We start from the raw sequence: 144179 nt of genomic DNA, 5'->3' as shown, positions 1-144179 counted from the left end.
TTGCTGGGGAGGATAAGGTCATAGCAACAGGCTGGTGAAGGAATACGAGGATATCTTCTAGACTTACTCAGCTTCAGTACTATATCTTCTAGTAGTAGTAGCCAATGTCAAATAAATTCAACGCAAGCACTAGTTATACTTGCAAGCAAATACTTTACCATTTGTTAGGCTACATTATGGCACTGTTCTGTCTGTCACCTGCTATATTCTCGATCGAACCGTAACCGTTGTAATGCTACAGTAAGGACAAACAAGGTTTCGTTTTCTTTTTTTCCATAGGCATGCAACTGCCACTGTGTCACACCACTAGTACCACCGCAATGAGGAAATGTCACCCGCCCAGGATTGACAACGTTAATCCCCATTTCACGTGGAGCCAGCCCTGGGCCTAGCCCTAATTTCTAACACAAATTACAGGTAAGATAAGCGTTTGGTGGGAGGTAGTATAATGGAGTATTATTTCGGAGTAGACAAGAGATTGACGTTTGTACTACTAAAGTCCTACGACTGTTCAGGAAAACACAGTTACTGTTACACCCCCGCCCCCCACCCACCAGACTGAAAAGCAGTAAAAAACAGGTATGGTCAGATAAAGTTTAAAAATATATTTATGTAGCCCTAACAAAATAATCTCCCTCACCCACCCTAACCCCAACGATTGTCTTTGAAACGTCCCAAAACGATCCCAACTCCCAAATCCCACCCCCCAAAAGTCTATAAAAAAAGGGCAAGGGACACTCCACTACTGGAGGGTGCTGGTGCTGGTGCATTTTGCGGCATTGGCATCATACTCCTTGCGGAGGGTGGCAAGCTCGGAGCGGAGGCCCTTAACCAAGTTCTTATACTTCAGGACCTCCTGCTCCAGGTTGGACATTCGGACTCGTAGGCGGCGTTGGCGTTCCTTGCAGCTCCTGTGGGGGGCAGCTGGTATTTCTGTTGCTTGGCGGTGGCGGTTGTCTTTCTTAGCCCGGCTCGGTCCCGCTGGAGCACTGCGGGACCTGGAGGAGGATGCAGCGATCCCAGCCGAGGATGTTGTTGTTGCCCCGCTCAACTGCGTGTCCTCCTCCTCCTCCAGGGCCACCAGCCGCCGATATTCGGCGACAGTGGCCTCCAGCCTCCGTTGCCGGGCCATTCTAGCCTGCTCCCTCCGTGTTGTTGATTTGGAAGGAGCAACTATATGAAGAAAGAAAGACATAGTCTGTAACCAATGCTCCTTAGCATTAATAACACAAAGTGATTGAGCCGAAAGTTGGGTCACTCACAGTACAAGTAGCAAATTGAAAGCACAGTACATAACTATTGAGGACAGTATCTATGTAACCTCCCACTTCTGCATCCTTGCTCTAACATTAGTGGTAGTTTAATGAACAAATTCTACGACCACTATGGACTTCCATTACAGTCGACTATGACAGTACACCAGTCTTATTCTTCTTCTTCTCTCTTGTTTAGGGAAATTGGTACGTTATCTTATGCAAGCCGGCAGAATGACATGGACAGCACAGTGAACTTGCACCCGAGAAAAAAAGTTGCACACCATGATGAGTGAGACAGACTTGCGTTACTGTACCGGTCCAGTACATGCAGGTGGTGAAGCTATTACTTTTCTATTACGGGTGGCACTGAGAATACTCTGTTACAAGGGCTACTGCTTAATTAATTTACCTTTCACCCTACAGTGCAAATGAGTACTAGAAAAGGAAAATGAAGAAGCTAACTAATTTGATTATCTATCACTTCACATGGGACGTATTTGATGACATATGGGATGACTTTAGGTGCTTTGCTTAATATTGAGTGAACAGTGATACACCCACACATGAATGACGTACTACAAGTAAACTAAAGTTATTAAGAGAGGTACGGAGTGTCCACCGTAATAACCAGATATATGCTGTGATTGCAGACGCAATACAAAGTACTGCTACTATTCATGGTAGTATTGGACACATTTACAATTTCTTTTCCTTGCCTTCCCTGCACTGGAACGGACGTGCGGGTGCGGTGGTACATGCTGTTCAAGGTAACACTTAGTTCATCTGGCGACCATCTACTCTCTCTAGATACACATGTGCTATCTAAGAGTCAGAGAATACCATGCTCCAGGCATCCATTCAGTCAAAGTATACGCACACATACAGTCTCTGTTTCACCCACCCAGGCTGCTGTCCTTCCACCCATCCTTGCTTCATCATTGACCCAGCCATGCACCATACCATATTCTTTCCTTCCCAGCCACCTCGGGGGCCAAGCAAACACATATCGTTCTTCTTTGCCAGCCATCATACAAGTTTGCGTCCCACTTACTTACACCCTTCTTTCGCTTTTCGTTCATCCCATCCATCACGTTCGTCTAAGAACTTATTGGGATTCTTCTCACCAAAAACTTCACAGCTAAGTCAAAGTACATTTCGAGGAGGCTACTACCTGGTTGATTTGTAATACACCCGTGCAGAAAGCACACTATGCAGTCTTCAATCTCAATAAGTAAGGAATATATAGCTTACCTGTTTCCGCCACCACCGTTTGAACCCCCACAGGACCGTCCGCCGGCTCTTGCACCGCCTCCTCCCCAGAGTCCTCCGAGTCCTCGCCCAACACAGCCACCTCAGCGCTGGCCCCGTCACCAGATGTTACACCTACAAAGTACATTTAAGAATGTTAGAATACACCACTCACTACTATATAATATTTGGTCTAGGAGAAATGTTAAAAAAACTGAATACAATGTAATAATTTGTGACTGTCTACTCCAAAGTAAAAATGTCCCTTTTTCCAGGGAAGGCTGTTGTCTTGCTGCACTTTTATGCACAACTGATGAATGCTTGCTTTTGATTTTTAACACGCACCACTTTTTCTCCTAACAGACAGAAGCTTGACTCCTAAGAACACGACCAGGATCAAGTTCAAACCAGGTGAGAGCTCGGCTCCACCACAAGAAATGTGTCCAATGAATCGTCAGCACTAACCACTTTTCCGTTTTCAGTTAAATAGTTTTATGACAAAGTAGATTTTAATAAATGTGTTTACTTTTAATAAAGCTTTTAAACTTAAGTAGACTCTGTGGTTTTTGTTCCTCCAGACTAGAGTGGATGAGCTAAAGGTTTTGGAATTTTTGCAAGCATGAGTGCCTCTGACACTTCTTGACTGTGCTGTGACTCCGTACTCTCTTGTCCTGCGTACGATAATCTAGAGATCATTGGGGATCAATAATCGGTGACTTCGGGAGCTGAATGACTCTGCCACACTATCTAGTCAGTAAGGAGACAGTGCATAGAGCTATTGCTGAATAGAATGGGAGTCCAATGGAATTGCCAAATGTCCAATCTTAGTTAGCTACACAGACAGACTAATAAGAATAGTCTAGTAATACCACAGGGAGTCATATTCGAGGCAGGATAAGAATTTATATCCAGTCTACAAGAAGATCAAAGACGATTTAGAAAAAATCGAATGAGGAACGCTAGGAAAAAATAGGTACTCTTTATTAAAATGTAAACTTACTGGGGCCAGCAAAGGAGCCCTCGCCTGCCCGATCCTGGCCTGCATCCTCAGCACCCTCCTCCTGTGTCCTCCTCTTGCCCTTGCGGGGAGCTGATGTACAACATGAAAGAAAGAAAGACCAGAAAACATGGATGAGATTTTTCAACCAAATCAAACATTTCAAAAGAACAATAACAAAATATTTTGGAGAAATAGCAAATAGATAGACAACTATTCCACGGGATCTATCTCATGTGGTATACTACGTTATTCGTATTGCCTGATTTGCGGAACGTTGACTTAGAAAGTTCCTATGTAACTCAATAAACAGACTACTAAAGAGGTTTGCCTAGGCCTGGCACTGCAGGCAGCAGTCCGCAGCACGCGAAGTGACAGACAAAGTCCATCCTGCTTGCAGATCAGTGAATACTCAAACTATCAATCCACCCACCACCGCCACTATTTCTTCTTATAGCCATGTGTCTAAAGGAAGGACTGGACTTCAGTCTGTTGGGGCTGATTTAGAAGTCCCTTGCGGCTCATTTTCCTCCATTGTTGCGTGCCTTTTGTGACGCAGCGGCAGAACAAAAGACTCGCCATGGTGTTGGTGCGGCGTATATATTAAAAAAAACACATATGGGCATATGGGCGATGCATCACGTTGTAAAGCCCTGCGCCATCAGGGGGCGTTCCGGCGCAAGGGAGGGCGTACCTGCGCAGGAACGAATCCTAAAAGTGGCTGAGGGAAATCAACAAGATGTCAATCAGTCACTTTTAGGACAATGATGCATGACTCAAACCCTGCGCGCTTGAAGCCGACGTACGGCTTGATGCAGCATTGGGGAGATAGGGTACCCCAGAGCATTGCTGGAGCTGCGCCATCGTTGGCACGCAACTCCAGCAATGCGCTGCCTTTACGGCACAGATGCGTAAGGCTTCTGTGACGTTTTGGGCCAATGGGTGGTGGTGGCATGGCACACAATTACTGCCGCATCCCTGCTACTTTGCAGGGATGCGCCGGTAATTGAAAATATGACCCTTAGTGTCTAGCATTACGCAGTTCTTATCTTTACACTACACTCATACATAATTTCTCAGGCCAATGAAATGCTTCCGAACACAACATACAAAACAAAGAAGCATAGTAGCAAGCAAGGCTACTGAGAAGGAGAGCAGTGCACCTGAAATGCATAGAAGATTTTGAAATATAATTTACCTCAATGTACTCGGCAGCATTATTGCTCTTGGTAAAGAACAAAGATTTGCAAATAACAGAGCCGGATAAAACAGAGTAGTAAATGAATAGCTACTACTACTCACCAAGCCCGGGGACCTCTACGCCGAGCGCGTCCAGCAAGTCCCGTTCCCGGTCCATGACATCGGTCCAGCGGTGGGTGGCCTGGTTATATGTGCGCCGGACCCCAGAGAGCTTATACATGGCCCGGCACACCTTCTCCCACCGCTTGCGGCGCTCCCGGATGCCATAGCCAGTCGCGATCTTGCCGCCTCCCAGGATCGTCTTGGGGAGGCGGCGCTGGACGTGGAAGATGAGTGCCGCCACTTCCTCCGCGCTGAAGATCTCCCGCGGCACCACTTGCTCCCCCCTCAAACGCCCGCACGGGAGCCGGGCACGGGGTGCGGGACCCTTCCCCTTCTCAGGGTGCTTCCCGGCTCCCTTTACTATGGTCTGGGCAGAAATACAGTTAAATGATAAACAAGAAATAGAATAGTGAAGAAGAAAAGAAAAGAGTTTAAAAAAGTAGTTAAAAAGTAACTAAAAGCAGCAGAAAACACAAAAATATAGAGCTAGAAAAATAGAGGGATAGATAATAAGTAAAATTAGATCAAATAAACTTCAAACAAGCAAAGGAAGGATGGCAGAGATTGAGAGAGGATAGAGAAAGCATGCCCAGAACCATAGCAATGAATGAGAAACAAGATGGCCGCGCCCGTTCACGACCGCGTGGGTAAGTTCGCGCGAGATTTTCCTCGCGAGCACGCACGAAATTGTACTAGCGAGCAGCACACTTTGCGAGATTACACATAGCGGCCGGAAACGGAATTACGTCACGCAAACAAGATGGCCGCGCCCGTGTACGACCGATAGGGTAACTTGGCAAACGTATAGCTAGAAGCGCCTCGCGAACACGCGCAAGATCACGCGAACATACACGTCGCAAAAAAAACAATTTTGTATTTGCACGCATTCGCGGCTTCCGAAATCGATCTCGCACGGATTCGCGCCCCAAAAAACGCGCGAAATTGCAGAAAAAACGATTTTAGCTAAACTGAAAGCAATGAGCAGGTGCAAAAGTTCAAACTTAACATTAGTAACATTCAAGGTAGTGCTTCCTGAGGGGCCCCTCCAGAGTTTGCAACTATTCTATGACCCTGCTATGACCCAAACAGCAGGCTCATAGAATAGCTACAAGTAGACCATAAAGGTCCTGTGAAAAAAAATTTCACTGCAACAAAAAGCAAATTACAGATAAGGAAGGAAGCAGGTGCCAGCCAGACTGGAACTTTCAAAATTACTGACACATTAATGACCCACAAATTAATTGATGGCAGTTGAAGAAGGGCAGGTGTGCTTGCTTTTTTCAACCACCATAATCTACAGTGATAAATAAACCTAATGGGTGGCAGTGAGGATGTACCAGAGGGTGGCATGGGTGTCCCAGAGGGTGGCAGTGGTGAAACAGAGGGTGCTGTGAACCTGTGATGATAAACCAGACGTAGAAACAACATAGTCGCGGCCGTTGCGAGCCGAAAAGTAAGTTCGCAATTGCGAACTTGTCCCAAAATCGGCGCGAACACGCGCCAACACAAAAAACGGGAAAATCCGCAAATCCGCTAGAGTTCGCGTATCTTCGCGGATTGCAAATCCGTAAATCCGCAATTTCGCGTACGTGAGATCCGCTAGATCCGCCCATGCTTACCCCAGGGGCCACCACACCAATATATATCCTTAATATAATAATCCTCTGAGGATGGATACATATTTGCGTGGTGGCCCCCTGGCAGGGATTTGGGGGCCTCCGGCTCTGTTCCACTTTCAAACAACCTGACCCCCCTCTTCACTGGCCTCCGCGCTCCACCCTGCCCCGACCCACTCTTCCGGGGCCCCCTACCTACGCTCCCTGCCCAGCGCCACCATGTGCCTAGAGCCGCCCCTGTCAGGGTGTTTGCAGACCGCCTCCACAGCGGGATCCTTGATCCTGGGGGGGTGGTGGTCTTGTGGAGGTCTCACCACCACACTCATAATACGGCGGTCAGACTGCCAGGATGGTGGCAGTTGGACCGCCATGTGAGTACGGCGATCATGAGGGCCGCCGCACTCGTAGTAAGGCCCTTAATGAGCTGCAAGGTAAAGGCGGTGTAGGAGAGTAGGGTCTGCTATCCTATGGTCACCCCAAATTTTTGCTTTTTGCTTCACTGGTTTTCGACTACTGAGGCTGTGGGCCTGCTGATCAGACCCCCAGCCTGCTGTTCTCTCACTAAATTAATGACACATGTGCTATAGGCACATACCAATTGGAAATGGACTCCTTGTCAGCCCCTGTAGAATGCACTATAGGTGCACAGGGCACAGGAGCCACTAAGGCCTACCAGGGGCTGCAGCATATCTTTTGCCACCCCTGGCTGGTTCTTAAATTGACACAACTGGCTGATCACTCAGCTGGGGTAAGGTGGTGTACACACCCCTTGCTTAGATATAGTATACCTATGTCTAAACCTATATCTGGACACATGTAAACCTGTGAGCCACTCCTATAGTCAGGCCTCACCAATCCTGGAGGCTGGGTGCATGGTTTTATGTGAGATGGAGCTCTAGCATGAGCTGAGCCTGTCTGCAGCCGTCGGGAACAAATCCCTAAGCTGTTTCAGGATAATGCCATACCATATACTATTAAGTGCCTTATAATCCTCGCGGTTATTTAGCAACTCTGGTTTGGCTTTATCAAAACATGTCGTGTAAGGTGTCATACGCTTTGGAATACCATCCCCTCGCCAGTTCTGGCGACGGGGATGGCATTCCACCCCTCTAGAGGGGTAAGACATGTTACTTCACTTTAATGCGGTTGATTTCTCCAAAGGCCTTAAGATCCACAAAATGGATGCCTCTGCCACAGACAAATGTCTGGACCCCTGGAGCTGACCGAAACTCAGTCAAGGGGGTCCTGGACAAAGGGTTTCCTGTCACAGGAGGGTGTCACCGCCCTCCAGACAGGAGATAGTGTATTGTAGCAGGGAGGTTTGAAAGAAACCAGACACTGCCTGGGGCGCACAAGGCTGCCCCTTGCATAATCCGGCCAAACCGGTTCTGGGGCACTCCAGCCCTCGTGCCAGGGCGGCCTGGATCAAAGGAAGGGGGTGTATCCACCCACTTCCTGGGTCCCACCCATAGGAGGGGACCTAGCAGGTAATCACGCCCACCAGATTCGAATAAGAGTGGGAGCAGTGCCAATGCACATCAGATTTCCTGGAAGAAACATTTGAAACGATATTCTGGACCCTTCGCCCTCCATCTCAACGTGGAAGCCCGAAGAATCTCCCTTGTGGTCAAGGAGTGACCACCCTGCAGCAGCAGGCACCATCCAGCCCTCGACGTCTACTTAGTTGCAGTTCCCGCCGGAACTCGAGCGACTGAGATCGACGAGATCAAGCCTGCCCAGCTTCTAACAGCCCGATCCACAGTCCCTGCAAAGCTGAGACCCGTGGAGGCGACCGGAAGCGTGGGGCACGCCATCTTGAAGTGACCACGAGACGCTGACCGTGCAGCCCACGAGTAACCCTCGAAGCTGTACACCGGGGTTTGAGAAGCCCCCACCCTGAGCTACTCCTGAGCCGAAGTTCAGCCCTCCACACTCGACGAGTGCTGCGTGGGGCCCTTTGGCACGATTTGGCTCAACGCGTTGGCCCGGTCACTTGCCAGCTGGCTTGTGGTCCCTGTGCCGACGAACTACCTAAAAAGACTTGTGATTCTGGTTGCTCCAGATCCACAACAGCTCCCCTGAAAAGGAGCCCCGACTCTGACCTTTCTGGTCCGAGTGAGAAGCAATCTTCCGATCCTGCGTGGATTGCTCTTACCAAGGCTTGTTTGCTCCAAACTTGAAGCCGACTGCACCGACGGTGAGAGCCTGCGTGGGACAGATTGTGACCTGCTCCTGGACATCGCAGATGCCCCAGAGCCCACGTGACAGCGGAGAGAAGCTCCTCGACGACCACCTGATTGCGCCCGACATTGCCTGGTTCCGTCCTGGTTCCACCCTGGTCACTGCTGAGTGACCCAGACTCTGTCCCCTCTGCTTTTAGGTACTCTACAACTTGAGTCCACCCTTGGACTCCACCGGACACTTCGTCTTCACCCTGCCTGCAGCCCTTTCAGCTTCAAGCACCAAGAGCCTGCGTGTCAAAACCCGACGCCACTTCGACCCTGTGCACCCACTTCCTGTGGGTGAGGTAACTTTGCTCCGCCGGTGTTCCCACACTGGTGCACACCTCTAGGGTCTGTGTGTTAAGTTTTGTTCCTCTAGGTTCAGCGGAAGTGTCCTTAAACTTTAACTCTTTGACTTTTACGCACCATTGGTTAACATTGGTGCATGCGTGCGCTTTCCGCACATCTCCCGAATCCCGAGGGCCATTCCCGACTTCAGCATTGCTTGTCCTGACTGCTCCCAGCGATTCCCTAGGCCCTAGGCCTAACCACTGCTCGAGTGGCATCTCTTATACCACTTGTTTAGTATATGGTTTGAGTGGCCACCCGCCCTCATCCATAATTGTGCAACTTGTATGTTTAAACAGTGCTTTTGATTTAACGCTTGTGCCCCTTTATTCATAAAGAATACTGGGGATTGTTTTTAGTAATAAACACATATATTTTTATAATATATACTTGTGTGGTGTCCTTTCATTTGGTATTACAGGATTGTATGTGGTAAAACAGCTCGCTTAACACGACCTCTTAAGTTAAGCCTTTAGGCTGCTTAGTCCATGCTACCCCTAGGATAGCTTGTCTAATAAGGTTGACTTACAACCAGACACCATAAGGGATTGTTTGGTCAGGTAGTAGGTGGTTCCAGAATTGGAAACATCCCCTACCAGGCCAACTTCTCACATTGGTGAGCAGCGGTGCGGATTTGAGCTTGCTGTTGTTTTACCATTGCAATCTTTATATCAAATTGAAAGATCACATCAAGTACCTCTAGGTACATATAAAATCAAAAGCTTAGCATATTAAGTTCTACTGAACTTAGTAGTTGTAGGTTGAAGGGAGTAGCACACCCCTGACTACAACTCACTAGCAAGGTCCAGTAGGAAAACACTTAGTGTAGGTAAGTGCACCACTTACACCTCACTAGTAACCATGTCTGACACAGGAAAGGCCTCAGGGTCTAGTCCTGTGACAGTTGACCCTACCCAGGCAACTTTTGGATATGACAAACTAACCCGCAGAGACTTGATTGCCTTGTGCAAAGCAAGAGGGTTAAAAAGGGGCAGAAGCCCCACCTGCCTAATCCTGGTAGAAATCCTAGAACAGGATGACTTAGAGAAGGCAAAAGCAGCTTCCCTAGATACAGGAACTGGAGGGAACCCCCCTGCAGTTGATCCCCTTGAAGAGGAGGATGATGATGACTTGGATGAGGACTCAGATGTTGAGGACTTAGGAGTACAGGATCAGGGTAGCCAGGTTCCAGTTGGTAGGCTTAGCCAGGCCAACTTGGACCTACTGGGGAATGGAGAGGGCCAGCACCTCCCCAGAACCCAACATATGATTCTCCCAGGCAACAGAAGAGTGAGATCTCCCTCAGGGGACTCTCATCTTTCTAGTGCCTCCAGAGAATCACAGAGAGGCATGAATGCTTCTCAAATGTTAGAGCATAGGGCCAGAATGAGGGCTGTCAAACTCCAGATAGAGAGGGAGGAGGTAGCCTTGGCTCAAGCTAGACTTGCCTTGGCAAGAGAGCAGAAATTAAGTGGCTTAGATGTCACTGGTGGCAGCAATTTTCCAAGAGAAAAAGACAGGACCTATGATAATAGAAACCTGACCAAGATTGTGCCCCCCTTTAAAGAAGGGGATGACATCCACAAATGGATGACTGCTCTTGAGAGAGCCTGCATGGTACAGCAGGTTCCTGAGAATCAGTGGGCTGCAATTTTGTGGTACTCCTTTTCTGAGAAAGGGAGGGACAGGCTCCTCACAGTTAGACCTGAGGATGCCAAAAACTACTCTGTTTTGAAGAGTGCTCTCATTGAAGGGTATGGCCTAACCACTGAGCAATACAGGTTGTTGTTCAGAGACACCCAGAAAGCACAGACTCAAGACTGGACTGATTTTGTGGAGTGTGCCACTAAGGCTTTGGAGGGTTGGTTGCAGGGAAGTAAAGTTTCAGACTATACAGGATTATACAATCTTATGATGAGAGAACAGATCCTTAATAACTGTACAAACCAGCTGTTGCATCAATACCTTATTGACTCTGATCTGACCTCTCCCCAAGAATTGGGAAAGAAGGCAGACAAATGGGTCAGAACAAGGATTAAGCAGAAACCCCAGAACCAAGGTGGTGACCAGAAGAAAACAGACCAGAAGGGTGGTAATCAGAATCAGAAAGATAAAGAAAAAGACCAGAAGTCTTCAGGCCCCCAAACTAATAGTAAGGAGGGTGGTTCCCAAACTGGTAACAAGAAGAAGAAGAACAAAGGTCCAAAGACACCTTGGTGTAATACCTGCAAATCAGTTTCACACTGGGGCAGTGAGTGCACCAAGGCAAATCCAGTTCCCACCACTACAGCTCCTAAAGCAACTGCAACCCCAAGTACAGTAAGCAGTGGTGGAACACAGTCCAAGGGTGTAGCTGGGTTGACCCTGGGTATTGAAGTAGGATCTGGCCTAGTCAGAGTCCCTACACAGGCAGTTCTCCTGTATGATGTGGACATTGAGTTGCCCACTGCAGTAAGCCCCACTAACCTGGGCAAATACAGGCAGACTCCCTTAATAAATGAGAAACTGGCTCAAGCTTACAGGGACACATGTGCTAGTGTCACCATGGTGACCCCTGGCTTTGTGGACCCTGGACAGATTGTACTAGGAGAGAGCTACCTAGTAACCAATGCAAGCAACTCCACTACCTCCCATAGTGTGGCAGTTGTAAACTTCTCCTGGGGAGGGGTTGATGGCCTAAAGAAAGTTGTGGTGAGTGCAGACCTACCAGTAGACTGTCTGTTAGGCAATGACCTTGAAAGCTCAGCATGGTCAGAAGTGGAGTACAGGACTCATGCAGAAATGCTAGGGATTTCAGAGCATGTCCTTGCCATGACAAGGGCTCAGGCTAAGAAGTGCCTTCCTGAACCAGTGGTGGATCTTGAGACAATAGACCAGCCACAACCCAAGAGAAGGAGCAAGAGAGGAAAGGCCTCGCCTTCCACCTTGCCCCAGGTTGAGGATCAGGTTTCAGAGGAAACTGATTCTGCAGTCCAAGAGGAGACTGTCTCTGAGGAGCTTGAACCTGACCAGGTTGAGTTTCTGGGGACAGGGGGACCCTCAAGGGCAGACCTGAGGCAGGCTCAATTAGATTGCCCTTCCCTTGAACCCCTCAGACAGCAGGCTGCTGCTGAGGCTGCTGGGGATGCTAAAGGTACCCATACTGTGTATTGGGATGAGGGACTCCTTTACTCAGAGGCTAGAGACCCCAAGCCTGGCATGACCAGGAGGTTGGTCATACCTCTGCAGTTTAGGGGGTTCCTTCTTACCTTGGCCCATGATATTCCCCTTGCAGGACACTTAGGCCAGAACAAGACGTGGGACAGGCTTGTTCCACACTTTCACTGGCCTCACATGTCAGAGGATGTCAAGGAGTTTTGTCGCTCCTGTGTCACTTGCCAAGCCAGTGGTAAGTCAGGTGGCACAACAAAGGCCCCCCTAATACCACTACCTGTGGTGGGGGTCCCCTTTGAGAGAGTTGGAATTGATATTGTGGGTCCAATGGACCCCCAAACAGCATCTGGGAACAGATTCATACTGGTGGTAGTGGATCATGCCACCAGGTACCCAGAGGCTATTCCCCTAAGGACCACCACAGCACCTGTGGTGGCAAAAGCCCTCATTGCAGTTTTCTCAAGAGTGGGCTTTCCTAAGGAGGTACTATCAGATAGAGGGACAAATTTTATGTCCAGCTATCTAAAAGCAATGTGGAAGGAATGTGGAGTAAACTATAAGTTTACCACCCCATATCATCCACAATGCAATGGGCTTGTGGAGAGATTTAACAAGACCCTTAAAGGCATGATAAAAGGATTACCAGAGAAGCTCAGGCGGAAATGGGACATTCTTTTACCCTCCCTGCTCTTTGCTTACAGAGAGGTCCCACAGAAGGGGGTTGGCTACAGCCCTTTTGAACTTTTGTTTGGCCACCCTGTGAGAGGTCCATTGTGTTTGGTGAAGGAAGGATGGGAGTTACCTCTCAAAAAGCCCAAACTAGACATAGTGGACTATGTACTTGGTCTCCGCTCCAGGATGGCTGAGTACATGGAAAGAGCATCCAAAAACCTGGAGGCCAGCCAAGAATTGCAGAAAGCCTGGCATGACCAAAAGGCTGTGCTGGTAGAGTTCCAACCAGGACAGAAGGTATGGGTACTGGAGCCAGTGGCTCCAGCAGCACTCCAAGACAAATGGAGTGGACCCTATCCTATTATTGAGAAGAAAGGGGAAGTCACCTACTTGGTAGACTTTGGAACACCCAGGAGCCCTCACAGGGTAATCCATGTGAATCGCTTGAAAGCATTTGTAGACAGGGAGGACATGAGCTTGCTCATGGCCACAGATGGGGAACAGGAGGAAGAGAGTGACCCTCTCCCAGACCTGCTTTCTCAGAACCCTGATGATGGTTCAGTTGATGGAGTAGCCTTGGCAGCCAGCCTCACTGACCAGCAACAGAGGGACTGCAGACAAGTTTTGCAGGCTCACAGGCAAATGTTTTCACTCACACCCAGCCAAACTGACTGGTGTACCCATGTTGTGGACACTGGTGACAGTCTGCCTGTCAAGAATAAGATCTACAGGCAACCTGATCATGTCAGGGATTGCATCAAGGCTGAGGTGCAAAAGATGTTGGAGCTTGGAGTGATTGAGCCATCAGAGAGCCCATGGGCCAGCCCAGTAGTCCTGGTGCCAAAACCTCATACCCAAGATGGTAAGAGAGAAATGAGGTTTTGCGTGGATTACAGGGGTCTCAATGCTGTCACTAGGACAGATGCTCACCCCATTCCAAGAGCAGATGAGCTCATTGACAGATTGGCTTCTGCCAAGTTTCTGAGCACATTTGATCTGACAGCTGGCTACTGGCAAATCAGACTAGCTGAGGAGTCAAAAGCCAAAACAGCATTCTCTACCCCTAGTGGACATTATCAGTTTGTGGTAATGCCCTTTGGTTTGAAGAATGCACCTGCCACTTTCCAAAGGTTGGTGAACCAAGTCCTTACTGGGTTGGATGACTTTTGTGCAGCTTATCTAGATGATATTGCTGTCTTTAGCTCCACCTGGGAGGATCACCTGATCCACCTGAAGAAAGTTTTGGAGGCCCTGCAAAAGGCAGGCCTAACTATCAAGGCCACAAAGTGCCAGATAGGGCAGAGTAAGGTTGTATACCTGGGCCACCTAGTAGGTGGAGGCCAGGTTCAGCCACTGGAAAGCAAAATCCAGGCCATACAGGACTGGGCTCCTCCAGTTACCCAGACACAAGTCAGAGCCTTCTTGGGCCTGACTGGGTATTACAGAAAGTTTGTGAAAAACTATGGGTCTATAGTGACACCATTAAATGACTTGACATCCAAGAAGATGCCAAAAAAGGTTCAGTGGACAGTTAGCTGTCAGAAGGCATTTGAAGACCTGAAGAAGGCCATGTGCTCTGCACCTATCCTAAAGAGTCCTGACTACTCCAAACAGTTCATTGTTCAGACAGATGCTTCTGAGTTGGGGGTGGGAGCTGTACTCTCACAACTTAATCAAGATGGTCAAGACCAGCCAATTGCTTTCATTAGCAGGAGGCTAACCCCAAGAGAAAAACGTTGGTCAGCCATTGAGAGGGAGGCCTTTGCTGTGGTTTGGGCATTAAAGAAGTTGAGGTCCTACTTGTTTGGAACTCACTTCCTGGTGCAAACAGACCATAAGCCCCTCTTATGGCTTAATCAGATGAAGGGTGAAAATCCCAAACTGCTCAGGTGGTCCATTTCCCTACAGGGGATGGACTTTACAGTGGAGCACCGCCCAGGGACTGACCATGGTAATGCAGATGGTCTCTCCAGGTACTTCCACTTAGAACATGAAGACTTATCTGGTCAAGGTTAGTTTAATGTCCCTGCGTTTGGGGGGGGGGGGTTGTGTAGGAGAGTAGGGTCTGCTATCCTATGGTCACCCCAAATTTTTGCTTTTTGCTTCACTGGTTTTCGACTACTGAGGCTGTGGGCCTGCTGATCAGACCCCCAGCCTGCTGTTCTCTCACTAAATTAATGACACATGTGCTATAGGCACATACCAATTGGAAATGGACTCCTTGTCAGCCCCTGTAGAATGCACTATAGGTGCACAGGGCACAGGAGCCACTAAGGCCTACCAGGGGCTGCAGCATATCTTTTGCCACCCCTGGCTGGTTCTTAAATTGACACAACTGGCTGATCACTCAGCTGGGGTAAGGTGGTGTACACACCCCTTGCTTAGATATAGTATACCTATGTCTAAACCTATATCTGGACACATGTAAACCTGTGAGCCACTCCTATAGTCAGGCCTCACCAATCCTGGAGGCTGGGTGCATGGTTTTATGTGAGATGGAGCTCTAGCATGAGCTGAGCCTGTCTGCAGCCGTCGGGAACAAATCCCTAAGCTGTTTCAGGATAATGCCATACCATATACTATTAAGTGCCTTATAATCCTCGCGGTTATTTAGCAACTCTGGTTTGGCTTTATCAAAACATGTCGTGTAAGGTGTCATACGCTTTGGAATACCATCCCCTCGCCAGTTCTGGCGACGGGGATGGCATTCCACCCCTCTAGAGGGGTAAGACATGTTACTTCACTTTAATGCGGTTGATTTCTCCAAAGGCCTTAAGATCCACAAAATGGATGCCTCTGCCACAGACAAATGTCTGGACCCCTGGAGCTGACCGAAACTCAGTCAAGGGGGTCCTGGACAAAGGGTTTCCTGTCACAGGAGGGTGTCACCGCCCTCCAGACAGGAGATAGTGTATTGTAGCAGGGAGGTTTGAAAGAAACCAGACACTGCCTGGGGCGCACAAGGCTGCCCCTTGCATAATCCGGCCAAACCGGTTCTGGGGCACTCCAGCCCTCGTGCCAGGGCGGCCTGGATCAAAGGAAGGGGGTGTATCCACCCACTTCCTGGGTCCCACCCATAGGAGGGGACCTAGCAGGTAATCACGCCCACCAGATTCGAATAAGAGTGGGAGCAGTGCCAATGCACATCAGATTTCCTGGAAGAAACATTTGAAACGATATTCTGGACCCTTCGCCCTCCATCTCAACGTGGAAGCCCGAAGAATCTCCCTTGTGGTCAAGGAGTGACCACCCTGCAGCAGCAGGCACCATCCAGCCCTCGACGTCTACTTAGTTGCAGTTCCCGCCGGAACTCGAGCGACTGAGATCGACGAGATCAAGCCTGCCCAGCTTCTAACAGCCCGATCCACAGTCCCTGCAAAGCTGAGACCCGTGGAGGCGACCGGAAGCGTGGGGCACGCCATCTTGAAGTGACCACGAGACGCTGACCGTGCAGCCCACGAGTGACCCTCGAAGCTGTACACCGGGGTTTGAGAAGCCCCCACCCTGAGCTACTCCTGAGCCGAAGTTCAGCCCTCCACACTCGACGAGTGTTGCGTGGGGCCCTTTGGCACGATTTGGCTCAACGCGTTGGCCCGGTCACTTGCCAGCTGGCTTGTGGTCCCTGTGCCGACGAACTACCTAAGAAGACTTGTGATTCTGGTTGCTCCAGATCCACACCAGCTCCCCTGAAAAGGAGCCCCGACTCTGACCTTCCTGGTCCGAGTGAGAAGCAATCTTCCGATCCTGCGTGGATTGCTCTTACCAAGGCTTGTTTGCTCCAAACTTGAAGCCGACTGCACCGACGGTGAGAGCCTGCGTGGGACAGATCGTGACCTGCTCCTGGACGTCGCAGATGCCCCAGAGCCCACGTGACAGCGGAGAGAAGCTCCTCGACAACCACCTGATTGCGCCCGACATTGCCTGGTTCCGTCCTGGTTCCACCCTGGTCACTGCTGAGTGACCCAGACTCTGTCCCCTCTGCTTTCAGGTACTCTACAACTTGAGTCCACCCTTGGACTCCACCGGACACTTCGTCTTCACCCTGCCTGCAGCCCTTTCAGCTTCAAGCACCAAGAGCCTGCGTGTCAAAACCCGACGCCACTTCGACCCTGTGCACCCACTTCCTGTGGGTGAGGTAACTTTGCTCCGCCGGTGTTCCCACACTGGTGCACACCTCTAGGGTCTGTGTGTTAAGTTTTGTTCCTCTAGGTTCAGCGGAAGTGTCCTTAAACTTTAACTCTTTGACTTTTACGCACCATTGGTTAACATTGGTGCATGCGTGCGCTTTCCGCACATCTCCCGAATCCCGAGGGCCATTCCCGACTTCAGCATTGCTTGTCCTGACTGCTCCCAGCGATTCCCTAGGCCCTAGGCCTAACCACTGCTCGAGTGGCATCTCTTATACCACTTGTTTAGTATATGGTTTGAGTGGCCACCCGCCCTCATCCATAATTGTGCAACTTGTATGTTTAAACAGTGCTTTTGATTTAACGCTTGTGCCCCTTTATTCATAAAGAATACTGGGGATTGTTTTTAGTAATAAACACATATATTTTTATAATATATACTTGTGTGGTGTCCTTTCATTTGGTATTACAGGATTGTATGTGGTAAAACAGCTCGCTTAACACGACCTCTTAAGTTAAGCCTTTAGGCTGCTTAGTCCATGCTACCCCTAGGATAGCTTGTCTAATAAGGTTGACTTACAACCAGACACCATAAGGGATTGTTTGGTCAGGTAGTAGGTGGTTCCAGAATTGGAAACATCCCCTACCAGGCCAACTTCTCACAGGCGGGAGTTGGCATTTGAGCTGATCCAGTGTGAACATGAAAGAATTGTGGAAGAAGGTGTCTGGAGTTACCTTTGTCATCTATACTTCCTAAAGAATTACCTTTTTCATGTATACTTCCTGAAGAGTTACCTTGGTTGAATACTTCCTGAAGAGTTACCTTTGTTGTACACTTCCTGAAGAGTTACCTTTGTTGTACACTTCCTGAAGAGTTACCTTTGTTGTACACTTCCTGAAGAGTTACCTTTGTTGTACACTTCCTGAAGAGTTTCCTTGGTTGAATACTTCCTGAAGAGTTACCTTTGTTGTACACTTCCTGAAAAGTTACCTTGGTTAAATACTTCCTGAAGAGTTACCTTTGTTATACACTTCCTGAAGAGTTACCTTGGTTAAATACTTCCTGAAGAGTTACCTTTGTTGTACACTTCCTGAAGAGCTTCCTTGGTTAAATACTTCCTGAAGAGTTACCCTTGTTATACACTTCCTGAAGAGTTTCCTTGGTTAAATACTTCCTGAAGAGTTACCTTTGTTATACACTTCCTAAAGAGTTACCTTTGTTATACACCTCCTGAAGAGTTACCTTTGTTATACACTTCCAGAAGAGCTACCTTTGGTAGATACTTCCTGAAACTGAATTAACGTCAGCGCTTCCCGATTCCTCTCTTTTTCCACAATCTGTTCTGTTTAAATTAAATCTTGTCCATGTATATCTACCCAAAACTCTACCTGTAGCACGAGTGCTCTGTGGCTGCCCTTTCTTTAGTAAGTTACTCTGTGAATAATGGTAAATCACTACCTTTTCAGAAGTAAATACAATGTGACATGTTCAACCACAGTTTTAATGAAATATCCATGTATGGTAAAATGTTCCTTACTAAATTTCAAATATGGTAGAGAAGAGATGTCTTCTACAGCTGGTTAAATAGTGTGTATTCACATTCTATTACATTTGCATTTAGTAATATTGCATTTCTTTACATCCAACAGAAAATAAGCCTTAAATGCAAGGATTGATTATGAATAATGAAGATAACACATCAAACCTGCAAAAATTATCAAAAATAAGGAGCTCCAAAAACATCAGTGCAATCAGAGGCAGAGGACAGATCCAGGAAGACGCAGTCAAAGGCAATTCAGTGAGTGTCCGAGTCTGAGCTCTGCACCTCGACACCCCAAGACGAGGAAGTGACCTCAACAAAATTAAGGCAACAAAACTGACAAACCACCTGCTGTATAAACAAGCGTCCAACACCAGCTTTGATCATGAGGCCGGTATTAGAGTTGGAGGAAGGTCTCGTATCTATTTGGGATCCATAGCTTGGAACAAACTCCCTCTTCAGCTTTGAGCTGTTAGTAACATGACAATGTTTAAAAAAAGGTTGAAAACTTGGCTTTATGTCCATGTTTGAAACAACCGGATTCACTTTCTTTTCTGACCTGTGCTTTGCCCCGGGACACTCTTTGGAGTAGCTGTACACATTACGAGTTGCTTCACCGTCATGATATGGCTAGAGCAGTGCTTCGCTATCTAAACTGGCAACAGACCAGCATTCACTGCTCTAGGTGTATTGTTAACTCTTTCTAGTCAAACCACAGGCACCAGGGAAAAGCACAATGAAGTGGAGCCCAACAACTGAAGGCTAAAGGAAAGCGGAGTTCCCAATTTGCACCTACAGGAACGAAGATTAAGCTTTACCCGCAAGCATGCGAAGCCATTATCCTATCTAAAGATGCAATTACCCACAAGGAAGCCTTACTGATATTATGAATGTGGCAGGTATTTAGTGAGTCTTGTATTTGATTGTTAAATCGGAAATCACGCGTCCAAAATATAACACACATACAGGGAATGTGAAAATAACGCAAGTGGTTTATTAACTATGCTGACCCTTCAGGAAACACGGTCAGGAGAAAAATCTGGCAATTGCACTGAATATGTCAAGAACTTTAGCCAATTAGAAACCATAAAAGAGAATCAGCGAATACAAACAGGGGAAAAACCATACCATTGCACTGAATGTGTGAAGAGCTTCAGTCGGTTAACAGACCTCCGAAGACATCATCGAACACACACAGGGGAAAAACCATACCATTGCACTGAATGTGTGAAGAGCTTCAGTCGGTTAGCAGTCCTCCGAAGACATCAGCAAACACACACGGGGGAAAAACCATACCATTGCAGTGAATGTGTGAAGAGTTTCAGTCACATTTCAAACCTCCACAGACATCAGAAAATACACACAGGGGAAAAACCATACCATTGCAAGGAATGTGTAAAGAGCTTCTGCCTGTTACAAGAACTCCAAACACATCAGCGAACCCACACAGGGGAAAAACCATACCAGTGCAGTGAATGTGTGAAGAGCTTCAGTCGGTTATCACATCTCCAAACACATCAGCGAACACACACAGGGGAAAAACCATACCATTGCACTGAATGTGTGAAGAGCTTCAGTCGGTTAACAAACCTCCAAACACATCAGCGAACCCACACAGGGGAAAAACCATACAAGTGCAGTGAATGTGTGAAGAGCTTCAGTCAGTTATCAGACCTCCAAAGGCATCAGAGAATACACACAGGGGAAAAACAATACCATTGCAAGGAATGTGTGCAGAGCTTTAGTCGGTTATCACACCTCCAAACACATCAGCGAACACACACAGGGGAAAAACCATACCATTGCAGTGAATGTGTGAAGAGTTTCAGTCACATTTCAAACCTCCACAGACATCAGAAAATACACACAGGGGAAAAACCATACCATTGCAAGGAATGCGTAAAGAGCTTCTGCCGCTTACAAGAACTCCAAACACATCAGCGAACCCACACAGGGGAAAAACCATACCATTGCAAGAAATGTGTAAAGAGCTTCAGTCACATTTCAAACCTCCACACACATCAGAGAATACACACAGGGGAAAAACCATACCATTGCAAGGAATGTGGAAGTAGTTTTAGGGTACAATCAAACCTCCACACACATCAGAAAACACACACAGGAGAAAAACTATACCAGTGCAGTGAATGTGTAAAGAGCTTCAGTCAGTTAACAAGCCTCCGGAGACATCAGCGAATACACACTGGGGAAAAACCATACAATTGCAGTGAATGTGGCAGTAGTTTTAATTACTCTTCAACATTAAGAAATCATCAGCGAGCTCACAAAGGGGAAACAAATCTTTTAAATGCCATGAATGCTTGAAAAGCTGTCGTCCATTATCAATCCTAAACAGGCATCAGCGAACACACGCAGAAGAAAAGCCTTCAAGTGCAATGAATGTGTGAAGAAATGTAGTCAATTATCAAGCCTATGGAGACAAATCCTTTCAGGTGCAGCGAATGTGTGAATATCTTCAGTCAGTTATTAAACCTACGGATACATCAACTAACATACACAGAGTAAAAAAGAGCATTGCAATGAATGTCAGAAGTGATTTTGTTAATTGCAAACACACCTGGGGTAAACCTTACAAGTGTACTAAAAGTGTGACAAGTGGTTATCAATTTCTAATCCTACATAGAGTCAGCAAACACACACCTTCATTTAGCTCACTTAGAAATAATCCTAGAGGAGGGGGCGTGGCCTGGACGCCGAGGAAGATGGCGGTCTAGAGCATCTCTCCTCCCGTCACGAGCCTTTCCATCGGGAATTGGGACTTTTTTTGAGCCTGCAGCATAGATGTGACCAGAGATCCGAACACCGGATCACTTCCTGAATGCGGTGAGCTGTCCTGCATGGCCGTAGCTGCAGCAGATCGGGAGTTGCACCACAAGAGGCTCCGGACGTTCATGGCGGCAGCGCAAGCAGAGGCGAGGAAACGAGGCACGGAGTAATCCCCTGCGAAGCAGTGAAATCCGCCGTCATGAAGGAGATTGAAATATGTGGAAGCAGCAGCGCTCAGCAATGTTTTTGAGCTGCAGGACGAGGACAATGATCGCGTGAGTAAAGTGCGATCGGCCATGTCGGGGCTTCCTTCACCTTAACCAAGATGGCGGCCGCCACTCGGTAATGCTTGAAAGTTCGAGAAGAAGTGACTTCCACACTGCTTTCTGTCCAAATTAGCCTGAATAAAACGCCAGGCGAGCAATGCTGGCAAATGTACTGGGGGGAAAATAGGGGCACATTTCCAATCTGGCCATGGGGGCTTCATGTGTGCGCTGAGTGCCTGGACTGCCTGACATCAGATCACGATGAGCTCTCCAATATCACAGTGATCTCTCCACAGTGATTTCCAATCTGGTCATGGGGGCTTAATGTTGCTGCTGAGCGCTTGGATTGCCTGACATCAGACCAAAGTGAGCTCCCTAAAGCAACAGTGCTATCTCCAATGATAATAAGTGCCTGGGGTTCCTGACATCAGACCACGGTGTTCTCTCTAATGACACAGCGACCTCTCCATAGTGTTCTCTCCAATGACAGTGATGAATGTATGTTTGTGACGCCTGTACCTCCGGTCCCACTTGTTGAAGGGATATAGCTACCAGTGAACTGAGATCTGGCCGACCACTCTCTTCTATAGATCTGTGTTGTCTAAATCTACCCCACGTACTTGCCGAGAGGGACTTTCAGGGCTCCGTTCTAGGATCTAAGCAGCCACGATGGAGACCAAAGACCAGGGTACCCCTAAAAGACTTAAATCGGAGCACTCGAACCCGGGATCGCCGAATAAACCAAAGAAAGTCACTCCGGACGCACTTGATATGATATTGAATAGGCTAGATGAAGTGAAGGACCTAGCCAAGGTCACTAAAGAGGAAGTGGTGGCAATCCGTCAAGATATCAGAGACACTAATGCGCGTTTGACAGAAACGGAGTCCAGGATTAGTCGTTTGGAAGATATAGAGGTTAGGACCTCAACGGCACTGAGACACCTGCACATCTCCTCTGACCAAACTACTAGGAAACTAGCTGAGTTGGAGGATAGAAATAGAAGAGGGAACCTGCGCATTTTTGGGGTTCCGGAGGGGTCCGAAGATTCAGAAGGGTCGTGTATTCAGTTCTTGGAATCATGGTTTGCTAAAGCCACAAACCTAACTTTTGCCAACCCTTTGGAATTCGACAGGGCACATAGAGTGCCAGGAAGAATCACTAAGACGCAAAAAGGTCCAAGGCCCATCGTCTGTAAGCCACTGCGCTATCAACATGTGGAGCAAATACTTGCCTTTGTTCGGAAACACAATCATATCCTGTGGAGAGACGCAAAGATCTATATCTCTCCAGATTACAGTAGGGAAACTGTAGAAATCAGGAAGGCCTTCTTAGCCCTACGGCCACTACTAAAGTCGAGGGGATACCAATTTGGCTTTGTGGGCCCGGCAAAATACAGGGTAACAATACGTGGATCGCCTCACTACTTCACAGATCCTATGAAACTCAAACGCATGCTTGGGGATTTGGAAGAACGCGTCATGGAGCGCGACATGGAGACCAACAACCCAGATAATCTGACGGCCTCAGCTTCAGGTTACAAATGAACAACTCTAGGAGTTGCTGTGGTCAATTGATTTTCTCTACCCTGATAGGATCGCAGGACTGATAGGCCTGTCATTTGCCGGATTAGGCCCATATCCGCAGTCACCTTCTGACACTGGAAGTACTACCATGAGTGGTAATAAGGCGTAGGGGTTTGGCTCAACGTTCTGGTAATCTCCTTGCTCTTCACTCCTTGTTATCGAATTGACATCAGCCTGCTGTGGCTGATCCAACCTTTATGACTTGAGTTGATTTGCCTTCTTTGGTTTATATTGTTGTTAGTCCAGAGTGGGTGTAATCCGTAATGATCTAAATATGTCCATATCTCAGCTCATCGGCGTGTTACGTCTGCGCTGATCAGGTCTCAGCACGGCCGTGCTGAGACTCTTTGACTCTTTGACTAAGTGAACGCTAAGCGAACGCCAGTTGACAGTTTGTTGCTCTTGTTTATGCTACTTATCAGTATTGAATAGGCCTAGAGGCTACTAGCTCTTAGGATGCCCTTGATGAAGGATATGATGCTATAATATCTTACAAGGGTCCTCATTGATCTCTATACTGCTTCTACTTGCTGTTCTATTGCTACAATCTCGTGAAGTATTTCAGTTTATATCAGGTTGTCAGGAATGTTCTTTATTGGTACCTTACTGGTACTTTATTGGTTACACCATACAATTTCAATGTTCTCATTGCTTATGTGAATGGTCATATGCACTGTGCATAGTTGTTCCAATGTTTATGCAAGATTGTTATGGACGGGAGGGTTACTGCGGTTTTCCTCGCGTCGCCATGCTTCTATACGACAGCTGGGGTGGGTGGGGTGGGGGGATGGGGAGGAGAGGGGGGGTGTGTGTTGTATGTTATGGTTTGCATTTTTACTTTTACTTTTACTTCCTCTTTTTTCTTTGCTTTTCCTTTCTCTTCCAATCTATCCCTTTTCTCTTGACTGGACAAGTTGTATCATTCACATGCTGTATCTGTATATCCGGACTTGGATTGCTCATGTATCATACCTGTATGCCCAAACGCCTGCTCATGGTTTCAGTCAATTTAGCCACATAGTGGTTAAAACAGGGTACTCCTCAGATAAGATGTTGTATGGCACGCTATTGCTTGGGATTTATAATGCACTCATGATACATGCAATAATATAAATGTTACACCCTACGCTCACCACTCCGCTTGGAACGACCTCACTTGACCAGCTAAAAATTCTGTCTATAAATGTTAAAGGTTTGAACCAACCCATAAAAAAACAAAAGATATTAGACTATGTGCATAGACAGAGATGGGACATTGTTCTGCTGCAGGAGACCAAACTAGACACTAAACAGTTCTATACTTTACGTAATAAGTTTTATTCGGAGGTTGTTGGGTCAAGTGCACTTGGTAAAAAGAATGGGGTTCTGGTATTATTATCAAAACGATCCAAGATAGAACTATTATCTTCATCATCAGATGAAAAGGGACGCTGGGTCACAGTAAAGCTCGCCAAAGACCACACAGAATTCTTTGTCACGAATATCTACGCACCTAACACTAGTGATCTAAATTTTTGGCAAGACTTAGTCAAACAGATTGAAACGATACCTGACACGGCAGTACATATACTAGGGGGTGACTTTAACCTTCCACTTGATCCTGCCCTGGACAGAGACTCGAAGTGTGTGTTTAAACCGACCAAATCACATAATGCTTTCATTAAATTGTGTCAACGCTTTAATCTGGTTGATACGTGGAGAATACAAAACCCTACTGACAGAGACTACACTTTTTATTCTTCCCCTCACGATTCGTACTCTCGCATTGACTACATTCTTCTTACACAGAATGGAGTTGCGAGGATAGAGGATACTTCAATAGAGCCGAGAGTACTGTCGGACCATTCCTGCATTTCCCTCTCCATCAGCAACATTAAACCTTCCCCTAAACAGACATCGTGGAGACTTAATGAGGAAATTTTAAACAAAGAACAAAATAAGGCCACTATCCAAAAAGCCATCCGATCATATTTAGATATGAACAGGAGAGGGGACACCTCAGACCTGACGAGATGGGAGGCATTGAAAAGTACCTTAAGGGGTGTGTGCATCAAAATCCGCTCGGGAATGAACAGAGATTGTAATGCACAACTGGAGACGTTGGAAACAGAAATAGCTAATCTAGAAAACAGGCACCAATTAACAAGGGATCAGGAGACACTTAATACCATGACTAATAAAAAGTACGAATATAATAAGCTAGTTAGCGAAAGGGCGGGAGTGTGGCTGACCAAAAGACGAAATTTTAAACTCTGCAAATCTAACAAGGCCGGTAAAAGCCTGGCGGCATACTTAAAATTCAAAGTACAGAGAAATTCTATCAATGTCATAAAGGACTCTGCGGGAGTAAACCACTCTGATCCCCAAAAAATAACTGAGGTCTTTAAAGACTTTTATGAGGACCTGTATGCTAAAAATGACTTGGTTGATGAGGATAAAATTCAGGGGTACTTGCAGGAGTGTGATCTGCCAAAGCTAAGTCCGGAAGAACAACACAGCCTTAACAAACCGATCTCAATCTGGGAGGTGGAGAAAGCAATCAGAGGGTTGAAAGGTGGGAAGGCACCTGGCCCTGATGGCTTTACGGCTAAATTTTACAAAAGTTTTGCAGCAGATCTAGTTGAACCTCTTCTGCATCTTTTCCATGAATTCACAGAGTCAGGTGAAGTAAGGGGTACCCTGGCAGAGGCGACTATCGCAGTTCTGCCGAAGGATGGCAAGGACCCATCGTTACCAAAAAATTATAGACCAATTTCCCTGATTAATTTAGATTGTAAGTTACTAGCGAAGATTATATCAACCCGATTACAAAAAGTTCTCCCTATCCTCGTGCATCCATCCCAAGCAGGCTTTCTAAAACACAGACTGTCTAGCGATAACACCAGAGTATTAGCCCACACCCTAGAAAAAGCAAAACTTTTGAATACCCCCACAGTGGCAATCACATTAGACGCTGAGAAAGCCTTCGACAAGGTAGATTGGACCTTCCTTGAGGCAGTTTTACACAAATTTAATTTGGGGACGACATTCATTAAACTTGTAATGGCTCTGTATGCCGGACCTACAGCTAGGGTTAGAGCGGGTGGATCCTTTTCTTCATCCTTCTGCTTGAAACAGGGAACAAGACAAGGATGTCCATTATCACCGTCTCTGTTTTTACTAGCGATAGAACCTTTCCTATACCATATCCGGAATAATGAGGCCATTGCTGGTGTTCCGTTTGATGACTGCACTGTGAAATTAACTGCATACGCTGATGATGTGCTCATTTTAACGGAGAAAGCTGAAGAGGCTATCCCAGCTTTAATGGACACAATTGGCGAGTACTCTAAAGTTTCATGGTACAAGCTGAATAAGGACAAAACGGAAGTCAAGCTGCTAAATAACATCGGGAGTAGAGAAATACTTGGTTCATCTGGCCTCACCTGGCAGCCAAAAGCTTTTAAATATTTAGGCTTAGATTTTGAGAAGGACTTAATAACAACCCTAAAGGTGAATGAGGGCCTAACATTAACAAAGATCTCTACGTTATTAGATAGCTGGTCGCCCAAGTTTTTGTCCTGGTGGGGTAGGGCTGAGACCCTTAAAATGATGTGCACGCCTCTGGTTAATTATCTGGCTTGCATGCTCCCAATGACTTTTTCCGACGAATTCATCAAAAAAGTAGATAGACTGTTTGGAGAGTTTCTGTGGCGAGGGAAAAAAGCCAGGATATCATTGAAAAAGTTGCAATTGGCAAAAGAAAAGGGCGGCCTGGGCCTACCCTCGTTCAGGAACTACCAGACGGCTTTCCTTTGTAAGCAGGGGGCTCTTTGGCTAGTTGATTCTCCATCCTATACTCCAGTATGGCTATCTATTGAGCGATCGTTAATGGCTTATGCACCCCTCTCGGCTCTCCTCAGCATGGACTTGACCCATTTACCTCACTCCAAATACATCCTATTAAATACCAGAAGGGCGCTCCTCAGGCTTGACCAGTCCCATAAAACTGATTCGGTGATTAAGAAATCCACCCTAGTCTCGATATGGCATAACCCTATGTTTCGGATAGAGGAGAAAACCCTTTATTGGGAGTTGTGGGCTAAACATGGTATCCATATGGTGAATGACCTCTATGAAAACGGTATGCCCATACCTTTTTCGACACTGCAAGAGAAATTTAATTTGCCACCCATAGAATTCTACCAATTCTTGAAACTGAAAGCCACCATCTCTAGGCGTGCCCTCACTACTGGCTCACCATGGCTATCGACACGTCTCCGGCTACTGTACAATGCTGACCATTTTGTATCCAGAATATATAAATTGCTCCTCCCCCTGCCCAAGAAAGCACATAAATTAACTGAAAGCAAGTGGGAGTCGGACCCTAACTTGACAGGTATATCGATTGATTGGGAGGTAATACACAAAACTGCATGATCAAATAAAGTGTCCCCAATTCTATGTCAAACGAAATACATGTTGTTGAACAGAGTGTTTTGGACCCCTCAGAAGCTGTTTAAATGTAATCTGAAGGATACGCCTAATTGCTGGAACTGCCAGGGTGCACCTGGAGACCTGGCGCACATGCATTTCGATTGTTCCCTACTAATATCATTTTGGAAAAAAATATTTGCATATATTCAACAAGTATTTGGAATCACACCCGTTCAGGAATTTGTATATGTCATTTTGGCCCCTTTAGAAGCACAACTACCTGACATACATGACCGACAACTGCTAGATATCATGTTGACATTGGCGTGCAAGGTCGTTCTCTGTAAATGGAAGAATTTTGCTGAAGTCAACTTTAAAATATGGCTGGAATGGCTTTCCTTCTTGAGAGGGGCAGACAATCCGGCACTACAGTCAGCCACATGGAAGCCTTCTAACAAAAAACTGTGGTCCTCCTTGGACGCGTCATCCTCCCACTTTGAGGCTCCGTGATACAAATCTCAACAGACTGTCTGCTTTTATAGACTACAGTGTCTCTGTTTGGCCCCATATTTTCCACGTTTAAATGCTCTCCATGCCTGAATGCTTACTGTATACTTATTGTTACCTGCAATGCGTCCCATGCTTCTGTAAACCGATTGCTACTGATATATTGATACATCTGCCCTCTTTCTCTTCTTCCTCCTTTTTCTCCTATTCCTCCTTTCCTTTCTCTGTTCAGTTCATTATTGTAGGCGTCATTGTGCCAATGATGCATCCATCTATGTACTGAAAGATTTATTGTATTGTCTTTGCTTTCATTTTCTCCAATCTTCAATAAAAACGATTTGAATTAAAAAAAAAAGAAATAATCCTAGAGATGCAGTGAATTCAAAAAGAACTTAAGAACATTAACAATAATATTGACTCATCTGAGGACATAGACAGAAGCAGAACAGTGCAGTTATTGTGAGATGAAGGAATTACAGGAACAAATATATTATTATGTGGGATATTCAAATACCAGATGAATGATGACTCGACTAGAAGAAAAGAAGAAAACCAAAGATTTGTAGAATAATAAAAGTGTCTGTTCCCAGTGATTATTTACTTCGGTACACATCGAAAAAACAACGTGATATAACAGGAAATCCACTGGGAGACTAGCACAATGTGGAATAAAAGAAAAGAAACACTCGTGGTTTTTATTTGGCGATGAAGAGTTACAAAGAAAAACATCCTAGTGTTCCTGTTCATGCTACCTGTAAAAGTGTAGAGATGAATACAATTCTGCCTGCACACATTGCTATATTAGCATAAGTGAGTTAGTTGCTCAAACAACATTTTGTTGCTTTTGCACATGACACTACATGTCTCTGTTTTTATAAAGACACACTGCTTGCTTTTCCTTCACATGAGAATGGTCTGTTTTTCACATCTCTAGACTCACACTGCGACCTCAGGTCTGCACAAAGTGTTCAAGGTTAAAATAACAATGTGTGCTGTTGATGCAGGCTGATCGGCCCATGCTCTAGACACAACACGAACAAAGTTGCTCATTTCTGAAACTCAGGTGCTTTAAATATTGCACTGCATGCATGAGACTAGCACTTGGAAAAAACCTTTCACTCGACAAAGAGCTGTGCTGATCAGGGATGTGATTCACTTCACCTGACTTTGGAGGTATGCGGTCCCCGTTTTAACCTAGTGATCCTCTACTATTATAATACCTAGCTCCTAGCAAAGGGAGGGTGGTACACAAGGCGCTATAGACCTGGTTCCACTATCAATATAATATGATTTCTCCCTTTGAATTTCATGGAATTGTAACAATGCTGATTGTATTGATTGTATGCATCTTTTTACTTATGTTACCAAAGATACTGCATCTTAAAGCACGTGGCTGAAATAAACATTTTAAACTATACCGTGTCTCTGATTGCTCACGTTGTGGACATTTATGAGAATAAAAACAAAAGAGTGTTCTTGATTCCCACTATTTCTGAGAGGTCCCAAAGACGCTTGTTCTGGGTTGTCTAATCATTGGTAGCTTCGCTGTAGTACAGAGAATGAATGAGACACTGTTGCTAGTCGGATAGGGGTTCTGGGCACTGAGGTGGATTTTAGGTACACCACAATACACTGAGGTCCTGGTTTCCTGCGCATAGTTCTGTGCATGAGCAGAATCCCCGCAACAAAAGCAGCTCTAGAAACAATGCTTGGACTAAGAAGGGTATTTTCAGCTAACTTTAGGGATTAGACGAAGAAATGACCTCAACAAAACCAAGACAACAAAACTGACAAACCACCTGCTGTATAAACAAGCGTCCAACACCAGCTTTGATCATGAGGCCGTTATGAGAGTTGGAGGAAGGTCTCGTGTCTATTTGGGGTCCATAGCTTGGAACAAACTCCCTCTTCAGCTTTGAGCTGTTAGCAACATGATAATGTTTAAAAAAAGGTTGAAAACTTGGCTTTTTGTCCATGTTTGAAACAACCAGATTTACTTTCTTTTCTGACCATTGCTTTGCCCCGGGACACTCTTTGGAGTAGCTGTACACATTACGAGTCACATCACCATCATGATATGGCTAGATCAGTGCTTCGCTATCTAAACTGGCAACAGACCACCATTCAGTGCTCTAGGTGTATTGTTAACTCTTTCAAGCCAAACCACAGGAACCAGGGAAAAGCACAACGAAGTGGAGCCTAACAACTGAAGGCTAAAGGAAAGCGGAGATCTGCTCTCTTAAGTACAGAGTATTGTCCCATTTGCACCTATCGGAAGGAAGATTAAGCTTTACCCGCAAGCATGCAAAGCCATTATCCAATCTAAAGATGCAATCACCCACAAGGAAGCCTTACTGATATTATGAATGTGGCAGGTATTTAGTGAGTCTTGTATTTTATTGTTAAATCGGAAATCACGCGTCCAAAATATAACACACATACAGGGAATGTGAAAATAACGCAAGTGGTTTATTAACTATGCTGACCCTTCAGGAAACATGGTCAGGAGAAAAATCTGGCAATTGCACTGAATATGTCAAGAACTTTATCCAGTTAGAAACCATAAAAGAGACTCAGCGAATACAAACAGGGGAAAAACCATACCATTGCACTGAATGTGTGAAGAGCTTCAGTCGGTTAACAGACCTCCGAAGACTTCATCGAACACACACAGGGGAAAAACCATACCATTGCACTGAATGTGTGAAGAGCTTCAGTCGGTTAGCAGTCCTCCGAAGACATCAGCAAACACACACGGGGGAAAAACCATACCATTGCAGTGAATGTGTGAAGAGTTTCAGTCACATTTCAAACCTCCACAGACATCAGAAAATACACACAGGGGAAAAACCATACCATTGCAAGGAATGTGTAAAGAGCTTCTGCCTGTTACAAGAACTCCAAACACATCAGCGAACCCACACAGGGGAAAAACCATACCAGTGCAGTGAATGTGTGAAGAGCTTCAGTCGGTTATCACATCTCCAAACACATCAGCGAACACACACAGGGGAAAAACCATACCATTGCACTGAATGTGTGAAAAGCTTCAGTCGGTTAACAAACCTCCAAACACATCAGCGAACCCACACAGGGGAAAAACCATACCAGTGCAGTGAATGTGTGAAGAGCTTCAGTCAGTTATCAGACCTCCAAAGGCATCAGAGAATACACACAGGGGAAAAACAATACCATTGCAAGGAATGTGTGCAGAGCTTCAGTCGGTTATCACACCTCCAAACACATCAGCGAACACACACAGGGGAAAAACCATACCATTGCAGTGAATGTGTGAAGAGTTTCAGTCACATTTCAAACCTCCACAGACATCAGAAAATACACACAGGGGAAAAACCATACCATTGCAAGGAATGCGTAAAGAGCTTCTGCCGGTTACAAGAACTCCAAACACATCACCGAACCCACACAGGGGAAAAACCATACCATTGCAAGGAATGTGTAAAGAGCTTCAGTCAAATTTCACAGCTCCACGCACATCAGAGAATACACACAGGGGACAAACCATACCATTGCAGTGAATGTGGAAGTAGTTTTAGGGTACAATCAAACCTCCGCACACATCAGAAAACACACACAGGGGAAAAACTATACCAGTGCAGTGAATGTGTAAAGAGCTTCAGTCAGTTAACAAACCTCCAGAGACATAAGCGAATACACACTGGGGAAAAACCATACAATTGCAGTGAATGTGGCAGTAGTTTTAATTACTCTTCAGCATTAAGAAATCATCAGCGAGCTCACAAAGGGGAAACAAATCTTTTAAATGCCATGAATGCTTGAAAAGCTGTAGTCCATTATCAATCCTAAACAGGCATCAGCGAACACACGCAGAAGAAAAGCCTTCAAGTGCAATGAATGTGTGAAGAAATGTAGTCAATTATCAAGCCTATGGAGACATCAGCTTGCACTCACTCTGTAAATACCATACAACTGTAGTGAGTGTAGAAGTACCTTTAGGAAATCTTTCGCATTAAGGCTTCATCCGTTAATGCTCACAGAGAAAAATCCTTTCAGGTGCAGTGAATGTGTGAATATCTTCAGTCAGTTATTAAACCTACGGATACATCAACTAACATACACAGAGTAAAAAAGAGCATTGCAATGAATGTCAGAAGTGATTTTGTTAATTGCAAACACACCTGGGGTAAACCTTACAAGTGTACTAAAAGTGTGACAAGCGTTTATCAATTTCTAATCCTACATAGCCTCAGCGAACACACACCTTCATTTAGCTCACTTAGAAATAATCCTAGAGATGCAGTGAATTCAAAAAGAACTTAAGAACATTAACAATAATATTGACTCATCTGAGGACATAGACAGGAGCAGAACAGTGCAGTTATTTTGAGATGAAGGAATTACAGGAACAAATATATTATTATGTGGGATATTCAAATACCAGATGAATGATGACTCAACTAGAAGAAAAGAAGAAAACCAAAGATTTGTAGAATAATAAAAGTGTCTGTTCCCAGTGATTGTTTACTTTGGTACACATCGAAAAAACAATGTGATATAACAGGAAATCCACTGGGAGACTAGCACAATGTGGAATAAAAGAAAAGAAACACTCTTGGTTTTTATTTGGCGATGAAGAGTTACAAAGAAAAACATCCAAGTGTTCTTGTTCATGCTACCTGTAAAAGTGTAGAGATGAATACGATTCTGCCTGCACACATTGCTATATTAGCATAAATGAGTTAGTTGCTCAAACAACATTTTGTTGCTTTTGCACATGACACTACATGTCTCTGTTTTTATAAAGACAAAGTGCTTGCTTTTCCTTCACATGAGTACGGTCTGTTTTTCACATCTCTAGACTCACTCTGCGACCTCAAGTCTGCACAAAGTGTTCAAAGTTAAAATAACAATGTATGCTGTTGATGCAGGTTGATCGGCCCACGCTCTAGACACAACACAAACACAGTTGCTCATTTCAGAAACTCAGGTGCTTTTAATATTGCACTGCATGCATGAGACTAGCACTTGGAAAAAACCTTTCCATCGACAAAGAGCTGTGCTGAGCTGGGATGTGATTCACTTCACCTGACTTTGGAGGTATGGGGTTCCCGGTTTTAACCTAGAGATCTTCTATTATTATAATACCTAGCTCCTAACAAGGGGAGGGTGGTACAAAAGGCGCTATAGACCTGGTTCCACTATCATTATAAAATGATTTCTCCCTTTGTATTTTATGGAATTGTAACAATGTTGATTGTATTGATCTTATGCATCTTTTTACTTAGGTTAGCAAAGATACTGCATCTTAGAGCACATAGTTGAAATAAACATTTTAAACTATACAGTGTCTCTGATTGCTCACGTTGTGGACATTTATGAGCATAAAAACAAAAGAGTGTTCTTGATTCCCACTATTCCTGAGAGGCCCCAAAGTCGCTTGTTCATTAATAGCTACGCTGTAGTACGGAGAATGAATGAGACACTGTTGCTAGTCGGATAGGGGTTCTGGGCACTGAGGTGGATTTTTGGTACACCACAATACACTGAGGTCCTGGTTTCCTGCGCATAGTTCTGTGCATGAGCAGAATTCCTGCAACATGGCGCCCAAAGTCTTGATTAGTGCTCGTATCTGTCCACAATACCCTCAACACCTTTTCCGGTTAACAGGCGTGACGGATTAACCTACCTATACGAATGTGTTATAGGTTAATTCAAGCATGAGATTCACGAAAAGGTTCACATTTTGAATTACTACCCTTTGTTGTACTGCAATTTATATATCAATATCACTAAGCATTTGAACGAGCTCTGGCTGGTTGTAAAAGTCATCCTTATTTTAGGACGTGCTTCTTCCTTTTGACTTTGTCTCTTCATTCTTTATGAATTCAGATTAGCCTTTTTGAAAATTTCAATTGTTTGTGTTTGTATAGTGAATTTTTTGTGGAATGTATGATAATTGTGTATATGAATTGTAAATATTTTGTTTGTAAATAGTTAGATGTTGGAATTTAAATGTACCGAATGTACAGTGTTTTCCTTTTTTGCGAAACTTGCAAAAAAAGAATGATTTTTTTCTCGAAATAGACAGGTATAAATAAAAATACCGGGTCAAACTCAATAAGTTTGTGTTTCTCCTATGATTTGAAATAAGTTTTTGGAAATTAATTGGGTGTAGACATATTCTTGTGTTTTCTGGTTTTGGATTATCGACATTTAAATTCACATTGTCGTACATGTGCGGTACAGAACACCCACAGTTCAGCTCTCGTTAACAGTCTGATGCGAAAAAGATTTAAGATCACACAAGACATTTCAAATGGCTTTTTTAGTCATAACCTGTCCTCTGTTAGTAGTCAATGGACAGCGTTCACTTGTGGAGGCAAATAAAAACAATTTAAAAGATTGTCCATGGGCTATAAAAACAGCCCAGGTGTCTTTGCCGCACGTGTCGTCTCTTTCTTAGATGGCATTGATCCTGATCCGTACTCGTACATTGATGATATTTATCTAATGGACGACGAATTATGGCCGCATCTGTGTCGCATTGACAGCATCATAGTTATGTTTACGGACTTCGGTTATAAATTTATCTTTGCAAAGTCAGACATTGCGGAGTTCACAGTGTTGTTCTTGGGCTCAACAATGAAGGTAAAGGTCTTGCATCTCACTTCCTGGAGAAATGCGCATGTTTATGGTCTCCTACAACTCTGAAAAAACTACAATCCATGCTGGGATTTTTGAATTTCGGGCGTACTTATATTCCCGATTATGCCCAGCGTATCAAACCTCTATATGCTTTGATACAACCAACTTTTACCAAGGGCTGCCTGAACATTCAGCTATTCTGCAATTTTTGCAGTCTGATCTTCTTGAATCTAAGTACTTATTGACTCATGATAACCACACTAACCTGGTAATAAGAATTGTGCCTGGTGCAGTGGGTTTCACGTGCTTGACGTTTAATGAAAGAGACATAGTGCCTATCGCTTACACGTCACACTTATACACTTCGGCTGAAAAGCGATTTTCTTTTGTCGAGAAAGTCTTGACAGCTGTACAGATGGCGATTCTAGAAGAGAGAGCGCAGTCACAAGGAAAACACATGTTGCTTGTTACACCTTATACTACATTTGAAGCAGTGATGAAAGCCAGTGTACCAAATTCTAAAGTTTTATATCCTAATTGGATACAATGGGCAACTTCGTTGACATCTCTGGATGTCACATTTATCTTTGACCCCTCATTGCAAACTCAGGAGTTCTTACAGTATGAGTTTGTTCATCCTGCTCCTCTGTTCATGCGCACACTTGAGGATTACCATTGTATCATTAACACTGACGGTTCGGCGCAACCGGCGATAGGATCTAAGCATTCTTATTCAGTGGCCTGCGCAATAGTGGCTGGTACTATGGTGAATGGAGAATTCAAGTCCGATCTCATGCACACGCAGACATTAGGTGACTGTACCGCCCAGTTGGCAGAGCTATGTGCTCTAGTGCTTGGGTTAGTGAGAATAAGGGGTAAAAGTTCCCAATCCCTTACTAGACATTTATTGGGCAATGGTCCCTCTTTTTTGTCAAGCTTGCCCTCGGCATGGGGAAACCCCTAACCCCCTATTATAGCAAAGTTTGAGAAAAGTGTGTCAGGGCAAGCTTTGTTTTTTATAGTCTATTATGGAAAAATTCCAATCGCACGAGACGACTCGTACCAGCATTACACCAAAATCAGGGAATCCCTATTTATGCACAGAAAAGAACGACCAGATATACTTCTTCAGCCTGATTCGTAACGACCTGAGGAAGCCCCAGGCCGGATGGCCATGTAAGGGGTGAAACAAGTGTTGGCTGTTCTCCTACGTACTATCACGAATATAGGAACACCTTTATTAAAACAAAAAAAGAACCATCGTCTGATTGGAATTTTTCCATAATAGACTATAAAAAACAAAGGTTGCCCTGACACACCTTTCTCAAACTGTGCTCTAGTGTTTGCATTGAAGTTTGCTGACCCTTGTGTGACTACTTTAATTGTGAGTGACTCGTATTACTGTGTTCAGTCCTTCAATAAAAATGTATTCTTTTGGACTATCGTGATTCCAAAGGTGGCACAATTAAGCACAAGATGCTATGGGTTTGAGTCGCAGAAATAAAGAACGTCTGCCTCTCGTAAATGTAATTCATACTCTTGGTCACCAGCGTGTAGGAGTACACGCTGTTGGCAACAGTCTTGCTGGTGAAGCAGCAAAGACCGCAGTAGCAACATATGCAGTAGCAGCAGTTACAAGGTCCAACAGTAAGAATGATGATGACATCTTGGCAGCTATAGCTGCTACAGAGATCGGTGATAATTACCCTAAGGGTTTCCCTTCTAAATACTCTTATCATTTAAGGCCTGGTAAAGTTCCCTATGTGAGAATTAACAACGTTGGTGACAGGCTGATTCCCGATGCGGACTGCAGGCTACCCTTGATAACAGTCGCTCATGAAGGCATAGCCTCGGTTCATGCCGACGTTTCAGCGTATGTCTCTATCTTGCAGCAGCGTTACTGGTGGTGTGGATTGTGTAAATAAACTTGTGAATATGTCCTTTCTTGTTATGTATGTCAGCAGATTAAACCTTCAACTGCTGCACGGCCGCCACAAACTCAGCTGTACATATCTAATAGACCACTTGGTTGTGTTTATTTAGATCACTGCTGACCTTTTTCTGCTGATACTGCGTATAAGTATATCTTAGTTGCAGTGGATTCATGCACACGTTTTCTGTGCGTTTGGCCACAAAGGAGTGCTGATGCTCGAATTGTCATCAGAGATTTGCATGTCTTTGTGGGAATTTTTGCATGTGGCACCTTCCATTCTGATCAGGTCCAGCGATCACCTCTAAGGTGTACAAGGAAGCCATGGGGTCTTTGGGGGTGCAGGTGAAATTTTTGTCCCCATACCAGCCTGAGGGCAATTCTGTTTTGGAGCGAATGAACCGTGACTTAAAGCAATCTTTGGCAGCTAGGGTTTTAGGTAGTACGTGCACTAAATAATCTTCCTAGAAGATCTCTGGGTGGGCAGACCCCGTACGAAATGCTCTTTGGCATAAAAATGTTTGTCCCGGACCTTGATGGTCTAGACATGGCGGCGACAGCCGTACCCTTTGACGTAGATAATCATTCTGCTGTGTCACAGTACCTACAAGAGACTCGAGACAGTCTTGCAAAGGAACACTTGCCCTCCACATATGGAGCTGAAGCTGCTCTACGGATTCCGGTAAATTCCGGTAGTTAGCTGGCTACCCTGAGTCGGTGACCTGGTCTGTGAGAAGGTGTAGAACAAGAAGGAGTTTACCCCCTTGTATCTTGCACTCGTTCCAGTGCTTTGCATGCAGGGTACAAGAACAGTCATTTTACCACCACTTCCTGGTCACAAGGGAAACGGGTACGACTCCATTGATAATGTCAAACTACAACGAGTGGCCGATTCTTCTTAGTATGACTCCTGCTGTCTCTTGTGCAGCGCTGCTGTGAAATTCTGTTTTGGCCTCTGCTGACACCAACATCCCTGACCTTGCTATAGAGATGTCCACAGTCACTAATCCATTATTAAATTCGCCAGCTGGCGATCCACATGAAGATACTGAGTATACACAGAGTTGTCATTGCCTGGTGTGCAAACAAGTCTATCTTACCAGTCACATTTTTCCTTTGACTCTGACTCTATAACATCGAGTGTACCATTGAGGTTTTCTAGTTTTGTTACTTGGTTTAAAAGAATTTTTTTGGTTCCACCTTGGAATTACATCTGGTTGGTTCTCATCTCCAATTTTTTGTTCATGTTGATTGGATTTGTGATGGTATTTTTCCGTCTGGTAAATGGACACTATATAACTGAACAATCAAAAATCTGATTAATTGATGGAACTTTCGCCCCACACTCCTCATCACACATCATGAAAAGAGACCAGACTTTTGTCAACGTCACAGCCTAGCCCGTGCTAGATGGGATTGTATGAGATGCTGTAAAATGTCAAATTCATGGACCCACAGAGGTGGTTAATGTTCCTATTGTACATCGTGTTTCAATGGGGGATGTTGTGAAACAAAACATACGTTCTTATGATTGGGATGTCCAAGCCATTGAAGCTCTCTTTTCTGATTTGAAATATTATGCTGCCTTTGATGCTGAGGATTTATATTTAGACTCCACAAACTTCGCCGACTTGTTCTGTTACCAACACTATGGCCATCACTTTCTGCATAAGGCTAATACATTTAGAAATGTGGTTAATTACACCCAATGGGAACATTGTCCTACTCCCAAAGAAGGCAGCTCAAATACCCTTTTGAATAAATTCACATATTTTACTGACTTTGATCGGTCTAACCCGCGCTCATTTTATTTTAAATTAAATTACAAATCTAATTCGAAAGTGAGACTTACTCACTCAAAATTGTTGTATTCCAAATCCTTTATGGATCAGTTAGCAGTGGATGGCTACAAGCTATGGAAAGATACCATAGATCTTAAATCTGTTTGGGGTTCTAGACCCTGGCAAGTGCAGGGCACTGAAGCTTTACACCGAGCATGTCTTATTCTCGGCCACATGTTGTTTTTAAATAGTACGATCTCACAAACAACTTGTCTTAGTTTGGCAACTTCAAAACACATGAATACCCCTAAAATTCCTAATCTGCATGCTTACCCTAATTGGAACAATCATACTGATAGATCCCTTGATGAATTACAATCTTTCATTTCAAATTCCTCCTTTAACATTTCGTCCCTGGATCCTGAGGGTTGGCTGTTGTGGCCAACAAGTTCTGATTCTTGTCAACATGGCTTTCTGGGTTTAGCCCCTGGCCTTACACAGGAAAGAACTGATCCTTTTTTGAAACTTCCCATTCTGTTACCACCTAGTCAGTGGGGAAATGATGTCAAAATTGGCTGAAACATTCCACCCTTTCATCTGTTAAACATCATTTATCTTTGTTCACCGACAATGTTGATTTAACTGATTTTGTTAAGGGTCCTGTGAGTGGAAGATCTAAAAGATATATATATGTGCGATTTACAATGAAGTTTGGAAACTGTCGCAGGTTGAGGCTGCTTCCCGTTTAAGAGCAATAGACCAAGCTAATTTGGAAAAAGTGCTTGCTCTCATTGCTAATAGCATTAACACACTCTCTTCAGGATTTACACCTTGGATAATATTGTTTCATCTGTTGTGGATATTGTGTAAGATGATGGTTCTGTTTTGTTCTATGGTCAAAATCAATTTGGTCCATCATGCAGTTTGCATGGACCTTACAAACTTTAAAATCTGGGAAAGTGCCTTGGGACTACATTAATATTTCGTCACTGTTTTTACTGTTTAATTTTACAGCAAAAACAACAGTTCATGTCCCTGAAGGATGCGTCATATTCTCTATTGCATATTGAAAAATTAGAACCATTACCATTTTCTGTAGCCGAATCTAATTCAGCTGTGTGGCTCATCCATGGTTTAATAACATTGCCTTTTCCCCTGTTTAACCGCATGCGCGCTAGCGGAATTCCGCTCCTGTGCTGAGTTTTTTAAAACCGCACTTTACATTACGAGCTGGGCTCGTCATGAGCGTGCGAGGAGGCTACCTCATGAGGAGCCCAGCTCGTCATGAGCGTCGAAGGGGTTAAGTTTAGTTCATGTATGAAACACTATGCCCTGGGTAGATATGAACCACTTGGTACCGCTTTTCTCCATGAAGTTTGGACTCTGCCCTTCTCATACAGATGTTTGAGGGATGGCTAAGAGGTTTACTTAAAAGGGGAGGAGTGCACTTCTACACCTGATCATTCACTCGTATGCAAGAATGTTCAATTGCAAGGTGCGTGTAATGTGGAGGCTCCGAATTTAGCTTGCATTTTGAAGGGAATTTCTATGCCAACTATCATACCAACATTCACACTATTAGCTAACTGTAACTATTTGCTTTTAAATAATGAATCTTGCTGCAAGATGTTGGCTGCAATTCCGTACATTGTCATTGTTTCACAGCGTGTAGTTTGCTGTAAAAATGTGCTTTTCCCGCCCCCGCATGGGAGGCTTGATATCTCTATTTGGCCTTCCATTCCGACCCTGAAAGCAGAGTTCAACAAGTAGAACAGAATAAGAGCTTTATTGTCTCAAAAAGAAGTCGCTCTCACTTCTTCTCGTGAAACATTTGTCCTTCATGTTGCTAACACGTGTACAGAAGTACACGCTATATTAAATACGGATCTTCCACTTCATTTTAGCGCTTTAATCCACACTATCTTTAATGCCTCGACTACTACAGCCCTGGCCCACTTTTTTAAAACTGTTAGCTCCGGTCTTGTGACCTCATTCCAAACTATATTTGGTATGATACTGGCATTTTTTCATTCTATTTTTTCCAGCATCTTTGGCGGCTTCCCCATGTTCCATTGCCTGGATTGCCAATTCGAATGGGCATTAGAACTCTGTCTCTCAAATACGGTGTCTCCTGCTCCAGATTTTGACCATCTATTAAGTCCCTTAGTGGCTCATGAGTTGGCCTGTTCTGGAATCGGGATTATGGTCTGTGCAGCAGCGCACTGAGTTTTGCCGAATTGGGACATATATACGCTGCTCATGACTTCCTGGAACGAGGTTATCTTGAAGTAAACTCAAGTTGTCCTCTGATCGTGCTAGAGGCTCCTGCAATTGCAGAACATGTATGTTCATTTCCGTTACTAAATTGAATGGCAGAACTCTTTGCTGACAATAACAATGACTTCCTTTTGGAGGCTGTTGCGACATACTGTGCATACACGCTGATGGATTAGATTGGCAACGATCCAGCAAGCGATGCATCACTCAAGTTTTTTTTGCTTCTCCCCTTGATGTTATTTTTTTTTCTATCACTTCCATTTTTATTTTCTTTTTTAATAGACATTCTTTTCTTTTTGCCCCTTTCATTTCCTCGTGACCCATTTTTTGAGAAGAATGAACTCATTTCGGGCAAGATGGCGGACGCAGCGGCGTCCGAGTAAGCAGCAGCTGAAGTGTTCTCGCTGTGCTCGCTTCCCGACAGCAGCTCTAATGCGGTTTTAAAAGCGGAATTACGCAGAGTTATGCTCTCAATCTGCTAAAATATCCTCTAAGTCTTTGGAGAAGTTTTAATAACATTCCTCCCTACCTCGATGCGGCTGGATCTGTGGCGCAGTTTTCGTCGGTCATTGCAGCTAGCGTGGTGGTTTCCAGCCACTGCTTCGAGCCAGAGCTGGAGAGCGGACTGGAACACAGCGGACCGGAGTACAGCCGAATGGAGTAGCGAAGGCAAGCCTGCAGATCCTCATCAAGCGGCTCTCAGGCATCAGCAGTCTCGCTCTCGCCTTCGGCATCATCAGCGTCAACAGGGGAGAAGCAGGATGGTTCCTAAGAATCCTACCTCCGGCACAGCAACCAAACCCCAGAAGCCGAAAACCAGAGCGGTCACGGCGGCAGCTGCGGATCCCGACCATAATGAAGGTAGCATTAATTTGAGTGCTGGTGATACCATGGGTTGTCAAAAACAATCCTCAGTGGTAGTTACAGGCTCAGGCTCAGGCGTAAACTTTCCACCTGCAAAAACTATAGAATCTGTTCCTGCACAGGCATGCTGGTGGATTCTGGGACACGTAGGCTTGGTGCAATCCCTAAAATACCGGGGATGTTTAAGAAAAAGAATCAAAATTCAAATAACGTTGACAATCTGGGAAATACTGCTCCTTTAATGGATAGTTCAAATCTGGATTCTGGAAAACGTTTACCAGACCCGCTCTCAACTTCAACAGCTCTTACCTTCTTCTCTCCCTCTCCAATTGTGTCAGACTACGCTGAGACATTATCCGCTAGTGCTAGCATACAGGAGTTATCGATCCCCTCGGGGGATGCAGATTCTATTAATCGGCAGGGAACTTCTATTCCATGTCGGACTTATCTAATGCCTTAGAGTCGGAGAGCCTAGATGGAGAAGGAAGAGATGATTTGAGCATTAATTGTATGAATAGCTCAACATATGAAGTACGGGACTCAGCGGATTAAGAGGCCGGTGATACAGAGGAGTCACCCTCCGGTAGACCAGAGTGGGGGGCAGAGGAAAATACAGTGATCACAGCGCAAGGTGACAATGCTGCCTCTCCACTAGCTATCCCTGCAGGCAGTATAGATGGCCCTCAGACTCCTGAAGTCACGCTGGGTACACTATACCATCTTATGCTTCAGCATCGAGAGGAGACAAGGGCAGAGAACCTGCGTACTCAAGGCACAGTTCGCAGAATGCAAAACAATCTAAGACGTGTGGCAAAGTCTTGCAATGAAATGACCACTAGAGTTGTGGAGGCTGAAGGCAGGATCTCTGCGATTGAAGACACTATGATCCAGCAAAAATCACAGCTATCATCGCTGGCAGGTTTAAAGGATGAGATTAATGGGAAGCTGGTGGACTTGGAAAATAGGTCAAGAAGCCATAACCTACGAATTTTGGGTATACCCGAGGGAAGTGAGGGGGGAACATCAGACAATTTGTCAGTGAACTTTTTTTGGAGGTCTTTCCGGAATTAACCCAATGGAAATGGGATGTGGAACTTCAAAGGGCCCATAGATTTCCCTTTCAGAGAAATGCCAGACTTGATGCGAATACTAAACCAGGAGCCATATTGATCTGTTAAAACAATTTTTTGGCCAGAGAGGCTCTTTATGACTTGGCCAGACCTGATCGAAATCCTAGGGGGAAAGGTCTGGAATTTTTTGTCCGCCCGGATTTTTGCCATGCCACTGTCCAACAGCGCTGGCAATTTCGCCAATTAATTCCATCTTTCCAGACCAAGGGCGCCCAGGCCTTTATCCTTAACCTCTCGAAACTGAAAGTAATATATAAAGAGAGGACATATTTTCTAACATCTGAGGGGGCGGCTAAGAGTTATTAGCTTCATTTTGATCTGGGTTTCTGTTCGTCACTTTTGGCCGGGGTATCTGTTCTGTGCATCTTGTGCTTCTTTTTTTTGGGGGGGGGCGGGGAAAATGAAGTAGACCTATCCTTTCTTCCTGTTCTCTATATCTATACTATAGTGTGATAATTTAAAAACGTAGCATGTTGGGAATCGAGTCACGAGGCACAAGTTGGTTCTCACACCATCAATGTTAGGGACTATTCAGTCCCTTTGCCCTATATGGGTTGGGGTCGGGGATGGGGAGAGGATGTTGAAGCGGAGAGGTATTGGGTGGTTGGGGAGTGGTGTGGGGGGGGCAAGCAAGGTCAGAAATATTCGAACCAAGAGCAAATTACGTTGTAATATGAATATGAAAATGAATATGAATATGAAGCATAATAAGTCTTTTTCTTTGAAACGGGAGGTTCAGAGTGACACAGATACACATGGGGGATTACTGCTGTCTTTGTTAATTAAATCATTAAGATGGGAAAACTGATGATCTGTTCTTGGAACATTTGCGGCCTCAACAATTGAAAAACAAGCATTTACAATGCAATGGTTTCGCCTTTGGAAAAGTAATATAACTGTCACACAAAATTTACACTGGTCACAAGATTGTTTATACCAGCCACAATGTTTGTTACTCAAGCTGCTAGATGTGTCTTTCAAATGTAAAACCGAGCTGTAACTGCTTCACAGTTTTTATGGTTGCTGCCTCTATAAATATGTTCTAAGAATTCTAGTCTGAAGATTTTGAGTTGCGCCTCAAAGTTTGTTGTGTTCATAACAATGCATGTACTTGTTGCGAAGCGCTTTATTTCCTAAGTCGGGAGTTTTTAACCTGTGTTCCGCTGACCACCGGGGATCTCCTGTGCGCGCAGACACCCGCGCGGTAACCCGAGCACCTCACAGGGCTGGGCGGCTGTCAGAGCGGCTGCGGCACCTTCAGGGTCCCGGTCACCCTCAAATCCCGAGCCTGCTGGAGAGGGCGTAGCGACCCACTGCTCCGTCCCGGGACCCCTCCCGGGCCGGCTAGCACAGGAGCGCGAGGCTAATGCCGGACAGTGACAGCGGCCCTTTGAGGGTCCTTCGGCCGGCCTCAACTCGTGTGACTGCTGAAGATGGAGAGGGACTCGGGAGTGACTGGACACCTTCCTCCCTAGCCTGAGGAATAACGCACGGGTGCTCCATGCGGGGCAGCGGTCCGAGAGGGGGCCCTCATTGAGGGTCGGTCCCGCAGTCCTCAACTCCTGTGCCTGCTGAGGGGACAGACGCCTCTCACTGTCCCACCACAGTTCCAACCGCAGGGCTGGGGTCCCGGTCACCCCGCCTCTGCTCCGACTCCGAGGCTCTAACTAGCAAATAAAGATTATATAGAGACGACCTGAGCGTATAAGCTTTCAAAGTCATACTGGCCCCTAATTAGACCAACTGAGACTTTACGAGGAAGCCACAGTTTGTTATCTCTCGGGTCTGACCTAATACGCTGGGGCTCGGTGCGAATTATTTCTCGACTACTAAATTGTGAGACTAAAAACGCATTTTGTTGTATCTGCAGACCCCCGACTCCTGCTATCAAACTTTACGTCAATGTTGCCTGATCCCTCCAAAGTATTTGACTGTAACTAACCCCAACCTTTCTGCTCAGGGTGGAGAGAAGGGAAAGAACCGCCTCCTGGCAACGTTGACCGACTGACAACGATGCGAACTCGTCTGTTCCGGGTTCAGTACGTGAGCTATTTTATTATCCTGCGCCAGCACAGGTCCCTAACATCTCTTTTCCAGTGCAGGGTCCCCGGCGGCATGTCATCCCACCGGAGAGCGAGAGGCGCCTTTCGCGGCACTCCAGAACATCCATAAACTACCATTGCCACAATCTGAATGAACCTTCTAAAAGCATGTTGAGTAGAAGTGGGTATAGTCGTTGCTAACGTCTCTGGTGAGAGAGGTCACTACATTGATTTAAAACTGCATTATGCAGTGCTTATAAAAAAGTAAGATAGGAGCAATGTCGTAGCAAAGCTGCACTGCAGTGGCCCTAAGGCAAGCAAGGAAATTAGACATCCCAAAACCCTGGTTTGATGGTAAAAAAAACAAGCAGCTACGAGGACACAGGGGGCGGGAGAGGACATGGGAGGAGGGCGGGAGAGGACACGAACGGCGGGAGGGGGGCGGGCGAGGACACGGACGGCGGGAGGGGGCGGGAGAGGACACGGACGGAGGGAAACGTGCACAGGACAGCGAGGGGGGCGGGAGAGGACACGGACGGAGGGAGGGGGCGGGAGAGGACACGGACGGCGGGAAACGTGCACAGGACAGCGAGGGGGGCGGAAAGGCACACGGAGGGGGCGGGAATGGACAGCGCATCTGAATTCACTTTCAGTGAAAGGGGAGGGAACGGGAAAAAACGTAACTCCGCCCTGGGAAAAAATCTCGGGAACGCCCCCGAATCTGGTCCGGCCTTGACGGACAGATCCGGCACCCAATGGCTAGCCTCCATTTATGGAGCTAGCCAATGAGAGCCTGGGGACGTTCCCGAAGTGCTTAGTGTCGACATAGGATTTCACCTGCGCTGAAAGTCTGCGCAGCAGCCTTCGGCAGGCGAAACCCAAAAAGGGGGGTCTGCACACAAATAATACAGAGTATGAGGATAGACTTATTGTGTCTTCAGGAGACTCATCTTACCTGGAATGATCGGCATCTATTTAAGAACTTGGGTTTGAATTTATTTGGATGTACTTGTCAAGGTACCACGACTAAAGGAGTGGCGATCCTTATGAGGAGAGGATTGGGGTCCCTTAAACGTACTAAAGTAGATCAGTATGGCAGATGGATGATTCTTGAAATCACTATTGATACCAAAGTCTGGACGCTATGCTCCATCTATGCTCCAAATTCAGATATTCTGAACTTTTTAAGCTTAGAACTAGCTGACTGGCCATCCCCTTTAATAATCTGTGGTGACCTAAACATTCACTTGGAAGCCGGTTTTGATATACGGAGCAATACATTGTATCCAGGCCTAAAAAAGACATATAAGGCATTAAGAGGTCTAGTAGTGGACTTCGGTTTGTGTGATATGGGGTATGTCAAAAATCCTCTGTCACCGGGTTTTACATTCTTTTCTGCTCCACACCAGAAACTCGTCCGGCTGGACTATGTTTTTTTGCCACTGCTGGGCTCATTAATAATATTCTATTTGAGATATATCCTCGAATAATTTCAGACCATAATCCGGTCCTGATAGAGGTTAAAACTGAGGCCGGATGTTAAGTAGAGGTAAGACCCTGGTCATTTGAGCGAAAACTGTTAGCAGATCCTTCGTATATAGAGTGTGGCACTAAATAGGCAACTGTGTGCAAGAAAGCGCGTGCACAGATTACTAGCGTTTGCACGGTACATTGCCTGTGTGTTACTGTACCTGAAGTGCAAGGGCCGTTGGATTTTGGTGTACTGCACATATGCAAGAAAGGGGGCAGAGAGGGTGCTGAAAATGACAGAATGCTGGCTTTGCGTTGCCTTTGTCTCAGTCTGCTTTGTACAGCCCTGTGCCATGAATGCTTCAGTACCGGCAGCAAGCTCCTGCTCACCTCTCTCATCCTACACTGGCACCACCAGCCTCTATGCGCTGTGAAGAGGTGGTGACTAAGAATAGTACAAAACAAATAAGCACATTTTCAAAAATGCTTTATTATCGCTAAAATCAAATTTCATACTGCCAGGTAGCACCCAAACAAACTGTTTTCTTGTGGAAAATGGCTTTGTTTGGCTTATATAACACTGTTATTTATCACTGAAACATCAAGTTACCAATTGATGAGATTAGGAACGGGAATGAATGCCTTGCACAGAGGCAACATCTGGACCGTAACAATAAACTAAAAAAGTAGAAACGGGTGCCCTGCTGAAACATGAAGCGGTGCCCGTGCGGAGAAAAGTTATGCACACGTTGAAATAAAGGTAGTCCCCAAAGGAGCATTTATACAACTACAGCGTAACAAAACTGTAGTTGGCCGGTGCTCCTGAGAGAAAACCGGAAGAGATGTTACAGGAGTGCCAACCAATCAGAAGCCAACAAAGAAGAGTGATGGAGGAGTAAACCAATGGCAAGCAGCCAGGTGGGATCACACTCCTTGTCATGATTACAGCCGGTATTGCAGACAGCGCATGCGCTGATGCTCAACCTAAAAAATATGTTAGGGGGCAGAGTGGGCACACCCGAAAGGAACCCCCCCTTTTACAGGCTGGCCACAAAATGGCCAACATGCCGTGGCAGCCGTTACAGGACTCTTGGACATGGAGCCAATTGAATTGAAAAGATGGTAACAGTTACAATATAAATTATTTTTGATGGTACCACACTAATTTTAGGAATGGTCTATTTAAAGCTGATTTTACCCTGTGAAATTAAAGGATGCTAACTGTTACAATATAAATCATTTGTTGTCTGTTCTATGCTGATTTTACCCTGTGAAAAATGCTTACCCTCTTATGAGATTTCATAAATCATGTTTAAGAGAAAACTGTTTTTTCATTATTTTCGCGCCGGGGTTATAGAAGGTGCTCCAAAAGCTAGAATGAGAGCATGTTTCCTGTGAATCCACACTGTCTTTCTCAGCCATGTGAGAATAAAGTCTGACATTTTCAGTAAATCACGCACACCCAGCAGGAGCAGTGAATGTCAGCTGATATACAGTTTTCTACTGCAGCCTCCCAGAGTGTTCTAAAGAACAACTAGAGCGCTAACAGTGTTATTTATGACAAAACTGTGGCACACCTCAAGCCATCTTGATTGAATCAAACTGATAAACCTAAAAACATTTCATTTAAAAAGGAACAAAAAGAGGCAGTGCATTTTGTCATAGACATTATGGTTAGTGCTGTAGAAAGCAAAATTAGAAAACCTTTTAAATGAGTTCTCAAATACCTTCTTCTATTTCATTAAAATGTTTTGGCATGCAGACCGAAACATGCACTTTCAACGCCAGCAGCAGATTGCCAGTGAACTCCCTGATGTCAGCAGCTGTACCACAGTGTTCTAATGAGCAACTAGAGTACTAACTTTCTGAAATTATTCCAAAAGTGTGGCACAGCTGAAATTCACCTTGATGGTATTGAAGTGGAAAACGAAAAGCACTTTTTACTGAGGATACTGCAGTAAGGTAAACAATTTCTAGCTAACGAAAAGGAAAGTTTAGATTCTATTAAGGACAAAGAGGCGATGGTTATGCATATCTTTCATCACTTTATTAATCAGGCAGCATTCAAAGAACATCTTAATAAAAAACAGCATTTACTACATTTTCCATGACCCACTAGTGAATCTAAGAAATGCGTCAAGCTGCGCAGAGGAAGCAGGGAATCCTAGGAGCAGCATCGACCAGAGCAGAGGGTGTGGGAAATCCAAGGAGTGCAATCAAGTAGCGAAGAGGGGTGAAGGAAGTTACCCGTTTAGGGTTACCCGGGTCACTAATGACCACCTCTCAGTCTTTCACACAAAATGAAGAGTCGGTCAGACGGTAGAGAATACAAACCAATAACTGTTTATTCAAAGTACACTCAGAGCAGAGCCCGGTCTGCCCAGTCGCTAGGAGTGCTGCAGAAGGACTGACATCGGATGTATGACGTTACAACGCATACTTTTACAACGCCTACCATTACAACGCAATTTTAACAACGCAGGATCCATTACAACGAATGTCTTTACAACGCAAGTTTTTACATCGCAGATGCCTTTACAACGCATGCCATTACAACGTAAGTATTGATAAGTATATAATATTTTTAAAAATGTAATTAATTAAAATGAATATAATTTAATTTATTTTAATTTTAATTTTGATTTATTTTTCTTTTTTTATAAATATATATATATATGTTTAATTTAATAATTTAGGTGTTTTAAAATAATGGGTGTAATAGTAGGGGAAGTGCTGGATAGTGTAGTGGTATAAATTACTATCCTAACTCCAGGGGGGTGTAATAGTAGGGTACGTGCTGGATATTGTAGGGGTAAAAATTACTATTCTAACTCCAGGGGGTTGTAATAGTAGGGTAAGTGCTGGATAGTGTAGGGGTAAAAATTACTATTCTAACTCCAGAGGGGTGTAATAGTAGGGTAAGTGCTGGATAGTGTAGGGATAAAAATTACTATTCTAACTCCAGGGGGGTGTAATAGTAGGGTAAGTGCTGGATAGTGTAGGGGTAAAAATTACTATTATAACTCCAGGGGGGTGTAATAGTAGGGTAAGTGCTGGATAGTGTAGGGGTAAAAATTACTATTCTAACTCCAGGGGGGTGTAATAGTAGGGTAAGTGCTGGATAGTGTAGGGGTAAAAATTACTATTCTAACTCCAGGGGGGTGTAATAGTAGGGTAAGTGCTGGATAGTGTAGGGGTAAAAATTACTATTCTAACTTCAGGGGGGTGTAATAGTAGGGTAAGGGCTGGATAGTGTAGGGGTAAAAATTACTATTCTAACTCCAGAGGGGTGTAATAGTAGGGTAAGTGCTGGATAGTGTAGGGGTAAAAATTACTATTCTAACTCCAGGGGGGTGTAATAGTAGGGTAAGTGCTGGATAGTGTAGGGGTAAAAATTACTATTCTAACTCCAGGGGGGTGTAATAGTAGGGTAAGTGCTGGATAGTGTAGGGGTAAAAATTACTATTCTAACTTCAGGGGGGTGTAATAGTAGGGTAAGTGCTGGATAGTGTAGAGATAAAAATTACTATTGTAACTCCAGGGGGGTGTAATAGTAGGGTAAGTGCTGGATAGTGTAGGGGTAAAGATTACTATTCTAACTCCAGGGGGGTGTAATAGTAGGGTAAGTGCTGGAAAGTGTAGGGGTAAAAATTACTATTCTAACTCCAGGGGGGTGAAATAGTAGGGTAAGTGCTGGATAGAGTAGGGGTAAAAATATTAATTAATAATATAATTATTTAAATTATTTTTTGAGATAAATAATATTTTATTTCTAAATATATTAATTAATTAATATTTATTTATTTTTATAAAAAAAATTAAATAACATTTTTAATATAATTATATACTTACCAATACTTACGTTGTAATGGCATGCGTTGTAAAGGCATCTGCGATGTAAAAACATGCGTTGTAATGGTAGTTCGTTGTAATGGATCCTGCGTTGTAATAGTTGCGTTGTAAAGTAAAGTAAAGTAAAGTCCACATTTGTAAAGCGCACAATCACCCATAAGGGTCTCTAGGCGCTGGGGGCCGTCGGGAAGATTAAGCGAGCTATTGCCCAGAGTCACATGGTGCTGGGCTAACCTGCCGCCGGAGCCGGGGATCGAACCGTGGTCCCCAGATTCCAGCGTCAGTCGCCCTGGCCGCGGCGCCACACCTCTCCCACCGTTGTAAAAGTAGTCCGTTGTAATAGTTGCGTTGTAACGGTTGTTTCCCCTGACATCAGCATGCATAAAGATACATTTTGTACATTTCAGAACCAATGAAAGCACACCCATCATGGAATTTTCCAAGCAGATGTAGCTAAACAGTGAAATACAAGGAGTAAGTTCTGATTCTGATACCGGGCACACATTATCTGCTATTCAAGGTCGTTCTGCCCGTCCCTGCCACTGGACAAGTGGGAGAAGGCATCTATCAGGTGGGAAAGGTAGGCGCTAATAAGAACAGCTCCTCATCTATACACACAAAGCCATCCACGACGCTGACCCAGGACACCTCAACAGACGACTCAGCTTCTACACCCCCACCCACAAGCTCCACTCTGCTGACCTCGCCCTCGCCCCGGTCCCCCGCATCCGAAAAACGACAGCCGGAGGCAGATCCTTCTCCCACCTCGCAGCCAAGACCTGGAACACCCTCCTCACCAACCTCCGGCAGACCCAAGACCCACTGGCCTTCAGAAGACTACTCAAGACCTGGCTCTTCGATCAGTAGCAACTCCCACCCCCCCCACCCCCAGCGCCTTGAGACCCTCACGGGTATGTAGTGCGCTTTACTAGTGTCCTGATTGATTGACTGATTAATTAAATAAAACTCAACCCTGGAGCAATGCAACTCAGAAAAGGACATTTCTCAGAAATAGCAAAGGATTAGTTTCAATCATGATTCAAAATGGTTACTGTAATCTGTGCAAGAGAGAATTAGAAATGTTCACAAATTTTTCAAAAAATTCGGATGCTTGGGCCTGCAAGAACTTGCAATACATGCTGTGGATCCCTTTGCTCGAGTGCTTGTGTTGGAATTACCTCATGATAATGTAAATGAAGTTTACACGCTTATGCATTGATAGGTAACTTACTTATTGTACAAATATGATTTGTTTTGGGAACGACTTCATGCTAATGTAAATGATGTTCAAGCGCTTATGTATTTATAGGTAATTCACTTTTTGTACAAATATGATCCCGTGGCATTCCTCCATTACTGGCCCCCACCCACTTACAGCTCGCTGTAGAGGTTAGCGCTTGAAACGTTTTTAAAGACATATTTTTAACTGTGTATGTTGGATTTTTGACATTTTGGTCTTGTTTAGTTTAGATAAAGTTACTTTATTTTTCTAAACTGGTGTGTTGTCCTGTTATGGTGTTTTCACTGTGTTACTGGGAGTGTTGGTACAAATACTTTACACATTGCCTTTGAGATAAGCCTGTCCGCTCGTGTCGAGCTCCCAAGGGGGTGAGGCAGGGGTTATCTAAAGGGTGTATCCCCCTTACCCTGACTAGAAGCAAGGGTCCCTATTTGGACAAAGGTACCTGCCTCTGCCAACTAGAGACCACCATTTCTAACAACCGGTAACCAGTGCATCTAACAAAGATCAGCAGAAACAGACTGACGCATAGGTACCTTAAGAAGAAGGCGCTGCCACATTTTGAGTGATCTGTTGCCGTATGGAAAGCTGGTAAGCTCAGATATAGACTATTCACATCGTCCAAATTTGAGGTAACCAGGGCATGAACAATATTCTTCCGTGGCATCACCAGAACCAGATGCAATATCCTCCTCAGGGAGTTTAAGGTAGCAAAGCAGCTAGCCGAGACTGCTTTGACCTACAGTTCGAAAGACAAGTGAGGGTCAAATGTGAACCCAGATTCCTCACACAAGAGGAGGAAATTGGAGGAGCAACAGCCTCTTAGGGCTATCAGTTGAGAGAATGGGGGTGGGGCTTGATAGAGGCAAAGACAAGAATTTTATTTTTTTCAGAATTCAGTTTAGGGCAGCTCTCATCCATGCAATTGCCCAATGCATTCAGGCAATTCTTAGAAGAACTGAAGGCATCAGAAGCCTCATCCTGGAGGGACAGAAGGTGCTGAGCGTCATAAGCACAGGAAATCACTTTCAAGCCCCAGGCTTCCCCCAAGTTCGCCAGGGCCCCAAATACACATTGAAAAGAGTGAGGGACAGCCCTGAGGGAATCCATATTTAAGGGTCTTTGGACCCGAAGTAAAAGGAGCAAGGAAAACAGCCTTAGATCTGTCCTCAAGATATGATTTAAGCCAGGACAGAGCTTTCCCTTGAGTTCTAATCTTCAACAGCCTTTGCCGCAGGAGAGAATGCGAGACCGTGTCAAACGTTAATAACAAATCCAATTCTACAACCGTAGCTGATGCACCCTGAACCAGATTAGACTTGATAAATTCTGAGATCTCCAGTAAGGCCAACTCTGTACTGTACCCTGTACACTGCGTATCATGGAAAAGGGAGTTTGATTCCAGAAAAAGGGAAAGCTGTCTATTAGCCTCCTTTTCCAGCATTTTGGCTACTGTGGGAAGAATTGAGAGTGGTCTGAATTTCCTAAGAGTTTTGGGGTCAGCATTAGTTTTGTTAACAGTGGTACCAGGAGGGACTGTTTTCACCCCTTCAGAAGAACATCAGACTTCCGTGAAGCGTTCAGCCGTTTGTTCAAAATGTGGTTAACAAACAGCAAAGCTAATTTCAGGATTTCAGGGAGGATTTCATGGACGCAACAGTCTCGGGGCAACCTGAACTTGCAGATGGAAGAACATATAGGTCTAGAGCTTTCATATATTACTTAATCAGGTTGTCACCCTATTTAGGGACTCACATTTCTGACAGAAGAGTGACACATGGCCCGATTCACAGCACTAACTTAATTCTGGGAGTTTTTAAGGACCAGTTAAAGTGAATTGCTAAATTACTTTTCTTGATGATTATGGACCACACACGTGTCCTAACCACATCTGTTAGATCGATCCAAATCTTTTAAGAGAGGAAAGCGCTTTTATCCTGTGGGCTCGATTCACAGAACTAACTTAAGACAAAATTCTAAACGTACTACTTTTGGTATTTACAGAACGTTCTTACTACTTTTGGTAGGATAGAGACATGTCTTCAACTTCTTCCTGAACTGCAGCAAGTTCTCCATCTGCCGGAGTTCAGTTGGGAGTTTATTCCAGGCCAGTGCCGCTGCAATACTAAAGGCCCTTCCTCCTGATTTAGCTCTTTTAAATCTAGACACTCTTACCAGTTTAGCTGATGAGGAGCGGAGGATACGCTAGGCAGCGTACTTTAAAACGGCTGCTTAGAAACATGTTGTGTTTGGTGTCAAACACCTTGGAATCATACCTCCTGCGGGGCAGGTATGATTCCACCCTCCTAGAAGGACTTATGTGAAACACCGGTACACCCGGTACCAGCTTTTTGGACCTGGGCATCACAAAATGGATGATGCCAGACACAATTCTGCCCTCCTGCTGCTGAGCCAAGCCTGACAATAGGTTTCCTGTCGCAGGGAGGAGTGACCACCTCCCAGAGAGGCCTTAGTGTATTGGGGCTTGGTGGATGCACTCTTAGAGTACCAGAAAGTCTGCACTGGGGGCACATTTGGTGTCCCTGCGCATAGTCCAGCTCAAACTGGTTGCAGGAGCCATTTGCTCCTGCTCTGGTGTGAAATTGGACAAAGGACATGGGTGTAGCCTCCCTCTGTCCTAACCCTCCCCTAGCAGGGTCCCTAGGTATAAAGTGGGAAACCTGACTACAGGACTTTGGATTTTACCTGGACTAAACTCTGCAAGCAGAAACCAAGTACTTCAATGGTCTACACTTCACTGGATGATAGAAGAAACTCCCTTGGAGTAAAGGAGTTACTCCCCTGCATCAGCAGGCACCTAAAAGCATCTGACCGGTTTGCATCTCCCAAGCTCCTGAGGACTCCGAAGATTACTGCAACACAGGAGGTGGGTTCCCGAGCATCTCTGAGGTCGATCTGCTCTCTCAGCAATCCTTAGACCCGTATCCCTCGTGGGGACCGTGCAACCCGAACCCCTGTGAATTGAGTACTTTTTAAGCAGCATATGCTTTTTGGCAATCCCCGAGGTTGTGGATTGGACTACTTATAGTCCCAACCCTGAGCAGTATTTTCACTGAAGATCTCCAGCCTCCACTCCACGAGTGCTCTGTGGGCTGGTGCTATGTGATTCCCTTTGCGATCCTTGGTCTTTTGGACTGTGGGTCCTAGCGAGGGTCACTTTGATTTGCCTTGGGCTTCCCTGGTTTCTCCAGATGTGCCCTTACTCCCCATAGTTTGGAGAGTCCCCAGGACCTTGCTGGTCCTCACCGTAACCGGTTTCCTCTGCCGGCGGGGGGTTGCCTTTGCCAAGGCTTGTTGATGTTCAATCCGGACACTGACCCCTCAGCACTCAACAGCTCACATCCAGACTTTGGTCATCATCAACGTCTCTTGTTCCCCATGGCTGCAGAGTCAAGCATCCTATCTTCACACCCTAGGCTCCCGGCATCGGTGGACATTTGCCTATCGAGCCCCTGGTCACCCTGAAGTGACCCAGACTCTGTGACCTCAGCTTTCAGGTTCTTCTCACCTCAGATCTAGGCTTGGATTCCACCAGACAGTTTTCATCTTCCCGGCAGCACCACACAATTGAAAACGACAAGGGTTTCCGACACCACGTGACCCCTATGCACCAGGCTCCTCTGGGATAGGTAACACGGGTACCTCGATAATCACAAGGGGGCTGCCTTAGAACCTTGTATATTCCAAAGGGTTTGCTTGAAGTCCTCTCCGAAGTGTCCTTGAACTGTAATTTTCCAACGCGACTTTCCCCATAGAAGCTAACGGAGCCTGCGTCTGTGTTCCCACCCTGCACCCGCCCTCCGTGGGGTCCCTGTGTCACTCCTTTGGGTGGTTCATTGGGTTCCCAGTGATTCTATGTGCTCTAGGCACTGTGTCTTGTGAAGTCGTTGTTGTTATACCATTTTTTTAGTATATGGTTCGGTCTACCCCTGGAGCCTGCTGTGTATTGTGCTATTTACTGTTGTTCTATTGATTAAGTAGTGTGTGTTTTCTGCTCTAATCTCGTATAGAGGTTAGTAGAGAGTGTTTAGTAATAAATAACACTTGTGTGGTTCTCCTTTCATTTGATTACTCAGGAGGTTGTGATCTGGTAAAACAAGCTGCTGTGCACTCCTTCAAGACTTAGCCTGAAGGCTGCTCTCCATAGCTACCAATAGGATAGTTTTCATAAAGGTTATCTTTGACCTCATACATCATAAGGGTCATTTGGACTGGTGCAAGGTGCCCACTTTAACTACTGGACAGCATATACCAGCCCAACTTCTCACACTCAGCTTGGAATGTATAGAAGTATGTCATCTGCGTAAAGAGTGTCATCCGCGTAAAGCATATTTCTATCCTTATGATTGTCTCCCCAATCCAGATCCCTGACCCGTGCATCTAAGTGGAACCACTCCACCGTAGGCTCAATGATAAGGGCGAGCAATAGGGGTGTGAGAGGATAACCAAGTCTGGTGTCTTTCTATGTCGAGAGTGGGGCCAATCATGGGTTATGTAATCTCACTTGTGCCCAAGGGGAGGTATAAAGGTTATTGACAAAACAAATGAAACGAGGCCCAAAATCCATTTTATAGTACAATTAGCATAAAAGGCCAATGCACCATGTCAAAAGTCTTCTATATATAAAGCAAAAGTAGGGCCGCTGGCCTGTGGAAATCATGCACATGTGAGGGTATAATGTGGAGGAGCCGGAGACAATTATGAGCGCTCTTATTAGGCTTAAAGCCATTTTGATCATCTTGCAGTAGTGTTCGGACAACATTATGTAATCTCAAGGCTATTACGTTTGTACAGGCTTTAGTTTTGATATTATTAATTACTGAAATTGAATGATAGAAGGCACCGAGTTGTGGGGACTTATGCAGCTTCAGAGTAACTGAAATAACCGCCCCTCACAAGAAGTCAGAAAGCATTCAATTCACAAAGGCCACTTGAAACATCAACTTTAAATGCAGAATAACCAGAAAGGCACATTTTTTGAAGAATTTAATAGTACACCCCTTGGGACCTTGGTCCTCCCTTGACAGTGCCCACACTGAAAGGTCTCTTATGATGGGATTTTGAAGTTTAGCAGAAGGGGGATTGTACACAAAAATATAATATTTGGTAGTAATGGGTGATTGTCTCTGTAATATCTGTACTTGACCCTCAGTGGATAACATTGAAGGGACAATTCTTGACATATGGCCTTTGTTTGGAAGCCAGTACAAACATTCCCAGCCTGGTCACCCACTTCATACTTTGTGAGCATAACTAACCTGTCCATCCGGTAATATGAATCTTCTGCTTTAGTGTGGTTCTCGGATGTTAAAGGAGTTGAGCTGCTTTGGTATGGTTTGCATTCACCGCCCTCTTTTCTACCTGAATAATTTGGTCTTCTAGGTCAGTATTCTCTCTCTTCCAATTTTCGAGCTTACGCCTAACCTGAGCCATGGAATTTCCTCTAGTCACTACCTTGAATGCTTCCCAAGCTGTAACTGCTGCGGAGACTGAACCCGCAATAATGTAAAAATAATCTATGATCTTATTCCGCAGATGTTTCACAAGAGTATCATCTAACATTCAAACACCATTTACCCTTCAACTCCCATTGCCGATATCAGGAGGTTTATAGGACCGGTGAATGATCGGGGAACCCAATGGAGAGAATGACATGTTTACCTTTGTCGTCTACATGAACTATCTGTACTGAAAATGGGAAGGACCTACAGAGGCAAATGGAGAATGGCGACCGCTCTGAACTACTGAGTAAATCCTGCATGATTGACATGGTGTATACATCTTACCCAGGAACACACACTTTGTACCTAGTAAATGAGTCTCTTGAAGAAACAGGATATCAGGGGTGTGATGATCAACAAACAACGTAACTGCCCATTTCAATTTTAGTTTTTAAACTATTATCATTCCATGACTTTATACTATATCCCATCACACGTCTGCTAACAATTTGTTAGTCATTCGAATCAAAGTGATCCTGTATAACTCGCGGGAGCATGTGCTCGGTAACCAGAACAAAATGAAACCATGAAGAATCTAAACTAAAATCCGTCCCCCTAACACTCCCACCCTATATTTCCATCCTAGAAGCATCAGTCGCCCCAAATCATATGTAATAATCACATGTGAAACTCAATGGCAAAAAGAGAAAATAGAAACAAGCAAAAGGAGTGATGCACTTTGAATGAAGAGTCCCTTTTCTTTTCTCTTTCAGGGGCTTTGTATTGTGCAGAAAAGCTGAACATGAAGTCAGTCCTTTCATAATGGTCTCTGTTGCCACATACGTGTTATTTACCCCAAACCTTGGGTATGGTGAAGACTGTCTGCAGCAGGAGTAACTTCTACCCCCAATGACTTAAGGTGTGCTAGATTCTTTGATGCCACCTAGGTTTATGTAGTGTTCATTGCGGGATGAAGATATTTCATCAGACGCCCTTTCAATCCCCCGGATGTGTCAGCTGAAAACATTTCAAAGGAAATATCTTGACCCAGCCCAGTGGAGCAGAGGTCCTACCCTTCACGCCCATTGGTAACACTAAGAGCATCTGTGAGAAAGTGCCTCGTTTGACATGGTTATCCCCTGGTATTTGCTGCCTGGTTTTGATGTGGTTTCAATTGTAGTGCACAGGGTCTCCTGTGCCAGTGCTTTTTCCCAAAACATATCCACAATTGCTATGTCTGCCCCCTGTAAGTCCCTAGTAAATGGTACCCTGGGTACCCAGGGCCTGGGAGCTGAAGAGGGACCCCTCGTACCCTCCTCAGTGGGACCATGCCACTGCCCTTGCAGCTTGCATGCCCCAGTGAGAGCGAAAACAACAAGGTTGACATGGCACTCTACCTGAGTGCCATGCCAGACAACACTGCCTGAAGGCATAGGTAAGTCACCGCTCTAGCAGACCTTACAGCCCTACGGCAGGGTGACCTATACCACGGGTGAGGACATATCTGCATGAGCAGATATGCCCCTACAATAATAGGGTCCATTCTTTAATATTGTAAGTGCCAGTGAAGCCAAACAGAGTACATGGGCTGGAAACTCGACAGCTCGATTTGAGATTTATTATACCATGTATCAGCAGGCACCTCCGAGGTGCCCCCTGAAAAAGCAATCCTGGTGTGGTTTCTGACCGGCTCTAGGCATTTAGCCACCACCAGACTTGTTTCCGGACCCCTTGGTGGAGAGCCCCTTATCTCTTGGACCAGAAAAAATGAACATCCTGGGCCAAGGTGTCACACCTCCTCCCCCAGGATGGGCCAGTGCTGAAAGGGGAAGCTTTAAAGGCCTGCCGCCTTTGTAATATTCAATCCCGTCCCTCTGCTGCTAACAGAAGATGGCAGCCTCCGGTTTACACCTTCACTTCATGTGGGAAAACCAGTGGGAAAACTTAGGAGAATAAGAGATGTGTCCACCTCTGCCAATCCACCCCTCAGGTGGGGGAGGCGAGGTGAAGCACATCTTTCAGTCCTCACTATCTTGAAGATGGGTAGACCCGCCAATCAGGGCTAGGTCTATGCACACTCCCACAGGAGGGTGGCATAATAGATAGTATAGTCAACCCAGGCAAGGTGCCAATTGGCCCTACCTGCTACTCCCCTAAAATTCCCCTAAATTTGTTATTTAGGTGGCTCTACCAGTCCTGGAAATTGGATCTTTGATGACTTAAGAAGAAAGAAAAGGTCCCTGCAGAGAAGACTGAATACGACGACTGTCTTGGCCCCATCCCTACCAGCCTGTCTCCAGCTTCTGTGAACCTGCAACCTGTCTTGCAGCCGGTGACCTCTGAATACCCTGGGAGGACTGCGGCCTTTGAAAAAGACTCCAATCTCCCGTGGAGAGTGGACCTGTCCAGAAGAAAACAACTCCAAGTGCTCCGGATCCAGCTGGAACCGCGATCCCTGCACCCGACGCCCACGGCTCGAGTCTGAGTGTCCCACCTGCCCAGTAAAGTCTCCCCAGTGATTAAGACCTCGAATCCAGTGTTCGCTGACCGCTCCCTCCTGACCTCCATGACGATGCCTGCAGACAGAATCCAGAGGCTCTGCCTGACGTGACTGGCTCAGGTAAGAAGACTTGGAAGTTGAAAGGTGCCCCTGCACCCGGAGCCCCTGGACCTTGGTGAGCTGAACCAATATTGCCCCTACCACACCCTGCCTCTCTACTTACCTCTCCTATAGTTGGTCTCCCTCTTGCAACCTTCAGTGAGATGCCTGCAGCCTGTTTATCAAAAGCTCCAAACTCCATTCAAAAGCATTGGGCACCCAACGCTGATGTAGCATCCAGCTGCCCCTCTGCCCCTGGTGGTGTATGCTTGGTGCTGCTTGGGGCCCCTGCTGTGCTTGTGCTAACCCCCAAAGCTTAGCCTCTGCAACTGATCCACTTACCTGCAAGCAGTGTGGCTCCAGGCACCCCCAGTCTCTGTTGAAAAGCATTGGGCCGAACTCTGACTCTGACCTCTGCACTCAGCCGCCCCTGTGCTGCTAGCGGTGCAGTTGTGGTACTCACCTAACCCGTGCTCCTTGCTGACCTCTGGGCCCGAATACTGGATTTGTAAGTGTGGAACTTACCTGTTAAACTGCATTATTGTTTTCACCAGAGGGAACATTCAACTGCTTCAAACATCTTCTAAATGACAACTTTTAAAAGCGAAAAGTATTTTTATTTAAAAACGTACCTACCTTTTTGCAAAGATCTTGGTCTTAAAATAAAATACAAACAAAGTATATTTTTCCAAAAGTGGTGTGGATCTCCTTATTGAGCCGTGTGTCCATAATTGGTCAATGTTGTGCAATAAATGTCTTCCACTCCTCTGTGTGAGGCCTAAGGCTGCTCGCCCACACTCCCACTAATAGAGCACCTTGGGTTTTACATTGAGCCCTGTACACTTTTGGGGAACCCCTGATCTCTGTGCATGGAATGACCACGGGCACACCGTATACAAAGCCAGATTCATACAGCGTCAATGTACATTTTGAAGGGCTTCTCGTAGTGAACCCACCTCGGCACAGACTCACTTTAGTCAAATCTAAGAATCTGCAGAAACATAGACAGCGCCTTCAACCACTTTCTCCAGGAAACATAAGTTTGACTTCTCTCTCAGAAAAGACTGTATGCCCTTTCGAGGGCAATTTAATCGGAGAAACATCACAGTGTGAAAATCAGGACACTGAAGGTACTCATAGGAACTCAAGCGAGGAACCACTTTGTGACCATTGTAGAGTTGAACAACACTGACATGAAGTGCAAATAAACTGAAACAAACATTTCATTTCTTTTTGCAGAGATCAGCATTCCTCTGGTCTGAATGCTGTTAGTATAGCGCCTGCACTGCTTCCAGACGCTTTCATCTCTGAGCTAAGAGCATGCTCCCCCCCTTAGTCCAGATGAGCGCTCATGTATGGGCTTCACAGAGCTCAAGATTTTGAGATTCTTAGGAGCCAAAACAAACTATCCTATTGATGGCCTCACAGGAAGTGATGTCACATAACATTTGACTTTGATAATGTCAGAGGAAGAGACATTAGTAAAATTATAGGAATGATGAGTGCACAGGTAACATCCAAATCATTAATGCAGACATCTAAATTAACATTACACCAAAAGTATAATCTGTGCAGCCGCAAGGTGAAATATTGAAAATGTATTGATATCAAAATGTCTGACAGTGGGTTTGCTGAACTCTATGAAGTGAATAGTGTCTCCCTCTTTAGTTGTAAGCGGCTACTCTGCACACAGTAGAAGTGCGAGCAAAGTCACATATGGAGTACTAGGACCCTCTCCCGTCTCCCAGTGATAAGATTCAGCAAGGTGTGAGGGAGACTTCAGCACAACCTCTAAATGTGTGAGTGTCACTCATGATGAGTGAGACTTGAAGGCTCTGATGTGTGCATGTCGCATCTGATGTCACTGCCCAGGCAACAAATGCAACTTGCCTGACGGTGCTACGAAGTCCTCCTTCAACCGCACATTGATGGTGTGTGGATGAGGAGTGACTCAAGCTATGAGAGAGGGTTACCACCTGACCAGTCTTTTATAGGAATGGCATGGTCAGTATTTTCTAGTCCCGGCCAGTACAAACGTAGGAAGATTACTTAAAGCTGGCATTTTTCCTCTAATCAGTGCAAACTTATAATATCAAATATAAGCAGAAATCACTTTAAAATGTGTTCTAGAGCTGCCTTAATGAATCCTGACTGAGAGTTAAAGTGAATAAAGACAACAAAGCCATGTTAAAAATGAATGCAAACACTTTTATTGAAAGTCTTATTGAAGAATAATATCCGGGCCGTTGCAAAATCTTAAAACATGACCAAAGGTGGTACCTCTAACAAGAGCCTGTATGAAGGAGTCTGACATTAGTTAGCGATGGAATACCCTCTCATCCTCAGAGCCGGCACCGGTCACTCACTGAGGGAGAAATCTGTGAGAGTCAAACCTGTTGTTCTGTCTCATTAATTTATTGAGACTGCAATTTACTTTATTTTGTTTTATAAGTGAAACTTTGGGGGGAGTGAGTGGGTAAAAAATGCAGAGAAATGAAAACTTAATTTGGGGCAAATCGTTGGAAAGTTGTTTGAATACACACAGCCCTATCAAATATAAAGAATTACCCACAGAAACAGGAAAAATAGAAAAACAGAAAAACGTTGACTAGTTTAATTCTAGCAGTTTTCTTACATTTTTAGGTCTCGCCCTGGAACAGGGACGGAGACTTATAGTCGGCTGATGCCGGGGAATGAGGGACACAAAACTGGCACGATTTTTAGCAGTCGGATTTGGCTGCGCGAACGCGCACGTTCCGTCCTGCGCCGCCCTCCCAGCCTACTGCGCATGCGCCGCCCTCCCAGCCTACCGCGCATGCATGCATGCACACAGACACAGACACACACACACACACACACACGTCGCAGACAGACACTCGCTCACACACACACCCCCTCCCCCACAGTCACACACACGCACTCCAAGACACATACACACACGCACGCACACACATACACACACATACACAGGCCGCCCCCCCCCGCGCCTACATGCTCCTCTCCCTCCGCCCGCCCGCCGCTCAGCAACGCACTCACCGGCTTCCTCTCCTCAGCTGCAAGGCCCGGCAGCAGGACTCTTCTTCCCTCCTTCGGCACCGGGGCGCAGGGTAGGCTCCTGCCTGCTCCGGTGCTCTCTGCTCCCAACACGGCTCCAATCGCGGCTCTTCCGTGGGAGGCGGGGTAGGCTCCCGCCCTCCTACTTCCTGTTTCCGGGTGTCGCGCCGGCCTGCCTGACTTCCTGGTCGCAGGCCGGCAGAGTAACGAGGATGTTTTGCGGTATGTATTTATTTATTTAATTATGCATTTTTATATAGCGCAGACTTTACCCGAAGGCGGTATTTATTTATTTATGTATTTATGCATTTTTATATAGCGCGGACTTTACCCGAAGGCGGTATTTCTTTATTCATGTATTTATGCATTTTTATATAGCGCGGACTTTACCCGAAGGCGGTAATGCTTGCCTTAGCGTAATGGTGTTCCTTCTTAATTTATTGGTGGTGTCCCTGTTAGAATTATTCCCACTTTTAGTCTAGCAATGCTTGGCATGATGTTGGCATCTTTGGCATTATTGAGCCCATCCCTGGTATAATGGGACCACAACGTATTGTGGGCATTCTTGACCCAATTGTGCTTCTCTTCACCAGCGGTGATGGTCATCCCTGGCATGCGATGGGTGTTCATGGAATTGGATGTTGATATGTAGACATGTAAAGCCAGACTCTGTCCATGGGGCAGTAATATTCATGAGTACTTGATGACATGGAGATCAAAGATACAACTAAAACTGAAAAGCCATTATTTTGAGAGACTGTCATATTTGTTTTTGGGAATCAGAAATATTTATTAAAATGAAATGCTTGTAATAACAAGCCAATGCATGATTACCAGCTGTGATCGGGTTTTCAAAATGTTTGTAAAGTTGATATTAAAGTGATAATTCATGCTAATTTCTGTAGTCTTATTTACATCTTGTTTACAATTATACTATACTACTAATGTATGTTTACTAGCCATAACTGTACTGTTATATGTTACATTTTAATTACAGTGTTTGCCTTTTACAATCATTTTCTTACAAACTACTTCGTAAAACAAAAATATTTATGGCTAAAATATTTTGCACTGTTTGCACAATATATTTGTGATGTTTACACTTACCTTTTTGAAATTAAAATGTACAAATGGACATTTAATCAATTACCATTAAAAAGTTTAACTTTTTTGCTAAGATATTCTTGTAATCTTTTATGCAAACAAATTTAAATACTGCATAAATAATTTTAACAACAAATACTTTATATGTAGCTTTTTATGTACATAAGAAAACTATAGCATAAAGCAAAAAACATTGCCATTTACAATAATAATAGCTCAAACTTAAATAATGCGAGACCTATTGCATTGCAAATGCTTGTTATGTATTTAATGAAATTCAGGCTGTCATTTCCAATTCACTCTTGAAGACTGAAGGAGGCGGCGGTTCCGTCTGCGGCCACCAGAGGGCGCTCATCGCCTGCTGATGAAACCCACTGAGCTGCACATTCGTGCCAAGCTACCGAGGGGTTGAGCAGGGGTTGTCTTGGTGGGTGACTTCCCTACCCTAACTAGAAATGGTGATTTCTGCCTGGCCTTGGCACAAGCCTCGGCCAACCAGGGATCCCATTTCTAACAACTCCTAAAGACTGGAGGCGGCGGTTCCGTCAGCAGCCACCAGAGGGCGCTCCTCGCCTGCTGATGAAACCCACTGAGCTACACATTGGATGAAAGGGATAAGGGTTTCCTCTTCCGGGTCAGCGGCGGCAGAGACAGCACCAGCAGCTGCGGTGACAACACTTCTGGCCTCTCCTGGTGTTTGCAGCCTGCTGCAGAGGAGGAAGGAGCCCTGTCTGTCTGTGCAGTTACCTTCAACTGCAGACCGCCCTCAGACCCCAGATCTGCCCCTCAGCCCTAGGAGGAGGAGAGAGCCTGGACATGTCTGCACAGGTCTCTGCTTAGGTAAGAGATTGTTAGCACCTTCTGCTGTGTTTGTAGAAATAGACTGGATATTCCTGGAGGGAATCTCTGCAGGAGCCGGGCTGAGCTGGGCTCTTCTATCCGGGGCCCCTGGGGTTGAGCTGGGCTCTTCTATCCGAAGCCCCGGGGACTGAGCTGGGCTCTTCTATCCGGGGGCTGAGCTGGGCCCTTCTATCCGGGGCCCTGGGGCTGAGCTGGGCTCTTCTATCCTGGGGCCCTGGGGCTGCGCTGGGCTCTTCTATCCGGAGGTTCCTGGGGCTGAGCTGGGCTCTTCTATCTGGGGCCCCTGGGGCTGAGCAGGGCTCTTCTATCCGGGGGCCCTGGGGCGGAGCTGGGCTCTTCTATCTGGGGGACCCTGGAAGGGCTGAGCAGGGCTCTTCTATCCGGGGCCCCTGGGGCTGAGCTGGGCTCTTCTATCCGGGGAACCCTGGGGCTGACCTGGGCTCTTCTATCCGGTGTCCCTGGGGCTGAGCTGGGCTCTTCTATCCGCGGGCCCTTGGGCTGAACTGGGCTCTTCTATCCGGGGGCCCTGGGCTGAGCTGGACTCTTTTATCCTGGGGAACCCTGGGGCTGAGCTTAAATCTTAATTTGGTGCAGAGTCAGAAAGTTGTTTGAATACAGACCGTCCTACCAAATATAAAAAATTACCCACAGAAACAGGAAAAATAGAAAACATTGTCCAGTTTAATTCTAGCAGTTTCTTACATTTGCATATAATTAATGAAATTCAGGCTATTTCCAATTCACTCTTAAAGACTGGAGGCGGCGGTTCCGTCAGCGGCCACCTGAGGGCGCTCCTCGCCTGCTGATGAGACCCACTGAGCTGCACATGGGCTGAAAGGGAGAAGGGTTTCTTCTTCCGGGTCAGCGGCGGCAGAGACAGCACCAGCAGCTGCGGTGACAACACTTCTGGCCTCTCCTGGTGTTTGCAGCCTGCTGCAGAGGAGGAAGGAGCCCTGTCTGTCTGTGCAGTTACCTTCAACTGCAGACCGCCCTCAGACCCCAGATCTGCCCCTCAGCCCTAGGAGGAGGAGAGAGCCTGGACATGTCTGCACAGGTCTCTGCTTAGGTAAGAGATTGTTAGCACCTTCTGCTGTGTTTGTAGAAATAGACTGGATATTCCTGGAGGGAATCTCTGCAGGAGCCGGGCTGAGCTGGGCTCTTCTATCCGGGGCCCCTGGGGTTGAGCTGGGCTCTTCTATCCGAAGCCCCGGGGACTGAGCTGGGCTCTTCTATCCGGGGGCTGAGCTGGGCCCTTCTATCCGGGGCCCTGGGGCTGAGCTGGGCTCTTCTATCCAGGGCCCCTGGGGTTGAGCTGGGCTCTTCTATCCGAAGCCCCTGGGACTGAGCTGGGCTCCTCTATCCGGGGGCTGAGCTGGGCCCTTCTATCCGGGGCCCTGGGGCTGAGCTGGGCTCTTCTATCCTGGGGCCCTGGGGCTGCGCTGGGCTCTTCTATCTGGGGGACCCTGGAAGGGCTGAGCAGGGCTCTTCTATCTGGGGGCCTCTGGGGCTGAGCTGGCCTCTTCTATCCGGAGGTTCCTGGGGCTGAGCTCGGCTCTTCTATCTGGGGCCCCTGGGGCTGAGCAGGGCTCTTCTATCCGGGGGCCCTGGGGTTGAGCTGGGCTCTTCTATCTGGGGGACCCTGGAAGGGCTGAGCAGGGCTCTTCTATCCGGGGCCCCTGGGGCTGAGCTGGGCTCTTCTATCCGGGGAACCCTGGGGCTGACCTGGGCTCTTCTATCCGGTGTACCTGGGGCTGAGCTGGGCTCTTCTATCCGCGGGCCCTTGGGCTGAACTGGGCTCTTCTATCCGGGGGCCCTGGGCTGAGCTGGACTCTTTTATCCTGGGGAACCCTGGGGCTGACCTGGGCTCGTCTATCCGGTGTCCCTGGGGCTGAGCTGGGCTCTTCTATCTGCGGGCCCTTGGGCTGAACTGGGCTCTTCTATCCGGGGGCCCTGGGCTGAGCTGGACTCTTCTATCCGGGGGTCCTGGGGCTGAGCAGGGCTCTTCTATCCAGGGCCGCTGGGGCTGAGCTGGGCTCCTCTATCCGTGGGTCCCAGGGGGGCTGTGCTGGGCTCTTCTATCCAGGGCCCTTGGGGCTGAGCTTGTCTATTCTCTCTGGGGGCCCCTGGGGAGGGCTGGACTCTTCTATCCGGAGCTGGGCTCATCTATCCAGGACCCGTGGGCTCTTCTATCTGGGAGCCCTTGGGACTGAGCTGGGCTCTACTATCTGGGGGCCCCTGGGGCTGCGCTGGGCCCTTCTATCTGCGTCCCCTGGGGCTGAGCTGGGCTCTTCTATCGGGGGCCCCTGGGGCTGAGCTGGGCTCTTCTAGCCGGGGGCTTTTGGGGGGTTGGGCTCTTCTATCCGGGGCCCCTGGTGCTGAGCTGGGCTCTTCTATCCGGGGCCCCTGGGGCTGAGCTGGGCTCCTCTATCCAGGGGCCCCTGGGGCTGAGATGGGCTCTTCTATCCGGGGGCCCCTGGAGCTGAGCTGGGCTCCTCTATCCAGGGGCCCCTGGGGCTGAACTGTGCTCTTCTATCCGGGGCCCCTGGGGCTAAGCGGGGCTCCTCTATCCAGGGGCCCCTGGGGCTGAGCTGGGCTCATCTATCTGGGGGCCCCTGGGGCTGAGCTGGGCTCTTATATCCAGGGCCCCTGGAGCTGAGCTGGGCTCCTCTATCCAGGGGCCCCTGAGGCTGAGCTGTGCTCTTCTATCCGGGGCCCCTGGTGCTGAGCTGGGCTCCTCTATCCAGGGGCCCCTGGGGCTGAGCTGGACTCTTCTATCCGGGGGCCCTTTGGGGGTGAGCTGGGCTCTTCTATCCGGGGGCCCTCGGGGCTAAGCTGGGCTCTTCTATCCGGGGGCCTCTGGGCCTGAGCTGGGCTCTTCTATCTGGGGGCCCCTGGGGGGGAGCTGGGCTCCTCTATCCAGGGGCCCCTGGGGCTGAGCTGGGCTCTTCTATCCGGGGGCCCCTAGAGCTGAGCTGGGCTCTTCTATCTTGGGGCCCCTGGGGCAGAGCTGGGCTCTTCTATCCACGGGCCCCAGGGGGGGCTGGGATGGGCTCTTTTATCTGGGGCCCCTGGTGCTGAGCTGGGCTCTTCTATCTGGGGCCCCTGGTGCTGAGCTGGGCTCTTCTATCTGGGGCCCCTGGTGCTGAGCTGGGCTCTTCTATCCGGGGACCCCTGGGGCTGAGCTGGGCTCTTCTATCTGGGGGCCCCTGGGGCGGAGCTGGGCTCTTCTATCCAGGGGCCCTGGGGCTGAGCTGGGCTCTTCTATCTGGGGGTCCTGGGGCTGAGCAGGGCTCTTCTCTCCGGGGGCCCCTGGGGCTGAGCTTGGCTCTTCTATCTGGGGGCCCTAGGGGGCTGAGCTAGGCTCTTCTATCCAGAGGCCTCTAGGGGGCCGGGCTGAGCTGGGCTCTTCTATCCGGGGCCCCTGGGGATGAGCTGGGCTCTTCTATCCGGGGGCCCCTGGGGCTGAGCTGGGTACTTCTATTCGGGGCACTGGGGGCTGAGCTGGGCTCTTCTATCTAGGGGCCCTGGGGCTGAACTGGGCTCTTCTATCTGGGGGCCCCTGGGGCTGACCTGGGCTCTTCTATCCCTGGGGGGCTGAGCTGGGCTCTTCACTATGGGCCCCCGGGGCTGAGCTGGGCTCTTCTATCCGGGGGCAACTGGGGCTGAGCTGGGCTCTTCTGTCCGGGGCCTCTGGGGAGCTGAGCTGGGCTCTTCAATCTGGGGCCCCTGGGGCTGAGCTTGGCTCTTCTATCTGGGGGCCCTAGGGGGCTGAGTTAGGCTCTTCTATCCAGAGGCCTCCAGGGGGCCGGGCTGAGCTGGGATCTTCTATCCGGGGCCCCTGGGGATGAGCTGGGCTCTTCTATCCGGGGGCCCCTGGGCTGAGCTGGGTACTTCTATTCGGGGCCCCTGGGGGCTGAGCTGGGCTCTTCTATCTAGGGGCCCTGGGGCTGAACTGGGCTCTTCTATCTGGGGGCCCCTGGGGCTGACCTAGGCTCTTCTATCCCTGGGGGGCTGAGCTGGGCTCTTCACTATGGGCCCCCGGGGCTGAGCTGGGCTCTTCTATCCGGGGGCAACAGGGGCTGAGCTGGGCTCTTCTGTCCGGGGCCTCTGGGGAGCTGAGCTGGGCTCTTCTATCTGGGGCCCCTGGGGCTGAGCTGGGCTCTTCTATCTGGGGCCCCTGGGGCTGAGCTGGGCTCTTCTAACCGGGGGCCTCTGGGGGCTGAGCTGGGCTCTTCTATCCTGGGCCCCTGGGGCTGAGCTGGGCTCTTCTATCCAGGGCCCCTGGGGCTGAGTTTGGCTCTTCTATCTGTGGCCCCTAGGGCTGACCTGGGCTCTTCTATCCGGGGGCCCCTGGGGCTGAGCTGAGCTCTTCTATCCGGGGGCCCTGGGGGGCTGTCCTTCTGGCCCTGGGGCTGTTTGTGGGAATCATGTGTGTTAAAGAGGGGATCTGTGCACTGCATCTTAATGCACTGTTAGGAATCTGTGCACTGTGGTGCATCTTGCTGCACTGTGGGAAATATGTGCACTGCACTACATCTTGCTGCACTGTGAGGGATCTGTGCACTGTGGTGCATCTTGCTGCACTGTGAGGGATCTGTGCACTGTGGTGCATCTTGCTGCTCTGTGAGGGATCTGTGCACCGTGATGCATCTTTCTGCACTGTGGGAAATCTGTGCACTGCACTGCACCTTGCTGCACTGTGAGGGATCTGTGCACTGTGGTGCATCTTGCTGCACTGTGAGGGGTCTGTGCATTGTGATGCATCTTGCTGCACTGTGAGGGATCTGTGCACTGTGGTGCATCTTACTGCACTGTGAGGGATCTGTGCACTGTGGTGCATCTTGCTGCACTGTGAGGGATCTGTGCACTTTGGTGCATCTTGCTGCTCTGTGAGGGATCTGTGCACTGTGATGCATCTTTCTGCACTGTGGGAAATCTGTGCACTGCACTGCACCTTGCTGCACTGTGAGGGATCTGTGCACTGTGGTGCATCTTGCTGCACTGTGAGGGGTCAGTGCATTGTGGTGATCCTTGCTGGACTGTGAGGGATCTGTGCACTGTGGTGCATCTTGCTGGACTGTGAGGGATCTGTGCACTGTGGTGCATCTTGCTTGACTGTGAGGGATCTGTGCACTGTGGTGCATCTTGCTGCACTGTGGGAAATATGTGCACTGCACTACATCTTGCTGCACTGTGAGGGATCTGTGCACTGTGGTGCATCTTGCTGCACTGTGAGGGATCTGTGCACTGTGGTGCATCTTGCTGCTCTGTGAGGGATCTGTGCACCGTGATGCATCTTTCTGCACTGTGGGAAATCTGTGCACTGCACTGCACCTTGCTGCACTGTGAGGGATCTGTGCACTGTGGTGCATCTTGCTGCACTGTGAGGGGTCTGTGCATTGTGATGCATCTTGCTGCACTGTGAGGGATCTGTGCACTGTGGTGCATCTTACTGCACTGTGAGGGATCTGTGCACTGTGGTGCATCTTGCTGCACTGTGAGGGATCTGTGCACTGTGGTGCATCTTGCTGCTCTGTGAGGGATCTGTGCACTGTGATGCATCTTTCTGCACTGTGGGAAATCTGTGCACTGCACTGCACCTTGCTGCACTGTGAGGGATCTGTGCACTGTGGTGCATCTTGCTGCACTGTGAGGGGTCTGTGCATTGTGATGCATCTTGCTGCACTGTGAGGGATCTGTGCACTGTGGTGCATCTTGCTGCACTGTGAGGGGTCAGTGCATTGTGATGCATCTTGCTGCACTGTGAGGGATCTGTGCACTGTGGTGCATCTTACTGCACTGTGAGGGATCTGTGCACTGTGGTGCATCTTGCTGCACTGTGAGGGATCTGTGCACTGTGGTGCATCTTGCTGCACTGTGAGGGATCTGTGCACTGTGGTGCATCTTACTGCACTGTGAGGGATCTGTGCACTGTGGTGCATCTTCTGTGCACTGTGGTGCATCTTGCTGCACTGTGAGGGATCTGTGCACTATGGTGCATCTTGCGGCACTGTGAGGGATCTGTGCACTGTGGTGCATCTTGCTGCTCTGTGAGGGATCTGTGCACTGTGATGCATCTTGCTGCACTGTGGGAAATCTGTGCACTGCACTGCATTTTGCTGCACTGTGAGAGATCTGTGCACTGTGGTGCATCTTGCTGGACTGTGAGGGATCCGTGCACTGTGGTGATCCTTGCTGGACTGTGAGGGATCTGTGCACTGTGGTGCATCTTGCTGGACTGTGAGGGATCTGTGCACTGTGGTGCATCTTGCTTGACTGTGAGGGATCTGTGCACTGTGGTGCATCTTGCTGGACTGTGAGGGATCTGTGCACTGTGGGGCATCTTGCTGGACTGTGAGGGATCTGTGCACTGTGGTGCATCTTGCTGGACTGTGAGGGTCTGTGCACTGTGATGCATCTTGCTGCACTGTGAGGAATCTGTGCACTGTGGTGCATCTTGCTCCACTGTGAGGAATCTGTGCACTGTGGTGCATCTTGCTTGACTGTGAGGGATCTGTGCACTGTGGTGCATCGTGCTGCACTGTGAGGGGTCCGTGTACTGTGGTGCATCTTGCTGCACTCTGAGGGATCTGTGCACTGTGGTGCATCTTGCTGCACTGTGAGGGATCTGTGCACTGTGGTGCATCTTGCTGGACTGTGAGGGATCTGTGCACTGTGGTGCATCTTGCTGGACTGTGAGGGATCTGTGCACTGTGGTGCATCTTGCTGCACTGTGAGGGGTCTGTGCACTGTGATGCATCTTGCTGCAGTGTGGGAAATATGTGCACTGCACTGCATCTTGCTGCACTGTGAGGGATCTGTGCACTGTGGTGCATTTTGATGCACTGTGAGGGATCTGTGCACTGTGGCGCATCTTGCTGCTCTGTGAGGGATCTGTGCACTGTGGTGCATCATGCTGCACTGTGGGGGATCTGTGCACTGTGGTGCATCTTGCTGCTCTGTGAGGAATCTGTGCACTGTGGTGCATCTTGCTGCTCTGTGAGGGATATGTGCACTGTGGTGCATCTTGCTGCACTGTGGGGGATCTGTGCACTGTGGTGCATCTTGCTGCTCTGTGAGGGATCTGTGCACTGTGGTGCATCTTGCTGCTCTGTGAGGGATATGTGCACTGTGGTGCATCTTGCTGCACTGTGAGGGATCTGTGCACTGTGGTGCATCTTACTGCACTGTGAGGGATCTGTGCACTGTGGTGCATCTTGCACTGTGAGGGATCTGTGCACTGTGGTGCATCTTGCTGAACTGTGAGGGATATATGCACTGTGGTGCATCTTGCTGCACTGTAAGGGATCTGTGCACTGTGGTGCATCTTGCTGCACTGTGGGGGAGCTGTGCACTGTGGTGCATCTTGCACTGTGGTGCATCTTTTACTGTGAGGGATCTGTGCACTGTGGTGAATCTTGCTGCACTGTGAGGGATCTGTGCACTGTGGTGCATCTTACTGCTCTGTGAGGAATCTGTGCACTGTGGTGAATCTTGCTGCACTGTGAGGGATCTGTGCACTGTGGTGCATCTTACTGCTCTGGGAGGAATCTGTGCACTGTGGTGCATCTTGCTGCTCTGTGAGGGATATGTGCACTGTGGTGCATCTTGCTGCACTGTGGGGGATCTGTGCACTGTGGTGCATCTTGCTGCTCTGTGAGGGATCTGTGCACTGTGGTGCATCTTGCTGCTCTGTGAGGGATATGTGCACTGTGGTGCATCTTGCTGCACTGTGAGGGATCTGTGCACTGTGGTGCATCTTACTGCACTGTGAGGGATCTGTGCACTGTGGTGCATCTTGCACTGTGAGGGATCTGTGCACTGTGGTGCATCTTGCTGAACTGTGAGGGATATATGCACTGTGGTGCATCTTGCTGCACTGTAAGGGATCTGTGCACTGTGGTGCATCTTGCTGCACTGTGGGGGAGCTGTGCACTGTGGTGCATCTTGCACTGTGGTGCATCTTTTACTGTGAGGGATCTGTGCACTGTGGTGAATCTTCCTGCACTGTGAGGGATCTGTGCACTGTGGTGCATCTTACTGCACTGTGAGGTATCTGTGCACTGTGGTGCATCTTACTGCACTGTGAGGGATCTGTGCACTGTGGTGCATCTTACTGCACTGTGAGGGATCTGTGCACTGTGGTGCATCTTACTGCACTGTGAGGGATCTGTGCACTGTGGTGCATCTTGCTGCTCTGTGAGGGATCTGTGCACTGAAGGTGCATCTTGCTGCACTGTGAGGAATCTGTGCACTGTGGTGCATCTTGCACTGTGAGGGATCTGTGCACTGTGGTGCGTCTTGCTGCACTGTGAGGGATCTGTGCACTGTGGTGCATCTTGCTGCACTGTGAGGGATCTGTGCACTGTGGTGCATCTTGCTGCTCTGTGAGGGATCTGTGCACTGTGGTGCATCTTACTGCACTGTGAGGGATCTGTGCACTGTGGTGCATCTTGCACTGTGAGGGATCTGTGCACTGTGGTGCGTCTTGCTGCACTGTGAGGGATCTGTGCACTGTGGTGCATCTTGTGCACTGTGGTGCATCTTGCTGCACTGTGAGGGATCTGTGCACTGTGGTGCATCTTGCTGCACTGTGAGGTATCTGTGCACTGTGGTGCATCTTACTGCACTGTGAGGGATCTGTGCACTGTGGTGCATCTTGCACTGTGAGGGATCTGTGCACTGTGGTGTGTCTTGCTGCACTGTGAGGGAGCTGTGCACTGTGGTGCATCTTGCTGCAATGTGAGGGATCTGTGCACTGCGGTGCATCTTGCTGCACTGTGAGTGATCTGTGCACTGTGGTGCATCTTGCTGCACTGTGAGGGATCTGTGCACTGTGGTGCACTGTGAGGGATCTGTGCACTGTGGTGCATCTTGCTGCACTGTGAGGGATCTGTGCACTGTGGTGCATCTTACTGCACTGTGAGGGATCTGTGCACTGTGGTGCATCTTGCTGCACTGTGAGGAATCTGAGCACTGTGGTGCATCTTGCGGCACTGTGAGGGATCTGTGCACTGCGGTGCATCTTGCTGCACTGTGAGTGATCTGTGCACTGTGGTGCATCTTGCTGCACTGTGAGGGATCTGTGCACTGTGGTGCATCTTGCTGCACTGTGAGGGATCTGTGCACTGTGGCGCATCTTGCTGCTCTGTGAGGGATCTGTGCACTGCGGTGCATCTTGCTGCACTGTGAGGGACCTGTGCACTGTGGTGCATCTTGCTGATCTGTGAGGGATCTGTGCACTGCGATGCATCTTGCTGCACTGTGGGAAATCTGTGCACTGCACTGCATCTTGCTGCACTGTGAGGGATCTGTGCACTGTGGTGCATCTTGCTGGACTGTGAGGGATCTGTGCACTGTGGTGCATCTTGCTGGACTGTGAGGGATCTGTGCACTGTGGTGCATCTTGCTTGACTGTGAGGGATCTGTGCACTGTGGTGCATCTTGCTGGACTGTGAGGGATCTGTGCACTGTGGTGCATCTTTCTGGACTGTGAGGGTCTGTGCACTGTGATGCATCTTGCTGCACTGTGAGGAATCTGAGCACTGTGGTGCATCTTGCTCCACTGTGAGGAATCTGTGCACTGTGGTGCATCTTGCTGCACTGTGAGGGATCTGTGCACTGTGGTGCATCTTGCTGGACTGTGAGGGATCTGTGCACTGTGGTGCATCTTGCTGGACTGTGAGGGATCTGTGCACTGTGGTGCATCTTGCTTCACTGTGAGGGGTTTGTGCACTGTGATGCATCTTGCTGCAGTGTGGGAAATCTGTGCACTGCACTGCATCTTGCTGCACTGTGAGGGATCTGAGCACTGTGGTGCATCTTGCTTCACTGTGAGGGATCTGTGCACTGTGGTGCATCTTGCTGCTCTGTGAGGAATCTGTGCACTGTGGTGCATCTTGCTGCTCTGTGAGGGATATGTGCACTGTAGTGCATCTTGCTGCACTGTGGGGGATCTGTGCACTGTGGTGCATCTTGCTGCTCTGTGATGGATCTGTGCACTGTTGTGCATCTTGCTGCTCTGTGAGGGATATGTGCACTGTGGTGCATCTTGCTGCACTGTGAGGGATCTGTGCACTGTGGTGCATTTTACTGCACTGTGAGGGATCTGTGCACTGTGGTGCATCTTGCACTGCGAGGGATCTGTCCACTGTGGTGCATCTTGCCGAACTGTGAGGGATATGTGCACTGTGGTGCATCTTGCTGCACTGTGAGGGATCTGTGCACTGTGGTGCATCTTGCTGCACTGTGGGGGATCTGTGCACTGTGGTGCATCTTTTACTGTGAGGGATCTGTGCACTGTGGTGCATATTGCTGCACTGTGAGGGATCTGTGCACTGTGGTGCATCTTACTGCACTGTGAGGGATCTGTGCACTGTGGTGCATCTTACTGCACTGTGAGGGATCTGTGCACTGTGGTGCATCTTACTGCACTGTGAGGGATCTGTGCACTGTGGTGCATCTTGCTGCTCTGTGAGGGATCTGTGCACTGAAGGTGCATCTTGCTGCTCTGTGAGGAATCTGTGCACTGTGGTGCATCTTGCACTGTGAGGGATCTGTGCACTGTGGTGCATCTTGCTGCACTGTGAGGGATCTGTGCACTGTGGTGCATCTTGCTGCTCTGTGAGGGATCTGTGCACTGTGATGCATCCTGCTGCACTGTGAGGGATCTGTGCACTGTGGTGCATCTTGCTGCACTGTGAGGGATCTGTGCACTGTGGTGCATCTTGCTGCACTGTGAGGGATCTGTGCACTGTGGTGCATCTTGCTGCTCTGTGAGGGATCTGTGCACTGAAGGTGCATCTTGCTGCTCTGTGAGGAATCTGTGCACTGTGGTGCATCTTGCACTGTGAGGGATCTGTGCACTGTGGTGCATCTTGCTGCACTGTGAGGGATCTGTGCACTGTGGTGCATCTTGCTGCACTGTGAGGGATCTGTGCACTGTGGTGTGTCTTGCTGCACTGTGAGGGAGCTGTCCACTGTGGTGCATCTTGCTGCAATGTAAGGGATCTGTGCACTGTGGTGCATCTTGCTGCACTGTGAGGGATCTGTGCACTGTGGTGCATCTTGCTGCACTGTGAGGGATCTGTGCACTGCGGTGCATCTTGCTGCACTGTGAGTGATCTGTGCACTGTGGTGCATCTTGCTGCACTGTGAGGGATCTGTGCACTGTGGTGCATCTTGCTGCACTGTGGGAAATATGTGCACTGTGGCGCATCTTGCTGCACTGTGAGGGATCTGTGCACTGTGGTGCATCGTGCTGCACTGTGAGGGATCTGTGCACTGTGGTGCATCTTGCTGCACTGTGAGGGATCTGTGCACTGTGGTGCATCTTACTGCACTGTGAGGGATCTGTGCACTGTGGTGCATCTTGCTGCACTGTGAGGAATCTGAGCACTGTGGTGCATCTTGCGGCACTGTGAGGGGTCTGTGCACTGCGGTGCATCTTGCTGCACTGTGAGTGATCTGTGCACTGTGGTGCATCTTGCTGCACTGTGAGGGATCTGTGCACTGTGGTGCATCTTGCTGCACTGTGAGGGATCTGTGCACTGTGATGCATCTTGCTGCACTGTGAGGGATCTGTGCACTGTCGTGCATCTTGCGGCACTGTGAGGGACCTGTGCACTGTGGTGCATCTTGCTGCTCTGTGAGGGATCTGTGCACTGCGATGCATCTTGCTGCTCTGTGGGAAATCTGTGCACTGCACTGCATCTTGCTGCACTGTGAGGGATCTGTGCACTGTGGTGCATCTTGCTGGACTGTGAGGGATCTGTGCACTGTGGTGCATCTTGCTGGACTGTGAGGGATCTGTGCACTGTGGTGCATCTTGCTGGACTGTGAGGGATCTGTGCACTGTGGTGCATCTTGCTTGACTGTGAGGGATCTGTGCACTGTGGTGCATCTTGCTGGACTGTGAGGGATCTGTGCACTGTGGTGCATCTTGCTGGACTGTGAGGGATCTGTGCACTGTGGTGCATCTTGCTGGACTGTGAGGGTCTGTGCACTGTGATGCATCTTGCTGCACTGTGAGGAATCTGTGCACTGTGGTGCATCTTGCTCCACTGTGAGGAATCTGTGCACTGTGGTGCATCTTGCTTGACTGTGAGGGATCTGTGCACTGTGGTGCATCGTGCTGCACTGTGAGGGATCCGTGCACTGTGGTGCATCTTGCTGCATTCTGAGGGATCTGTGCACTGTGGTGCATCTTGCTGCACTGTGAGGGATCTGTGCACTGTGGTGCATCTTTCTGGACTGTGAGGGATCTGTGCACTGTGGTGCATCTTGCTGGACTGTGAGGGATCTGTGCACTGTGGTGCATCTTGCTTCACTGTGAGGGGTCTGTGCACTGTGATGCATCTTGCTGCAGCGTGGGAAATCTGTGCACTGCACTGCATCTTGCTGCACTGTGAGGGATCTGTGCATTGTGGTGCATCTTGCTTCACTGTGAGGGATCTGTGCACTGTGGTGCATCCTGCTGCTCTGTGAGGGATCTGTGCACTGTGGTGCATCATGCTGCACTGTGGGGGATCTGTGCACTGTGGTGCATCTTGCTGCACTGTGGGGGATCTGTGCACTGTGGTGCATCTTGCTGCTCTGTGATGGATCTGTGCACTGTGGTGCATCTTGCTGCTCTGTGAGGGATATGTGCACTGTGGTGCATCTTGCTGCACTGTGAGGGATCTGTGCACTGTGGTGCATTTTACTGCACTGTGAGGGATCTGTGCACTGTGGTGCATCTTGCACTGCGAGGGATCTGTCCACTGTGGTGCATCTTGCCGAACTGTGAGGGATATGTGCACTGTGGTGCATCTTGCTGCACTGTGAGGGATCTGTGCACTGTGGTGCATCTTGCTGCACTGTGGGGGATCTGTGCACTGTGGTGCATCTTTTACTGTGAGGGAACTGTGCACTGTGGTGCATATTGCTGCACTGTGAGGGATCTGTGCACTGTGGTGCATCTTACTGCACTGTGAGGGATCTGTGCACTGTGGTGCATCTTACTGCACTGTGAGGGATCTGTGCACTGGGGTGCATCTTACTGCACTGTGAGGGATCTGTGCACTGTGGTGCATCTTGCTGCTCTGTGAGGGATCTGTGCACTGAAGGTGCATCTTGCTGCTCTGTGAGGAATCTGTGCACTGTGGTGCATCTTGCACTTTGAGGGATCTGTGCACTGTGGTGCGTCTTGCTTCACTGTGAGGGGTCTGTGCACTGTGATGCATCTTGCTGCAGTGTGGGAAATCTGTGCACTGCACTGCATCTTGCTGCACTGTGAGGGATCTGTGCATTGTGGTGCATCTTGCTTCACTGTGAGGGATCTGTGCACTGTGGTGCATCTTGCACTGCGAGGGATCTGTCCACTGTGGTGCATCTTGCCGAACTGTGAGGGATATGTGCACTGTGGTGCATCTTGCTGCACTGTGAGGGATCTGTGCACTGTGGTGCATCTTGCTGCACTGTGGGGGATCTGTGCACTGTGGTGCATCTTTTACTGTGAGGGATCTGTGCACTGTGGTGCATATTGCTGCACTGTGAGGGATCTGTGCACTGTGGTGCATCTTACTGCACTGTGAGGGATCTGTGCACTGTGGTGCATCTTGCTGGACTGTGAGGGATCTGTGCACTGTGGTGCATCTTGCTGGACTGTGAGGGATCTGTGCACTGTGGTGCATCTTGCTGGACTGTGAGGGTCTGTGCACTGTGATGCATCTTGCTGCACTGTGAGGAATCTGTGCACTGTGGTGCATCTTGCTCCACTGTGAGGAATCTGTGCACTGTGGTGCATCTTGCTTGACTGTGAGGGATCTGTGCACTGTGGTGCATCGTGCTGCACTGTGAGGGATCCGTGCACTGTGGTGCATCTTGCTGCACTCTGAGGGATCTGTGCACTGTGGTGCATCTTGCTGCACTGTGAGGGATCTGTGCACTGTGGTGCATCTTGCTGGACTGTGAGGGATCTGTGCACTGTGGTGCATCTTGCTGGACTGTGAGGGATCTGTGCACTGTGGTGCATCTTGCTTCACTGTGAGGGGTCTGTGCACTGTGATGCATCTTGCTGCAGTGTGGGAAATCTGTGCACTGCACTGCATCTTGCTGCACTGTGAGGGATCTGTGCATTGTGGTGCATCTTGCTTCACTGTGAGGGATCTGTGCACTGTGGTGCATCTTGCTGCTCTGTGAGGGATCTGTGCACTGTGGTGCATCATGCGGCACTGTGGGGGATCTGTGCACTGTGGTGCATCTTGCTGCTCTGTGAGGAATCTGTGCACTGTGGTGCATCTTGCTGCTCTGTGAGGGATATGTGCACTGTGGTGCATCTTGCTGCACTGTGGGGGATCTGTGCACTGTGGTGCATCTTGCTGCTCTGTGATGGATCTGTGCACTGTGGTGCATCTTGCTGCTCTGTGAGGGATATGTGCACTGTGGTGCATCTTGCTGCACTGTGAGGGATCTGTGCACTGTGGTGCATTTTACTGCACTGTGAGGGATCTGTGCACTGTGGTGCATCTTGCACTGCGAGGGATCTGTCCACTGTGGTGCATCTTGCCGAACTGTGAGGGATATGTGCACTGTGGTGCATCTTGCTGCACTGTGAGGGATCTGTGCACTGTGGTGCATCTTGCTGCACTGTGGGGGATCTGTGCACTGTGGTGCATCTTTTACTGTGAGGGATCTGTGCACTGTGGTGCATATTGCTGCACTGTGAGGGATCTGTGCACTGTGGTGCATCTTACTGCACTGTGAGGGATCTGTGCACTGTGGTGCATCTTACTGCACTGTGAGGGATCTGTGCACTGTGGTGCATCTTACTGCACTGTGAGGGATCTGTGCACTGTGGTGCATCTTGCTGCTCTGTGAGGGATCTGTGCACTGAAGGTGCATCTTGCTGCTCTGTGAGGGATCTGTGCACTGTGGTGCATCTTACTGCACTGTGAGGGATCTGTGCACTGTGGTGCATCTTGCACTGTGAGGGATCTGTGCACTGTGGTGCGTCTTGCTGCACTGTGAGGGATCTGTGCACTGTGGTGCATCTTGCTGCACTGTGAGGGATCTGTGCACTGTGGTGCATCTTGCTGCACTGTGAGGGAATTGTGCACTGTGGTGCATCTTACTGCACTGTGAGGGATCTGTGCACTGTGGTGCATCTTGCACTGTGAGGGATCTGTGCACTGTGGTGTGTCTTGCTGCACTGTGAGGGAGCTTTGCACTGTGATGCATCTTGCTGCACTATGAGGGATCTGTGCACTGTGGTGCATCTTGCTGCACTGTGAGGGATCTGTGCAATCTGGTGCATCTTGCTGCACTGTGAGGAATCTGTGCACTGTGGTGCATCTTGCTGCACTGTGAGGGATCTGTGCACTGCGGTGCATCTTGCTGCACTGTGAGTGATCTGTGCACTGTGGTGCATCTTGCTGCACTGTGAGGGATCTGTGCACTGTGGTGCATCTTGCTGCACTGTGGGAAAAAATGTGCACTGTGGCGCATCTTGCTGCACTGTGAGGGATCTGTGCACTGTGGTGCATCGTGCTGCACTGTGAGGGATCTGTGCACTGTGGTTCATCTTGCTGCACTGTGAGGGATCTGTGCACTGTGGTGCATCTTGCTGCTCTGTGAGGGATCTGTGCACTGTGGTGCATCTTGCTGCACTGTGAGCGATTTGTGCACTGTGGTGCATCTTGCTGCACTGTGAGGGATCTGTGGACTGTGGTGCATCTTGCTGCACTGTGAGGGATCTGTGCACTGTGGTGCATCTTGCTGCACTGCGAGGGATCTGTGCACTGTGGTGCATCTTGCTGAACTGTGAGGAATGTGTGGACTGTTCACTCATTGTCATGACACCATCCACTGAGGGAGAAATCTGTGAGAGTCAAATCTGATTGTTCTGTCTTATGAAGTTATTGAGACTGTAATCTACTTGTTGGTTTATTTTATAAGTGAACCTTTGAAGGGAGAGAGCGGGTAAACAAAGCAGACAAATGTAAAACTTAATTTGGTGCAGAGTCGGAAAGTTGTTTGAATACACACAGTCCTACCAAATATAAAAAATTACCCACAGAAACAGGAAAAATAGAAAATATTGTCCAGTTTAATTCTTGCAGTTTCTTACATATAATTAATGAAATTCAGGCTATTTCCGATTCAATCCTAAAGACTGGAGGCGGCGGTACCGTCAGCGGCCACCAGAGGGCGATCCTCGCCTGCTGATGAAACCCACTGAGCTGCACATTTGATGAAAGGGATAAGGGTTTCCTCTACCGGCAGCAGAGACAGCACTAGCAGCTGTGGTGAGATCACTTCCGGCCTCTCCTGGTGTTTGCAGCCTGCAGCAGAGGAGGAAGGAACCATTGTCTGTCTGTGTAGTTATCTCCATCTGCAGACCCCCCCTCAGACCCCAGATCTGCCCCTCCCACCCCCAGAAACAAGGGGGAGGAGAGAGCCTGGACATGTCTACACAGGTCTCTGCTCAGGTAGGAGATTGTCAGCACCTTCTGCTGTGTTTGTAGAAATAGACTGAATAATCCTGGAGGGAATCTCTGCAGGAGCCGGGCTGAGCTGGGCTCTTCTATCCGGGGGCCCCTGGGGGTGAGCTGGGCCCTTCTAGGGGAGCTCTGTGGCTGAGCTGGGCTCTTCTATCTGGGGGCCCTGGGGCTGAGCTTGGCTCTTCTATCAGGGGACCCCGGGGCTGAGATGGGCTCTTCTATCCGGGGCCCCTGGGGTTGAGCTGGGCTCTTCTATCCGGGGGCCCCTGGGGCTGAGCTGGGCCCTTCTATCCGGGGGCCCCTGGAGCTGAGCTGGGCCCTTCTATCCGGGGGCCTCAGGGGCTGAGCAGGGCTTTTCTATCTGGGGCCCCTGGGGCTGAGCGGGGCTCTTTTATCCGGGGGCCATTGGGGCTGAGCTGGGCTCTTCTATCCGCGGGCCCCTGGGGCTGAGCTGGGCTCTTTTATATGGGGGCCCTGGTGCTGAGCTGGGCTCTTCTATCCGGGGGCCTCTGGGGCTGAGCTGGGCTCTTCTATCCGTGGGCCCCTGGGGCTGAGCTGGGCTCTTATTTCTGGGGCCCCTGGGACTGAGCTGGGCTTTTCTATCGGGGCCCTGGGGCTGAGCAGGCCTCTTCTATCCGGGGGCCCTTGGGGCTGAGCTGGGCTCTCTATCCTGTGAACCCTGGGGCTGAGCTGGGTTTTTCAATCTGGGGCCCCTGTGGCTGAGCAGGGCTCTTTTATCCGGGGCCCCTGGGGCTGAGCTGGGCTTTTCAATACGGGGGCCCTGGGCTGAGCTGGGCTCTTCTATCTGGGGGCCCTGAGGCTGAGCTGGGCTCTTCTATCCGGGGGGCCCCTGGGGCTAAGCTGGGCTCTTCTATCAGGGGGGTCCAGTGGCTGAGCTGGGGTCTTCTATCTGGGGGCCCCTGGGGCAGAGCTGGGCTCTTCTATCTGGGGGCCCCTGGGGATGAGCTGGGCTCTTCTATCCGGGGTCCCTGGGGCTGAGATGGGCTCTTCTATCCGGAGCCCCTGGGGCTGATCTAGGCTCTTCTATCTGGGGCCCCTGGGGTTGAGCTGGGCTCTTCTATCTGGGGCCCCTGGGTTTGAGCTGGGCTCTTCTATCCAGGGGCCCCTGGGGCTGAGCTGGGCTCTTCTATCCGTGGGCCTCTGGGGCTGAGCTGGGCTCTTCTATCCGGGGCCCCTGGGGCTGAGCTGGGCTCTTCTATTTGGGGGCCCTGAGGCTGAGCTGGGCTCTTCTATCCGGGGCCCCTGAGACTGAGCTGGGCTCTTCTATCTGGGGCCGCAGGGGCTGAGCTGGGCTCTTCTATCTGGGGGCCTCTGGGGCTGAGCTGGGCTCTTCTATCCGGGGGCCCTGGGGCTGAGCTGAGATCTTCTATCCGGGGGCCCCTGGGGCTGAGCTGGGCTCTTCTATCGGGGGCTCCAAGGGCCGAACTGGGCTCTTCTATCCAGGGCCCCTGGGACTGAGCTGGGCCCTTCTATCTGGGGCCCCTGGGACTGAGCTGGGCTCTTCTATCCAGGGGGCCCCTGGGGCTGAGCTAGGCTCTTCTATCCGGGGCCCCCTGGGGCTGAGCTGGGCTCTTCTATCTGGGGGCCCCTGGGGCTGAGCTGGGCTCTTCTATCCGGGGGCCTCGGGGGCTGAGCTGGGCTCTTCTATCCGGGGGCCTCGGGGGCTGAGCTGGGCTCTTCTATCCGGGGGCCCCTGGGGCTGAGCTGGGCTCTTCTATCGGGGCTCCTGGGGTCGAACTGGGCTCTTCTATCCAGGGCCCCTGGGGCTGAGCTGGGCCCTTCTATCTGGGGCCCCTGGGGCTGAGCTGGGCTCTTCTATCCTGGGGCCCCTGGTGCTGAGCTGGGCTCTTCTATCCGGGGGCCTCTGGGGCTGAGCTGGGCTCTACTATCCGTGGGCCCCTGGGGCTGAGCTGGGTTCTTATTTCTGGGGCCCCTGGGACTGAGCTGGGCTTTTCTATCGGGGCCCTGGGGCTGAGCTGGCCTCTTCTATCCGGGGGCCCTTGGGGCTGAACTGGGCTCTCTATCCTGTGGCCCCTGGGGCTGAGTTGGGTTTTTCAATCTGGGGCCCCTGGGGCTGAGCAGGGCTCTTTTATCCGGGGCCCCTGGGGCTGAGCTGGGCTTTTCAATACGGGGGCCCTGGGCTGAGCTGGGCTCTTCTATCTGGGGGCCCTGAGGCTGAGCTGGGCTCTTCTATCCGGGGGGCCCCTGGGGCTAAGCTGGGCTCTTCTATCAGGGGGTCCAGTGGCTGAGCTGGGGTCTTCTATCTGGGGGCCCCTGGGGCAGAGCTGGGCTCTTCTATCTGGGGGCCCCTGGGGATGAGCTGGGCTCTTCTATCCGGGGGCCCCTGGGGCTGAGATGGGCTCTTCTATCCGGAGCCCCTGGTTCTGATCTGGGCTCTTCTATCCGGGCCCCTGGGGTTGAGCTGGGCTCTTCTATCCGCTGCCCCTGGGGTTGAGCTGGGCTCTTCTATCCAGGGGCCCCTGGGGCCGAGCTGGGCTCTTCTATCCGTGGGCCTCTGGGGCTGAGCTGGGCTCTTCTCTCCGGGGCCCCTGGGGCTGAGCTGGGCTCTTCTATTTGGGGGCCCTGAGGCTGAGCTGGGCTCTTCTATCCGGGGCCCCTGAGACTGAGCTGGGCTCTTCTATCTGGGGCCCCAGGGGCTGAGCTGGGCTCTTCTATCTGGGGGCCTCTGGGGCTGAGCTGGGCTCTTCTATCCGGGGGCCCTGGGGCTGAGCTGAGATCTTCTATCCAGGGCTCCTGGGACTGAGCTGGGCCCTTCTATCTGGGGCCCCTGGGACTGAGCTGGGCTCTTCTATCCAGGGGGCCCCTGGGGCTGAGCTAGGCTCTTCTATCCGGGGGCCCCTGGGGCTGAGCTGGGCTCTTCTATCTGGGGGCCCCTGGGGCTGAGCTGGGCTCTTCTATCTGGGGGCCTCGGGGGCTGAGCTGGGCTCTTCTATCCGGGGGCCTCGGGGGCTGAGCTGGGCTCTTCTATCCGGGGGCCCCTGGGGCTGAGCTGGGCTCTTCTATCGGGGGCTCCTGGGGCCGAACTGGGCTCTTCTATCCAGGGCCCCTGGGGCTGAGCTGGGCCTTTCTATCTGGGGCCCCTGGGGCTGAGCTGGGCTCTTCTATCCTGAGGCCCCTGGGGCTGAGCTGGGCTCTTCTATCCGGGGGCCTTGGGGGCTGAGCTGGGCTCTTCTATCCGGGGGCTGAGCTGGGCTCTTCTATCCGGGGGCCCTGGGGGGCTTTCATTCCTGCCCTGGGGGTGTTTATGGGCATCATTTTTTGTTGAAGAGGGGATCTGTGCACTGCATCATACTGCACTGTGAGGAATCTGTCACTGCACTGAATCTTACTGCACTATGAGGAATCTGTGCACGCTGCACTGTATCTGACGGCACTATGAGTAATCTCTGCACAACCTCCCTCTGCACAATGGAAATCACTGCATGCTGCACTGCATTTTACTGCATGAGGAATATGTGCTACTGCACTGCATCTTTACAACACTGTGAAGAATCTTTGCACTCTACACTGCATCTTACTGTAATGTGAGAAATCTGTCCACGCAGCCTTGCATCATACAACACTGTGAGAAATCTCTGCACGCTACACTGTATATACTGCACTATGAGCAGTCTGAACATGCTGCACTGCATCTTACTGCACTATGAATAATCTATGCACACTGCATTGTTTCTTACTGTACTGTGAGCATTATATGCGCACTGCACTGCATCTTACTACAGTGAGAAATATGTGCACACTGCATCTTACTACTATAAGAAATCTGTGCACACGTCACTGCATCTTACAGCACTACGAGAAATCTGTGCCACTGCACTGTGAGACATCTGTGCACACTGCACTGCATTGTACTGCAATGAGTAATCTATGTACACTGCACTGCAGTTTAGTGTTCTATGAGAAATCTGTGTACACTGTGCTGCGTCTTATTCCACTCTGAGAAGTCTGTTCACACTGCACTGTAACGTAGTACACTCTGAGAAACCTGTGAACGCTTCACCGCCTCTTACTGCACTATGAGGAATCTGTGCACACCACAGTGCACCTTACAGCACTATGAGAAATTTGGAGTACTGCAATGCTATTTACTGCACTGTGAGAAATCTGTGCACACTGCACTGCATCTGATTGCATTATGAGGAGTCTGTGCAGTGCACTGCATCTTATTGCACTATGACAAGTCTATGTCAGTGCACTGTACTGTATCTAACTGCACTGTGTGAAATATATGCACACTGCACTGCATCTGACTGCATTATGAGGAGTCTGTGCAGTGCACTGCATCTTATTGCACTATGACCAGTCCATGTCAGTGCACTGCACTGTATCTAACTCCACTGTGTGAAATCTGTGCACACTGCACTGCACCTTGCTGCACTATAAGGAATCGGTGTCACTGCACTTCGTCTTACCCCACTACGTGAAATCACTGAAGGGGGTGGACTGAGCTGGGTTCTTCTACCTGGGGACCTCTATGAGGGTGAAGGGGCTTTCCTTCCGGCCCTGGGGACTTTTGTGGTCATTATGTGTGTTTAAGGGTGAATGTATGCACACTGCACTGCATCTTACTGCACTATGAGAAATCTGTCACACTGCACTGCATCTTACTGCACTATGAGAAATCTGTGCACACTGCACTTCATCTTACTGCACTATGAGAAATCTGTGCACACTGCACTGCATCTTACTGCACTATGAGAAACCTGTCACTCTGAACTGCATCTTACTGCACTATGAGAAATCTGTGCACACTGCATGCATCTTACTGCACTATAAGAAACCTGTCACACTGCACTACTTTTTACTGCACTATGAGAAATCTGTGCACACTGCCCTGCATCGTACTGCACTGTGTGGAATCAGTGCATGCTGCACGGCTATTTGCACTATGAGCGATCTGTGCATACTGCCATGCATTGTACTGCACTATAAGAAACCTGTCACACTGCATTGCATCTTACTGCACTATGAGAAACCTGTCACACTGCACTGCATCATACTCCACTATGAGAAATCTGTGCACACTGCCCTGCATCGTACTGCACTGTGTGGAATCAGTGCACGCTGCCATGCATTGTACTGCACTATGAGTAGACTGTGCACCCTGCACTGTGAGACATCGGTACACATTGCTCTGCTTTTTACTGCACTTTGAAGAGGATGTCTGTGAAAACGGCCCTGCTTTTTGCTACTTTGTGAGAAATTTGTGCTCATCTTACTAATAATCTCTGAGAACCGAGAACATCTGTACATTGCATTGCTTTTCCCTGCTCTGTGAGGGCTGTTGACAGGAAAGCTAATGTGCACACACTGCACTGCTTTTTATTACACTGTGAGGGGGTTTAAAATAAAAGAGTATATCTGTGCGGACTCCTCTGCCATTGACTGTTCTGTGCAGGGTGTTTAGAGCCCATCTGTGGTCTGCAAATAGAATTACTTTTTACTACAGTCCGAGGGGCGATTAAAAAAGAGAAACTCTGGGCGCGCTGCACTGCTCTTTACTCTTCAGTGTGATAAATCTGTCCATACTGCACTTCCTTCAACTACACTTAGGGGCACACAGCGCAGCTCAGCAAGCCACCTATCTGCGCTGCGTGATAGTGAAAGGGCAGGAATGTGCTGTATCTATCTGCGCGAGTGTCTCTTTGGATGAGTCATTGGTTGTGTGAGTGCTGGTATGGGTCTGTGAATGGGTATGTGAGGGGTTATGTGGGGTTGGGATTGGGTGTCTGAGAGGTTCTATGGGGTAGGAGTGGGAGTGTGTCTGTCTGTATGTATATGTGAGTGGTTGTATTGGTGAGTGAGTGGGTGCATGAGTGGCTGTATGGGTGACTTAGTGGGTATGTAAGTGGCTGTGTGAGTGAGTGGGTGTGTGAGTCGCTCTTTGGATGAGTCACTGGTTGTGTGAGTGCTGGTATGGGTCTGTGACTGGGTATTTGAGGGGTTATGTGGTGTTGGGATTGGGTGTCTGAGAGGTTCTATGGGGTAGGAGTGGGTGTGTGTCTGTCTGTATGTATATGCGGGTGGTTGTATTGGTGAGTGAGTGGGTGCATGAGTGGCTGTATGGGTGACTTAGTGGGTGTGTAAGTGGCTGTGTGAGTGAGTGGATTTGTGAGTTTCTCTTTGGATGAGTCATTGGTTGTGTGAGTGCTGGTATGGGTCTGTGAATGGGTATGTGAGGGGTTATGTGGGGTTGTGATTGGGTGTATGAGAGGTTCTATGGGGTAAGAGTGGGTGTGTGTCTGTCTGCATGTATATGCGAGTGGTTGTATTGGTGAGTGAGTGGGTGCATGAGTGGCTGTATGGGTGACTTAGTGGGTGTGTAAGTGGCTGTGTGAGTGAGTGGATTTGTGAGTTTCTCTTTGGATGAGTCATTGGTTGTGTGAGTGCTGGTATGGGTCTGTGAATGGGTATGTGAGGGGTTTACGTGGGGTTGGGATTGGGTGTATGAGAGGTTCTATGGGGTAGTAGTGGGTGTGTGAGTGGTTCTGTGGATGTTGTCATTAGCGATGTCACTGACCATGTCATGAGTGATGCAATATCTGAGGTCATAAGCAGTGCATTCCAGAGGCATAAGTTATAGTTAGCTTGGGTAACTATACCAGCTGAATTTCTATGTTTTGACCCAGTGAAATCTGAACCTAACTCTAACGTCCCTGTAACCTGTAGTTTTTGAAGTGAATATATATATATATGTACAGGGAACAGTGGTGATGGCACTGACCATGTCCTGAGTGATGCAATATGTGAGGTCGTAAGCAGTGCATTGCAGAGGCATAAGTTATAGTTAGCTCAGGTAACTATACCAGCTGAATTTCTATGTTTTGACCCAGTGAAATCTGAACCTAACTCTAACGTCCCTGTAACCTGTAGTTTTTTCAGTGAATATATAAATGTATTCTCCACATGTATTCTGCCTTGCCTGTCACTCCTGAAAAAACAGTCACACCAATGCAGTAGTATTTTATCACTGGTATTTATTTGTTAAACGAAACTGGCGGGTTTCGATCTGACAAACTTTTTCACATAACCCGTTTTTCTCTATGTTCATTGCATTTATACAACGTGCAAAAACGCGTTCAAGTAAACATAAACAAAATACTTCACATTCTGTCATTCCTCCTCAACTCTCTGTCAACAAAAAATGTATCAATGATGAGCGTGGAAGGGTATACTCAGATGTGAGTCCCTTGCTCATTGCACCATCAGGATTCAAGCAAGCCGGGCCGACGACGGCTGAAATGGCAGAAACCGGTCCCCGGAAGCTTGTTTCCTTTCCAGTGAAGAATTGGCTTGGTGGTTTGGTCTGCCCTGTTCCCATCATGCACTGGGACAGGAACAGACTAATTTGCATGTAGCCAGATTCTGAGCTGGGATGGTGCAGTGAGCTAAAAAACGGTGATGGATCAAGCCCTGATCTTTGGACTGGGTAAGAGTGGTCTGCTTAATTCAGACACTCTGTTCATCACCACCCCCTTTTCTGAATCACCACTCGGGCCATGGCTGCACGGATGAGTGCTCCAGAGGAAGTGGGGCCAGAAAGAGGGGCCCAGAGCCCCGCCTTAGGTGGAGGAGAAAAGAGTGCGGACAACCTGACCCCTCCATTCCCGACACCCTAGGGGAATCCAACCCTGAAGATGAAGAAGCCCGGGGCCCTACCGGAGAGCAGATTGCAGAGCTGGGGGACTTGCCTGGTTTGGCCGAGTGGCGACAAGAGGGGGGACCTTCCCGGGAAGAGTTCTGCCGAGAACAGACCACCTGCCCCACCCTTCTAGGCGTGTGGCAGCAGGCCGCCGCACAGGCGGCCGGCAAACAGTCCGGGTCCCACTGGATCTACTGGGAGAATGGTCTCCTCTACAGTGAGCCTAAGTCTGCTGAGCTAGGGTCAGCCCGGTGCTGCTGGTACCCCTATGCTTCAGAGGCTTCCTACTGGGCCTGGCTCACGACGTGCCTCTAGCCGGACACTTGGGACAAGATAAGACATACCACTGGCTGGTCACCCATTTCTATTGGCCCAAGATGCGGCAAAACGTAGCGACCCACTGCCAGTCCTGCCAGACCTGCCAGGCCAGTGGGAAGAGTAGAGGAAGGCACAAAACTCCTCTCCAGCTCTTCCGGGTGGTCAGTACCCCCTTTGAGCGGGTGGGAATCGATATAGTGGGACCTCTGGTCCCCCGGAACGCAATGGGCCACAGAATCATCCTAGTGCTGGTGGACCATGCCACCAGGTATCCCGAGGCCATCCCCCTCTGAACAGTGACGGCCCCCGTGGTGTGGCGGGCCCTGATGGGAATATTCTCCCCGGTGGGATTCCCCCGGGAGGTGGTGAGCGACAGCGGGACCAACTTCATTTCAAAATACATGAAGTCCCTGTGGCAGGAGTGTGGGGTGACTTACAAATTCACCACCCCGTACCACCCCCAAGGCAATGGTCTGGTTGAGAGGTTCAACCGGACCCTCAAGGGAATGATCATGGGCCTGGAGGAGCCCCTGAGGCCTAAGTGGGACGTCCTCCTACCCCGCCACTTGTTCGTGTACCGGGAAGTCCCCCAGAAGTCCCTGGGGTTCAGCCCTTTTGAACTACTCTATGGTCACCCTGTCCGAGGACAGCTAAGCCTAGTCAAGGAGGGCTAGGAGACCGCCCCCCAAAACCCTCCCCAGGATGTATTCCGATACATCCTGGCCCTAAGGAACCAGACTCGGAAATTCAGAGAACTCGCGGAGGCCAACCTCGAGGCTAGCCAGGAAGAAATGAAACACTGGTATGACCAAAATGCCACTCTGGTAGAGTTTCAGCCTGGTCAGCAGGTGTGGGTGATGGCCCCGGTGGAACCTTGCGCCCTCCAGGACAAATGGACTGAATGGACCGGTCCCTTCAAAGTAGTGGAGCGCAAGATCCAGGTCACCTACCGGGTAGATGTACAGTCCCCAAGGAACCCTTTGAGGGTCCTCCACATGACCCGCCTCAAACCCAACTTCGAGCGGTCTCAGGTGAGCATGCCCCTAGCCACCGATGATGGGGTCGAGGAGGAGCCCGAGCCCCTGCCAGATCTCCTATGTGCTAAGGACAAGGATGGCTCCGTGGAGGGAGTGATTCTCTCCCCCTCCCTGACCCCGGAACAGCACGAAGACTGTCACCAGCTATTGAGACAGTTCTCGGACCTGTTTTCCCTGGTCCCCAGTGTCACAGATTGGTGTGTCCACGATGTAGACACTGGGGACAGCACCCCTGTGTGGCACAAAGCCTACCGTGTCCCAGAGCAAGTCCGGTCCTGCATTAAGGAGGAGTTCTCCAAAATGCTTCCCCTGGGGGTAGTGGAATCCAATGACAGCCGTGGGCCAGCCCCGTGGTCCTGGTCCCGAAAGTGGCCACCCCAGGTACCACGCCCGAACTAAGGTTCTGCGTGAATTAAGGTGGACTTAATGCCATCACGAGAACGGATGCACACCCCATTCCCCGGGCAGACAAACTCATTGACCATCTGGGGGCGGCACATTACCTCAGTGCTTTCGACCTGACCTCAGGATACTGGCAAATTGCCCTCACCGAAGGAGTAAAAGAGAGAACAGCCTTCTCCACCCCCGATGGGCACTACCAATTCGGGGTGATGCCATTCGGAATGAAGAACGCCCCGGCCACCTTCCAGAGACTGGTCAACTGGGTACTGGCGGGGCGGGAGGAATTGAGCGCCGCATACCTGGATGATATTGCAGTGTTCAGCACCGACTGGGGAGAACACTTGCGACACCTCTGGGAGGTGTTGTAGGCCCTGCGCCGGGCTGGGATCACCATCAAGGTCAGTAAGTGCCAGATTGGTCAAGAGTCAGTGGTCTACCTCGGGCACCAGGTAGGGAGCGGCCAGGTTGTGCCCCTCCAACCCAAAATCGACGCCATCCTGGCTTGGGAACCCCCACGACCCAGACCGGAGTTAGGGCCTTCCTCGGCTTCACCGGCTGCTACCGGGGATTTATCAAGGGGTATGGCAGCATAGTGGGGCCCCTGACAGAATTGACCTCTAAGAGACAGCCTAAGAAGGTGCAATGGACCCCCACCTGTCAGAAGGCTTTTGACGCCTTGAAGACAGCCATGTGCACCGCCCCAGTACTCCAGGCCCCTGACTACTCCTGGGAGTTTGTCGTCCAGACCGACGCCTCCGAGCTTGGCATAGGGGCAGTTCTATCCCAGCTAAATGAAGAGGGCCAAGACCAGCCAGTCACCTTCATCAGTAGGAGATTACTACCCAGGGAGCAAAGGTGGAGCACCATCGAGCGGGAAGCCTTTGCGGTGGTTTGGGCCCTGAAGAAACTGAGGCCCTACCTGTTTGGAACTCACTTACGGGTCCAAACCGGCCACCGGCCCCTCAGGTGGCTAATGCAGATGAGGGGAGAGAATCCCAAACTGTTGCGGTGGGCCATTTCCCTCCAAGGGATGGACTTCACCGTCGAACACTGCCCGGGTACTGACCACACCAATGCGGATGGTCTATCCAGGTTTTTCCGCCTCAGTGAGGAGAACTCCCAAGGGGATGAGTAGTTCTCCCTGCCTTTCAGCTGGGGGGGACGTGTGTTAGACCTGTCCTCTTTGGAGTGGCCCTTCTTACCTCCCGGGCCCGACCGTCCTCTGTGCACGGCCACCCCCAGCATAGCCATGTCCTCTGTCCTCCCTACATCCCCCCTGATCCCAGAAGAATCATAACCACCCCGACATAGCACCCCCAGTTCCCCCCAGTAGCAGGAAGCCTAGTGCCCAGGCCCAACGATAGAAACCGGGGTCCGCCAGCACCCTCCCCCACAGGATCCCAACCTCAGAGAAACCTGAACCCCCCATTGCCCCCCTGCACAGCTATGGGTAGCGATCCTTTTCCCAGTGGAATGTGGCGGAGGAGTTTTGTTCGCTTCTCCTGCCCGAAACGGCCCCGCTCCCTGCCGGGAGGTGGAAAAGTCCCACCTCCAGACTTCAAAGGAGACGAGTGCCAGATGGCCGGAGGCACCGACAATCAGACCCAGGCCCGAGGAGCCATCTGGGAGGGCTAGAACTTGAAAGGAAAAAGGAGAGATATAACGGTGGCCACCTCAGGAGTGGAGTTAGTTGAATCTTGGAACAAGAGGGCCATGCTGACGTGGTCACGGCCCATCCTGGAGAAGAAGAACGTCGCGTTCCCACCAAAGACCCTCTGAGCCCTGCTGACTACGTGAGGACGCTTCGTTGGCCCCGCTCGAGCCCTGCTGACTTCGTCGCGGCTCGAGCCTTGTACCTAGCCTACATCTGTCCGTCCCGTACCTGTAAGCGCTGGAGAACCTGTGCACTCCAGAGTACGCACCGCAGCTACATCTGTCCGTCCCGTACCTGGAAGTGCTTGAGGACCTGTGCGCTCCTGAGTTTGCACCACAGCTACATCTGTCCATCCCGTACCTGGAAGCGCTTGAGAACCTGTGCACTCCAGAGTACGCACCGCAGCTATATCTGTCCGCCCCGTACCTGGAAGCGCTTGAGGACCTGTGCGCTCCAGAGTACGCACTGCAGCTACATCTGTCCATCCCGTACCTGGAAGAGCTTGAGGACCTGTGCGCTCCGGAGTACGCACAGCAGCTATATCTGTCCGTCCCAAACCTGGAAGCGCGTGAGAACATGTGCGCTCCAGAGTACGCACCACATCGACAACTGTACGCCACGTCCCGGGGAGCGCTAGGAGACCTGTGGTGCTTCAGGTTGTGCCTCACACCGGAGACCGAACACAAGAGCCCTTCGCGCTCTTAAGTATGAGTGCACTGGCCTGTCACCGCCAGGAGGGGCGACCCGACCTACGGCGCTCAGAAGTTCCGAGTTGTACCCGGAGCCCAGGGTGTGTGGAACATCAAGTGGACGAATCGTGGTTGAGGGTACGAGTTGTCCACAAACCCGCCGCTCTAGACCCCATCGGTATCCAGCGACTCGAGGATTGTGAGTCGTACGCCTGATATCTCTACATTGCAGCCCTCTGTATCCCGCGGCTCGAGGATTGAGGGCCGTACGCCGGATACGTGGCCTCCACCACCCATGCCAGGAGCGCTTTAATCCCACAGCCCTCCCGAGCCAACCGGACTAGAGACTAACCCGGGGAGACTGTGAGTTCCTCTAGAATTCCCCCGAAGTCTCCTGCATATCCCCTCCATGAGTCCCAGCCATTCAAGAAGCAACGATACAGAAAAGGGGGTGGTGATGAACAGAGTGTCTGAATTAAGCAGACCACTCTTACCCAGTCCAAAGATCAGGGCTTGATCCATCACCGTTATTTATCTCACTGCCCCATCCCAGCTCAGAACCTGGCTATATGCAAATTAGTCTGTCCCTGGCCCAGTGCATCATGGGAACAGGGCAGACCAAACTACAAAGCCAATTCTTCACCAGAAAGGAGACAAGCTACCGGGGACCGGTTTCTGGCATTTCAGCCTCTTCGGCCCGGCTTGCTTGAATCCTGATGGAGCAGTGAGAAAGGGACTCATGTCTGAGTATACCCTGCCACACCTATAGTGGCCAAAAACGATACAGAAAAGGGGGTGGTGATGAACAGAGTGTCTGAATTAAGCAGACCACTCTTACCCAGTCCAAAGATCAGGGCTTGATCCATCACCGTTATTTATCTCACTGCCCCATCCCAGCTCAGAACCTGGCTATATGCAAATTAGTCTGTCCCTGGCCCAGTGCATCATGGGAACAGGGCAGACCAAACTACAAAGCCAATTCTTCACCAGAAAGGAGACAAGCTACCGGGGACCGGTTTCTGGCATTTCAGCCTCTTCGGCCCGGCTTGCTTGAATCCTGATGGAGCAGTGAGAAAGGGACTCATGTCTGAGTATACCCTGCCACACCTATAGTGGCCAAAAACGATACAGAAAAGGGGGTGGTGATGAACAGAGTGTCTGAATTAAGCAGACCACTCTTACCCAGTCCAAAGATCAGGGCTTGATCCATCACCGTTATTTATCTCACTGCCCCATCCCAGCTCAGAACCTGGCTATATGCAAATTAGTCTGTCCCTGGCCCAGTGCATCATGGGAACAGGGCAGACCAAACTACAAAGCCAATTCTTCACCAGAAAGGAGACAAGCTACCGGGGACCGGTTTCTGGCATTTCAGCCTCTTCGGCCCGGCTTGCTTGAATCCTGATGGAGCAGTGAGAAAGGGACTCATGTCTGAGTATACCCTGCCACACCTATAGTGGCCAAAAACGATACAGAAAAGGGGGTGGTGATGAACAGAGTGTCTGAATTAAGCAGACCACTCTTACCCAGTCCAAAGATCAGGGCTTGATCCATCACCGTTATTTATCTCACTGCCCCATCCCAGCTCAGAACCTGGCTATATGCAAATTAGTCTGTCCCTGGCCCAGTGCATCATGGGAACAGGGCAGACCAAACTACAAAGCCAATTCTTCACCAGAAAGGAGACAAGCTACCGGGGACCGGTTTCTGGCATTTCAGCCTCTTCGGCCCGGCTTGCTTGAATCCTGATGGAGCAGTGAGAAAGGGACTCATGTCTGAGTATACCCTGCCACACCTATAGTGGCCAAAAACGATACAGAAAAGGGGGTGGTGATGAACAGAGTGTCTGAATTAAGCAGACCACTCTTACCCAGTCCAAAGATCAGGGCTTGATCCATCACCGTTATTTATCTCACTGCCCCATCCCAGCTCAGAACCTGGCTATATGCAAATTAGTCTGTCCCTGGCCCAGTGCATCATGGGAACAGGGCAGACCAAACTACAAAGCCAATTCTTCACCAGAAAGGAGACAAGCTACCGGGGACCGGTTTCTGGCATTTCAGCCTCTTCGGCCCGGCTTGCTTGAATCCTGATGGAGCAGTGAGAAAGGGACTCATGTCTGAGTATACCCTGCCACACCTATAGTGGCCAAAAACGATACAGAAAAGGGGGTGGTGATGAACAGAGTGTCTGAATTAAGCAGACCACTCTTACCCAGTCCAAAGATCAGGGCTTGATCCATCACCGTTATTTATCTCACTGCCCCATCCCAGCTCAGAACCTGGCTATATGCAAATTAGTCTGTCCCTGGCCCAGTGCATCATGGGAACAGGGCAGACCAAACTACAAAGCCAATTCTTCACCAGAAAGGAGACAAGCTACCGGGGACCGGTTTCTGGCATTTCAGCCTCTTCGGCCCGGCTTGCTTGAATCCTGATGGAGCAGTGAGAAAGGGACTCATGTCTGAGTATACCCTGCCACACCTATAGTGGCCAAAAACGATACAGAAAAGGGGGTGGTGATGAACAGAGTGTCTGAATTAAGCAGACCACTCTTACCCAGTCCAAAGATCAGGGCTTGATCCATCACCGTTATTTATCTCACTGCCCCATCCCAGCTCAGAACCTGGCTATATGCAAATTAGTCTGTCCCTGGCCCAGTGCATCATGGGAACAGGGCAGACCAAACTACAAAGCCAATTCTTCACCAGAAAGGAGACAAGCTACCGGGGACCGGTTTCTGGCATTTCAGCCTCTTCGGCCCGGCTTGCTTGAATCCTGATGGAGCAGTGAGAAAGGGACTCATGTCTGAGTATACCCTGCCACACCTATAGTGGCCAAAAACGATACAGAAAAGGGGGTGGTGATGAACAGAGTGTCTGAATTAAGCAGACCACTCTTACCCAGTCCAAAGATCAGGGCTTGATCCATCACCGTTATTTATCTCACTGCCCCATCCCAGCTCAGAACCTGGCTATATGCAAATTAGTCTGTCCCTGGCCCAGTGCATCATGGGAACAGGGCAGACCAAACTACAAAGCCAATTCTTCACCAGAAAGGAGACAAGCTACCGGGGACCGGTTTCTGGCATTTCAGCCTCTTCGGCCCGGCTTGCTTGAATCCTGATGGAGCAGTGAGAAAGGGACTCATGTCTGAGTATACCCTGCCACACCTATAGTGGCCAAAAACGATACAGAAAAGGGGGTGGTGATGAACAGAGTGTCTGAATTAAGCAGACCACTCTTACCCAGTCCAAAGATCAGGGCTTGATCCATCACCGTTATTTATCTCACTGCCCCATCCCAGCTCAGAACCTGGCTATATGCAAATTAGTCTGTCCCTGGCCCAGTGCATCATGGGAACAGGGCAGACCAAACTACAAAGCCAATTCTTCACCAGAAAGGAGACAAGCTACCGGGGACCGGTTTCTGGCATTTCAGCCTCTTCGGCCCGGCTTGCTTGAATCCTGATGGAGCAGTGAGAAAGGGACTCATGTCTGAGTATACCCTGCCACACCTATAGTGGCCAAAAACGATACAGAAAAGGGGGTGGTGATGAACAGAGTGTCTGAATTAAGCAGACCACTCTTACCCAGTCCAAAGATCAGGGCTTGATCCATCACCGTTATTTATCTCACTGCCCCATCCCAGCTCAGAACCTGGCTATATGCAAATTAGTCTGTCCCTGGCCCAGTGCATCATGGGAACAGGGCAGACCAAACTACAAAGCCAATTCTTCACCAGAAAGGAGACAAGCTACCGGGGACCGGTTTCTGGCATTTCAGCCTCTTCGGCCCGGCTTGCTTGAATCCTGATGGAGCAGTGAGAAAGGGACTCATGTCTGAGTATACCCTGCCACACCTATAGTGGCCAAAAACGATACAGAAAAGGGGGTGGTGATGAACAGAGTGTCTGAATTAAGCAGACCACTCTTACCCAGTCCAAAGATCAGGGCTTGATCCATCACCGTTATTTATCTCACTGCCCCATCCCAGCTCAGAACCTGGCTATATGCAAATTAGTCTGTCCCTGGCCCAGTGCATCATGGGAACAGGGCAGACCAAACTACAAAGCCAATTCTTCACCAGAAAGGAGACAAGCTACCGGGGACCGGTTTCTGGCATTTCAGCCTCTTCGGCCCGGCTTGCTTGAATCCTGATGGAGCAGTGAGAAAGGGACTCATGTCTGAGTATACCCTGCCACACCTATAGTGGCCAAAAACGATACAGAAAAGGGGGTGGTGATGAACAGAGTGTCTGAATTAAGCAGACCACTCTTACCCAGTCCAAAGATCAGGGCTTGATCCATCACCGTTATTTATCTCACTGCCCCATCCCAGCTCAGAACCTGGCTATATGCAAATTAGTCTGTCCCTGGCCCAGTGCATCATGGGAACAGGGCAGACCAAACTACAAAGCCAATTCTTCACCAGAAAGGAGACAAGCTACCGGGGACCGGTTTCTGGCATTTCAGCCTCTTCGGCCCGGCTTGCTTGAATCCTGATGGAGCAGTGAGAAAGGGACTCATGTCTGAGTATACCCTGCCACACCTATAGTGGCCAAAAACGATACAGAAAAGGGGGTGGTGATGAACAGAGTGTCTGAATTAAGCAGACCACTCTTACCCAGTCCAAAGATCAGGGCTTGATCCATCACCGTTATTTATCTCACTGCCCCATCCCAGCTCAGAACCTGGCTATATGCAAATTAGTCTGTCCCTGGCCCAGTGCATCATGGGAACAGGGCAGACCAAACTACAAAGCCAATTCTTCACCAGAAAGGAGACAAGCTACCGGGGACCGGTTTCTGGCATTTCAGCCTCTTCGGCCCGGCTTGCTTGAATCCTGATGGAGCAGTGAGAAAGGGACTCATGTCTGAGTATACCCTGCCACACCTATAGTGGCCAAAAACGATACAGAAAAGGGGGTGGTGATGAACAGAGTGTCTGAATTAAGCAGACCACTCTTACCCAGTCCAAAGATCAGGGCTTGATCCATCACCGTTATTTATCTCACTGCCCCATCCCAGCTCAGAACCTGGCTATATGCAAATTAGTCTGTCCCTGGCCCAGTGCATCATGGGAACAGGGCAGACCAAACTACAAAGCCAATTCTTCACCAGAAAGGAGACAAGCTACCGGGGACCGGTTTCTGGCATTTCAGCCTCTTCGGCCCGGCTTGCTTGAATCCTGAGGGAGCAGTGAGAAAGGGACTCATGTCTGAGTATACCCTGCCACACCTATAGTGGCCAAAAACGATACAGAAAAGGGGGTGGTGATGAACAGAGTGTCTGAATTAAGCAGACCACTCTTACCCAGTCCAAAGATCAGGGCTTGATCCATCACCGTTATTTATCTCACTGCCCCATCCCAGCTCAGAACCTGGCTATATGCAAATTAGTCTGTCCCTGGCCCAGTGCATCATGGGAACAGGGCAGACCAAACTACAAAGCCAATTCTTCACCAGATAGGAGACAAGCTACCGGGGACCGGTTTCTGGCATTTCAGCCTCTTCGGCCCGGCTTGCTTGAATCCTGATGGAGCAGTGAGAAAGGGACTCATGTCTGAGTATACCCTGCCACACCTATAGTGGCCAAAAACGATACAGAAAAGGGGGTGGTGATGAACAGAGTGTCTGAATTAAGCAGACCACTCTTACCCAGTCCAAAGATCAGGGCTTGATCCATCACCGTTATTTATCTCACTGCCCCATCCCAGCTCAGAACCTGGCTATATGCAAATTAGTCTGTCCCTGGCCCAGTGCATCATGGGAACAGGGCAGACCAAACTACAAAGCCAATTCTTCACCAGAAAGGAGACAAGCTACCGGGGACCGGTTTCTGGCATTTCAGCCTCTTCGGCCCGGCTTGCTTGAATCCTGATGGAGCAGTGAGAAAGGGACTCATGTCTGAGTATACCCTGCCACACCTATAGTGGCCAAAAACGATACAGAAAAGGGGGTGGTGATGAACAGAGTGTCTGAATTAAGCAGACCACTCTTACCCAGTCCAAAGATCAGGGCTTGATCCATCACCGTTATTTATCTCACTGCCCCATCCCAGCTCAGAACCTGGCTATATGCAAATTAGTCTGTCCCTGGCCCAGTGCATCATGGGAACAGGGCAGACCAAACTACAAAGCCAATTCTTCACCAGAAAGGAGACAAGCTACCGGGGACCGGTTTCTGGCATTTCAGCCTCTTCGGCCCGGCTTGCTTGAATCCTGATGGAGCAGTGAGAAAGGGACTCATGTCTGAGTATACCCTGCCACACCTATAGTGGCCAAAAACGATACAGAAAAGGGGGTGGTGATGAACAGAGTGTCTGAATTAAGCAGACCACTCTTACCCAGTCCAAAGATCAGGGCTTGATCCATCACCGTTATTTATCTCACTGCCCCATCCCAGCTCAGAACCTGGCTATATGCAAATTAGTCTGTCCCTGGCCCAGTGCATCATGGGAACAGGGCAGACCAAACTACAAAGCCAATTCTTCACCAGAAAGGAGACAAGCTACCGGGGACCGGTTTCTGGCATTTCAGCCTCTTCGGCCCGGCTTGCTTGAATCCTGATGGAGCAGTGAGAAAGGGACTCATGTCTGAGTATACCCTGCCACACCTATAGTGGCCAAAAACGATACAGAAAAGGGGGTGGTGATGAACAGAGTGTCTGAATTAAGCAGACCACTCTTACCCAGTCCAAAGATCAGGGCTTGATCCATCACCGTTATTTATCTCACTGCCCCATCCCAGCTCAGAACCTGGCTATATGCAAATTAGTCTGTCCCTGGCCCAGTGCATCATGGGAACAGGGCAGACCAAACTACAAAGCCAATTCTTCACCAGAAAGGAGACAAGCTACCGGGGACCGGTTTCTGGCATTTCAGCCTCTTCGGCCCGGCTTGCTTGAATCCTGATGGAGCAGTGAGAAAGGGACTCATGTCTGAGTATACCCTGCCACACCTATAGTGGCCAAAAACGATACAGAAAAGGGGGTGGTGATGAACAGAGTGTCTGAATTAAGCAGACCACTCTTACCCAGTCCAAAGATCAGGGCTTGATCCATCACCGTTATTTATCTCACTGCCCCATCCCAGCTCAGAACCTGGCTATATGCAAATTAGTCTGTCCCTGGCCCAGTGCATCATGGGAACAGGGCAGACCAAACTACAAAGCCAATTCTTCACCAGAAAGGAGACAAGCTACCGGGGACCGGTTTCTGGCATTTCAGCCTCTTCGGCCCGGCTTGCTTGAATCCTGATGGAGCAGTGAGAAAGGGACTCATGTCTGAGTATACCCTGCCACACCTATAGTGGCCAAAAACGATACAGAAAAGGGGGTGGTGATGAACAGAGTGTCTGAATTAAGCAGACCACTCTTACCCAGTCCAAAGATCAGGGCTTGATCCATCACCGTTATTTATCTCACTGCCCCATCCCAGCTCAGAACCTGGCTATATGCAAATTAGTCTGTCCCTGGCCCAGTGCATCATGGGAACAGGGCAGACCAAACTACAAAGCCAATTCTTCACCAGAAAGGAGACAAGCTACCGGGGACCGGTTTCTGGCATTTCAGCCTCTTCGGCCCGGCTTGCTTGAATCCTGATGGAGCAGTGAGAAAGGGACTCATGTCTGAGTATACCCTGCCACACCTATAGTGGCCAAAAACGATACAGAAAAGGGGGTGGTGATGAACAGAGTGTCTGAATTAAGCAGACCACTCTTACCCAGTCCAAAGATCAGGGCTTGATCCATCACCGTTATTTATCTCACTGCCCCATCCCAGCTCAGAACCTGGCTATATGCAAATTAGTCTGTCCCTGGCCCAGTGCATCATGGGAACAGGGCAGACCAAACTACAAAGCCAATTCTTCACCAGAAAGGAGACAAGCTACCGGGGACCGGTTTCTGGCATTTCAGCCTCTTCGGCCCGGCTTGCTTGAATCCTGATGGAGCAGTGAGAAAGGGACTCATGTCTGAGTATACCCTGCCACACCTATAGTGGCCAAAAACGATACAGAAAAGGGGGTGGTGATGAACAGAGTGTCTGAATTAAGCAGACCACTCTTACCCAGTCCAAAGATCAGGGCTTGATCCATCACCGTTATTTATCTCACTGCCCCATCCCAGCTCAGAACCTGGCTATATGCAAATTAGTCTGTCCCTGGCCCAGTGCATCATGGGAACAGGGCCACCCTAAGCGTGGAACGTTATACTCAGATGTGAGTCCCTTGCTCATTGCACCATCAGGATTCAAGCAAGCCGGGCCGAAGACGCCTGAAATGGCAGAAACCGGTCCCCGGAAGCTTGTTTCCTTCCCAGTGTAAGAATTGGCTTTTGTAGTCTGGTCTGCCCTGTTCCCATGATGCACTGGGCCAGGGACAGACTAATTTGCATACAGCCAGGTTCTGAAACTGGGATGGTGCAATGAGCTAAAAAACGGTGTTGGATCTAGCCCTGATCTCTTGACTGGGTGAGAGTACTCTGCTTAATTCAGAGACTCTGTCCATCACCACCCCTTGTTGTAAATAATTTTGTCCACCCTAAGCGTGGAAGGTTATACTCAGATGTGAGTCCCTTGCTCATTGCACCATCAGGATTCAAGCAAGCCGGGCCGAAGACGCCTGAAATGGCAGAAACCGGTCCCCGGAAGCTTGTTTCCTTCCCAGTGTAAGAATTGGCTTTTGTAGTCTGGTCTGCCCTGTTCCCATGATGCACTGGGCCAGGGACAGACTAATTTGCATACAGCCAGGTTCTGAAACTGGGATGGTGCAATGAGCTAAAAAACGGTGTTGGATCTAGCCCTGATCTCTTGACTGGGTGAGAGTACTCTGCTTAATTCAGAGACTCTGTCCATCACCACCCCTTGTTGTAAATAATTTTGTCCACCCTAAGCGTGGAAGGTTATACTCAGATGTGAGTCCCTTGCTCATTGCACCATCAGGATTCAAGCAAGCCGGGCCGAAGACGCCTGAAATGGCAGAAACCGGTCCCCGGAAGCTTGTTTCCTTCCCAGTGTAAGAATTGGCTTTTGTAGTCTGGTCTGCCCTGTTCCCATGATGCACTGGGCCAGGGACAGACTAATTTGCATACAGCCAGGTTCTGAAACTGGGATGGTGCAATGAGCTAAAAAACGGTGTTGGATCTAGCCCTGATCTCTTGACTGGGTGAGAGTACTCTGCTTAATTCAGAGACTCTGTCCATCACCACCCCTTGTTGTAAATAATTTTGTCCACCCTAAGCGTGGAAGGTTATACTCAGATGTGAGTCCCTTGCTCATTGCACCATCAGGATTCAAGCAAGCCGGGCCGAAGACGCCTGAAATGGCAGAAACCGGTCCCCGGAAGCTTGTTTCCTTCCCAGTGTAAGAATTGGCTTTTGTAGTCTGGTCTGCCCTGTTCCCATGATGCACTGGGCCAGGGACAGACTAATTTGCATACAGCCAGGTTCTGAAACTGGGATGGTGCAATGAGCTAAAAAACGGTGTTGGATCTAGCCCTGATCTCTTGACTGGGTGAGAGTACTCTGCTTAATTCAGAGACTCTGTCCATCACCACCCCTTGTTGTAAATAATTTTGTCCACCCTAAGCGTGGAAGGTTATACTCAGATGTGAGTCCCTTGCTCATTGCACCATCAGGATTCAAGCAAGCCGGGCCGAAGACGCCTGAAATGGCAGAAACCGGTCCCCGGAAGCTTGTTTCCTTCCCAGTGTAAGAATTGGCTTTTGTAGTCTGGTCTGCCCTGTTCCCATGATGCACTGGGCCAGGGACAGACTAATTTGCATACAGCCAGGTTCTGAAACTGGGATGGTGCAATGAGCTAAAAAACGGTGTTGGATCTAGCCCTGATCTCTTGACTGGGTGAGAGTACTCTGCTTAATTCAGAGACTCTGTCCATCACCACCCCTTGTTGTAAATAATTTTGTCCACCCTAAGCGTGGAAGGTTATACTCAGATGTGAGTCCCTTGCTCATTGCACCATCAGGATTCAAGCAAGCCGGGCCGAAGACGCCTGAAATGGCAGAAACCGGTCCCCGGAAGCTTGTTTCCTTCCCAGTGTAAGAATTGGCTTTTGTAGTCTGGTCTGCCCTGTTCCCATGATGCACTGGGCCAGGGACAGACTAATTTGCATACAGCCAGGTTCTGAAACTGGGATGGTGCAATGAGCTAAAAAACGGTGTTGGATCTAGCCCTGATCTCTTGACTGGCTGAGAGTACTCTGCTTAATTCAGAGACTCTGTCCATCACCACCCCTTGTTGTAAATAATTTTGTCCACCCTAAGCGTGGAAGGTTATACTCAGATGTGAGTCCCTTGCTCATTGCACCATCAGGATTCAAGCAAGCCGGGCCGAAGACGCCTGAAATGGCAGAAACCGGTCCCCGGAAGCTTGTTTCCTTCCCAGTGTAAGAATTGGCTTTTGTAGTCTGGTCTGCCCTGTTCCCATGATGCACTGGGCCAGGGACAGACTAATTTGCATACAGCCAGGTTCTGAAACTGGGATGGTGCAATGAGCTAAAAAACGGTGTTGGATCTAGCCCTGATCTCTTGACTGGGTGAGAGTACTCTGCTTAATTCAGAGACTCTGTCCATCACCACCCCTTGTTGTAAATAATTTTGTCCACCCTAAGCGTGGAAGGTTATACTCAGATGTGAGTCCCTTGCTCATTGCACCATCAGGATTCAAGCAAGCCGGGCCGAAGACGCCTGAAATGGCAGAAACCGGTCCCCGGAAGCTTGTTTCCTTCCCAGTGTAAGAATTGGCTTTTGTAGTCTGGTCTGCCCTGTTCCCATGATGCACTGGGCCAGGGACAGACTAATTTGCATACAGCCAGGTTCTGAAACTGGGATGGTGCAATGAGCTAAAAAACGGTGTTGGATCTAGCCCTGATCTCTTGACTGGGTGAGAGTACTCTGCTTAATTCAGAGACTCTGTCCATCACCACCCCTTGTTGTAAATAATTTTGTCCACCCTAAGCGTGGAAGGTTATACTCAGATGTGAGTCCCTTGCTCATTGCACCATCAGGATTCAAGCAAGCCGGGCCGAAGACGCCTGAAATGGCAGAAACCGGTCCCCGGAAGCTTGTTTCCTTCCCAGTGTAAGAATTGGCTTTTGTAGTCTGGTCTGCCCTGTTCCCATGATGCACTGGGCCAGGGACAGACTAATTTGCATACAGCCAGGTTCTGAAACTGGGATGGTGCAATGAGCTAAAAAACGGTGTTGGATCTAGCCCTGATCTCTTGACTGGGTGAGAGTACTCTGCTTAATTCAGAGACTCTGTCCATCACCACCCCTTGTTGTAAATAATTTTGTCCACCCTAAGCGTGGAAGGTTATACTCAGATGTGAGTCCCTTGCTCATTGCACCATCAGGATTCAAGCAAGCCGGGCCGAAGACGCCTGAAATGGCAGAAACCGGTCCCCGGAAGCTTGTTTCCTTCCCAGTGTAAGAATTGGCTTTTGTAGTCTGGTCTGCCCTGTTCCCATGATGCACTGGGCCAGGGACAGACTAATTTGCATACAGCCAGGTTCTGAAACTGGGATGGTGCAATGAGCTAAAAAACGGTGTTGGATCTAGCCCTGATCTCTTGACTGGGTGAGAGTACTCTGCTTAATTCAGAGACTCTGTCCATCACCACCCCTTGTTGTAAATAATTTTGTCCACCCTAAGCGTGGAAGGTTATACTCAGATGTGAGTCCCTTGCTCATTGCACCATCAGGATTCAAGCAAGCCGGGCCGAAGACGCCTGAAATGGCAGAAACCGGTCCCCGGAAGCTTGTTTCCTTCCCAGTGTAAGAATTGGCTTTTGTAGTCTGGTCTGCCCTGTTCCCATGATGCACTGGGCCAGGGACAGACTAATTTGCATACAGCCAGGTTCTGAAACTGGGATGGTGCAATGAGCTAAAAAACGGTGTTGGATCTAGCCCTGATCTCTTGACTGGGTGAGAGTACTCTGCTTAATTCAGAGACTCTGTCCATCACCACCCCTTGTTGTAAATAATTTTGTCCACCCTAAGCGTGGAAGGTTATACTCAGATGTGAGTCCCTTGCTCATTGCACCATCAGGATTCAAGCAAGCCGGGCCGAAGACGCCTGAAATGGCAGAAACCGGTCCCCGGAAGCTTGTTTCCTTCCCAGTGTAAGAATTGGCTTTTGTAGTCTGGTCTGCCCTGTTCCCATGATGCACTGGGCCAGGGACAGACTAATTTGCATACAGCCAGGTTCTGAAACTGGGATGGTGCAATGAGCTAAAAAACGGTGTTGGATCTAGCCCTGATCTCTTGACTGGGTGAGAGTACTCTGCTTAATTCAGAGACTCTGTCCATCACCACCCCTTGTTGTAAATAATTTTGTCCACCCTAAGCGTGGAAGGTTATACTCAGATGTGAGTCCCTTGCTCATTGCACCATCAGGATTCAAGCAAGCCGGGCCGAAGACGCCTGAAATGGCAGAAACCGGTCCCCGGAAGCTTGTTTCCTTCCCAGTGTAAGAATTGGCTTTTGTAGTCTGGTCTGCCCTGTTCCCATGATGCACTGGGCCAGGGACAGACTAATTTGCATACAGCCAGGTTCTGAAACTGGGATGGTGCAATGAGCTAAAAAACGGTGTTGGATCTAGCCCTGATCTCTTGACTGGGTGAGAGTACTCTGCTTAATTCAGAGACTCTGTCCATCACCACCCCTTGTTGTAAATAATTTTGTCCACCCTAAGCGTGGAAGGTTATACTCAGATGTGAGTCCCTTGCTCATTGCACCATCAGGATTCAAGCAAGCCGGGCCGAAGACGCCTGAAATGGCAGAAACCGGTCCCCGGAAGCTTGTTTCCTTCCCAGTGTAAGAATTGGCTTTTGTAGTCTGGTCTGCCCTGTTCCCATGATGCACTGGGCCAGGGACAGAGTAATTTGCATACAGCCAGGTTCTGAAACTGGGATGGTGCAATGAGCTAAAAAACGGTGTTGGATCTAGCCCTGATCTCTTGACTGGGTGAGAGTACTCTGCTTAATTCAGAGACTCTGTCCATCACCACCCCTTGTTGTAAATAATTTTGTCCACCCTAAGCGTGGAAGGTTATACTCAGATGTGAGTCCCTTGCTCATTGCACCATCAGGATTCAAGCAAGCCGGGCCGAAGACGCCTGAAATGGCAGAAACCGGTCCCCGGAAGCTTGTTTCCTTCCCACTGTAAGAATTGGCTTTTGTAGTCTGGTCTGCCCTGTTCCCATGATGCACTGGGCCAGGGACAGACTAATTTGCATACAGCCAGGTTCTGAAACTGGGATGGTGCAATGAGCTAAAAAACGGTGTTGGATCTAGCCCTGATCTCTTGACTGGGTGAGAGTACTCTGCTTAATTCAGAGACTCTGTCCATCACCACCCCTTGTTGTAAATAATTTTGTCCACCCTAAGCGTGGAAGGTTATACTCAGATGTGAGTCCCTTGCTCATTGCACCATCAGGATTCAAGCAAGCCGGGCCGAAGACGCCTGAAATGGCAGAAACCGGTCCCCGGAAGCTTGTTTCCTTCCCAGTGTAAGAATTGGCTTTTGTAGTCTGGTCTGCCCTGTTCCCATGATGCACTGGGCCAGGGACAGACTAATTTGCATACAGCCAGGTTCTGAAACTGGGATGGTGCAATGAGCTAAAAAACGGTGTTGGATCTAGCCCTGATCTCTTGACTGGGTGAGAGTACTCTGCTTAATTCAGAGACTCTGTCCATCACCACCCCTTGTTGTAAATAATTTTGTCCACCCTAAGCGTGGAAGGTTATACTCAGATGTGAGTCCCTTGCTCATTGCACCATCAGGATTCAAGCAAGCCGGGCCGAAGACGCCTGAAATGGCAGAAACCGGTCCCCGGAAGCTTGTTTCCTTCCCAGTGTAAGAATTGGCTTTTGTAGTCTGGTCTGCCCTGTTCCCATGATGCACTGGGCCAGGGACAGACTAATTTGCATACAGCCAGGTTCTGAAACTGGGATGGTGCAATGAGCTAAAAAACGGTGTTGGATCTAGCCCTGATCTCTTGACTGGGTGAGAGTACTCTGCTTAATTCAGAGACTCTGTCCATCACCACCCCTTGTTGTAAATAATTTTGTCCACCCTAAGCGTGGAAGGTTATACTCAGATGTGAGTCCCTTGCTCATTGCACCATCAGGATTCAAGCAAGCCGGGCCGAAGACGCCTGAAATGGCAGAAACCGGTCCCCGGAAGCTTGTTTCCTTCCCAGTGTAAGAATTGGCTTTTGTAGTCTGGTCTGCCCTGTTCCCATGATGCACTGGGCCAGGGACAGACTAATTTGCATACAGCCAGGTTCTGAAACTGGGATGGTGCAATGAGCTAAAAAACGGTGTTGGATCTAGCCCTGATCTCTTGACTGGGTGAGAGTACTCTGCTTAATTCAGAGACTCTGTCCATCACCACCCCTTGTTGTAAATAATTTTGTCCACCCTAAGCGTGGAAGGTTATACTCAGATGTGAGTCCCTTGCTCATTGCACCATCAGGATTCAAGCAAGCCGGGCCGAAGACGCCTGAAATGGCAGAAACCGGTCCCCGGAAGCTTGTTTCCTTCCCAGTGTAAGAATTGGCTTTTGTAGTCTGGTCTGCCCTGTTCCCATGATGCACTGGGCCAGGGACAGACTAATTTGCATACAGCCAGGTTCTGAAACTGGGATGGTGCAATGAGCTAAAAAACGGTGTTGGATCTAGCCCTGATCTCTTGACTGGGTGAGAGTACTCTGCTTAATTCAGAGACTCTGTCCATCACCACCCCTTGTTGTAAATAATTTTGTCCACCCTAAGCGTGGAAGGTTATACTCAGATGTGAGTCCCTTGCTCATTGCACCATCAGGATTCAAGCAAGCCGGGCCGAAGACGCCTGAAATGGCAGAAACCGGTCCCCGGAAGCTTGTTTCCTTCCCAGTGTAAGAATTGGCTTTTGTAGTCTGGTCTGCCCTGTTCCCATGATGCACTGGGCCAGGGACAGACTAATTTGCATACAGCCAGGTTCTGAAACTGGGATGGTGCAATGAGCTAAAAAACGGTGTTGGATCTAGCCCTGATCTCTTGACTGGGTGAGAGTACTCTGCTTAATTCAGAGACTCTGTCCATCACCACCCCTTGTTGTAAATAATTTTGTCCACCCTAAGCGTGGAAGGTTATACTCAGATGTGAGTCCCTTGCTCATTGCACCATCAGGATTCAAGCAAGCCGGGCCGAAGACGCCTGAAATGGCAGAAACCGGTCCCCGGAAGCTTGTTTCCTTCCCAGTGTAAGAATTGGCTTTTGTAGTCTGGTCTGCCCTGTTCCCATGATGCACTGGGCCAGGGACAGACTAATTTGCATACAGCCAGGTTCTGAAACTGGGATGGTGCAATGAGCTAAAAAACGGTGTTGGATCTAGCCCTGATCTCTTGACTGGGTGAGAGTACTCTGCTTAATTCAGAGACTCTGTCCATCACCACCCCTTGTTGTAAATAATTTTGTCCACCCTAAGCGTGGAAGGTTATACTCAGATGTGAGTCCCTTGCTCATTGCACCATCAGGATTCAAGCAAGCCGGGCCGAAGACGCCTGAAATGGCAGAAACCGGTCCCCGGAAGCTTGTTTCCTTCCCAGTGTAAGAATTGGCTTTTGTAGTCTGGTCTGCCCTGTTCCCATGATGCACTGGGCCAGGGACAGACTAATTTGCATACAGCCAGGTTCTGAAACTGGGATGGTGCAATGAGCTAAAAAACGGTGTTGGATCTAGCCCTGATCTCTTGACTGGGTGAGAGTACTCTGCTTAATTCAGAGACTCTGTCCATCACCACCCCTTGTTGTAAATAATTTTGTCCACCCTAAGCGTGGAAGGTTATACTCAGATGTGAGTCCCTTGCTCATTGCACCATCAGGATTCAAGCAAGCCGGGCCGAAGACGCCTGAAATGGCAGAAACCGGTCCCCGGAAGCTTGTTTCCTTCCCAGTGTAAGAATTGGCTTTTGTAGTCTGGTCTGCCCTGTTCCCATGATGCACTGGGCCAGGGACAGACTAATTTGCATACAGCCAGGTTCTGAAACTGGGATGGTGCAATGAGCTAAAAAACGGTGTTGGATCTAGCCCTGATCTCTTGACTGGGTGAGAGTACTCTGCTTAATTCAGAGACTCTGTCCATCACCACCCCTTGTTGTAAATAATTTTGTCCACCCTAAGCGTGGAAGGTTATACTCAGATGTGAGTCCCTTGCTCATTGCACCATCAGGATTCAAGCAAGCCGGGCCGAAGACGCCTGAAATGGCAGAAACCGGTCCCCGGAAGCTTGTTTCCTTCCCAGTGTAAGAATTGGCTTTTGTAGTCTGGTCTGCCCTGTTCCCATGATGCACTGGGCCAGGGACAGAGTAATTTGCATACAGCCAGGTTCTGAAACTGGGATGGTGCAATGAGCTAAAAAACGGTGTTGGATCTAGCCCTGATCTCTTGACTGGGTGAGAGTACTCTGCTTAATTCAGAGACTCTGTCCATCACCACCCCTTGTTGTAAATAATTTTGTCCACCCTAAGCGTGGAAGGTTATACTCAGATGTGAGTCCCTTGCTCATTGCACCATCAGGATTCAAGCAAGCCGGGCCGAAGACGCCTGAAATGGCAGAAACCGGTCCCCGGAAGCTTGTTTCCTTCCCACTGTAAGAATTGGCTTTTGTAGTCTGGTCTGCCCTGTTCCCATGATGCACTGGGCCAGGGACAGACTAATTTGCATACAGCCAGGTTCTGAAACTGGGATGGTGCAATGAGCTAAAAAACGGTGTTGGATCTAGCCCTGATCTCTTGACTGGGTGAGAGTACTCTGCTTAATTCAGAGACTCTGTCCATCACCACCCCTTGTTGTAAATAATTTTGTCCACCCTAAGCGTGGAAGGTTATACTCAGATGTGAGTCCCTTGCTCATTGCACCATCAGGATTCAAGCAAGCCGGGCCGAAGACGCCTGAAATGGCAGAAACCGGTCCCCGGAAGCTTGTTTCCTTCCCAGTGTAAGAATTGGCTTTTGTAGTCTGGTCTGCCCTGTTCCCATGATGCACTGGGCCAGGGACAGACTAATTTGCATACAGCCAGGTTCTGAAACTGGGATGGTGCAATGAGCTAAAAAACGGTGTTGGATCTAGCCCTGATCTCTTGACTGGGTGAGAGTACTCTGCTTAATTCAGAGACTCTGTCCATCACCACCCCTTGTTGTAAATAATTTTGTCCACCCTAAGCGTGGAAGGTTATACTCAGATGTGAGTCCCTTGCTCATTGCACCATCAGGATTCAAGCAAGCCGGGCCGAAGACGCCTGAAATGGCAGAAACCGGTCCCCGGAAGCTTGTTTCCTTCCCAGTGTAAGAATTGGCTTTTGTAGTCTGGTCTGCCCTGTTCCCATGATGCACTGGGCCAGGGACAGACTAATTTGCATACAGCCAGGTTCTGAAACTGGGATGGTGCAATGAGCTAAAAAACGGTGTTGGATCTAGCCCTGATCTCTTGACTGGGTGAGAGTACTCTGCTTAATTCAGAGACTCTGTCCATCACCACCCCTTGTTGTAAATAATTTTGTCCACCCTAAGCGTGGAAGGTTATACTCAGATGTGAGTCCCTTGCTCATTGCACCATCAGGATTCAAGCAAGCCGGGCCGAAGACGCCTGAAATGGCAGAAACCGGTCCCCGGAAGCTTGTTTCCTTCCCAGTGTAAGAATTGGCTTTTGTAGTCTGGTCTGCCCTGTTCCCATGATGCACTGGGCCAGGGACAGACTAATTTGCATACAGCCAGGTTCTGAAACTGGGATGGTGCAATGAGCTAAAAAACGGTGTTGGATCTAGCCCTGATCTCTTGACTGGGTGAGAGTACTCTGCTTAATTCAGAGACTCTGTCCATCACCACCCCTTGTTGTAAATAATTTTGTCCACCCTAAGCGTGGAAGGTTATACTCAGATGTGAGTCCCTTGCTCATTGCACCATCAGGATTCAAGCAAGCCGGGCCGAAGACGCCTGAAATGGCAGAAACCGGTCCCCGGAAGCTTGTTTCCTTCCCACTGTAAGAATTGGCTTTTGTAGTCTGGTCTGCCCTGTTCCCATGATGCACTGGGCCAGGGACAGACTAATTTGCATACAGCCAGGTTCTGAAACTGGGATGGTGCAATGAGCTAAAAAACGGTGTTGGATCTAGCCCTGATCTCTTGACTGGGTGAGAGTACTCTGCTTAATTCAGAGACTCTGTCCATCACCACCCCTTGTTGTAAATAATTTTGTCCACCCTAAGCGTGGAAGGTTATACTCAGATGTGAGTCCCTTGCTCATTGCACCATCAGGATTCAAGCAAGCCGGGCCGAAGACGCCTGAAATGGCAGAAACCGGTCCCCGGAAGCTTGTTTCCTTCCCAGTGTAAGAATTGGCTTTTGTAGTCTGGTCTGCCCTGTTCCCATGATGCACTGGGCCAGGGACAGACTAATTTGCATACAGCCAGGTTCTGAAACTGGGATGGTGCAATGAGCTAAAAAACGGTGTTGGATCTAGCCCTGATCTCTTGACTGGGTGAGAGTACTCTGCTTAATTCAGAGACTCTGTCCATCACCACCCCTTGTTGTAAATAATTTTGTCCACCCTAAGCGTGGAAGGTTATACTCAGATGTGAGTCCCTTGCTCATTGCACCATCAGGATTCAAGCAAGCCGGGCCGAAGACGCCTGAAATGGCAGAAACCGGTCCCCGGAAGCTTGTTTCCTTCCCAGTGTAAGAATTGGCTTTTGTAGTCTGGTCTGCCCTGTTCCCATGATGCACTGGGCCAGGGACAGACTAATTTGCATACAGCCAGGTTCTGAAACTGGGATGGTGCAATGAGCTAAAAAACGGTGTTGGATCTAGCCCTGATCTCTTGACTGGGTGAGAGTACTCTGCTTAATTCAGAGACTCTGTCCATCACCACCCCTTGTTGTAAATAATTTTGTCCACCCTAAGCGTGGAAGGTTATACTCAGATGTGAGTCCCTTGCTCATTGCACCATCAGGATTCAAGCAAGCCGGGCCGAAGACGCCTGAAATGGCAGAAACCGGTCCCCGGAAGCTTGTTTCCTTCCCAGTGTAAGAATTGGCTTTTGTAGTCTGGTCTGCCCTGTTCCCATGATGCACTGGGCCAGGGACAGACTAATTTGCATACAGCCAGGTTCTGAAACTGGGATGGTGCAATGAGCTAAAAAACGGTGTTGGATCTAGCCCTGATCTCTTGACTGGGTGAGAGTACTCTGCTTAATTCAGAGACTCTGTCCATCACCACCCCTTGTTGTAAATTATTCAAGAAGCAAAGCTGGCCCCTAGCCCAAGTGTACATAATCCCTGATCTGATGAGAAGCCATTGTCTAACCCAGGGTGGTGCGGAGTGGAAAAACGATGGATTTGGGCCCAGATCTTTGGACTGGGGTGAATGTGTGACATTGATCCACATTCTGTCCATCACTGTTGTGTTTGCAATTACCGCTCTAAGTGTCCTGGGGATGCTCAGACGTGAGTCCCAGGCACTCCACACCACTGGAATCAAGCTAGCCGGGCTGATGAGAGGTGTTACCTCGAAACCGGGCCGGTCCTCGGATGCTTGTTTCCGTTCTGGGAAGGACATGGCTTTTGTAGTTCGGACTGGACTGTTCCCATGGGGCACAGGGTCAGCTGGAAAATTGAACTATCTGGGCAAGGTATCTTGGTGTATTGTAGTGAAGCGCTTTGTGAGTGATACATGCCATTTTTAGTTGAATTCTGGTTTCGAACGGTAACCAGTTTAATGCTTTCAAGTGTGGAGAGATATGGTCGAACTTTCTCGACCCGGTGATCATTCTTGCAGCTGCGTTGAGGCATGCATTTAGTGGAGCTGTGGAGATTTTAGGTAGGCCTGCTAAAGTAGTGCAGCCATATTCAATCCTCAATATTACCAATGATTGGATTGCTAGTTTAAGATCCGCCTGAGAAATGTATGGTTTCATTTTTCTAATGTAGTTCAAATGAAAACGGGCACTTTTAGCCATTGCTTTGATGTGGGCTTTCATATCAAGGTTCTCATCGAGTATGATTCCTAGCGATTTCGCCGAATCAACTAAGGTAGGGGTGCAGTTAAGCGCCGTGATCATTTTAGACCATTCCTTGGACTCTGTGTGGTTCTTAGGTAGTGAGATTAGTAGAAATTCTGTTTTCTGGGTGTTTAGCTTCAGAAGATTGCTTGTTAACCATTGTAATGTTGTTTGTAGAGCCTCGTTCATTAGCTTGATGTCTTCCAGAGATGCGATTTTAATGTATAACTGTGTGTCGTCCGCGTACATATGAAAGGCTATTTTAGAATTTCGAAGAATTTCCGTAAGTGGTTCGACATACAGGTTAAACAATGAAGGAGATTATGTAGATCCTTGGGGAACTCCAATCGTGTTAGGGCATGAAGGCGACAGAATTTGGTTGACCAGGAATCTTTGCGTTCTATTTATGAGGAAGGAATCAAACCATTTCAGCACATTACCCGATATTCCCATCCTGTCCTGGAGCCTGTTCAGCAATTTTGCATGATTTACTGTGTCAAATGCAGAAGATAGGTCTAGGAGGATGAGTAGACATGATCTATTTTGGTCTAGGGCCTGTAGAGCATCATCGACTATATGTAGAATTGCTGTTTCCGTGCTGTGACCTGTTCTGAAACCCGATTGGCATTCATCCAGTAGGGAGAAATTGTCTATGTGTTCGCTTAGTTGTTTTTGTATACATGTCTCTATTAGTTTGGCAAGTATAGGGATGTTGGTTACTGGGCGTAAGTTATTCGGATCAGCCGGGTTCGCTGTCGGTTTTTTGATAATGGGGACTACTTGTCCAATTTTTAGGCATTCCGGAAGTATCACTTGTGAGAGAGAGGCCTTAATATTTTTGGTCCATATAGGAATCAGGATGTGGCTGATTCTTTCATGAATTTTGATGGGAGAGGGTCATTATAATGGTTATTAGGTTTGATGTCTAGTAGCATTTTGGTGATGTTATTCTGGTCCAATAACTTGAACGTATCCCAGTGGGCCTTATTTTTTGTCCTGTCCTCCTTAATTATTGAGTTGGTAGAGTTGGTATTGTTCGTTGTGGGTCTTTGGATGTCTAGGATATCCGCTGCACTCCTAAGCTCTCTTTCCAACGTGTTGGCTTTGTTGGTGAAGAATGTTGAGAATTCTTCGCAACTTAGATGTGTTTTTTGATTTCTTGTGACGATTTGGCAAACTTGTTAGATTGTTGTTTTAATATTTCAAATAGTTTCCGTGGTCTGTTTTTGGCGAGATCCAGTTCTGATCTTATAAATTCTTTTTTGGAGTTGAGGATCTTCTTATTGTATTCTTTTCTGGTTTTTCTGAGGGATTTCAGTTCGGGAGAAGATGGGTGTTGTCTCCATTTTCTCTCTACTTGTCTCAGTTTCCTTCTTTCCTCATTCAGTGTTCCGTTAAACCATGGATTTGTGTCCTTCTCTGTGACTTTTTTCAGTTTCAGAGGCATTGTGGTGTTCACTATATCCTTTATTAGGTAAGTGTAGTGGTCCGTTAGATCATTCACGTTCTGCAAGTTGTTAGGTGGGTACAGGTCCTTCTCGCATCTTTCTATTAGTAGTTCCATGTTCGGTTCTCTTGTGTCCCGTATCCTTTTTTTTACTTTGTTCAGTTGTGAGTGTTTATTCTTTTTCCATGTGGGAATCCGAAAGGTTATGGCATGGTGATCCGACCAGTCGCAAGGTTCAATTGATAGGATTGAAGTATTCTCTTTTTTTGAAATTATCCAATCCAACGTAGCTCCTTTCGAATGAGTTGGCTGTCTGCATGCTTGAGAGAGGTTTAGCTTGGCTAAGAAATCTTTAACAGTGTTAACCTGTTTGTCATTGTTGTCATTCCAGTGCAGATTAAAATCCCCAAAGAATATATTATGTGCGTCGGTGTTAGTGTTTGCTGTAATGATCTCCATTAGTTGTTCTATGAAAGAACTATTGTTACCTGGTGGGTGATAAATTGCATGCAAGTTGCAACTTTGGTTGTTAGCCGATCTTATATTTAGCCCTAGGTATTTGCAGGATTTGTGTGGTTCCGTTTGTATATGACTTACTTCCATGTCAGAGTGGTGGATGCAGGCTAAGCCGCCCCCTGTTTTTTTTGGTCTATCCAGTCTTACAATGTTATATAAAGGGGGCACTAGTAAGTCCAGGACCGGAGATGATGATGTCATATAAATTTCCTTGTTAATGATGATGTCAGCTATGTCTGATGCATGTTAGTTGCGGATCTACAGTTGATCAGAAGACATTTCAGTGTTTTGCCAGCATTGTTTGAGTTCAGGTTTTGCGGTTCGGTGTTTATATGTATTTGTTGTAAGTTGTTAAGGTTGGGTTTCCTATCATTCTGTGTACAAAAGTTAAATTGGCTGTCTGGCTTGTGATTGGCTGAGACTGGCTGGTGTGCCTGGCTCCATGAGTCAGGATAGGTCTGCCCCGACGGTGAATGGGAGATCTGCATGTTAATGTGAGTGAGGGGTGCACATGGGACCTGAATAGGGCTGGGCTTTCCCCACACAATGCTGGCTCCGCCCCCTGTGGTGCGACGACTGACCCTAACCTGGCCAGTGAATGAGAAGAGGGCCTGAGCACATCAGAGTGCTCCAAAACCAGCTGCGACTGGTTTCCCCCCCCACCCTGCAGACACAGACAGAGGAATTAGGTGTATAAAAAGGGGCTGTGTCCCCATGAATGTTGCTCTCTTGTTCTTGTCCTGAAGAGGGGGGCCTGCTGCTGCTGCTGGGTGCCAGGAGGACCGCCACTGGGGACTGCCTCCCTGCCTGGAGGGACCTGTGAGCTGGCCCCTGGGCCCAGCCTTTGCCCCCCTGCCTTTCGAAAGACTTTGCCCTGGACTTTGGGGATTCCGGCCTGCCAGCCCTATGGAGCGCTGGCCTCCCCCTTCTCTAAAAACAGTGCATTGCACCGCTGGAGCGGTGATCCCTTTTCTTGAGGGAATCCCCGGCGTGGGGATCCCCCTTTGTGATTATCATCGGCGCTGGAGCCTACCGCGCAATTTTGCCGGTTTATGTCCCTAGCGGGTGCTCACCCCGCCAGGGACCTTGTGCCAGGGTGTATTCTTACATTTGCGGCCTAGCGGGTGCTCACCCCACTTTATATTTAAATTAAAGAGGGAGCCTACCCCTCATCAGCCCCGCATCACCGCCGCAGCCCGGGACAACAGAAAATCACCGCTGCGGCCCCCAGAAGTCAGGCAGCCCTTGCTGAGATGAGGGCGGAGCCCGGTCAAGGAGAAGGAAGTCCGGCCGTAGGAGGAGACAGGAAGCAGGGCTCCCGCATTGGCGGTGTGAGCCCTGCGTGTGTCTCCCACCAGAGAGCCCCGCAGCCCCCGGCAGAGAGGAGCACCGGCCGCCAGAGCAGCGAGGCTCCCTGAGTGAAAGGAGAGCCCCGCAGCCCAAGAGGAGCCTCGCCCTACCCTGCGCAGACTGGAGGAGTGCTGCAGAAGACTTCCGGTGAGTGAAACGGGACTCCGACGTTGGGGGCACATTATTGTAGCAGTCCCTGAGCGGGACACCAATGGGGGCATTTGCTGATTCAAGCCCTGAGAGGTTCCCGGGCACCAGTGCATTAAGAGCCTACGAGGGGCCCCGGAGGCCAATATTGATAGAGGGAGCGTCAGGGCACATTGCCGGTACCCGCCCCCTTCTGCTAAGTACTGACTTCGTTTTGAGCCATAATATTTTGTCGAGTCCCCAGAGCGGGACTCTAACATCTTGGGGGCATTATTGTTTGAGTCCGAGAGGCTCCACCAGTTTGGGGGCATTTCGGGGGGTAGAGCAGCCCCGGCTGGCAGCGGGCCGCTCCCCCCACAGTGGGCTGCATTTTCTCTCAAGCCCACGAGGCTCCCACGTTGTTTTGGCCCTATTTTGTTTATTTAGAGCCCAGAGGAGGTCTCCAGCTGCCCAGCACTTAGTGGGCAGCTGCTTCGTTTAGGCCCCCCCAGGAACCCTTGCGCCATCTTCTTTGGCTGCCTGCGCAGCCTTCCCTGGCCATGTGGACACCGGGCATTTCAGCCCCTGAGAGGCCAGTTGGCCTGGGGGACAGTTCTGGTGTTGTGCCCTTGCGTGGGGTACCTGTTTCTGGCGCTATGTGATCTTTGCGCAATTTGTGATTACCTGCCTACTGTGTAATGCCTTCTTACCTACACCTCTGAATGTGTTTTCATGCATCATGTGCCAAGCTACTTGCCTATACCCCTAAATGTATTTTTATGCTTAGGTGGTTGTTTTTCCTAGTATAGTTATGCTAGTGAGTTCATGGTTCCCTGCGTGATATTTGCCTAAGGTGTTTAGGATCGCGTGGGTGGTACTTACCTTTTACCAGTGATTACTGGTTGTGTGCTACATTTACTATTTGATGCTACAGTTATGATATGTTCTATGTGCTAAGCGCTACTCCTACAAGTATTCTATTTCTACAAAGTGCTAGTTCTAACAAGTGCTTATTCCTGACAGTGGTTCATGTGGCCCTGTCCCATGTATATAAACCCCTGTAAATTCTGCCCGTGCCTCTGGCACATTGTAAATTTTGTGTTTATTATCTAATGTGTTTGATATAATACAAAGGCTATTTTTATATATAACCTTGTGTGGAGTTTCCTTTGTGGTGGGCCTTGGGTGTTGTTGCTGGGTGCGTGCGCAAATACTTAACCTACATTGCCTCCGGGATTAGCCTTACTGCTTGTGTCACGTTACCTAGAGGGTGAGCAGGGGTTATCCTTGGCGTGTAACTTCCTTGCCCTGACTAGAGTGGTGGTTTCTGCCTGGCTTTGGCGCAAGCCTTAGCCAATCGGAAATCCCATTTCTAACATTCCCTGTCACTTCTAACGTAACAGGTTCTATTGCTCACCTGTCCAAGTCCCTCCTGTACATAGTTCTCTCTACAAATTATCACTATATTGCCCCCCTTGTCGGAGGGTTTAATGATTATTGTCTGATCTTTCTGTAACTCAGTTAATGTGTTCCATTGTCTCTTGTTCAAGTTACTCTGTTTCAATTGTTCTCTACTTAGTTCCAAAATTTCCTCTGTAACTGTGTCTGAGAATACGTCAATATTGTATTTGGGTAATTGGGGAATAGATCTAGATGGCATTCTAAAATTCGTCATTTCCCCCTGTCGATACCAAGGATGTTGTTAATATTAGTGGGATGTAGAGAGTGATTGGAATTACTAGATATGAATGTGGTCTCTTCCATTCATTCTAAACTGTGTAGTGTTTGTAATATCTCAAGGTCTCTTATTGTAAAGGCAGTCTGGAGAGAAGTGGTTGTTGTTGTCATATCAATTGTTTCCCTGTTTGGACGGAATGCATGTATTTTGTACTATTTAAACTTCCTAACAAACTTAAATAAATCGATCCTTAATTATACATAATTTACTTGTGATGTAGGACAAAAAGATAATCCAAGTTTAAAAGTCCAAATGTTCTCATGTGTGAATTGTGTTTTAGAGAGGTTTATTACCGTTACTTTCTTCGATTGTACTGCCATTACTTGTTCTTTCCATGGTGGCCCTGTATTCCCATGCCGCTGTTTGTTTGTTTTCCTTCGTTGCCTGCTTCTCTGGCTTTCACTTTTGTGCCCCTTCCTCTGCCTCTGTTTTGACTGAAATAAGCGTTCGTTTTCTTTTTAGAGCATCCGAAGTTCCTCGGAAAAGTAAATCTTTGGTGTCATCTTTTACCTCAGGTCTTCCAACGATCCGAGTTCAGAACTCTGGTCCGTGCCTGATTCTGATACTTTTGCAGCGTGAATCTTTCTGGATTCACTATGCTGTGCATTATTCCGCGGTCTAGTGGTTGGGTCCGGAATCGTAGTCTTTTCTTTCTTTTTTTTTCTTTCGTAGCCCAGGTGGGCGTGGACGTCCCACCTTTTGGTGTACTTCCTGTGACGTCAGCACGCTTCCTGCGGAAGCTCCCAACTTTGGGAGCCATCTTCAGATTCTTTTTCCCTCCATTGGGTCTGGATTGTCACCAAGAAGCTCCAGAATTTTTGGAGAGAAGAAGAGGAAAAAGACGAATTTTACACAGAAAGATTGGAGAATATACCGAGGAACGAGATCACCAAGCCGGGACGCCGAAGAAGGAGGAGAACTTTGAGATCTTCGACGTCCAATGGAGAATGGGCACACAGGGGGCCCCCTGAGCGCAGGAATGGACAAAACACCTTTTAAATTCTGCCGTAACTGCCACCACAAATACGCGCAGAAGGACCAGCACCCGGTCCACAACCTCGACCACGAGAGCAAGGATTGCAGCGCCTGCTCTGCCTTCATCCCGAAGACACTCAGAGTTAGAGAGAGACAGAGGAGAGCCAACTACACCATGCAAGGCAAAGGCCAACCTCTGTCGCTTCGGGACCTGGGCCTCTCCAGCGGCGAACATCGCCGAGGGACCAGATGACTACACGGTCATAAGCTCCCACCTTTGGGTGCCATTTCCAGATTCTTTTTTCCGCCGTTGGGTCTGGATTATCACCGAGAGGCTCCAGAGTTTTTGGAGAAAAGAAGAGGAAAAAGACAAATTTTACACAGAAAAGATTGGAGAAGATACCAAGGAATGAGATCACCAAGCCGGGACGACGAAGAAGGAGGAGAACTTTGAGATCTTCAACGTCCAACGGATAATGGGCACACAGGGGGCCCCTTGAGCACAGGAATGGACAAAACACCTTTTAAATTCTGCCGTAACTGCCACCACAAATACGCACAGAAGGACCAGCACCCGGTCTGCAACCTTTGCTTACCAGTTGACCACAAGAGCAAGGATTGCAATGCCTGCTCCGCCTTCACCCCGAAGACACTCAGGGTTAGAGCGAGACAGTGGAAAGCCAACTACAGCAAGCAAGGCAAAGCCCAACCTCTGTCGCTTCGGGACCTGGGCCTCTCCCGCGCCGAAGAGGACAACATCGCCGAGGGACCAGATGACTACACGGTTGTAGAGACCGTTAAGAAGGCATCTAAAGAGGTAGGAGAGACGTCGACCCCTAAACCCCCGACAGGCTCTCGAAAGCCAGAGTCAGACTCTCGAAAAACAGAGTCTAAGTCCTCGAACGGAGCACTGGCGCCGAAAATCTCGACGGCTGCAGCTGCATCCAAGGACAAACAGCTCAGCGGATCCTTCGAAAAGGACTCCCAGGCAGCGAAGACCGGCGAAAAACCAAGGTCGTCGAAGCACGTCCCCGAAAAGGACCGCTCGATTTCGAAGGAGAAGGACCCGACGCCAGAAGTACAAAACAACATTCTGAGCACTCTGTTCAATGGAGAGACATTGTTCGGGGCACAGGTGGATGAGAAACTCACCTGGCTCAAGAAAGAAAATGAAACTGCAAGGTCCATGGGGGCCTTACAATTCAGAGGGATGAGAAGGGGTACCCCGACACGGAGACCAAACGGAAGGGGAGGAAACCAGCCGGGAACGTCTCACCAGACGTTCCAGCAGGCACACCAGGGAGGCAATCAATCACAGCAGGGACAGCAAAAGCAAGCCTGGCAGTAGCAACCTCGGGGCCAGTCCTTTCGCGGGAGGGCGAATGAACGAGGGCAAACAAGAAGAGTGGGCCAACAACCCACCTCAAAGTGACTCCGTCACGCAAAGCGTGCCCACCCACACGACCCCTCCGAGGGTGAGACACAACAAGGTCAACGAGAGGGGGTTACACGGACCAAACATCGACAAACATGTAACACCAGTAGGAGGCGGGTTAAGATACTTCTTCCAGGAGTGGAAGAAGATAACTACAGACAAGTGGATACTCACATTATACAGTTCGCATACTGCATGGAACTGGCAAAGAAACCACCAAACAGTAAACCAAAAAGGAAGGCATATTCAGGAAAAGAACTAGCGTAACTCCTAGAGGAATCACAAGAACTGCTCCGAAAGGAGGCTAACAAACCAGTGCCATTCAGAGAAAGGAACAAGGGAGTGTACTCAAACTATTTTCTAGTTCCAAAGGTGGACCAAACGCTAAAACCCATCCTTCACCTAATGTTCCTAAACAAATACATAAAGACACAAAAATTCTAAATGACATCCCTACAAGAGGTAATTCCTCAGATAAGGGACGGAGACTTCATGTCCACCATAGACCTCAAAGATGCCTACCTGCACATTCCCATGAATAGGCAGCACAAACATCTACTAAGATTTACCATCAACAAAGAACACTACCAGTTCACAGCCCTAGCCTTCGGACTAAAGTCCGCACCAAGGGTGTTCACCAAATGTCTCTCAGCCGTGGCACCGTACCTGCGCAGGGCAGGGGTTCATGTATACCCTTACCTCGACGACTGGCTAATAAAAGCAAGTTCACACAGGACATGCAAGGAACATGCACAGCGGGTCACAGAAACACTGACAGACCTGGGTTTCTTCATACACTGGGGGAAATCCTCAAAGGAACCAGATCAAGTGAAGATCTTCCTGGGGGCACAGATCAACGCCATACAGCGCAAAGTGTTCCCCAGCGACAAGAGAACACTGGCTCTGCTGAAGGAGACACGCCACTACTAGAAGGGACGAGCTCTGACAGTGAGGACAGCGAGCAAGATCATGGGGATGATGGAGTCCTGCATACACCTGGTCCCCAATATACAGCTCCACATGAGACCAACAACAATGGTCACAAGCTACAAGAAGTTGGGAAGATCTAGTGGTTGTAACGCACGCAGTGCAGGAGGAGATTATGTGGTGGAACAGGGAGACCATAACAAAAGGGAAGCCTTTAACACCACCAACCCCAACGGTGACCATCACCACAGACGCATCTCAGATGGGATGGGGAGCACACATGAACAGACTCAAAGTGAAGGGTCTGTGGACTCCAGCAGATGCGGTCAGACACATCAACTACCTGGAACTGAAGACCGTGTTCCTCGCCCTGAAGGCATTCCAGAAACAACTGTACAGCCAGAGAGTGTTGATACAAACAGACAACACAACAACGATGTTCTACATCAACAAACAGGGAGGAACACAATCAGTCGCACTATCCAACCTAGCGCAGGAAATATAGAGATGGGCCATCCCACTCAAATTAGACCTGCTAGCCATACACCTATCAGGGAAGGACAATGTGGAAGCAGACTGGCTCAGCAGACAGACTTCAGCATCCCACGAGTGGAAGCTCAATGCACAGTAAACGCAAAGGCTATTCAGGAGATGGGGAAGACCGACGATAGACCTATTTGCAACACACCAGAATGCAAAATACCGACACTTCGCATCCAGGTAACCAGGGGAACGATCCCAGGGGACTGCCCTATGGATAAGCTGGTCGAAAACATTTGCCTACGCTTTTCCCCCGATACCACTGATACACAGGGTACTCAACAAGTGCAGAACCAGCAAAATGACACTGATCCTGGTGGCACCACAGTGGGCAAGTCAGACCTGGTACTCACAAATAATGGAAATGGCACAGGGACCACCCCACAAGTTCGGGAAAAGAAAAGACTTACTCTCCATGCAAAACGGAGAAGTACTACACCCAGAACCAGACAGCCTCAGCCTAGCGGCATGGCTCCTGAAGACATAGAGTTTGCACACCTAAGGTTACCTGAGAGCGCCCTGCGGGTGCTACGAGAGGCAAGGAGGCCTACCACACGAAAGTGCTATGTGGAAAAATGGAAGAGGTTCACACAATGGTGCAGCAAGAAGAAACTACACAAGAAGATAAGAGAATCAACAGTGCTAAGATACCTCACGCACCTGCTGAAAGCAAAACTAAGTTCATCCTCGCTAAGAGTACACCTAGCAGCGATAGTAGCCTACACAAGAGGAGAGACAAGAAAGAGCTTCTTTACATCACAAGTAGTAAAGAGATTCCTGGAAGGGGCAACAAGGATTGCACCACTTAAGAGGATGCCGCCACCGGCATGGAACCTTAATTTAGTCCTAACAGAGCTTATGAAAGTGCCATTTGAACCCATCCATAAGACCTCCCTACAAATGCTGGCAATGAAGACAGCCTTTCTGGTGGCTATCACCTCGCTGCGCAGGGTAAGCGACTGCAAGCGTTGACACTGCAGGAATCCTACATTCAAATACACAATAATAGGGTGGTAATGAGGACTGACCCACACTTTATGCCAAAGGTGGTGTCTAGGTTATACATGAACCAGACAGTACAAATACCAAGCTTCTTTCAGAAACCGTACACAAGCGCAGAGAGGGCACTGCACACTCTGGACGCTAGAAGAGCAGTAATGCAGTACATGGAAAGAACTAAGGAGCACAGGAAAACAAATCAGTTATTTGTGTCCTTCGCAAGCAGTTTCCTGGGTAGACCAGTAACAAAGGGAACCATCGCACGATGGATCGCAGAAACTATACAATTCTGCCACAAACAGGCAGGCCAAGAACTAGCAGAGGGGGCACGAGCCCACTCTACCAGGAAGAAGGGAGCAGCAATAGCCTTCCTGGATAACACACCCATTCAAGACATATGCCTGGCGGCAACATGGGCTTCAGTGCACACGTTCACCAAGCACTACTGTGTGGATATACAGGTGAACAAGGAAGCACAAGTAGGACAGAAGGTGCTTCAACATATATTCAACAACCAACGCTCATCTTCCACCCAGCCGCCACAAACATAACAAACCGCTACAAAGTCTATGCACAGCATAGTGAATCTAGAAAGATTCACGCTGCAAAATGAATAGTTTCTTACCTGTCAGTGTAGTTTTGCAGCTTGAAGATCTTTCTGGATTCACCACCCACCTCCGCCAGAAAGATGAGGCAGGAGAAGTAGGTGGAAATAAAAAGGACAATATACAAACAGACACCTAAATAGACAAAGCGGGAAAAATCATTTACTTGGAGGAAAAACTAGAAAACATTGCCAAAGGATTCACAAGCAGAACACAAAAACAAGAAATAAGAATACGAAGATGGCGATCAAAGGTGGGTGCTTCCGCTGGAAGCATGCCGAGTGAATCCAGAAAGATCTTCAAGCTGCAAAACTTCACTGACAGGTAAGAAACTAGTTTTCTCTGCTCCATTTCTATCTTTAGCAATTTGTTGGTGGGCTTTATCAAAATTTTGGGCAAATATCACAATCCTTACTGCTGCGTAATCAGTTCATCTCAAAGGAATTTATGTTGTTTGCGCTCTATTACATCCTTTTCATGGGTCTTGAGGTGTTCTTCAATTGGCTTAAAGTATTTTCTTAACGCCTTCCTGATCTATTTCTTTCTCAAATTCATCCATTATGCCCTTGATTTTAGTTGTTAAATCCTTATGCTCTATCCATGCACTCTTGATCAGGATTCTGAGTATTTTCTGTCCAATCCTTCAGTAGCTCAGGTCTAGGATTTGCCAATGTGGGAATTATAAAGTTTCTCAGGCCTCTCGTTATTCTGTTTACATCCAGGTAATTTTGAAGTGATGTGGTTTCCCACCATTGACTGATTTCCGTTTTCCTAATTTTTTCCAGTGTAATTCTTCGTTGTCTCAAAGTGCCGGTTGGGCCATCGGCATCACTTACATCGGCGGCGCCGTCTCGTCTCACAGCTGACTTCGATTTAAAGATTCTATGAGCCGATGCTTCGCGTTTCTTTAACGCAGTCTACGCCATGTGTATTGCATATACTGCGCGGTGTAGGTGTAAATACCTAACGCACCTTAGTCACTGCAGGTTAGATCCCTTCTATGTGTCGCCGGACCCCCGTGTGCTAGACAATGCGCTCAATGTATGTATATATAAAACACTAGCTGGCACCAGTAGGTAGTTATAGTTAGGACCTAGTTTCCGTAGAATTATTTTTTCTTTTGCTAATAACTTTGGCTCCATTTGACGAGTCTACAAAAGTTTTAAAGCTAGTGTACTATTCAATTCAGCTGCTTGGGGATCATTCGTCAGTAGAGGCCGAGAAAAAGGGTGGTCCCAAAATACCTTTTCCCCATGCAATTTCCCATAGGGTTTTAGACATGACTACAGCCCGGACCGCTGAACAATATTACACCAAACTTGGCAGCAAGCTAGAGCTTGTTCCAGAAAGTTCTCATTTTGTAATTTGGTGCAAATCCATTGATTAGTCTTTAAAAAATTAAAAAGAAAAAGATTTAGCAGCATGGCTTAAAGGGGCCTCCTGCCGATTCCCCTCTCTCCACTTCATGCTGGCAGCAAAACGGCCAACTGGTAACAGGGGACTGTGAATATAGGAGGGGATATGAAGGGATGGCATGGCACTCTTTATCCTCTAACCCATCGTCTACTACAGGGCCTTCCTGACACCCGTTTTGCTCACAGGTTAGACATCCCTCCTCGCAGAGTGATTGGCAAGCAGCTGAGTTGAGGTTTTAGCAGGGAGTGACCTTGCAATGACAGCAAGTGCTCCTCTACCCCAACCTAGAAATGCTTGTTTATTGATAGCAAAAAGCATTCTTGTTCCCAGGCCGAGACCTTAGTCAGGCCGCCCTTGTTCATGATCTATTGATAGCTGCTTCGCCTCATGGACGAATAACAAACCGTATCATGTGCACAATGTATGTTCAGACCTTATGAGTTGGTCAAGGTGTAGTGACAGTGTTCTTACGAAGTGGAATTCGTAAGCAAAGTAGTTTCATGGAAACTAATCCTTCACTTTCACAGATGCAAATGCGTCAGAAGTCATCATGTGAAAGAAAAGGCAACTTTGTCGAACGTGTCCATGTTAAAATGCCAGCGTTTATCCCTGGGCACAACTGAGCCATGTGACAAACCGTCACAAGTAAGATTTTGAGAAGGAATAATACAATAGCAGTTTTGAAACAGTGAATAGATATTAGTTAAGCTGGGGAGATTTAGTAGTGAGGTTCAGCTGAGAAATTTATCCAAAAAAGTGTTTAACATTCATGCCCATGAAGACGTCAGATGGTGTGCAAGATGGATTGGCTGATTTGAGAATTGCAATCGGTTCTCTAGGTGAAACAAAAAGAATTAAAGTGAGAGTGTTCAGCATAGAGATAAAAGAGAGATGAGGGGCAGTAAGTGAAGTAGCAGGGTGTTCCCAAAAGTGGTGATCTTAGAGGAAAGTACGAAGTAAGGTTAGTGGTAGAGAGTGTGGAGTGAATGATGAGTGGGCTTAGTGGGGAGTTTAAGTTAGATGAAGGATGTGGGTGAGACTGTAGTCATCAGATGATATCTTGAAAGTATGTGCACTTTATATTAGCAGCAGCTAGAGACTGTGGGCAAGATGTAGGAAGGCAGATACCGGTCGGTAACGGCCGATTTCGGCCGTTACCGACCGGTATTTTGATTTTGGGATGTAGGGGCATGTTAAAATACAGAATCGGTAATTTTACCGATTTGGTAAAATGCCGACTCTGTAAAATTACCGAATCTGTATTTTGACATGTAGGTAGCACTTAAATCAGTGCTACTGGGATTTAAGAAGTAGCTATTTACCACCAACTAGAAGTTGGTGGTAAATAATGAAAACCCTTTCAAAAGCATTTATTTTGCTTTTAAAACAGTGCCATGTTGCAGACATACATGCCCGGCATGTATGTCTGCAACATGTGCACCCATGCACAATTGAGGGGTGCAACAGGGTGTCAAAGTGACACCCTGCCACCCTTCTATGTTCCCCCAATTACCGAATCGGTATTTACCGATTCGGTAATTGACATTCATTCCTAAGGGCCTCCTGTGTGTTTGGTGCATTTATGTTAGTGGCAAGATTTTCTTGTTTAATTTGTCGGGAGGTCAGTAGAATGAATATAGAATTTTATAATTGTCTGGAGTAGGCCATATTAATTTGCTGCATGTGCAGTAGCCTACACATGATTCTGTTTTCACTCTGGCATGAGCAGGTTGTCAGCTCATCTGGTTCTGTTTACTGATAATGTTAAACGCAGATCTAAATCATTTTTTTATTGGTCCATCCCATGTGGTAGATCCTATTTTTTAATCCTCTCTTTTCTCCAGTGAGTTTGGTCAGTAACATACCAATCCCGGTACAGGAGAGAATCCGCTTTAACGCTCTATGCGTCGCCCATAAATCTCTGAAGGGAAACGGTCCACCCCTCATCAAGGCCCTGGTTAGACCATACAAGGCCTCCAGAAGACTAAATGTGGCTCTAGTTGCGCCGCTGGCTGCAAGGCTTGTGATTTGCTCCTGCCCCTCCCCTCCCATCACTGTAAATGAGGTGTGAAAGGCAGGCTGGAAATGCACCAAGCAGAGGTCACATTTCCAGGCTACCTTCACAGATTGGTGAATAACAATTAGAGCAGCCCCTCTGATCTGAAGAAGGACCTGCGTCTCCTAGACTGGTAGCGGGAGGGGGAAGGTTTAAAGACACCATGCCTCCTGCCATACTCTCGCATCACTGTAGTTCAACGAGAGCACTAGGATGAACCCAAACTGCATCTCCCAGAAAGTATTTGGCAACTATTCTTAACATGTAGTTTCTTTATAGGGCAAACCTGGCCCACAGGTATAAGACAGCTTTACAAAAGAACCAGACTATGTAACTTTTTTGTCACAAGGAGATTAAATGATTTGCCCAGAATCACATGATGTTGGGTCAAGGTTGAGATTTGAACATACTTTCCGATGGTCCAATGCCATCATTTTTCGTCTTTAGACCAAACTTCTCCTTCCCTAGGCAAACAGCAGCTTAAAGATTTTTTGTTTTGCAGCAACCTAAAATTGCTCCCTTTTCAAGGCTGTTCCGTCTCACTTACAACTATAAAAACCTTTTTGCAATATACAAAAATTGGTACAGCGGCATAATGATGGCTTTCTTTCAAGACTAAGGACTATTAAATCTCACCTCGACACTCTCCCTTCTCGCATACCCAGATATCAGACCCGCCAGGTAGAGCTAAATTGCAAATGCCCTTTAGATCAATTGTTTCTTAGCGATTTCCATAGTGACTGCCTTTGTGGTTTTGATATTCTAATAGCGAGACCCGCAACACAAATAATTTTTCTTCGGAATCAGTTTGTCTCTCAATCTTTGAAACAGTTTGATAGAAAACACAATTTATTTATGTTTGCTCTGGGGCATGTCTGCATTCAGGTTTTTTTGGGGAAAACATTGTTATTTGATGATCACAATTGCCATGCTGCATAGAGAATTGGCACACCAGCATAATGGCGCTTTATTATTTGAAATTATCCTTCATACAGTCAATAGGCGAGACAGGGTTCCATGAGAATAGATAGAGAGAAGGGACTAAACTCCGGGGAGAGGCAGCAGGTTTCGTTACAGTGTGGGGGCTGTCTCGCGCGCCTTTTGGGCGCCGTCTGTGTTACATCTATGTATGTTGTATTGTTATGTACCTTAAATTGTTTTAGAACACTGTTGTAGGAATGGGTTAGCTCGTGATAAGAATGTTGGAGGGTGTGAAGAGAGCAGTTACTAGTGACCGCATCTCGGGGGTTTTTATCTGCAATAAACTTTATCTTAAATCATCAATATTGTGTCAATTCCACTTTGTAAAAGTGGCGACGAGGGAGAAACGGATCCATTTGACCCCCGAGACGAGAAAACTGTTTGGATTTTCATATCGGTGATGGAACGGATAAAAAAAAAGAAGAAAAAGCAAATATTATTTTTTTTTAAAGCTACGCGACGATTAGCAGTATTCACATGCACATGCCGGTGAGTTGGAAACTATCTTGAGTAGTGCATGTGAAGTGGCATCGTGAACTGAATTTGCTGTAACTGCCGATCCGCAACTGTTTAACTATTTTCAATCTTTAACCTCTATAAATAACTGCGGAACTGTGAGCTGCCTTATTCTAGAGAACAACACTGTGTGATCTATATACTCGTGTTGAAAATATGATCGATATGAAGCAGTTTGTGGCTCATTTGTGGTGATTTAAACTTACCGTATTTCAGTTGTATTTCTCGAGCCACATCACGAGCTGAGATCGCACGAGCAGCAGTTGGGAGGAGCGTTCATTGTAACTAGCAGTAAACGTCATGATTTGCATGACGTACAGACGCGTATAAAAACATTTGACGTGGTGTGCGCAGTACGTAATGGATATAAAAGAAAACGTGACGGCCATTTTGAGTAATCTTTGAGTTGCTTAGTAACCTACTAAGAAACGAAACGAGAAGAAAATTAAAGCTGTGGAAAACTGTGCCTTAAACGAAACAAACGATATTGAAAGGTCGGGATTATAGAGTGTGAGTAAAAACCCAGAGCACGTTTTCTCATGCTCATGTCTTCCATTTCGATGTTTTAACACCAGCGCATCACATTGTCGATCTGCAGGGCTTTGTGGGTAATACATTGCATTCTGATACAGGTTTCCTGATAACTAGACACAGACAAGCATCTGAAACTGCTACAAAGAGAAAATTTCATTAAAGAAAGAAAGTGACAAATGACAACGGTGACTACATTAGTTATATTAGTTTATTATTTTATATATATTTGAATACAACTAGAAGATACAATGACAACGGTGACTACTTTTATTGTGTTAGTTTTTTTTTTTGGGTAATTCTTTTGGACATTGGACATGGTTATCTTTTATAGTTTATAGTTTGTGTTTATGCTCTTTAGTCATTGCGTTTAGCCAACCATAGTTTTTTTTAGGTTTCACTATTGGAGATAAATACCATTTTGGCTCCTCTGAAATTTTTACAAGATCCTGGTGTTCCTTCTATGATATGGGAGGATTGGCAAGAATCCTTTGAAACATATTTAGAAGCCATTGGTGGGGAAGTTTTTCTTCCATCACGCAAATTAGCATTGTTAAAACATAGTCTTGGTGTTGAAGGAAGGAAAGTGTTAAAAACTTTGCCTATACGTGCTTTCAGTGCAAGTGGTTCTACTTTAAAAGTTACTGAAGGTGGGGATGAAAATTCTACTGATGAGGAGGTTGTGTTTGATAGTTCAAAAATAGAGCAATTTATGTCTGATGAGTATCTTGACGCGTTAAGAGCGTTAGAAGAAAATTTTGGAAGAAAAACAAGCATTGTTGTTGAGAGGCACAAGTTCTTCTCAAGAGCTCAATTAGCGGGTGAAACAGTAGAACTATATGTTGCTGCTTTAAGAAGATTGGCTGCCACATGTAAATTTAGAGAGTTGCATGAAGAAATTATGAGATCAATTTATCAACAGAACTAACAATGCTAAAATTCAAGAGAAGTTATTAGATTTAAAAGATCCTTCCCTTCAAAAGACTATTAGTGTAGCTAGGAGAGTAGAGAATAATTCTCGTTATGTCAAGGAGTTAAGTGGAGAGCACAGCAAGGATCGTAATGATGTAAGTGGGAAGGATCGTGGTGATGTGTGTGCTGTGGTTAACAACACATCGAAATGTTTTGACAACAAATTCACCTCAAAGCGTGATGTTGTCAAACCTAAACCCCGAACATTCCCTATAAACAACAAAAATACTTTACCGCAAAATAAGTTGTCTTCTAACAAAACACAAAGTTTTAACAAACGTTTTTGTTTTAGGTGTGGGAATAGCAGACCTGTAGCTGAAAACTCTTGGTGTCCTGCCTCAAATGTCACATGTTTCAAGTGTAACAAAACTGGGCATTTTGCCAAAATGTGTAGATCTGACAATCCAGGTGCATGGAAAAATGCTGTTAATTTGGTTGATCAGTTTACTTACCAAAGTAGTGATAGTGAAGTTGAGGTTATGGCGATATGGAATAGTGAGGTGAATGAAATATCTGAAGATATCCAACCACCCAAATGTGAGACTTCTATTAACAATTGCAACATGTCCTTGTGGACAGACTCTTGTTCGCCATATACCATAATTGACAAGAACATGTGGGAGTTGTGTGGCAAATGTGATCTTGTTCATCCTGGAAAAACTCCTGTGGGATACTCTGGCGTCAAATTACCAATAATTGGGTGTTTCGTTGGTGATATTTTGTTTAAAGGCAGGAGTACACAAGGAACAGTTTACGTGGTTGAAAAGGGAAAAGCTTTGTTAGGTTGGAAGGAACAAAAGAATTTGGGAATAATTCTAAATCCAAATCATCCTGACCAAGTTCTTTTAACTCCGAGTGATGCAGAATCCAAATGGCACAAGAAAATTCCTGACCAAGTTTTGTTAACTCAAAGTGATGCAGGGTCCAAATGGCATAAAAAATTTCCAGAGTTATTTAGTTCCAAATTGGGATGTCTTAAAGAATTTGAACATCTCATAATCCTCAAAACCGACTGCATACCTGTAGTTCACAAAGTGCGCAATGTTCCTTTAGTGTTAAGGTCACAGTTAAAGATAGAACTGCATAGGTTATGTCAACAAAACATCATTGAGCCCATAGAGGCGTCAGATTGGCTTAGTCCGGTGGTTTTGGAACGGAAATCCAACGGAAAATTACGCATGTGCGTTGATTTAAGAGACTTGAATAAAAACATTTGGATAGACCCTTATCCTTTACCCCAGATTAACGAAATGGTAGCATCAGTTAAGGACGCAAAGTATTTTTCGTCCATAGATTTATCAAATGCATACCACCAGACAAAATTGCACCTTGAATCTCGCCATTTAACATCTTTTATAACACCAGAGGGAGCATTCCAATTTTTGAGAATGCCTTTCGGTTTGACTTCAGCATCAGCTGTTTGTCAAAGAGTTATGTGCAGAGTCCTTGAAGGCACATCCAATATGTTGGTGTTTCAAGATGACGTGCTTGTGTGGGGGAAAAGTGAAACAGACCATGATAAAGTTCTAAATGAAGTTTTGTTCAAGCTTCAGTGTGCTGGTTTGACTGTTGCTGCTGATAAATGTAAGTTTGCCACGAGTGAAATCGAGTATCTTGGGCATACCTTGTCAGCAGAAGATGTTAGTCCTAAGAAAAACTTGTTAGATGCTATCAAGAATGCTCCATCGCCTTCTGACAAAGAACAATTACGTTCTTTTCTATGTTTAGCGGAGTATTACTCCAAATTTGTGTCCCATTTTGCCTCAAAGGTCTTTTGTTTAAGTTTATTAATGAAAAAAGGGGCTAATTTTTTGTGGAGTGCTGAATGCCAATCAGTCTTTGAAAATATCAAGAAGGACATCGTAAATGCAGTGGCACTTAAAAATTTTGATCCCAACAAAAAATCAATCATTGTAGTGGATGCGAGTGCGTATGGACTGGGTGCTGTATTAATGCAAGGAAAAGACAATTTTGAATGGGCAATAGCATTTGCGTCTCGAACTCTGAAAGGCGCTGAACCATCATATTCGGTCATAGAAAAGGAGGCGTTAGCTTGTTTTTGGGGAGTAAATTATTTCAGGAATTATGTTTGGGGCACACATTTTGAATTAAGAACCGATCATAAACCCCTTGTGGACATATTTTCAACCAAAGGGGCAGGCAGAGCTACTCCTAGAATTGCCAAGTGGATTTACAAACTGCAGGAATATGATTTCCAAATGATGTTTGTACCCGGCATTAAGAATGTTAATGCTGATTGTTTATCTCGTCTTCCAGTCAACGATGGTGACATTGTAATGGATCAAGATGAGGATTGGTCGGTAGCTACGGTGGATGAAGCTTATAATGGTGCTATTGGTTTGGAAGAGTGGAAACAAGCTGTACAAGATGATACTGTGTTAAAACAAGTGATTTCATGGTTAGCTTCAGAGTGCAATCGTCATTCATGGAGTGATTGTGAACTATCTGAGTATAAAACTGTATGGCCAGAACTTTCTTTTGATCCAGTTGTTGGAGTAGTCAGGAGAGCAGACAAACTTATCGTACCATCAAGCTTACGCAATAGGTTGTTGGATCTTATTCATGAAGGGCATTCAGGTATGTCTGGTATGAAGAGAAGGTGTAGGTGTTATTTCTGGTGGCCTGGCATGGACAAGGATGTTGAAAGGTGTGTTAGGAATTGCATAGCTACTGAAGGTGGGGATGAAAATTCTACTGATGAGGAGGTTGTGTTTGATAGTTCAAAAATAGAGCACTTTATGTCTGATGAATATCTTGACGCGTTAAGAGCGTTAGAAGAAAATTTGGGAAGAAAAACAAGCATTGTTGTTGAAAGGCACAAGTTCTTCTCAAGAGCTCAATTAGCGGGTGAAACAGTAGAACAATATGTTGCTGCTTTAAGAAGATTGACTGCCACATGTAAATTTAGAGAGTTGCATGAAGAAATTATAAGAGATCAATTTATCAACAGAACTAACATTGCTAAAATTCAAGAGAAGTTATTAGATTTAAAATATCCTTCCCTTCAAAAGACTATTAGTGTAGCTAGAAGAGTAGAGAATAATTCTTGTTATGTCAAGGAGTTAAGTGGAGAGCACAGCAAGGATCGTAATGATGTAAGTGGGAAGGATTGTGGTGATATGTGTGCTGTGGTTAACAACACATCGAAATGTTTTGACAACAAATTCACCTCAAAGCGTGATGTTGTCAAACCTAAACCCCGAACATTCCCTATAAACAACAAAAATAGTATACCGTAAAATAAGTAGTCTTCTAACAAAACACAAAGTTTTAATAAACGTTTTTGTTTTAGGTGTGGGAATAGCAGACATGTAGCTGAAAATTCTTGGTGTCCTGCGTCAAATGTCACATGTTTCAAGTGTAACAAAACTGGGCATTTTGCCAAAATGTGTAGATCTGACAATACAGGTGCATGGAAAAATTCTGTTAATTTGGTTGATCAGTTTACTTACCAAAGTAGTGATAGTGAAGTTGAGGTTATGGCGATATGTAATAGTTCGGTGAATGAAATATCTGAAGATATCTAACCATCCAAATGTGAGACTTCTATTAACAATTGCAACATGTCCTTGTGGGTAGACTCTTGTTCGCCTTCTACCATAATTGACAAGAACATGTGGGAGTTGTGTGGCAAGTGTGATCTTGTTCATCCTGGAAGAACTCCTGTGGGATACTGTGGCGTCAAATTACCAATATTTGGGTGTTTCGTTGGTGATATTTTGTTTAAAGGCAGGAGTACACAAGGAACAGTTTACGTGGTTGAAAAGGGAAGAGCTTTGTTAGGTTGGAAGGAACAAAAGAATTTGGGAATAATTCTAGATCCAAATCATCCTGACCAAGTTCTTTTAACTCAGAGTGATGCAGAATCCAAATGGCACAAGAAAATTCCTGACCAAGTTTTCTTAACTCAAAGTGATGCAGGGTCCAAATGGCATAAAACATTTCCAGAGTTATTTAGTTCCAAATTGGGATGTCTTAAAAAAATTGAACATTGCATAATCCTCAAACCCGACTGCATACCTGTAGTTCACAAAGTGCACAATGTTCCTTTGGTGTTAAGGTCACAGTTAAAGATAGAACTGCATAGGTTATGTCAATAAAACATAATTGAGCCCATAGAGGCGTCAGATTGGCGTAGTCTGGTGGTTTTGGCGCGGAAATCCAATGGAAAATTACGCATGTGCGTTGATTTAAGAGACTTGAACAAAAACATTTGTATAGACCGTTATCCTTTACCCCTGATTAACAAAATGGTAGCATCAGTTAAGGACGCAAAGTATTTTTCGTCCATAGATTTATCAAATGCATACCACCAGATAAAATTGCACCCTGAATCTCGCCATTTAACATCTTTCATAACACCAGAGGGAGCATTCCAATTTTTGAGAATGCCTTTCGGTTTGTCTTCAGCATCAGCTGTTTTTCAAAGAGTTATATGCAGAGTCCTTGAAGGCACATCCAATATGTTGGTGTTCCAAGATGACGTGCTTGTGTGGGGGAAAAGTGAAACAGACCATGATAAAGTTCTAAATGAAGTTTTGTTCAAGCTTCAGTGTGCTGGTTTGACTGTTGCTGCTGATAAATGTAAGTTTGCCACGAGTAAAATCGAGTATCTTGGACATACCTTGTCAGCAGAAGGTGTTAGTCCTAAGAAAAACTTGTTAGATGCTATCAAGAATGCTCCATCGCCTTCTGACAAAGAACAATTACGTTCTTTTCTAGGTTTAGCGGAGTATTACTCCAAATTTGTGTCCCATTTTGCCTCAAAGGTCTTTTGTTTAAGTTTATTAATGAAAAAAGGGGCTAATTTTTCGTGGAGTGCTGAATGCCAATCAGTCTTTGAAAATATCAAGAAGGACATCATAAATGCTGTGGCACTTAAACCTTTTGATCCCAACAAAAAATCAATCATTGTAGTGGATGCGAGTGCGTATGGACTGGGTGCTGTATTCATGCAAGGAAAAGACAATTTTGAATGGGCAATAGCATTTGCGTCTCGAACTCTGAAAGGTGCTGAACCATCATATTCAGTCATAGAAAAGGAGGCGTTAGCTTATTTTTGGGGAGTAAATTATTTCAGGAATTATGTTTGGGGCACAAATTTTGAATTAAACCGATCATAAACCCCTTTTGGACATATTTTCAACCAATGGGGCAGGCAGAGCTACTCCTAGAAATGCCAAGTGGATTTACAAACTGCAGGAATATGATTTCCAAATGATGTTTGTACCCGGCATTAAGAATGTTAATGCTGATTGTTTATCTCGTCTTCCAGTCAACGATGGTGACATTGTAATGGATCAAGATGAGGATTGGTCGGTAGCTACGGTGGATGAAGCTTATAATGGTGCTATTGGTTTGGAAGAGTGGAAACAAGCTGTACAAGATGATACTGTGTTAAAACAAGTGATTTCACGGTTAGCTTCAGAGTGCAATCGTCATTCATGGAGTGATTGTGAACTATCTGAGTATAAAACTGTATGGCCAGAACTTTCTTTTGATCCAGTTGTTGGAGTAGTCAGGAGAGCAGACAAACTTATCGTACCATCAAGCTTACGCAATAGGTTGTTGGATCTTATTCATGAAGGGCATTCAGGTATGTCTGGTATGAAGAGAAGGTGTAGGTGTGATTTCTGGTGGCCTGGCATGGACAAGGATGTTGAAAGGTGTGTTAGGAATTGCATAGCGTGCACTTGTAGTGACAAATCTCACTCTTCACAGTAATCCATCATCAGTTCTATTCCATTTCCAGAAAACCGGGGCAGAAATTGGCTATGGATATTTGTGGTCCTTTTAGTGTTGGTAATATTGCTGGCAAATTTGCTATAGTTTTAATGGATTATCATAGCAAATGGCCTGAGGTGGCATTTGTCAGGGAGATTAAAGCTTCTACTATGATTAGTTTTTGCGAGGAATTGTTCCATAGGGAGGGTTTTCCTGAGATAATTACTACGGATAATGGTCCTCAATTTGTAGCTGGCGAATTTCAAGATTACTTACCGTCATGTGGTGTAAAACATGTTACTACTGCGGTATATTGTCCACGGGAAAATGGTATGGTAGAAAGATTCAACGGTGTATTGAAGGAGTGCATACAGTTGGCAGTGGTAGAAGGTGTAGATTGTAAAATTGCTGTTAAGAAAATGATTTGGAGCTATCGCAATACTCCACACTCTGCCACATTGGTGACTCCATTCAATCTCCTTAAAGGTCGTTCTGTGTGTAGCAAGGTAACTCCGGCATTGATGCTTAAAACTTCTTCCAAACCTGTTTCCAAAGAATGTCTTAATGAAAGAGTGAATGTGTACCAAGATATGTGTGTCCGTAGAGACAATAGTAAAATCAAGAAACGCATATATGAGTTTTGTGTTGGTGATTGGGTGAAATCTTTTCGTGTTGGTTTGTCAAAGGATGGTTCTTCTAAATGGTCCCAACCAAAAAAAGTTTGAAAGTTTTTGGAAATTGTGTGTTGTTAGATGATGGGCGCAAATGGAATTTCAACAAGTTAACTTTGTGAAATGATTTAGAACGAAACATCTGGTTAAATAAGAGTAAAGATATTACTGTGTCCAAAGATATGTGTGAAGGTGTCCATGGAAGGGTTCAACCAAGTTCTGTAGTTCCTACAAGATCACCATCAACAGCGGAAAGAACTATTTCTAATTCTTCAGGTGTTAGAATGTTATCTGGACGTATTGTAGTGAAACCAGTAAGGTTAAATGACTATGTCTTACATTCTTAAATGCATCATCATGAATTTTAGTTACCCTTAGTTTTTATGAATTTTGTTTTTTTTTTGTTTTTATTTGTTTTTTTGTAGAAAAGGGGACGTGTTACATCTATGTATGTTGTATTGTTATGTACCTTTAATTGTATTAGAACACTGTTGTAGGAATGGGTTAGCTCGTGATAAGAATGTTGGAGGGAGTGAAGAGAGCAGTTACTAGTGACCGCATCTCGGGGTTTTTTATCTGCAATAAACTTTATCTTAAATCATCAATAGTGTGTCAATTCCACTTTGTAAAAGTCAGAACCTCGAGTCTGTCAGGTAGACAGACATCTCAAGGACTGAAGCGATGTCTCATCCACTGTAGCTTTTATGTACTATCCACATGACTGCCACCTGACACTACTGGCTGTCTCACAGTACTACGCTGCACTGGGTCTGGCCACACTACCATCTCATAGGCACCCGTACTATTCCAGTAACTGAACTCTCCAGAGGAGCCCCTGGCTGCCTGGTTCCCTCTGAAGTACCCAAATGTCTATAGTGGACCTGGTTACACTGCCTACCTGACTGCCCAGTGCATGCAGTAGGTACCACGACCACTTTGTATTTGTTTTAATTTTATTTTTGTCTTGGATTTGGAGCCCCTTTTAAGTTGGCATCACAGCCTGCACTAACTAAATGAAGGGACCGCTGCTGCTGAGAGCAGGGATCCCTTAGCCTGCTGGTACTCTAGGTCTGTAGCATTGTGGGCATCACAGGCTGTAGTGGTTACATTAGTAAGTGGCAGCGAGGCCTGGCACTGCACGATAGCCTGATGCCAGCGCTGGCACAGTCCCATTTATTCATGTATGAGCCGCTTTCACGTGCACTTCCTTCCTATTTTGGCACCAACATTAAAGTGGCCCCATTATCGAACCATAAACCTTAACAAGCATTGGTATAGCCAATAGGTCTCGCCTTTGGGACCTTATTAAGTGTATATCCATGCAACAGTTGATGTTGTTGCACCAAGGATATTGTGCTGCATAACTAAATACTTATAAGTTTCCAAAGGCGAGACCTTTTGGCTATGCCAATGCTTGTTATTTGTTTTCTAGTACAATATATACGATATTGTACTAGAAAACTAATAAAATTGTCAATTTAAATAAATGTGGAAAAATACTAGCTGTAGCGTCGTCTTTTGCTTGTGGCAAAAATAAATGTGGATAAATATAGAAAAAATGGCAAAAAAATAAATACCATAAAACCGGGAACCCTAACTATGATAGAGGGGCCTATGTGAAGGAGTAGAATATTTTCGAGTAGTGAAATGCCCCTCCCCTGTTCCTCAGACCAGTAACACCCACTCATTTTTATGATGCAATGCAAACTGTGTAAGAAATTTCTGGTTCATACTTGATATCTCTATCTTAGGAATTAGTTGTTTCAAAGATAAATTGCTTTTTTTTTGTCAGTGAATCTTTGTTGAGAGAGGATGGTGGTTACTGTAAACAAAACACCAAAGCCTGAAAGAGGCCGCTATCTTAACCTCATAGCTGCTATGGAACGTCCAGCTCCAGTGCTGGACGTTCCATTGCGCAGGTGCAGTTCGAACGTTCAGCACTTAAGGGGTTAATATTAGAACCTACAATTCAGTCTTGTTCGAGGATATAAAACCGTATCAAATATAAGGAATAAGCCACAGTCACAGGAAAATTAGAAATAAGCTGTTCCTTCAATTGTCGCTTTGACACATGACCTATGCCACATTGTACTTGATCTGGTGTTTAAAACTCCATGGTATTTACCTCTGTTTACTTTGCTATCTAGCACGTTGTGGATTTGAAAAACTGCAAATAAATTATTTAAAAGAATAAATAAGCTGTCCAGTTTAATTGCAAAACTGACAGAAATACTCATATATTCATTAAAATACCGATATATTCATTGAAATACAGATATACTCATTGAAATTCAGATATATTCATTGAAATACAGACTGGCACTTCCAGTTGGCACCTTTCTGTAAATACTCTTAAGTCCTTTACATCAGTGTTTGGAAGATGCTCATCTGAAGTGAAGCTATAAATACTTTTTCACAGCGGCAGCCAAGTGTGAGGCCCTGTACTTGAACTGTCTGACCCTTAAAAACATTCACGTCTGTGACATCTGAAATCCCAGGTCTTTACAGGTATAAGTGCTTGGTTGTGTGAAATATATTCACTGCTGGAGCCTGAAGGCAGCAGTTCCGTCAGCGGCCACTAGAGGGTGCTCCTCGCCTGCTGATGAAACCCACTGAGCTGCACTTTGTATGAAAGGAAGATGGGTTTCCTCTTCCGGGTCAGCGGCGGCAGGGACAGCACAAGCAGCGTTGGTGACATCACTTCCTGCCTCTCCTGGTTTGTCCAGCCTGCTGCAGAGGAGGAAGGAGCCCTGTCTGGTGGGCAGTTACCTCCATCTACAGACCCTCACAGACCCCAGATCTTCCCTTGCCCCCCCTCAGACCCCAGATCTGCCCTTGCCCCCCCTCAGACCCGCCCCCCCCTCAGACTCCTGATCTGCCCCCAGGAGGAGGAGAGAGCCTTGACAGGTTTCTGCTCAGGTAGGAGAGCTGCTAACTCACTTACCTGCAATTTATGAAGATCCCCCCCCGCACACTCCCCCGGCATTCATGGTGACGTCAGGAGAGCTCAGCTCCTCCTGCCGATGAGCCTGAGTGAGGAGCAGAGGAGGACAGGCCTGTCCAAGGGTGCAGAGGAGGTGAGGCCTGTCCAGTGGAGCAGTGTCTCTCTTCGGGGCCTGTGCATAGCTCCATGAGGCTCCGGGCGGAGTCAGAGGTGCTGTATGGGGGAATGAACTCTGGGCTCCTCTGTCCTTAATATGAATCCTTCACCGGGAGGTCTGTCCAGGGAGCAGAGGAGGTGAGGCCCGTCCAGGGGTACAGAGGAGGTGAGGCCTGTCCAGGGGGGCAGAGGAAGAGAGGCCTGTCCAGGGGACAGAGGAGGTGAGGCCTGTCCAGGGGGCAGAGGAGGAGAGGCCTGTCCAGGGGTACAGAGGAGGTGAGGCCTGTCCATGTGTGAACAGGAGGTGATGCTTTTCTGGTGGGGGGTTGCAGAAGAGGCCTGTTCTCTGGTGTGGTGCCGTGCAGAGGAGGTGAGGCCTGTACAGAGCTGGGGGGTGCATAATAGGTGAGGCCTGTACAGGGGGGTGCAGAGGAAGTGAGGCCTGTCTAGTGGGGTGCAGAGGAGGTTAGGAATGTCCTGGGGTGCGGAGGAGGTGGGGCCTGTCCTGGGAGCTGCATTGTAGGTGAGACCTGTCCAGGGGGGTGCAGTGGAGGCGAAGCCTATCCAGGGGATTGCAGTGGAGGGGAGGTCTGTCCAGGGGTGCAGAGGAGGTGAGGCCTGTCCAGGGGTGCAGAGGAGGTGAGGCCTGTCCAGGGGTGCAGCCTAGGTGAGACCTGTTTGGGTGGTACAGAGAAGTTGAGACCTGTGGAGAAGGGGTGAGGGGCAAAGGAGGTGAGACCTGTGGAGAGGGGGGAGGGGCAGAGGAGATGAGACCTGTCCTGTCGGGGGGAGGTTAGAAGAGGTGAAGCCTGTCCAGGGGAGACACAAAGAAGGTGAGGCCTGTCCAGCAGGTGCAGAGGAGGGGAGGACTGTCCATGGGATGTAGAGGGGGTGAAGCCTGTTTGGAGGTAGCTGCAGAGGAGGCGAGACCTGTCGCGGGATGCAGAGGAAGCAAGGCCTGTCCAGGGGGCTCAGAGGAGGTGAGTGAGGCCTGTTTAGGGGGGTGTAGAGGAGATGAGGCCTGTCCAGGGGTGCAGAGTGGGAGAGGCCTGTTCAGGAGGCTGTAGAGGAGGTGAGGCCTGTCCTGTGTTTGGGTGGTTCAAAGGAGGTGGGGCCACTCCAGGATGGATGCAGTGGAGATTAGGCCTGTTCATCCATGCGGGGTGGTCGAGAGCTGAGTTTAAGTTTGTTAATTGTTGTCCCAAGAGATTTATGGAATGAGTGTAAGTTGCTTGTAAACTGGCCAATTGAAGAGCCACAGAGTGAAGCGCCTCAAAATATTTTATTATATAGTACAAGAGATTAATGCAGTTACTGACAATATTGCAAAGGCAAAGACCGGGTGAAAGAGGACGCATCATTTAGCGTTGCATCCAGAGGTTAGTTCACATATCCAGCAAAATGTGAGGGGCTGCAGACTAACATTCTGGTTGAGATTTTGTTGTAACCAAAGTACTGCAGTGACAATTTTATTACTAAGCAGAAGAAGATCAAAATAAAAATAATGATGGCTCAGTCAAAAATTATCCAGAAGGGTGACAAAAGTGGTTCTCGCGGATTGTATTCTCATTTTGATTCTGGGTTTGTTGCTGGTGTGAATTTGGATATGCACGGCGTTGGAGTGCAGAGTAATGATGTTCAGTATGTGCAAGGAGGAAATGTTGTTCCTCTGTGTCAGGGCCAGACAGGGAACCCAAACCAGGCCTGACAATTTTGACAGACCAGCCCCCTGCCTCTTTTGTTGCTGGGGGTGATATAGCAGCACCAGAGCAAAACCAGCCCCCAGTAACAAATACATTTCCCAGCACTGAAGAATCAGCCCCCACTCTTCCAGCCCACCGGGGAAACACCCGAAGCCCGTTACGGCCAGTCCGGCCCTGCTCAGGGTATCGGTTTCACTGACAGTGGCAATTTAAATACCTCAAACACTAATAGTGTGCAGAATAAGACACGCTCCTTGCGATGTTTGCAGGAACCTGGGAAACTGGAACATGGATCAGATGGCCAGATGGGATGTCACAGTCAATGGTCCCAGCCCAACTTGCCTCTGTGCTGAGCCTGCAGAATCAAAGGCAGATATATTGGAACATGCCTTCAGTCCAGATGATCCCACAGCCCAGTGCAGAATAGAATGCCAAATTCTCAACAAATTCAGTATTTCAACAAAATCCTTCAGTGATTAATAAGGATTTTCCACAACTTCCTCCTACACTAGGAGTTTCTACTGGACTGAATCAGACACAATGACGGTGCCTGAGATGGGAGAAGGATTGCGTGCTTGGTGCAGTCCTAGAGGTCACTGAAAGGAATACGATGCACAGCAGTCCTGGCAGCAACTGCCGAAAGATCATTCCCCCATTCCACAGCACGAGCAATCCACATTCTACAGCACGAGTTCAGAACACTCGTGCTGACCACTCGCTTATCCCAACACATCCCCCTCCCTTCATTTAAACAAAAGAGATAAACAACCCCCACCCAATACTTAGCAGAACAAAATGCAAAGCAATATTAAAAACAACCTAAATAAAGGAAAAACAAAATGATCATCCAATATGTAACAAAATCACGATATTTGATAGGAGTGGTTCTAGTTCTTAAAGAACCTCGACAAAGAACAACATTGTCATTTGATGCAGAAACACTAGAACTGATAGTCTTGGTAGGAAGAATCGAATCACGGGAGATTACACCAAATTTATCTTTTACAAATTCAACCTTTGACTTGGCAACAATGGAAAAGAGAGATTTGTTCAAAATTTTCCCATTCTCCAACACAACAACATGATCTTTTACCTCCTTGACACGGACAGGGGCAGAAAATCGAGAATGACCCTTGCGCACAAGGATAGGTTTCTTGATTCTTACCCAGTCACCCTGACACACAGGAGACACTCTGATGCTATCATGTGCGTATTTAGCTTGAGCTGCAGCCCTGACATCAGCCACTTTCTGAATTTTATCTACATCAACCTCCTTCCTTAACATCCAATCCTTATTGAGGGTAGAACCAGCTACTCTTCCTCTGAGCAAAGTAAAAGGTGACATACCTGTACTAGCATGAGGAGTAACCCTCATAGCCCACAGCATGTCAGAAATTACTTGTTTCCAGTGAAGACCATTAATGGAAGCTAGTTGCAATTGGTCTTTAATCACACGGTTCAGGCGTTCAACAACACCATTGCTAGAAGGATGATAAAGAGAAGTGAGAATATGTTTAATTCCATGCACTTAAAAAAAATCTTGCATTTCTGCAGAAACCAACTGAGTACCATTGTCAGATACTAATTCCTCAGGAAATCCTTCACGAAGAAAAATATCCTTGAAAAAATTAATTACCGTGGCAGAATTGATTCCTTCCACAAATCTAACTTCTGGCCATTTCGACATGTAATCAATTAAAACTAACGCATATTTAGAAGTACCACCTAAATCATTGAATGGACCAGCCACATCAAACGCTAATTTATTCCAAGGTGATTCTTTCACTGAAATGGGTTTGATGGCAGAAGGACAAGTAACCTGGGTTTTGTCACTCAAAACACAAGGTCCACAATCTCGAACACAATGTTCAATGGCCCTATCAACACCCGGCCACCAAAAATCTTCATGTACTCTCTGTTTCATAGCACGAATGCCCAAATGACCAACATGAGCTAGATCCAAAACTGCTTTACACATTGATTTTGGAACAACCAATAAACCACCCCTGCGCAAACTTCCATCTACTAAGGATAATTCATCACCAATTCTTTTGAAAGGAACTAACTCAGAAGGAAGAACCTTATCATCCGGCCAACCCTGAGTTAAAAAAACAATTACTCTACACAAATCAACATCCTCAGAAACCACAAGTTTCCAATCCGCTTCCGATAAAGCAGCACGAGTATTAAGTACAGTACTAACAGCACACACATCTCCAACTGCTCACACTCCGGTTCCAAAATATCATGGGAAGAGGTAACCTAGATAAACAATCGGCTACACAATTCTCCACACCGGGTACGTACTCTAACCGGTAATTAAACTCACCAAGTCTGTACTGCCATTTGGCAATGCGAGGTGTGGCTCTACCCCCCACCCTTAGTTGTAAAGAGATCCACCAAGGGTGTGTGATCAGTTTTGAGAACGAAGTGATTACCCCACAAGAAATTCCTAAAGTATTGCACATCCCACCATAAAGCCAAAGCTTCCTTTTCGATTGTGGAATAAGTCCCCTCAGCACCTCAGAGTGTTCTGGAAGCGAAAGCAATAATCTCTTCCCTATTGTCAGACCTCTTCTGCATCAAAACAGCACCGAGACCCACATTACTGGCGTCAGTGATAACCATACATTGGTCCCTAATGTTGAACAATTTCAGTGGGCGTGCCAGCACAATCGCTTCTTTCAAAGAATTAAAATCTTTGGCACACTGTTCAGACCAAATATACTTCACATTTTTTTAAAGAAGATTACGCAAGCATACAGTTCTATCAGAGAAATTTGAAACAACCTTTGCATAATATTTGACCAGCCCCAAGAAAGAGCGTAGCTGGTCCTTGTTTTGGGGTTCAGGTGCATTTGGATGGCATCAAGAAGTTTCATTTTAGGTTCCACCCCCTTAGCTGAAATGTGATGTCCCAGATAATCTACACCATCCCTAAGAAATTAGCATTTATCCCTTCTTAGAGTTAAACCACTAGACTTCACAATATCTAAAACAGTCTTGACTCTGACATTATGTTCTTGTACAGTCTTGCCGTATATAAGAATGTCGTCCTGAAAGAACATGACTCCTACAGTGTCCCTAAATAAATTACCCATGAGACGTTGAAACACTGCAGAAGCCGACGCCAAGCCGAACGACATTCGTAAATAACGGAACGCACCTTCAGGAGTCACAAATGA

The sequence above is a fragment of the Lissotriton helveticus genome (genome assembly GCF_964261635.1).
Source record: "Lissotriton helveticus chromosome 1_1 unlocalized genomic scaffold, aLisHel1.1 SUPER_1_unloc_22, whole genome shotgun sequence".
Taxonomy (NCBI): domain Eukaryota; kingdom Metazoa; phylum Chordata; class Amphibia; order Caudata; family Salamandridae; genus Lissotriton; species Lissotriton helveticus.
This window is presented reverse-complemented; position numbering follows the sequence as displayed.